At 48.3% G+C, this 138,316-nt stretch overlaps 8 protein-coding genes, 1 non-coding gene and 1 pseudogene across 19 annotated transcripts; 7 read left to right on the forward strand and 3 right to left on the reverse strand.

Annotated features, from left to right (window-relative positions):
* Positions 1-768: 768 nt before the first annotated feature.
* Positions 769-18,499, forward strand: ITPKC (inositol-trisphosphate 3-kinase C). The gene is made up of 7 exons (XM_061388323.1): positions 769-2,092; positions 6,588-6,687; positions 9,225-9,438; positions 10,887-11,091; positions 13,297-13,398; positions 14,014-14,085; positions 17,045-18,499. The coding sequence occupies exons 1-7, from the start codon at positions 962-964 to the stop codon at positions 17,246-17,248; spliced, it is 2,028 nt and encodes a 675-aa protein (XP_061244307.1). The 5' UTR covers positions 769-961; the 3' UTR covers positions 17,249-18,499.
* Positions 18,500-18,967: 468 nt separating this feature from the next.
* ACTMAP (actin maturation protease) lies at positions 18,968-26,656 on the reverse strand. 2 transcript variants are annotated; one of them, XM_061388333.1, is made up of 6 exons: positions 25,577-26,656; positions 22,468-22,536; positions 21,831-21,955; positions 20,937-21,066; positions 20,756-20,826; positions 18,968-19,999 (listed from the first exon to the last, which is right to left on the reverse strand). In XM_061388333.1, exons 1-6 carry the CDS (start codon positions 25,888-25,890, stop codon positions 19,662-19,664), a joined length of 1,047 nt encoding a protein of 348 aa, XP_061244317.1. In that variant the 5' UTR covers positions 25,891-26,656; the 3' UTR covers positions 18,968-19,661. The 2 variants fall into 2 exon arrangements, with proteins under 2 accessions (XP_061244317.1, XP_061244318.1); XM_061388334.1 differs by lacking the exon at positions 20,937-21,066 and adding an exon at positions 21,599-21,691 and having other exon boundaries at positions 19,912-19,999.
* Positions 26,657-26,876: 220 nt separating this feature from the next.
* On the forward strand, positions 26,877-37,751 carry SNRPA (small nuclear ribonucleoprotein polypeptide A). Its single transcript, XM_061388335.1, has 7 exons — positions 26,877-26,978; positions 27,440-27,534; positions 30,369-30,541; positions 32,797-32,976; positions 35,346-35,519; positions 35,943-36,031; positions 37,372-37,751. The coding sequence occupies exons 2-7, from the start codon at positions 27,462-27,464 to the stop codon at positions 37,529-37,531; spliced, it is 849 nt and encodes a 282-aa protein (XP_061244319.1). The 5' UTR covers positions 26,877-26,978; positions 27,440-27,461; the 3' UTR covers positions 37,532-37,751.
* A 105-nt stretch (positions 37,752-37,856) lies between these two features.
* On the forward strand, positions 37,857-41,601 carry MIA (MIA SH3 domain containing). The gene is made up of 4 exons (XM_061388343.1): positions 37,857-40,377; positions 40,474-40,607; positions 41,080-41,190; positions 41,510-41,601. The coding sequence occupies exons 1-4, from the start codon at positions 40,251-40,253 to the stop codon at positions 41,531-41,533; spliced, it is 396 nt and encodes a 131-aa protein (XP_061244327.1). The 5' UTR covers positions 37,857-40,250; the 3' UTR covers positions 41,534-41,601.
* A 688-nt stretch (positions 41,602-42,289) lies between these two features.
* On the forward strand, positions 42,290-51,307 carry RAB4B (RAB4B, member RAS oncogene family). 6 transcript variants are annotated; one of them, XM_061388337.1, is made up of 8 exons: positions 42,290-42,480; positions 43,710-43,790; positions 44,055-44,169; positions 45,693-45,755; positions 45,839-45,993; positions 47,600-47,695; positions 47,786-47,916; positions 50,907-51,307. In XM_061388337.1, the coding sequence occupies exons 1-7, from the start codon at positions 42,465-42,467 to the stop codon at positions 47,899-47,901; spliced, it is 642 nt and encodes a 213-aa protein (XP_061244321.1). In that variant the 5' UTR covers positions 42,290-42,464; the 3' UTR covers positions 47,902-47,916; positions 50,907-51,307. The 6 variants fall into 6 exon arrangements, with proteins under 6 accessions (XP_061244321.1, XP_061244325.1, XP_061244326.1 ...); XM_061388341.1 differs by adding an exon at positions 42,774-42,898 and having other exon boundaries at positions 42,315-42,480; positions 43,710-44,169; XM_061388342.1 differs by lacking the exon at positions 43,710-43,790 and having other exon boundaries at positions 42,316-42,480.
* Positions 51,308-52,744: 1,437 nt separating this feature from the next.
* On the forward strand, positions 52,745-61,829 carry EGLN2 (egl-9 family hypoxia inducible factor 2). 4 transcript variants are annotated; one of them, XM_061388347.1, is made up of 7 exons: positions 52,745-52,853; positions 53,922-54,976; positions 55,191-55,337; positions 59,958-60,077; positions 60,520-60,656; positions 60,832-60,899; positions 61,197-61,829. In XM_061388347.1, the coding sequence occupies exons 2-7, from the start codon at positions 54,158-54,160 to the stop codon at positions 61,250-61,252; spliced, it is 1,347 nt and encodes a 448-aa protein (XP_061244331.1). In that variant the 5' UTR covers positions 52,745-52,853; positions 53,922-54,157; the 3' UTR covers positions 61,253-61,829. The 4 variants fall into 4 exon arrangements, with proteins under 4 accessions (XP_061244331.1, XP_061244333.1, XP_061244332.1 ...); XM_061388348.1 differs by lacking the exon at positions 52,745-52,853 and adding an exon at positions 53,083-53,325; XM_061388349.1 differs by lacking the exon at positions 55,191-55,337.
* Positions 61,830-70,823: 8,994 nt separating this feature from the next.
* Positions 70,824-72,515, forward strand: LOC133230625 (p53 apoptosis effector related to PMP-22-like; annotated as a pseudogene).
* Positions 72,516-72,839: 324 nt separating this feature from the next.
* LOC133230623 (cytochrome P450 2F3) lies at positions 72,840-84,459 on the reverse strand. Of its 2 annotated transcripts, XM_061388344.1 has the most exons (10): positions 84,198-84,454; positions 82,552-82,743; positions 82,299-82,461; positions 80,039-80,188; positions 77,122-77,282; positions 76,650-76,826; positions 76,125-76,266; positions 75,173-75,360; positions 74,503-74,644; positions 72,840-73,350 (listed from the first exon to the last, which is right to left on the reverse strand). In XM_061388344.1, the coding sequence occupies exons 2-10, from the start codon at positions 82,720-82,722 to the stop codon at positions 73,169-73,171; spliced, it is 1,476 nt and encodes a 491-aa protein (XP_061244328.1). In that variant the 5' UTR covers positions 82,723-82,743; positions 84,198-84,454; the 3' UTR covers positions 72,840-73,168. The 2 variants fall into 2 exon arrangements, with proteins under 2 accessions (XP_061244328.1, XP_061244329.1); XM_061388345.1 differs by lacking the exon at positions 80,039-80,188 and having other exon boundaries at positions 84,198-84,459.
* TRNAC-GCA (transfer RNA cysteine (anticodon GCA)) lies at positions 83,213-83,284 on the reverse strand. The gene has a single exon. It is a non-coding gene; the product is annotated as a tRNA-Cys (tRNA).
* An 11,760-nt stretch (positions 84,460-96,219) lies between the features above and the next one.
* Positions 96,220-97,798, forward strand: LOC133230626 (serine/threonine-protein phosphatase 2A catalytic subunit beta isoform-like). Its single transcript, XM_061388351.1, has one exon. It carries the CDS (start codon positions 96,235-96,237, stop codon positions 97,162-97,164), a length of 930 nt encoding a protein of 309 aa, XP_061244335.1. The 5' UTR covers positions 96,220-96,234; the 3' UTR covers positions 97,165-97,798.
* Positions 97,799-138,316: the final 40,518 nt, after the last annotated feature.

A 138,316-nucleotide genomic window follows, 5' to 3' on the forward strand; every position in this document is an offset into this window, starting at 1 on the left:
CTGGTGGTCCAGTGCTTTGCCTTTCTGTGCCTCTGTTTCCTTGATGGTGCAACGAGGATGACGATGATCCCACCTTTTAAGATTTTGGGGATATATATATATATCATTATATATAATGATAAGTGCAGCTCCTGGGACAAAACAAGTACACAAATGTGTTATTTTAAGTAAATTAAAAAATCCCCATAACAAACCCTTTTTACAGATGGGGAAACTGAGGCTCAGAAGAGACAAGTCTGTTGGGAGAGGTCATCCTGGAAGTTAGTGTTGGAACCAGAATTTGGCCTTCAATTTCTTTCACTGCTCTGGGCCACAATTTCCCAGTTGGTAAAAGTAATTGGCTCCTGTGACACCGAACACACCTTTTTCCAAACAATAAAGTAACGTATCCTCATTTTACAGATGAGAAAACTGAGTCTGGGGCTCAGACAAGGGGTTGGGAGTGGAAGTCACTCCCTCAAGGGGACGCGGCTAGGAACTAGCAGAGGCGGGTCTCAACTGACGCAAATAGAATTCCCGTCTCTGAAAGTCCTTCCCCGCGCTGCGTGAAGAATGAGGGGGCTGCTGGACTCGTCGCAGGGGGTTACAGGGAGACTAAACTAGCCAGTCGAGGGTGTGGCGAGTTTGGACTAGTTGCGAGGGTGTATAGAGGGGTCTACTCGTCCGCGATCAGGACACCAGCCCCACAAACACGACCTGTCAGGGATTCACAGTCCACCCAGTCAAAGAAGGTGGGAGGACCCAGATAAGGCCCGTCCCTTACGTCACGTCCGGCGAGGCGGGGCTTCGGGGCTTTCCCCTGGATGGAGGAGGGAGTATCGGTTAACCCCTCCGTGGCTGGGCGGGCTGGAGCTCCGAGGGCCGGAACCCGCGAATTGGGGCTCCCCAGCCACACCCCTCGCGGGATTTAAAGGGACAGGAGGGGCTGGGCCCGGTTGAAGCCCGAACCTTGCGAACGGGCATGAGGCGCTGCCCGTGCCGGGGAAGCCTGAGCGAGGCGGAGGCCCAGGCGCTGCCGGCGGCAGCCCGCATGGGACTGGCGGCGCCGCGAGGGGGGCGGCGGCGGCAGCCAGGGCAGCAACGACCTGGGCCCGGAGCAGGGGGCCCGGTGGGGCGGCCGGAAGGGGGCGGGCCCCGGGCCCGAACCGAGGAGTCCAACCGCCACACCGAGCCCGAGAGGGCCAGCCTCGGGCTTGAGTCGGGGGCCGACGGACGGGCTGAGCCTGAAGCAGCTGGCCTCGGAGCGGAGACGGAGCGGCCCAACCCAACGACGGAGCCAGGCAAGTCCATTCTCCGGACACATCTAGGAGGGAGCAGCCACTGGTCAGAGCTGGAGACAGCCGGTGACTGGACAGAGACTGGGACAGATGGCTTTTGGGCTGATCCACACAGGACTGACCTCCAGTCTCAGCCCCAGAGGGCTAACCTCTGGGCACAGCCAGGGGTTGACGGGCCCTGGACAGAACTAGAAAAATATGGGTCACAGACCCAGTCAGAGAGGGCCAAGCCCAGGGCTGATAACCTCTGCACCCAGAACAGGTCAAGCGTCCGGACCCAGCCAGAGGGGGTCCCTCTCTCAACAGAGCGCAGTGCTGACAGCTCTTGGAAACAACCGTTTACCGAGGGCTCCAGGACGCAAAAAGGTACCGAAGACTCCTGGACGGAGCTGCACACTGATGGCTCCCAGATACAACAGGACACTGAAACAGCCTGGAAGCAGCTTGACCCCGGTGGTTTCCCAACACAAGATACCGATGGATTGTGGTCACAGCCCGGCACTGACGGACCCCAGACGGAGCCTAGGACAGACTGCCTTTTGGGGGAGCCCAACCAAGATGACTCATTAGAAGAACCAGAACACAGGGAGTTGGTGACTCACCTGTACTCTCACCTGGAGGGTAGCACCCTGACCCCTGTGCCCCGCCTCATTATCACTCCGGAGACCCCTGAGCCTGAGGCTCGACCAGGGGGACCCCCCTCCCAGCTTGAGGCGGGCAGTGGTGGCTTCTCCTCTGCCTCCTCTTTCGACGAGTCTGAGGATGACGTGGTGGCTGGGGGCGGAGGTGCCAGCGACCCCGAGGACAGGTCTGGGGTGAGTGGGACCCATTGCACCCTTGAGCCAGACCCCCACAGACCCCATAGCCCACCCCCCAACTCTCCCACCCCCGCCTTTCCTTTGAGAAGTTCTCTAGAACTCCACCAGCAGTTTTATCTCCAGGCACCTCTTCCATCCACCAACCTCTTCCCTCTGACAGCAGGGTTCCTAGCTCTCCAGGCGCCCTCCTCTTCATTCTCTCCTTTCCCCCGCCTCCAGTCCTGGGGTCTAAAATGGATGGCTGCTGGTCAACTTCATGGCACCCAGGAACCCCTAAAAGTTGCGTGAGTCCTGTGAGTATATACACATGCTTTTGCAGCAAGGGTCTGTGACTTCTGTTGGATCCTCTGGACAGTCTGTGACCGCCCCCCCCCACCCCGCCCAGACTTTAAAGCATACTAGTTTAGGGAGACAGAAAGGGTGCACTTTCTACCCCACTCTGCTTAGTCTGGGGCCCATAGTTGCCTTAAGGGATCATCAGTCTTCAACACCCTAAGCTCATTCACTTCTGTAGGGAGCAAGCACCCAGTATTTTTTTTTTTTTTTTATCATTCTCAAAGGGCTGTGTGAACCCCAAACGCTAAGGGACCCCAGCCAAGGACTCTCCCATCTCCCCACTGCATTACCCCCAGATCCCCAGGGTGCTCCTGCAATCTCTTGTTTACATCCTCTATCCTCAGCTTGGGTGCGGTTCTCTGCTGGTGAATCAGGAGGGCTGGCAGGGCAGGTTCAGGGAGGGAGGGTCAGTGCAGGTATGAGAGCCTCCCATGGGTCAGTCTGCTGGAGCCTCCCATTGTCCTGGGGCCCCTGGCTGGAGTCTGCCCTGAGCCCCACTCACCCCACATGCTTTGCTCTCTGAACATGCTCACACATGTGGCCGCAGGTGTAACAGATAGACCTGCCCCAGCCTGCCTGCACTGACCCTCTGAGGCTCTACTGTTGCTGTTCCCTCTCCCTATTCCCTCACCTCCTTGGCATCTCAGAGCAGCTGAGCTGGAGTGAATGAAGGAAAAAAAAAAAAAAAAACTCTCAAAAAAAAAAAAAGGAAAGCAACAGCTCTCACTCACTTATGCTAAGCCCTGTGCCAAGCTCTTTTGTTGATTTATTTATTTTTTGGTTGCAGCTTGCTGCACAAGGGATTTAAGCTCCTCAATCAGGGATCAAACCTGCTCCCCTTGCATTGGGAGTGCAGAGTCCAAACCACTGGTCCGCCAGGGAAGTCCCTGTGCTGAACTCTTTGCTTGTATCAACACATTTAAACTTCACAGCAGCCCTATGAGGTAGATTCCATTATCTCCATTTTACAGATGAGGAGACTGAAGCACAGAGACTCATCCAAAGTCACAGACCTTGGAAGACACAGATTCCAACTTTTACTGAACGCTAGGCACTTTTTCTGAGTGCTGTGTATTATTAACTCGTTGAATCTTTATAACAGCACTGTAAGTTTGGGATTATTATCTCCATTTTACAGAGGGGACACTAAGGCCTGGAGAGGTGAGATCACTTGCTTAGAGTTGGCCTTGTCCAGTCGGAGCCTAGATTCTAACTCAGTTCTGACTGAGTTGAAAACCCAGGCATTTTCACCCCTATAATGTGTGGATCCATCCCTCCTCATCTGCCTTCCTCTGAGCCTTTCTGTCTTCAGTGTTTCCTCATCCTCTAGAATCTGTCTCCAGGGCCCAGCTGTGACTAATATTTGAAGGTGCCCAGCTCCAGAGTCTTCCATGGTTCCCCAGGGCTTTCCTGATAGCGACCAGGAGTTTGGTCCTGAGTTCAGAGCTTCCTGTCTCCAGACTCCTTCCTCTGTTCAGCTTCCCTTCTCCCCTCCTGACCCCTTCTGCTGTTGCAACGGAGCCTAAGTACGTGCTGTTCCCCGAACACACTGCTGCCATCCTGCCTCCGATTGTTGCTCAAGCCATTCCCACTGCCCAGAATACCCCTCACTTCCTGCCCCCTTCGTTTTGAAATCCCATCTGACCTTAAAGACCCAGCTACTTTCTTCCTTTCCTACCCCCTTCCTTCCTTCTCACATGCATCCTTCTAATCAGGCAACAGACAGTCCCCAAGTCCCTGCTATGTGTTTGACTCCATGTTGGCTTTGCCGGGAACACATCCTGCCTGCATGGAGCTCCCAGGTCACTGGAGGAGACAGACCCATCACAGGCAGTGACAGCTCGGAGGGGTCAGGGCTGGGATGGGGGAAGCCCACCGGGTTGTGGGAGTCCAGAGAAGGTGACTGGCCAGACCTAGGGTATCAAAGAGGGGCTTCCTGGACTGGGGCGGTGGGGAGCGGGGGACATGTGAGCTAAGGGCATGATGAAATCTGAGACAGCCCAGATTAACCATCAGATCTAAGAAAAAAGAGATAAAGAAGATACTGAATCTGCTTATGATTAAAAGAAAGAAAGAAAAACACACTCTCAGTCAACTTCCTTCAACCCAAACTATATTTTTGGAGCACTTATTCTGTGTCAGGCCATGACTGGGGACATGCTTGTAACCATGGCAACCTCAGTTCTGCTCTCAGTCAAGGCTTGTAATCTGGCAGGGCTGTGGTGGATAACCCCAGGGCAGTGGAGGCAGACCAGAGATAGAACCCCAACAGTACACTGTGTGATTTAGGCAGGTGACTTCACCCCTCTGAGTCTTTCCACCCCTGTAATACAGTCAACAATCCTCCTGGGATGGTGTTTTTAGGATTAGGTGGGTTATGCCACACTGAGCCTTTGTCATTGTGCCTAGATTGTTCCAGGTGCTTAGTAAACAGGAACCTTCATTCATCATCTCCTCTCCATGGCTGGCAGCTGGAGAGGGGAGGGGAGAACCTTTCCTGAGTCCTGCAGTCCAACTCTCTGGTCTGTGTTTGACCTTCCCACCATCCATTAGATGTCTGCTAGGTAACGGAGTTTTCAGGGTATAGGAGACAACATGACTTTGACCCTCAGTGGAGGGAGATGAGCCATGTAGGTTTTTTTCTCTGGACACAACTCATTTTCCCAATCCTTGCTAAGAGTTTGGTATGTGCTTGGAGCAGAGAAGGTATTTGTGTGTGTGTGTGCATGCACACTAGTGTAAAGAACCCACCTGCCAATGCAGGAGACGTAAGAGATTCGAGTTTGGTTCCTGGGTCAGGAAGATCCCCTGGAGGGCATGGCAACCCACTCCAGTATTCTTGCCTGGGAAATCTCATGGACAGAGGAGCCTGGTGGGCTACAATCTACAGGGTCACACAGAGTCGGACAGGACTGAAGCGACTTAGCACGCATGTGTGCATGCATGTGTGTGTGTGTACACACATGGGTGTGTGTGTGTGCAGATGCTCTTGGTTGAGTCAACAGGATACAACTGAATCCTTGTTTTCTGTTGGCTTCTCTGTTTTATTTGCTGCCACCTTTTCTCTGCATCTATGTTTCATTTTCTTTCTCTGTCATTACCCTGTCTCCCATTCTGTTTCTCTGTTTCTTTCTCTTCTGGTAACTCTGTGTCAGTGGGAAGAGGTCAGGATTGCTGTAGTAACAAACAGCGCCCAAACTTAGTGACTTGAAGCAACGAAGGATTTTTCTTCTCTTTAGGCTGTGCTGCCTGTGCCATCTTAGTTCCCTGACCAGGGATTGAACATGGGCCCTCAGCAGTGATGGGTGAGGCGAGGGGCCCCTGCTCCATATTGTCTTCACTCAGCTGCTGTTTCTCTTGCCACAGTGCCCTGCCACCCCGCCCCTTCTTTAATAGGAAAACGAACATGGAGTCACTCACTGGCTTTAAGACTCCACCTAAAAGTGACACTTCCACTTACATTTCATTGGCCAAAGCTAAGTTTGAGAGGGCAGGGGTATTCCTGGCAGGGAGACAAGCCTGAGGTCTTTGGTGAGCAGCTGTTAGGGCCACCACAGTCTCTATCTTTGTCCCAGTCATCACTTTGCCCCCTGTCTCTATTTCTCTCTCTCTGTTGTTCCACCTCTATCCATCAACTCCTTTATCATTTTCCCTGGAAGATCTGACTTCATTCAGGAACAGCAGGCTTCCCCATTTTTGGTGTGTGTATGTCATGGAAAGATGTAGGGTGTTACTGGTGACTACAAAACCTAGCCTATCTTTACTTCTTTGAGAAGGACAGAGAGACACAGATACAAAGTGATCACACTGAGGGACTTCCCTGGTGGTCCAGTGGTTAAGACTCTGTGCTCCCGATATAGGGTTCGATCCCTGACTGGGGGAGATCCCTTATGCTGTGCAGCCAAAAAAAGAAGTGATGACACTGAGATAAATGGAAAGGGACTCTTCTCACCTTTGCTGAGGCTTTGGAGGGTGCTCATGATTACTAAAGTAAGTGAGCTTTGCTCACCCCAATGAGCTTAAGCCCAGCGATCCCAGGAAGCCCCACTGGCCCTTGGAAAGACCCCAGGCTTGCCCCTTGGTTCCCTCTCAGGGCACTCGCCTCACCCTCCCTTCCTGGCCTCAACCCTGACCCCACCCTCTCTGCCCCACACAGAACAAGCCGTGGAAGAAGCTGAAGACAGTTCTGAAGTATTCGCCCTTTGTGGTCTCCTTCCGAAAACACTACCCTTGGGTCCAGCTGTCTGGACACTCTGGTGAGAGCGGGCGGGGAGAAGGGTGGCTGGGGGGCAGCCCGATCTGGGCAGAGATGCCTGGAGCGGGGGAAGGAACCGCTCTTTGTCCTTTAGGTCCCCATCTGTAAAATGGGCTAAGTGGCAGTCTCCAGCTCCTGGAGCCATTGCGGCGCGTGCTTAGGCTGGGCCGGGCCATTCGCACCTTAGGGTGGAGGGCTGTGTCCTGTTAGAATGGTGTCAGGGTGGTGGGGGGCAAACCTTGACCACGGAGACAGAGGGGCCTGAGCTTGAATCCGAGTTCTGCTCTTTATTTGTGGATGGCCCTGGGCAAGTTACTTTCCCTCACTGGGGCCCTACCCCTCCTAAATGGCAGCTGCCAGTCCCTGTCCCCATCCTGTGTCTGGAGCAGAGTGGGCCCCCAGGAAACAACAGCTATGGGGCTTCCCTGTTGGCTCAGTGGTAAGGAACACACCTGCTGATGCAAAAGATGGGGATTCGATTCCTGGGTAGGGAAGATCCTTTGGAGAAGGAAATAGCAAGCCATTTCAGTATTCTTGCCTGGGAAATCCCATGGACAGAGGAGCCTGGCGGGCTACGGTCCATGGGGTTGAAAAGAGTTGGACTCAATTTAGTGGCTAAACAACAACAAACAACAGCTTTAATGTTCCCCCCCCCCCCCAGGACTTAGCATGGTGTCTTAAGCACATAGTAGCATGAGGCCAAGCATCTAGCATTTTTGGTCAAGGACTAGATAATAAATGTAAAGTACTCAACTCTGTTTTTGCAACATATAAGCAGACATAGATAATGTGTTCCAATAAAGCTTTTTTTTTTTCCTTCTTTTTACAAAAACTGGCAGTGGGCTAGACTAGACAAATTGTTCCTATGAGCAAAGGGAAGGGAACTTATCTTCCTGTTCATCCTCAGATCTGAGTCAGAGAAAGGCAAAGTCCCCCCCGCCCCCCACCACCAAAACTGTCAACACAGGCCTGCCATCTGTATGTATCCTAGTTACTATTGCTGAGTTAAAAAAAACGGAAAACAGAAAATTCAAAACTTAGTGGTTAAAAAAACAAACAAACAACTTAGTGGAATAAAACAACCATATTATTACACTCATAAGTTTTGGGTCAGGAATTCAGACAGAGCGTAGCCGGGATGGCTTATTGCTGCGTCATGATACCTGGGAATTCAGCTAGGACAGTTGAAGGCTGCAGGCTGGAAACCTTTGGAGATTCACTCATTCACACACCAGGCAGTTGATGCTGGCTGTTGGCTGGTTCTCCGTTGGGGCTGCCAGCTGGAAAGCCCATGTGTGACTTCTCAGTGTGGCTGCTTGGGCTTCTTCACAGTATGGTGCCTCAGCAGTCAGATTTCTTACTTGGTAGCTCAGGACTGAAAGGCAAGGGTCTGTGATAACAAAGTGGAGGCTGCGTGTCAGACTCTGAAGTCATAGTGTTGCTTCTGCCATAAGAAGCAAGATTCTGTCAGAATCAAGGGGAAAAGGATTAAAGAATTAGATTCCACTTCTTGATTGGAGTGGCAAAATTCTAGAAGAGTGTGTGGACATGAGCTACTCTTTACTCATCATATATATATAATGAAAACAAAACAAATGCCCCAGGAGAAGGGTTCATGATTACCGTTACAGACATTTTGGAAAATATAATCTGAAAATACTATCTGTCATTCTAATCTACACTCTCTGCACGGCCCAGGAAATGCCAGATTTGTGAATTAACAAGGTCCGTTTTGTTAGCGCTCTGGGACTCCAGGCTGAAGCAAATGCATATCAGCTCTGGAGAGTCATGCTCTTGACTCAGCTGTCACAAAAGTTCTCACTGCTGATCGTGAGCTCATAATCCAAAATTACAAAACAAATGAGAACATAGTCTGCTGGGAATCTGACTCTGTTTAAACAAAAATGCAGAACTAGGCCCTTCCTTCACCAACTGTGGCCAAGATTTTTTTTTAATTGAAGGATAATTGCTTTACAGTATTTTGTGGTTTTCTGTCATACATTAACAAGAATCAGCCATAGGTACACCCATGTCCCCTCCCTCCCCAAACTCCCATCTCCCTACCCATTCCACCCTTTTAGATTGTCATAGAGCACCTGTTTGAGTTCCCTGAATCCTACAGCAAATTCCCATTGGCTATGGGAATTGGCTATTTCCATATGGTATTGTAAGTTTCCATGTTACTCTCTGGATACATCTCACCCTCTCCCCTCCCTCCATGTCCATAGATCCATTCTCTATGTCTGTTTCTCCATTGCCTCCCTGAAAATAAATCCATCTTTTTAGATTCCATATATATGCATCAGTATACAATATTTATACTTCTCTTTCTGACTTACTTCAATATAATAGGCTCTAGGTTCATCCACCTGATTAGAACTGATTCAAATACATTCCCCTGGCCAAGATTTTGAGAGCTGCAGGGAGGGAGAGAAAGTATTGCAGATGGGTCAGGCAAGATGATGGTGGCCAGGATCTGAGACACATGGGGAAGTGGCTCATTCAGTTTCTGACCCTCTTGTTGATGGCTGCTCACAGGGAACTTTCAGGCAGGAGAAGATGGTTGGATTCTGAAGCGTTTCTGTCAGTATGAGCAGCGCAGCCTGGAGCAGCTGATGCGTGACCCCCTGCGGCCTTTTGTGCCAGCCTACTATGGCGTAGTGCAGCGGGATGGCCAGACCTTTAACCAGATGGAAGATCTGCTGGCAGACTTTGAGAACCCCTCCATCATGGACTGCAAGATGGGCAGCAGGTAGGTTCAGGGGCAGCCATGGGGCAGAGGCAAAGGGTTGGGTGGACATTTTTGAAAATAGCACCAAACCTATCTTCTTCTTTTTAAACAATACTTAATTATTTATTTCGCTGTACCAGGTCCAGCTTGTGGCATGTGGGATCTTTAGTTGTGGCATGTGGGATTTAGTTCCCTAACCAGGGATCAAACTGGGCCCCCAGCACTGGGAGCACAGAATCTTATTCACTGGACCACCAGGGAAGTCTTAAGCCAATCTTCAAAGTGGTTGTACTAGCATCCTTCCCCATCAGCAGTGTATGAGAGTTCCAGTTGTTCTATCTTGTCATCAAGGCTTTGTATTACCTGTTTTACTACTTTTAGCTATCTTGGTGGGTATCTCTTTATTGTTTTAATTTCTATTTCTCTGATGACCAAAGAAATTAAGCATTGATTAGCCATTTGGATATCCTCTTTTGAAAACTGCCCATTTTACTATTTCATTTTGCTCATTTTTTGACTGGGCTCTCTTATTGTTATAAAGATTTGTATTTTGGATACACGTCCTTTGCTGGAGATACAAACACATACACACACACACACACACACAAACCATTCTCTCTCTCTCCAGGTCTCCCATTTCACTCTCTTCATGTCTTTTGATAAACAGAAGTACTTTTAATGTAGTACAGTTTATCAATTTATTTCATTATGGTTAGTAGCTTTTAAAGAAATCTGCCTACTTTAAGATCACAGTGATCTCCTGTGTTTTCTTCTACAGGTTTTTTTTTTTTTTAATTATTTACTTATTTTTGACTGTGCTGGGTCTTTGTTGCCACGAGGGCTTTTCTCCAGGTGCAGCGAGTAGGGGCTACTCTCTAGTTGTGGTGCACAGGCTTCCCATTGCAGTGGCTTCTCTTTGTTGCAGAGCACGCGCTCTAGGGTGTGCAGGCTCAGTAGCAGTTATGGTTCCTGGGCTCTAGAGCACAGGTTCAATAGTTGTGGCATATGGGCTTAGTTGCTCTGTGGCATGTGGGATCTTCCTGGACCAGGGATCAAACCTGTGTCTCCTGCATTGGCAGACAGATTCTTTACCACTGAGGTACCAGGGAAACCCCTACAAGCTTAGTTTTAACTTTCACATTTAGATCTGCAATCCATCTAGATGTAATTTTTATATATGGTGTGAGGCAGGGATCGAGGTTCATTTTCCCTTTCCGTATGGATATCTTGTTGACCCAGTATCATTGATTGAAAAGACTGCTCCTTCCCCATTGAATTGCAGTGCCTTCCTTGTCATAAATCAGGTGAATGTACTTGTGTGTCTGTTTGTGGACTCTGTCCCAGTTCACTGATCTGTTTGTCTATTCTTGTGCCATACTATAGTTTTATAACACTCCTTGATATCAGGGAGTAAAAGTCCTCCAGCTTTGTTCTTCATAGTTTCCCTTGTTACATCCTTTGTGTCCCAGGACCTACCTGGAGGAGGAGCTGGTGAAGGCGCGAGAACGGCCCCGGCCCCGGAAGGACATGTATGAGAAGATGGTGGCTGTGGACCCCGGGGCCCCCACCCCCGAGGAGCATGCCCAGTGTGCGGTCACCAAGCCCCGCTACATGCAGTGGAGGGAGACCGTGAGCTCAACCTCCACCCTGGGCTTCCGGATCGAGGGCATCAAGGTGAGGCCCAGGAGCTGCTGGCCTGTTTCCGGAGGGCTAAGAGCTAGGTCTGAGACAGAGTGACAGAAAAACCAACCAACTAGGGTGTCAGAAAAAACTGGAAAGATGCCAGATTTGGAGAGCGAGCAGGAGACTGCAGAGGATGGAAAAACAGGCTGGGAGAGGTCCGCTTCCCTGTTCCTGCCATGTCTGCCACAGACCAAGTTTTGTTTATCCACCTGCCTGAAAGTCTCTTGATTCCACCTTCTTTCCCCCTTCCCGAGGCCCTGTCTGAGTCCAGCCCCATCTTCTCCTACCCCAGCCGCCCTGGGCTCCCAGATGCTGGACCCACCCACTCTGATCCATCTTCTGACACAGCAGCTGGATGGGCTTTTTCCTTCTTATGCAGAAAAGTTTTCTCTTTTTTCTTCTTCTTCTTTTCTTTTTTGTAAATTAAATCTAATTGTGTGAATAGCTATCCACCACAGTTTGAAAGTCAAAATAATGTAAAGGAAATCTCTCTCCCAACCCTGTTGCTCTCCTTCCTGTTCTGTGCCCCCACCCCCCGCAATGCCACACCTCCTCATGGGGAACCACTTGATCAGTTACTTATATTTCTTCCTCTATATACAAACAAATGCAGCCTACATTTTCCTCTCTTTCTTACAAAAGATAGCATGGTCCTGGAGAGTTTTCCTCATCATTGCAGAGAGAGAGATTTTCCTCCCGCTCTGCTTCCTTCCTTCCTTTCTTTTCGCTCTGTATTAGCTCTCTGTGGGTGTGCCACAAGCCCCTGTGGATGGCACAGTGAAGTACTCATTTCTTTGAAAGGGTCCTCCTATCTCCGGCCACAGGCCCTCTGCACTTGCTGTTTCCTGTGCCAGGACTGCTCTTCCCCCTTCCCCTGGTTGACTGACTCTCAGTTACTTCCCAGTCTCCTTCCAAATTCCACTTCCTCTGGGAAGCCCACCTTGATTTCTGTCCTACTAGTTCAGGGCTTCTCTTTACCTCCTTCTAACTTCCCACACTCCCGTATCTTATCTCCCTTTATGATGATCTTATTCAGTATCTGCCTCCCTCATCTGATTACACCTGTGCTGTTACCTCTGTGTTACCATTGCCCACAGGGCACCTGGCATAGCCTGGCAGGATGACTCAGGGGGCCCTTTGTACCTCTCTCAGACATAACAAATAACATTAGTCTCCTTTATTTTACTGCTTCTCTGCCTTTTGACTAAGATCAAGTGTAGTATGGGAGCTTCTCAGATGGCCCAGTGGTAAAGAATCTGCCTGGCAATGCAGAAGATGCAAGAGACGCAGGTTTGATCCCTGGGTAGGGAAGATCCCCTAGAGTTGTTGAGTCGCTCAGTCACGTCCGACTCTTTGCAACCCTGTGGACTGCAGCACTCTAGGCGTCCCTCTCCTTCGCCATCTTCCAGAACTTGCTTAAACTCATGTCCATTGAGTTGGTGATGCCATCCAACCATCTCATCTTCTGTCGCCCCCTTCTTCTCCTGTCCTCAGTCTTTCTCAGCATCAGGGGCTTTTCCAATGAGTCGGCTCTTCACTTCAGGTAGCCACAGTATTGGAGCTTCAGCTTCAGTATCGGTCCTTCCTAACGAATATTCAGGGTTGATTTCCTTTAGGATTGACTAGTTTGAGCTCCTTGAAGTCCAAGGGACTCTCAAGAGTTTTTTCTAGCACCACAATTTGAAAGCATCTCCAGTATTCTTGCCTGAAAAATTCCATGAACAGAGGAGCCTGACGGGCTACAGTCCACAGGGTCGCAAAGAGTCAGACATGACTGAGCGACTGAGCACTTTATTGAGTGGTGCCCAGCACTGTGCTATGGATCCTAATCCTTATACCAGCTTTAGGAGGTGGATATTAACACAATCCCATTTTCCAGATGAGGAAATCAAGGTTGAGGCAGGTGAAGTGACTTGCTCAAGGCCACTGAGTTAGGAAGTATCAGAGCCATGATTCAAAGCCAGATCCAAAGCTCTCCAAAGCCCACTTGGCTAGACCGGTTCATCCAGGGGGTTCAAGGTCAGACCTGAAGGACTGGTTGCTCAGGAGTATGACCTGGGGCTGAGTATGACCAGGTGGCTGGCTTCCCCTGAACAGCAAGTAAGCCTGGAGGCAGGTAGTTGCCCCCCAGAGGTGTCTGAGGCTGCTTGGTGTTGGGTGTGGGAAGGAAAAGCCATGACACCCCTCGTCTTACAGAAAGCCGATGGGACCTGCAACACTAACTTCAAGAAGACGCAGAAGCTGGAGCAGGTGACAAAGGTGTTGGAGGATTTTGTGGATGGGAACCACACAATCCTGGTGAGCGGGACACCCATGCCCCCAGATTTAGAAGCGTAGGACCGCCACATCCTTGTTCCTCCCATGTTAACCATCGTTTGCTTCAGCTGACACTGGGCTGGCATCGCTCACTGCCTTGTCAGGGTTGGCAGGTCCAGGAGTGCCCTGCTGTCATGTCTGGTGGCTGCCTCACTGTCTCAGCTCCTGGCTTGATCGCCCAGCAGGCTGGCCTGGGCTTGTTCTCACAGTGGAAGCAGCAGAACAAGAGAGCAAGTGAAAAACCAAGGTCTCTCAATGACTGAGCTCAGAATGGCCACCTTCATTCCTACAAGGTTCTATTGACCAAAGCAACTCATAAGATCAAGCCTAGATTATAAGGGAAAGAGTCTGCCTCTTGGTAGGAAAAGCTGCTAGAAATTGTGGGCATTCATGTAATCTACCAGCTACACTCTTATCTGTGCCACCCTGATGCCTCCAATCCTGGCCCCCCTCCCATTTCCCCATGGCTCCTCTTATCCGATCCTGGCTGGGGTCTGCCCACTCCTTTGGGGGGAATGAGATGGAGTCAGATCTTAAGGTGGGTAAGGACCCACAAAGTCCATGAACTAACCAAGAAATCTTCCCTCTCACCCACAGAGAAAGTATGTGGCACGCCTAGAAGAACTTCGTGAAGCTCTGGAAAGCTCCCCTTTCTTCAGGACCCACGAGGTGTGAGCCCCAGCCGCCATGGGAACAGAGGGCCCTGTGTGTGTCGGGGGGTGTCTGGGTCCAGGTGGCCTCAGGAGAAACCGCTGACAGAGTCACCTGCCAAAGCTATAAAAGGAGACCCTGAGGGAATTCCCTGGTGGTCCAGTGGTGAGGACTCTCACTGACCAGGGCCTGGGTTCAAACCCTAGTCGGGGAACTAAGATCCCACAAGCCTTATGGCATGGCAAAAAAAAAAAAAAAGAGGCCCCTCCCCTAGGTTTGGGAGTTTGCTTCTTTAGGGTAAGCAGCATCAGGAATTTCAGGGAGGGGACAGTTGGGAGCACGGACTGCAGGCAGACAGCCTGGGGTGAAGGCTGGTCCTGCCATGTGACCCTGGACATGTGGCCTACCCCCTTGGGCCTTGGTTTCTTCGTGGGAGAGGAAGGGAAAATAGTACCTTCCTTATGGAGCTGCTGAGGTGGACCTGAGCGAATATAGAGTGCTGTTCAGAGCGCAGAAGAGCTCCCAGCTCTTGTGATGATTTTGTAGCCATAATTATTATTTAAAATAATTTTTCTTTATTTTTGGCTGTATCAGGCCTTAGCTGTGGCATGAGACATCTTTGTTGTGGTGCTCAGGCTTAGTTGCTCTGTGGCATGTGGAATCTTAGTTCTCCGACCATGAATTGAACCTAAGTTCCCTGCATTGGAAGGCAGATTCTTTTCTCTTTGAAGAAGATAATTTTATTTATTTTTTTTTATCTTTGGCTGCACTGGGACTCTAGCTGTGGAGAGCAGGGGCTACTCTCTAGTTGTAGTGCAAGGGTTTCTCATTGCAGTGGCCTCTCGTTGCGGAGTGTGGGCTCTAGGGCGTGTGGGCTCAGTCATTACAGTTCCTGGGCTCTAGTGCACAGGCTTAATCATTGTTGCACACGCATGGGCTTAGTTGCTTCACTGCATGTGGAATCTGGAATGCGGATTCTTAACCACTGCATCGCCAGGGAATTCTCCGTAGCTACTTACAGTTATTGTTCCCTGCATTCCTCCTTTGGCAGCTCTCCCCCTCGCCTTTCCCGCCCTTTCACAGTCTATCTCTTTGGAAGCCGTCACCTCTCTGGGGCTGTCTCAGGAAGTCTGTGGTGACGTCACCAGGTGTATCTCTACGCTCTTCCATCACTCTCTTCCAAGTCCCTCTCTCCTCTTTTTCCTGTTAGCACTGACTGCCGAAAGAGCCACATCTGGGAGTCAGGCGGGCCGTGTTTGAACCCCAGCTGCCTGGGCAGTGGCTCTGCAGGCCTGTCTCCTGACCTGTAGGACAGGGCACCAGGAGCACCTGCCTCCTGGGTGTAGTGAAGGTTAAGTGGATTAACTTAGGTGAAGCCCAGCCCACAGGAAACCCTCAGTGTGTGCCAGTTTTCACTGTCACATGTCATCACTGACTGTCACCCTCATCACCATCACTGCCTTCGAGCTTCACAATGCGAGGCACAAAGAGGAGGCTTGGGGACTCTGTCTCCTCTATCCTCGTGTTTGGTTTCACCTGCCTGGTGACTGAATCCGAAAAAAAAACAAGTTGCCAAGATTTAAAACCTGAGACTTCACACCAAAATTGGGATTTCTAGTTTCCTTTGGACCACAGGAGACGTGGCAGTCCTGGGCTCCTCCCCATGTGCCAACAGCCATCCAGAACTGAGCGGTGGTGCCTCTCCTGGCAGCCACCTGCTCAGCTGCCCCGTCACCTGTGTTCCCTGGAAGAACTGATGTTTGAAACCCAACTAGCAAAAGGGAGGGGCTTGCAAACCTGTAGTTAGACAAGAGGAAGGACTGTGTTGCTAATTAAAAAAAAAAAAAGTTTTATTTATTTATTTTTGGCTGTGCCGGGTCTTCACTGCTGCTGCTCGAGCTTTCTCTAGTTGCAGAAAGCGGGGGCTACCCTTGGTTGCGGTGTGCAGGCTTCTCATTGCGGTGGCTTCTCTTGTTGCAGAGCACAGGCTCTAGGGCATGTGTTTCAGGGGTTGTGGTTCCCAGGCTCTAGGGCACAGGCTCAATAGTTGCAGCGCACCGGCTTAGTTGGTCCGCAGCATGTGAGATCTTCCTGGACCTGGGATCGAACCCATGTTTCCTGCATTGGCAGGCAGATTCTTTACCACTTAGTCACCAGGGAAGCCCTGTATTTCTAATTTAAAAAGAAAAAAACAGCCCAGTATCTCCGTAGGGCGGTGTGCCCAGCTCCACAAGGCAGGTTGTGAGCTGTGGAACATGGAATGCTGCAATGATCCCAAGGAGGGAGGTCATCCCCATTCTACAGATGAGGAAACTGAGCTTGGAAAAAAGGAAGCCACTTGCCTCGGGTCACCAGTAGCAATTCCCTGGGGCTGAGTAGCTGCTGCCCCTGACCATGAGGAGGCATTATCCACACCCTCAGTTCCCACCAGGCTCCTTTGACCCATTTAGGATCCTGCAGGCATTGGATTTTGTACCCCAGTTTGAAAAGGGGTAACAGCTAAACACTGTTTTACATTAAAAACTTTTTTATTTCAGCTGTCAGGTCTTAGTTACAGCTCTCGGGCTTCTCTAGTCACTGGCTTCTTTCTAGTTGCAGTGTGCAGGCTTGAGTTGCAGCACTCAGGCTTAGTTGCCCGAGTCCTTGTCCGCTGCATTGCAACGCGGATTCTTAACCACTGGACCACCAGGGAAATCCCTGTTTTGTATTTGTTTATACAGGCAAGTCTTTTAAGAGTTTTATGTGGATTACTTCCTATAAATAACATGCATAGCAGTCTTCGAGGTAAATGGTAAGGAGAGTTAAAAGTCCTGCATGGCCCAGGGCCATGCAGCCTGTAAGTGACAGAGCTGGGGCTTGAACCCAGGCAGCCCAACTCCAAAGTCCATGCTATCAGCCACCCTCTCAGCTGTCTGCTGGGGCCGGGACCTTGGCTGTGCCTGCCCCTCCCTTTAACCTCCTGCCTCTCCCTCTGCAGGTGGTAGGCAGTTCCCTCCTCTTTGTGCACGACCACACCGGCCTGGCCAAGGTCTGGATGATTGACTTCGGCAAGACCGTGGCCCTCCCTGACCACCAGACGCTCAGCCACAGGCTGCCCTGGGTTGAAGGCAATCGCGAGGACGGCTACCTCTGGGGCCTGGACAACATGATCTGCCTGCTCCAGGGCCTGGCCCAGAGCTGACCTGCTCATCCACAACCAGGTTCATTTATTGGATGGCGCCCATCTGGCTGGAGGGGCCCCGAGATGTGAGGGGGCCTGAGGTTGGCCACAGGGGAGCTAAAGTCCAGGGATAGGAGAGGTTGCATCGCACACCATGCAGGACCAGCGTGGAAGATCCGAAGGGCCTTGGAAATGCGGGTGAGGGCCCGCCCCACCCTTTGACCAGATGGGAGGTTGTTAAGAACCGGAGAGGCAGTGTGACCTGGCTGGGGCCCGCAGTTGAGTCAGAACCAGACTGGGCCCCTGACCAGCCAAGAGGGGATGCAGAGGCCGCAGCTAAACCACGCGCCCTGAAAGAACGCAGTGCACATGCTTGCACAGTACAGGCGTGACCTCAGGCCTGTCACCACATGAGTGACGGTAACCACGGCCCCTCCCTCTGCGGGCTGGCTGCTGGCGGGGCGGGAGAGCCAGACCTCATTAGTGAACAAACGCAGCAGCTCTCCTCCCACCCAGCAGTTACAGCCCCCACTCTTCATCTGGGGGCCGCCTAGGCTGGCAGAGGCTCTGAGGGTGTGGCGCTGTGGGTTGGGCCTGAGGGCTGACACCGCTGGGCAGGGCTCGGTTCACCCCGTCCTACCCGCCCCTGGCCCCATGGGCTCCTTCCCTGCTCCCTGGAGAACTGCTGACCCCCTGGCGACCGAAACCACAGCCACATCCCGTGCCGCCACTGTGACAGCACCATCTCAACCCTCAGGCACCAGCCTCAGCTGGGGACTTCCTCCTCCTGCCCTCTTCTGTCTCCTTCCTCCTAGAGGGCTGCGGTCGCAGCAAGGGCTTTCAGACGCCAGGCAGACATGGGCCTGGCTCGGGACCCAGCTACTTTCCTCAGGAGCGCCCCTTCTCCGGCTGGCCTCTGCAGGGAAGATGCCCTGCTTGGTTGGGCCTGAGGTGCAGGGTGGGTGGGGATGGCAACCTGGTCCAAACCAAAAGACCCCAGCACCCTGAGGCGTGGGTGGAGCCCCTCTGTCCTGCTCCTAACTTTGGGTTCCTGGCCCACCAGGCTGGGCTGGGGGAAGAGAGGCGCCCCCTCCCCCTTAGCCAAAGCTCTGGCGTGGTCTTCCAGGCTGAGGGTTGCTCCTTTTCTACTGTCTTTATACTTATTTATACAAGAGGTAGTTGTTTGATGGGGCCACACTGGGGATCAGGAGGCAACATTGCTTCACTGCCTTCCCCCTGTGACGACACCCCAATAAACACATCTGTAGTCCATTTTGTGGAGTCTTTTTTTTTTTTTACATCTGGAGCTTATGGGCTCAAAGCTCATAATTTGAGCATTAGCGCTGCATGAGGTGAGGGGATGACGACAGGTCTGGGGTAGAAGTGGGCTCAGAGCTGGTGGTTCATTGGCTTCACTGAGTTGCTCTTCTTGTGCCTGGCCCCCCCCCGACCCCATCTGTCTAGGTGCTGTGTGCCTGGCTTGAATCTGGCCCTGCCACTGGCCAGCCCTGTGACCTCAGGCCAGTGACGGTACTTCTCCAGCCTGTTCTCCCTCAAACTGGGAGGATCTAGTACCCTCCTTGGAGGGTTGGAGGACTTGATGAGTTAAGGGGGTTGTGAAGGGGTTGGCACAAATAATTAGCAGTGGGAGCTTTTGCCTTTTAGACCAGGAGAGAGGACAGGTGAGGGAGGTGCTGAGCCTGAGGGCCTCTTCCCTGAGGAAGTGATAAGAGTCAGGACTGTGGATTCAGGAGTTTTAATGGAGGGCCGGGTGCAGGCACAGGACACCCCAGGCACCTGAGACCCCACTGGTGGCAGAAAGTATGAGGAGAAAGAACCTGGGGTGAGGGAGACTGGGGTGAGCCAGGAGGATGCTGCACAAGGAGCATACAGGAGGTTCTGGAAGCTTCTCCGGAGGGCAGTGGTGAAATGTGGTTTGGGTTTGGGTTTTGTTTTTGGCCACACCATGTGGCATGCAGGATCTTAGCTCCCAACCAGGGATCAGAACCCGTGCCCCCTGCACGGAGTCTTGACCAGTGGATCGCCAGGAAGTCCATGGTTCGTGGCTTCTCCGGCTTGACATGAAGACACTGTCAGGGGTACAAGGAGAGGGTGGTCGGCAGCCAGAAATGGGTGGATGCAGCACTGATGGGGCGGGGGGGACAAGCCCTGGGGTCTCAGCGGTTGTCAGTCTCTCCCCTGCAGAGGCAGCTGGTCTGTGTGGCTCCTGGCTATAACCCCAGCCCAGAGTAGGTGCTCAATTCTGGGAGGTGGGCTTGGGGGAGTTGGGGTGATGCCCAGGATGGATGTGGGGGGGACCTTGCATGAAGGATCTCTGGTTGGAGGTCCAGTCCAACCCCTCAGGCTGTCACTCAGAGAGAGAAGCCAGGGCACTCTGTGGCTGGTGACACAGCTGAGCTGGGGCCGCAGCAGCCTAGTGGCTGGAGTCCTGTGGTCGGAGGAGCAGGGCCTGGCCACAGAGGCCGGCCCGCACCCCGCCGGCAGGCACCACGTACTCCCGGCCATCCGCAGCCCGAGAGGGCGAGAAGTCCGTCAGCTGCAGGTTGCTGTCCCGGACTTGCTCATAGTCCCACAGCTGGTGGTGCCAACTCTTGCCCTGCTTGGCGAGGAGGTAGACAGCCCCTGGGGAGCCTTCTTCCGGCAGGGATGGTGGCTGGTGGGGTGTGCCGGGGACTGGGTGGAACAGGCCTGGCAGCTCGGGATCCTCCGAGTAGCCAAGGCTGGGCACATGCTGCACACCCAGCAGGACCCCTGTGGGGAAGAGGGGGCGGCTGTGAGTAGGAGCTGAGCCCTGACAAGGGGCTGGGGCTCCCAGAGTCCCCCTCCACTGCCCTCCAGGGTGGGCGCTGCCATGATCCCTGCACTGTACACAGCGTGGGCACAGCTGGGCTTGGATTTGAACCCATGGGGCTGGGCTCCAGAACTGCAGGCATTTTAAGTCCTGCCTCCGACAGCCTGTCAGCACAGGGAGGTGGCCAAGGCAGCACCAAACAGAGCAGACATCATCACCTAGTTGTTGTGAGCTGTCTAGGAGAGCCGTGCTCAGAGGTGTGCACACCAGCACGCTGCTTTCTATCAGGCAGGTGGAAAGACGAAGGTGCTGACTATAGCTAACACTGAGACATGGAACCTACCAGGCACCATTTAAAGAGTTTGAACATTCAAACAGCCCTCTGCTCTGGGACTGTTCATCCTGATTTCCAAATGCGGACCTGGAGGTCCAGAGTCACAGAGCCTGGGAGTGTCTGGACCAGGTTTGCAGCCCAGTTTGATCCTCCTCTGTGCTCTGAGTTTCTTGTTTGGGAAAAACCCTGATTGACAGATGCTGAAGTACCTGCTGCTGGCCAGGACCCTGCTAACTACCCTGTAGGGACAAAGGTGGTCCAACCCTGGCTCCTGCCTTGAGTAGTGTGGAGGGGCTGGCACGAGGGTGAGCATGTGAGGAGGGGAGACTGGGGATCAGGGAGGCCCACAGTGAGGGTCCAGGGCAGGGGAGGGGGAACCCACCTGCACTCACAGCCCAGTGGGCCTTGTGGCCCCTCCTCTGACATGGTTCGTGGTTGAAGTCCTCGTCGTAGCTGCACTGCAGTCAAGGCCAATGCTGTGGGGCGGCCCCAGGACACACACACATACCCCCTGCCCCAACTCCCCCTATCCCAGCCCGGCTCCCTCCCTGACCCTGGGATACGGGATAAGGAGGGGGTGTCCGGCGACAATGTGCTGCAGGACGTGGTCTCTGTTGGGACCGCCCAGGCCGCCGCAGAGCACCTCTGCCTGGCAGCCCAGTGCCTCCTGGGCCAGCCTGCCCATGTCGGCCACTGCAGGGACAGAGCAGACACACGAGGAGCAGTCACTGTGCACCAGGCACCAGGAAAAAGGCTTTTAGGAATCAATGCCTGTAACCCTCACCGTGACCATCATCTCTTCGTGCAAACGTGGAAAATGAGCCACAGAGAAAGACACAGATCCTGTGTTAATGCATGTGTGTGGAATTTAGAAAACTGGTACACATGATCCTATTGGCAAAACAGAGACACTGACGCACAGACGCAGAGAATAAATGTATGGATACCAAGGGGGCAGGGTGGGAGGAACTGGGAGACTGCAATTGACACCTATGTACTATTGATACTATGTATGAAATAGACAACTAATGAGAATCTACTGTACAGAACAGGGAACTCAATGCACTGTGGTGACCTGAATGACAAGGGAGTCCTAAAGAGAGGACATACATCTATGTGTATGGCTGACTGATCCTGCTGTCCAGCAGAAACTGACACAACATTGTGAAGCAACTCTACTGCAAAAAAAATTAAAAAAAAAAAAAAAGTGAGGCACAGAGGATACGTTGCTTGTCTATGGTGACGCAGCAGGAAGCGGCAGAGCTGGGCTGGGAACCCAGGTGGCCTGGTTCCAGAGTCCACCTCATAACACTCTGCTCTTTGATAGGGTGGGGCAGGGGAAGGAGAAGGGTGCGAAGAATGGAACAAAGTCCCCCATATGCCTGATGTATCCCAGCCAAGCTCTCCAGTCCTCTCCTGCAGGACATCTGGGTGACACCCTTCCACACCCAACCTACCTGAGAACATCTCCCCCTGGGCTGTGTATCCTCTCTCCATGGCCACCTGCACAAGTCTCTCCAAGGGGGTGCCGCCGGGGGGCGCCAGGAGGGTGCCTGCCATCCACAAGGCCACCAGCCCACACCTGGGGAGAGACAGGCCCAGCCCCCCAACCTCTAATTCGAGTCTTTCCTGGCCCCCTCTGCCCTGGAAGCTGGAGTGTAGGGAACAGTCTGCTGCCCTGGGGGAATTCCCTTGTCTCCCAGGGCGACTGGAGAGACCTGACTTCCCCCTCCTAGGAGAGGGGATGGCCAAGGCCTGAACCCAAGGCTGGAGGGCTGGGGTGGGGTGAGTGGGTGGGAGGTTAGGCAGACATGTCATCTGGGCTTCCAGGAGGAGCAGGTGCCAAGGGGGAGTCAGAGATAATGGACCAGATTTGTTCACTTGCTTGTTTGTTTCAACTGTTTACTGCACATGCTCCCAGGACCCTGACCTGGGTAAGTTCCCCTTCTCCATCCCCTCCTCCTTCCCCCTAGGCTGCCTGGGATGAACCCACTCTTCCCACACTTCCTGGTCAATCCTCACAGAGGCTGGTGAGGGCAAAGGCTTGAGGGCACAGCCAGCCAAGGGGCTGGGGTCCCAAATCAGGGTACGTACTGAGGGCCTTCTTGGATGAGGGAGGGCAGGTCAGCACAGAAGAGGATCCACTGCAGGTCACTTCTGAAACTGAATCAGAGGCGCATTCAGGTCATGAGGGAACCAGTTCCTAGGGTCTCACCCTCAAGGGCTGCTCTTGGCTGGGTCAGACTGCCTTCATCCCTGATGAGACACTTTCCTTCCCCACCTCTGTTTTCTCGTCTGTTCAATGGGAATCATTCTTCTGCCTGCTACTCCCTGCTTTTTCTCAGCCACTGAAGGGGCAAAGAGCAGAAGGGCCAAAGAGCAGATGTGCAAAAGCTATGCAACTAGGAGTCAGAGGAATTTATTAGAAGGGGTGTCTCTATATCATGTTGAGCCCTAGTGGCTCTGGTAAAGAACCAGCCTGTCAATGCAGCAGACTCAGGTTTAATCCCTCAGTTGAGAAGATCCCTGGAAAAGGGAATGGGAATCCACTCCAGTATTCTTGCCTGGAGAATCCCATGGAGAGAGGAGCCTGGTGGGCTACAGTTGCAAAGAACTGGACGTGACTTAGCGACTGAGCATGCATGCATGCTCTACACCATGGATGAAAAAATTAACGAAAGGAAGAAAGGGAAAATTTTATTGGAGCCAACTTGAGGATTATAACCTGGGAGATAGTCTTTCAGAATGCTCTGAGGACTTCTCTACCCATCAGATGTCAAAACACAGTCATATGTTAAGTTTTTGAGACAAAGGGTTGTCAAAATATTATTGACCATTTACTCAATCCAGATCTACAAGTACAAAGCAAGTTGTGGGACATGGGTCATTTTGACCCCTTAACAAGATTAAGAAGGAATATTACTCTGTAAGGAGGTCTGGTAAATGCACACTAAATGGGAGGGAGGAGGCCCAAATGGGCAAAGAAACAATTTACATTTATTTTATCTTGCTGGGACTTCCCTGTTGGTCCAGTGGTTAAGACTTTGCCTTCCAAAGCAGGAGATGCAGGTTTGATCCCTGGTCGGGGAACTAAGATCCCACAAGCCTCAACAATCAAAAAACCAGAACATAAACAACAGAAGCAATACTGTAACAAATTCAATAAAGACTTTAAAAATGATCCACATCAAGAAAAAGAAATTTTTCCCATCTTGCCATAAAACATGAATTTAATTTCATCAGTGCCGAAACTCTCCATGTTTTTCCCTCTCAAGCCTGTTTTTCACGCAGTTAGGATGGAAATCCCTTCACTCAGCCTTGAGCAAAACCAGGTGACAGCTCCAGGCCTAAGAGATCACTGATAAGAGTCAGGCCCAGCCCCTTCCTAGGGGAGGCCACTCAAGAATATTTTGGTGATTCCAATCCTTCCCCCCTCTCCACCAGGGCTCAGGAGGTGCCAGGCAGTGTGCTTCTATCTCTATCCCAAAGCCAATGAAAGGGGAAGGCTGGGAGGCACCCTCCTGATGAGAGGAGATATCACAGCACATTGGTTAAAAGCAGGATGCCACCACCCCCCCCCCGCAAAAAGTAGGGTGCCCCATTGCCATGCCCTTCCTCTTCTAAGCACTGTGGCCAAGTGACTTAACCAATGTGAATCTCAGCTTCCTCATCTGAAAAATGGGGTAACAATAGTTCCTGCCCTGAGCGGGGAGAGAGAAACTAAAAGGTTGAGTTTAACATAGATATGCTATTTTGTATCTGGAGGAGGGCATGGCAACCCACTCCAGTATTCCTGCCTGGAGAATCCCCATGGACAGAGGAGCCTGGCGGGCTACAGTCCATGGGGTCACAAAGAGTTGCACATGACTGAAGTGACTTAGCATGCATGCGTGCGTGCATATACGTATATACATATATGTATGTGTGTATATGTGTATCTGAATCACTGTGCCGTACACCTGAAAATAACATGACATTATAAATCAACTTGGAGAAGGAAATGGCAACCCACTCCAGTACTCTTGCCTGGAAAATCCCATGGACAGAGAAGCCTGGTAGACAACAGTCCATGGGATCGCAAAGAGTCGGACACGACTGAGCGACTTCACATAAATCAACTATACTTCAATTAAAAAAAATAAATAGTTCCTGCCTCATGGAATTGCTGAGGTTAAATTAATAAGTAAAAAAAACACTTAGAACAGCACCTGGCATATGTAGATAATGGGTGGTTGTTACTTGCATTAAATTTGCCTCACTATGGGGGAATTCCCCAGCAGTCCAGTGGTTAGGCTCTGTGGGTCCATTGCTGGTGATGTGGGTTCTATTCCTGGTTGGGGAACTAATATTCCACATGCCACACAGTGCAGCAGAAACAAAAAACAAAACAATTTGTCTTACTATACTTGGGGCCTTTAGGGCTGATTATAAACTTGTCTAGAGAACTGGAAATTTCTTCCGGACAGGGGCAGGTCACTTCTCCCTTTTCCCTACACTCCCAGCCCATGTCTAGGCCCCTTCCTTCCTGCCTGGGTCTCTGGGTGCTCCAGCTTCCTTCTGGGCCCCTAGCCTCCAGTCTTACCATCTCCACTCCTGGAAGGCAGCCTCCCTCCCTCCCTGGAAGGGCACAAAGCCATTCCACAGCTCCCCAGAGCCCTCAGGACAGTCCACCTTCCTTCACAGGCCCCCGCATCCCCCCCACCCCGCCATGCCCTGTGTCGGGCTCCTGGCCACCTGGGAAATGAGTGGCCACATTTGCCACTTCTCTGTCAAGTATTTGCAGGTCCCTGAAAAGAACATCTCTTCATTTCACTTTTGGGCCCAGGCACAAGCTATTTTCTCTTCTCATCAAGAAACTTGCTCGACAGCACTCAGGGGTTCCCTCCTCTAGACAAGCCCCTGAGACCCCCCACTCCTGGGGCACCAACTCCCTCTAGACTCCTTCCAGATGGCTCTGACCTCTCTGGACTGTCACTGTCTGGTGGAGGGAGCATCTGTTTCTCCCACTGGATGAGGTGCTCTCAAGGAGCAGGAGCTTTCTACATTGCTGAAGGCACACAGCCACTGAAGGCGTCCAAATAGGGAGCTGAAGCAGACTGTTTGCCCTTAAGAAAATGGGAAACCCCAAGAGATGACTGAAGTGATGTGGGGAGAGGTGGTCGGGTGAGACCACGGGTGGGAGGGATGGGCCATGGGACCCTACCGGTCCTTGTGCAGCTTCAGGAGCCTCTTCACGTCCTCTCTGCTGCCGGGGGCTGGGCCGGCCCTCTCCAAGGCCTCCTTCAGGAGCTGACTCTTCTCTAGGCCGAAGACATGAGGGGGAGCAAACCCGGTGGTACGGGGCGGCGGCGGCAGTGGGGGTGGTGGGGGAACAGAGGCCTGGAAACTCGAGGGTGGAAAAGCTAATTCGGGGAGGTTTAGGGGAAGGGGAGGAAGTGGAATACTAAGGGCCTGGGATGCAGGGGTTTCGGGAGGAGGAACTGGTGGCTCTAAAGGAGGAGAACATGGAGAAATCATTTTGGGGTCTGTGACTTAGGCTGAAAGATCGAGAATTGGAGAGAGGGGACAGATCCTCCAAAATATGGTCACAGGGATGGAGAGTCTGGCGGTCTTAGAGCTGAATTCCTGATCTGGGAGCTGAAGTTGGGATTGTAAAAAAAACAGGGCTAAAATCTGGAACCTTGGGAGCAGGGATTGAAGCTGACGCAAATGACAAGGAATCTGAGGGCTAAGGGGTCCTTTAATGTGCAAACAGATCTGTGGTAGAGTTGGGATGCAGAGCTCAAGGTGTGAGGCTTAGGAGTTAACTTCTTATCCTGGGCTAGTTTAGAAACTTGGGAAATTATGGGACACGAAAGCCCAGGCCTGGGGCAAGGCACCTAAAGCGTGGGATTTAGGACCCCTGGGCTAAAAACGGGGAGAATTTAGAATAGATCCCACCCCCTCGCATCTCTGACCCGAGTTTGGAACCTTAGAGCTGACCTTTGAGCCAGAGGTCAAAAGGACACTTGGCAGGGAAAATAGCCTAGTTGTGGAGAAAGTCCTGAAATCGGGGCGCAACAGGAAGTCTTGTGGGGTGGAGAAGGATCACAGATTGGAGGTCGTTGGGAGCCCCCATACGGCTGGGGTAACAGGGTCGGGCAATAAAACTCGCCTACCCTTCCCGCAAAATGGCTGCCGCAGCGTAAAGCCTTTCCCAAATCCCGCGGTAAGATTAGCAACGCAAGTCCGCCCCTTTAACGATCACGTGACAGAGCGGGGCTGTGAAAGAAAGGCCTTGGAAGAGACTGCCGCAAGAACCGAGTCCCGATTGGCAAGAGGCGCGTGAGGGGGCGCGGCCTTCACGGATTGGTCCGTAGTCGCGTGCGCCGCAAAAGGGTTTGCAGGGGTTGGGCGGAGTTTTTCTGCTGAGGCGGGAACCCAATTGCCGTTTTTATTGGCAAAATCTGGGTCCGGGAGCTAGCCTTACTCTGATTGGCCAAGCTACCAAGTTTCCGCGCAGGGGTTGGCTTGTAGATAGACAAAGGCGGGTCCAGAGGAGGAAGTTTTGTGGTCGGCGCTCAGCAGCGTAGCAGGCACTGCTTGCGGGAGCTGAGTCTGTTTCGGTGAGTATTCTTGGACACAAGCGGCCGTAGGCGCCTGGCGGCGGAGCGCGTGACGCCCGGGCTTTCCTGCGCTTCGTGTAGTGGGAACTATTTTTTTCTGCGCGAGGCCAGGTTTCGGCAAAGTCGTCCCGCTTGCCTTAACTGGCTCTTACATCCGGGCCATTTCTCTTGGGCCGGCCTTTGAGCGCGTGGGCCAGTGGGAATCGCTACCTAGGCCGCTCCGCCTACTAAGTCGAGTAGAGCATCCTGGGACTCGTAGTAAACCTCACGAGATTTCCCTCACCACGCGGGGAGGAGAATCTGTGTGCTGCGTTTGCTTTGTTTTCCGAGCCGTGCTTCCCTCTTCCCTCGTCTTTACCTTACTTGACTTTCTCTTGGAAGGAAGATCCTTTAGCAGCCCGCGTTAGGACAAAAGGATTTTCAGAAACCCAGGACTGAGTGGGACTTTTTCATTCTTTCAGCCCTACCTCAGCAACTTTGTCAATGGCAGTTCCCGAGACCCGCCCGAACCACACTATTTATATCAACAATCTCAATGAGAAGATCAAGAAGGATGGTGAGTTTTCGGGATAGTCCGGACACCAGGCTATCCCGCACGAGCCTGCCCCCTCTTCTGTCCCCAGCATCCGTGTCTCTTCCTCAGCCTTCTCCAGCCAAACTCTTTTACGTTCGGTCTTTGCAGAGGCAGTGCCTTTGATATTTCCTCATTTTCTCTTACATTTTCCCCGTTATCCTGGTAACTTGCTCGTCTTTCAAGGTTTCAGCTTCAGGAGCCCCCTCCTCCAGGATGCCTCCCCCTTCCCTTTTCCACCCACGTGCCTGCCTCTGACTTCCTAAAACCCTGAACCTCCCCAGTCAAGTCCTGATCTGGCTGTCAGGGGACTCTCTCTTTCCTGGCCTTTGAGCTCCAGGAGGGTAAGAACTGCCTAAGAACTGCAACTGTTGGTCACTGTCATGCCCTCAAGTTGTTAACCCACAGTGAAAACGTTTCATTTCAAAATAAAGTGAAATGAACCATGATGGTGGGTAACACTGGGTACCAGGTGCTGATGTATAAATAATGGTTACATTTAATTTTCACAGCAACCCTGCCGGAAGGACCTATTGTTCCCATTTCTCAGATTAGAAACTGAGACTCCAGAGGGATGTGATTTGCCCAAGGCATACAGCAGGGATACGTGCTTGAAACCACTATATGGAATTCTGATTAAGAACTCGATTCTAGATATGACATACTTTTCTTTTTTCTTGAGCAAGTTATCACTTTTTATTGAACTTCATGTTTTTATGTATATAGGAAAGCTGGGCAAAATCTGTGCGCAGATGTTATAGGGAATATATGAGCTAAACTTCCATGCTTTTTTTTTTTAATGCTGCCTAGCCGTTAGTAAGGGTTGGATATAAGTGTTAGCTCTTATTAGCTCCTCAAGAAAATTGTTAGGAGAACGGAAGGAGCTTGTTGGCATTAAGTTTAGGTTACCGATAAAGTTGCTATTGAAGACAATAAACAAGCCATGTAAATCCCTCATATACTGTTAGAGCATTGTGCCGGGCCAGTTCTCTGTGGAGCTGCGGACACAGTGGTGACTGAGACAGTCCTGGTCCTGACTTCATGGAACCACAGTCAGATCTGCTCCCAGACAGTGATAGCCCAGAGTAGCCATGGCCATAATTGGGGAAGTTGAGGCATAGTAGTCAAGGCTGGGATTGGGCACTTGGAAAGAGGTATTCAGGTTCATAGAACAGGAGACATTTTGGGAAAGCCTACCAGGTAGAGGAAGCAGCATCTGTGTTACAATGAGGGAGACGAGTGACTAACCTGGACCAGCATGTGCAAGTGTCCAGGGGCAAAAGAGAGCCCAGGGCACTCTGGGAACCACATGTACTGCAGTTTTGGGTGCCTGAGACTTAGAGGCTGGTGATTCATGGAGAACATTTCAGGCAAGCAGTGCACTCTGGCTCCTGATGCCTTGAGGGCTGGGTGGGGTGTTTTACTTCATCCTGAGGACTTTGGGGAGCCAGGCAAGGGTTGCAGTTAATTGTGAAAGATCTTTCCAGCTGTGAAGGGTGAACTTGGTGGGCAAGAAAGGAGACTGGGGAGAGGCCCAGCACCCAGGGGAATGACTCAGGCCCACACTTGGCGTTCAGGCCATGGGGATGGCAGGTGGAGATAAATCTCAGAAATGCCATCAGAATTTTTGGCTATTTGCTTCCCTCTTTACCCGATCCCCCTTTTCTTTCCTACTGTCTCTTCGACCGGGTATCTTAAGCTCAGGTACCTTCTTTGCATAAGACTGGTACCCTTTCCTGGCTGTCCATTTGCTAGGGAGGTTTGGTAGTCCTGGGTTCAGATGGACTTGGGTCCTGGGCCAGTGACAGATCCTCTGAGAGTCTCTGTCCACATTAATAAAATTGGGGCAGTTATAATTGCTAACTCATGGAGTAGAGGTAAAAATTCAGTGAAGTTATTCCCAGAAATCATTTAATGCTGTGTTTATTCAGGCAAATGTATTTGGAGATTTGTGTGCTGGCAACTGTACTGTTCATTAGGGTTTTTTTTTTTTTTTGGCTCACACCAAGGGGTTTATGGGATTTTAGTTCCCTGACCAGGGATTGAAACTGGACCCTTGTCAATAAGAGCACAGAGTTCTAACCACTGGACCACTAGGGAGTTCCCTGTGGGGATATGTGATAAACAAATAGGATAGACTTAACCAAGCAAAAAGGAAACAAACATGATGTCAGGAAGTAGGAAGTGCCATGAAAGAAAAGCAGGTTCTCACCGTTGGGGGAGTGACATGAGGGGGCTCTTATCCCACCAGGGTGGTCAGGGAAGGCCTCGGAGGTAACCTCTCTGCTGAGTCCTGGGTGACTGGAAGGATGCAGCCATGTACAGATCAGGAGAAAGTTGCTCCTAGTAGAGGGATCAGTCAGTGGAAAGGTCCTGAGGCAAGGTTGCTGAGATGAGCCTGAGAAAGGGCTGGGAGGCCAGTGTGGCTAGAGCCATAGGAGTGAAGATGGGGCATGGGGAGAGATGAGGTGGGAGAAGTCACCAGGGCCAGATCAGAGGGGCTTGTGTCAAGGTGCTGGAGACATTGAGGGAAAGTCCTTGCATTTATTGAGCATTTACTATGTGCCCTCTGTATGTGTGACTCGTGTTCCCCTGCAGCAACCTTGTGGGGTAGGTATTGTGACTGTTGACCTACTACAGAGTCAACGCACACGACCACCTGAGTGGTTCTAGACTGCTGATGGTATTGCTCAGTACTCTGTAAATGGGCTGATGGTTTCCCTTCTGGGCTGCATTTCCTCTGAAAAGCGGAGCTCCAGTGCCAGGATGTGATGCCCCGGCCTGCAGTCACCCCTGGGTCTTTTCTCTCCCTACTGCAGAGCTGAAGAAGTCCCTGTATGCCATCTTCTCCCAGTTTGGCCAGATCCTGGATATCCTGGTGTCACGAAGCCTGAAGATGAGGGGCCAGGCCTTTGTCATCTTCAAGGAGGTCAGCAGTGCCACCAACGCGCTGCGTTCCATGCAGGGCTTCCCCTTCTACGACAAGCCCATGGTGAGCACCGGGTGTGGAGGCTATGGTGTGTGCCCGCGCCACGTGTTGCAGGCTGGATGGGTCTGGACTACTGTCCCCTGTAGTCCAGAGCCTTAGGGATGGGAGTTCCTCCTTTGGTCCTCCGTATCCACTGTTCACTGTATTGGGGCAGTGGAGACACAGCAGTCACGGGAAGTCCCAGCTCTGCCCTCGTAGACCCACAGTGCCGCTGGAGAGAGACGCCTGTCTCCAGGTGGCGACGACCCGAGGGGTCAGGGCTGGGACAGGTGAATGCACAGAACTCAGGGAGCCTACTCTCACCCAGTCTGGGAGTGTGCGGGGGAGCCTTTCTGGATGAATAAGAGTTGGAGAAGAGTAGCTGAGAAAGACAAATAAACTAAGAATGGGAGATAACCAGGAACCTGTGTAACTGGGGAAGTGAGTCAAGTTCATTCGGCAGAAGTGAAGGGTGGGAGATGGTGGGGTGGGCATGGCCTAGAGAGTTGTCAGAAGTCAGGCTAAGGAGCTGATCCTGAAGGTGGACTTGACTCCAAGGTTGCCGGCAAACCATGGAAGGATTAGGGAGATGCCTGTGGCTGTTGGGGAGGATGGATTCAGTTGTGGGAGATGGGGTTCGGTTGTGATAGTGAGGCTGGGTCAGGGTCCCAGGTCTGGGATAAGGGGAGAGTTCATCTAGGGTCAGGGGTTACAGTGATGGCTATCACTGGGTACCAGGTGCTGATGTATAAATCGTGGTTACATGGGGCCATGGGATGGGAGGAACTGGGTTACAGACGTTCAGTAGGCCTTGAACAGACAGGGGTTCTGTTGTTCAGAGTCCCTGCGCTGATCCAGAATTCCTGCCATATCAATCAGTTCTCTTTCCCTGTCAGTTCTTCGAGTTTCACCTGATTGGAATATGCCTCCCTGAACCAGTAGGGTGGTGACAGCAAGTGTCAGTGCCCGCAGGTCCCAGGCAGGTCTCTTCACGTGGAAGACATTGGCCCCAGGGGCACAGGGGCGGCCTGGTGCCCTCACCTCCTTCCAGAGGGGGCTGTTCTCTGACTCCTGCCTGTTGTGTCCTGTTGTGGGTGTGTGAGCCCACAGTTGCCACGTCTTCCATTGCTTTTCTGGAGTAGCTGGAAATTCCCTTTTGAGGACTAAAAATCATAAATCATTTTATGTGGACCTTCCTCCCCTGCTTTTCTTTAACATCACTGCTTGAACTGTAGAAAGCGCTGAGCCACTGTGAGCTCTATCAGGGAATCCTGTCAACTCTACCTGGAAAACCTCCACTGAAAACATAAAATTAAAAAAAAACAAAACACACACACACACACAAAAACTCCAAAAAACCCTCCACTGATTCTTCCCACTCCTCCCCTGGTACCCGCCTAGTCCCAGCCGCGACCCTTCTCCCTGTTTTGACCTCCTGTTCCTCCCAGGCCTCTCTCTATCCCATGGGCACAGCGCTCCTTGGGAGTCACAAGTGAGAGCTCGTCATCCCCCTGCTTATAACACTCTTTGACTCCCAGCTTGCTCAGGAAAAGACAAAGTCCCAAGGCCCCCTGTTGGCTCTGTGATGTCGCCTCCCTCCTCATCCACGTAGGCCTCCCTGCTGTTCCTTGAACACACCCCATACGCCAGCTCTTCTGGCTCTTCCTTTGCTAGAACGCTTTTTTCCCTAGATGCCTGCATTCCTCCCTCCCTCCCTGTCTTTACGCCAGCATTCTCTCCCTGAGGTCTTTCTGGCTGCACTCTGAAAATTTCAGTTCTTCTCAACTCCTCACCTCCCCTTCCCCTGTTGGTTCACTTTTAGATCTCTGTCATATCTTCCCCAGCGAACTAATGCCAAGAGGGCAGGGCTTTTGTGTGATTGGCTCATTGCTGAATCCTCGGAGCAAATTTGGGTCCTCTGTAAACCACTGACTGAGATTTAGTTTGGAGACTCGGTCTCGTGTGTGATGGAAACTCTCCAATATAGTGCTCCTGTCCTGGCCTTGTTTCCTTGTACCCTGAGCGATGCTTGGGGCTGTCCCATCTTCCTATCAGAATCCCAGCATCCATTCCTGAGAGCTTGCTGCACGCCAGGCACTGTCTAGAGCATGTTTTAGCTCCTGGTCGTCCTTTGAAGTGGGAAATACCTCAGTACCCATTTGACAGATGGGGACATTGAGGCCAAGGGATTTCTATGATGTTTCTCACCAAGCTCCAGGCAAGGTCTGATTTTGGCTCCTAAGTCCAGTCTCCTTCACCCTCTACTCTCTGTTGGGCAGCGCATCCAATATGCCAAGACCGACTCGGATATCATTGCCAAGATGAAGGGCACCTTCGTGGAGCGGGACCGCAAGCGGGAGAAGAGGAAGCCCAAGAGCCAGGAGACTCCAGCTGCCAAAAAAGCCGTGCAGGGAGGGGCGGCTGCCCCTGTGGTGGGCACCGTGCAAGGGCCTGTCCCGGTAAGCCAGGGCCCACAGACGCAGCCCCCTCCCCACCAGGTCTTCCTCAGCCTCGTGGGCTGGTGCGGGGGTGCGGTAGGGAGAGGTATCCCCTTGGAGATCCAGGCATTCCCCGCACTTCCATTTTTCTTGTGGAGCTTGTGTGCCTGTCTGTAGGGGGTGAGCATATGAGTGATGGTGCCCCCACTTGGAAACGTCTGATGTCTATGCCGCTCTGCCAGTTTTTCAGGATCTTTTTCTGTGTGTCTCAGTCTTTTTGTTTTTTCTCTCCTTGACCTTGATTTTGCTGTGTCTTCTAAAGTCAGTGTTTGTGTAGCAAATCCAGAGGAAACCACTAACCAGCTATTAGGATTGAAAAGAATTTCATTTAACAAGGTCACCAGATCAATATGGAAAAGTCAGTTTTATTTCTGTACATTAGCAACAAACAAGGATACTTCAAATTGAAAAACACCTCCAAGGAAAGTGTGCAAGGCCGCCCACTGAAGTGATAGAACATGGCTGAGAGAAATTTGGAGACTTAGTACTCTTGCCTAGAAAATCCCATGGACGGAGGAGCCTGGTAGGCTGCAGTCCATGGGGTCACGAAGAGTCAGACATGACTGAGCGACTTCACTTTCACTTTTCACTTTTCATGCATTGGAGAAGGAAATGGCCACCCACTCCAGTGTTCTTGCCTGGAGAATCCCAGGGACGGGGGAGCCTGGTGGGCTGCCATCTCTGGGGTCGCACAGAGTCGGACACGACTGAAGCGACTTAGCAGCAGCAGCAGCAGCAGCAGTGCTATTAAGATGTCATTTCTCTCCAAACTGGTTTAAAGAGTCAGCTCTGTTCCAGTCAGAATCCCGAGAGGGATTTGTGGGGACAGACAGGCTGTCTGCAAATGTCTGTGATGGCAAAGCTGGGGCCTGTTGTTCAGGAATGGTATGGTGTTGGCCTGAGGATGGGAAGATGGACCAGTGGGACAGAGTAGAGTCCAGAAACATGCATGTGTGTATGTGGTCGCTCTGTATATGACTGAGGTATCGCTGCTCTCCAGTGGTGAAAGGACTTTTTCCCCTAGTAAATCGTAGTGGACCAATTGGATATTTGTAAGAGGAGAAAATTAAGCCCTGACTTGGCTACACATAAGTTAATTTGAGATAAATGGTAGACTTGAATGTGTCAGCTCCAGTAATCAAAGTTCTTGAAGAAAACAGAAAAATGTCTTTATGACCTCGGTGAGGCCATAAGAGTAGAAACATCCTGTTTTCTAAACAAGATACAGAAAGCATAAAGTACTAAAGAACAGATGAATGAATTGTACCCACTCTGGTCTCCGAACCTTCTGATGGGTTGTCTTGTGTCAGTGTCTGTGTCTGGGTTAAGCTACCCCACTCTTAACCCTCTCCGCTCTTACTGTGCCCAGCTTTCCATCCAACTTTGACTCTTCACATGGGGTTCAGCTCCTGTCTCCCCTGGGAGCATGTGCTTTTTGCCTTCAGCCTCTCTCCCTTCCCCTTGCTGTCACCCCTTCCCGCGTCTTTGCATCAGCCCTGACCATCCCCATCCACCTCTGCCTTTCACCGTCTGTTCTCTGGGCCTGTTTCTTTCTCCATATAGTCTGTTTATTTATTTGGCTGTGTTGGGTCTTAGTTGCGGCACGCGAGATCCTCCTGTTTTGACGCACCGACTTTCCAGTTCTGGTGTGCAGCCTTAGCTGCTCCGCAGCACATGGGATCTTAGTTCCCAGACGAGAGATCAAACCCGCGTCCCCTGCATTGCAAGGCAGATTCTTAACCACTGGACCAGGGAAGTCCCCATAAAGTTTTAAAGCAGTAAGCATGCTGCTTATAGTGTGTTTATTTCCACCCCTTTTAGTTGATAATGTTTTTATTTTTCTCCTAGTCTTTTTTTTTTTTTTTACCAGTAGGCCCCCAACTTTGTTCATATGTCTACAAGCAAAATTAGGCCATTCTAATTGTTCTTTCCTTTTTTGGGGGTGGGGGGGGGCCACACTGAGTGATGTGTAGAATCTTAGTTCCCTGACCAGGGATTGAACCTGTTCCTCCTGCAGTGGAAGCACCAAGTTCTAACCACTGGACGGCTAGGGAATTCCTCTAACCAATTTTTATATGTTAAAAAAGTTTCTATTTATTTTTAAGTCTTTCTAATTTGATGTCCCCTGTGACCTTGGGCCTGATCTGCTCCATCCATTCCTCTTTGGATGCTTTTCTTGCCTTTTCCAAGTCTGGATCTTTTCTGTCTGTGTCTCACACCTGGGGTTTCCTGTAACAGCCTTTTCTCCTTTCTGCTTCCTCCCAACACTGAAAGCACACCTCCTCCCACTTGCTGGTGTCCCTCTCAGCCCTGCTCTCCTCTCCCCGTAGGGCATGCCGCCGATGACTCAGGCGCCCCGCATCATGCACCACATGCCGGGCCAGCCCCCCTACATGCCGCCGCCGGGCATGATCCCGCCTCCAGGCCTGGCGCCTGGCCAGCTCCCACCGGGGGCCATGCCGCCACAACAGCTTATGCCGGGGCAGATGCCACCTGCCCAGCCTGTAAGTGTCTGGTCCTCCTGGGGTCTGGTATAGTCAGGAGACAGGAATGGCAGGCAGGGCGCTGTTTTAGGTTGGGTGGTCTGGGCAGGCCTCCCCGAGGAGGTGCTGTTGAAGGATGAAGATTTAGCAGTGGCGTCAGGCCCTGGGACAGAGGAATTGGTGTGTTTGCTGGAGCACGTCAAGGGGAGGCTGGAGCGGGGGTGGGCTGCACCTCGGTTCACTCTGAACTTCTGCTGAGCACCCACTTATGGGTGCAACTGTGCTCCCTTGTGGCTTACAGTCTAGGACACAGTAGGGTGGACAGGCAACAGCACCGGGTCTGTTAGGTGAAAGACTAGAAAGAATTCAGGCAGGGCGGGGCTGGAGGGCAGGAGGGCCATAGATCCCCGACCAGACTTACGGTCTCCCGTTGCTCTCCTGCAGCTTTCAGAAAATCCACCAAATCACATCTTGTTCCTTACCAACCTGCCGGAAGAGACCAATGAGCTCATGCTTTCCATGCTTTTCAACCAGTAAGTGGGGCCTGTGGCTGGGCTGGGCCCAGAGGGTGGTGGCCGCGAGGTGGCACCACAGGGACAAGCCTCATAGTTCTGTTCGTGGAGCCCAAGTCTGTGCAGGCGGGGACAGCGCCTGGAGGCCAGAAGGAGGAGGCTGAGGCCGGCCCTGCAGCGGCCGGGCGTGGACGTCAGCAGTGGCCAGGATGGGCAGACTGTCCTCTGCCCTTATGGAGATGACTCTGGATCTCATTTTTCCAGTCTCTAACTTAGACAAAGGCGAGGTGCAAGTCCAGCAGCAGTGAGATGCCACTGAATGCTGGCTAGACTGGAAGAAGTCAGCCTGTTTAGACTGCAGGTGTGGGGTTGGGGGATGCTCAACCCCTCGGGGATGTGGGTGGATGCGGGCCATTGTGTGGTCTAACTGTCCACTATTTAGTCAAGTGCTCACCTAGATTTCTCTGGTGGCTCAACAGTAAAGAATCCACTGCTAATCCAGGAGATGCAGGTTCCATCCCTTGGAAAAGGAAATGACAACCCACTCCAGCATTCTTGCCTAGGAAATCCCATGGACAGTGGAGCCTTGGGTCACAGAGTTGGATGTGACTTAGTGACTAAAGAACAACACTGATGACTTTGCTCCTGACTGTATGAAATTCTAACATGCCCAAGGGGCTGGGTGGGGCATTCCTTATGGTGTGGTCAGGAGCTGGAGGCAGCCTGGGAGAAGGGCGAAGTCAAGTGCAGGTGCTCACAGTTAGAGGGAGCAGGACCCTTTATACCCGGGTCGAGAGGAAATTTTGAGAAACTGAAACAAAAATCATACTACTCAATTTTATACCATGTCCACAAAACAATGCACAGTTTCTAAGAATACTGATGGAAAAAAGGATACCCGGTAACCCTGAGGATTTGTTGCCTAATGGGGAAGGAAGTAAGGAATGAGAAGAGGGAAATGAAACAGCAGATTATAAAAGCAGAGGGTAGTGGTTATTCTGGGGCTTCCCAGGTGGCTTGTTGAACTTGTCTGCCAGTGTAGAAGATGCAGGTTTGATCCCCGGGTTGGGAACATGCCTTGGAGAAGGGCATGGCAATCCACTTCAGAATTCTTGCCTAGAGAATCTCCATGGACAGAGGAGCCTGGTGGGCTACAGTCCATGGGGTTTCAAAGAGTCGGACTCAACTGAACACCTCAACTTAGCACTGTCCGCTTTTCGGGCTGGATGATCCTTTGTTATTGGGGCCATCTTCTGCATCATGGGGTGTTTAGCAGTATTCCTGGCCCCTACTCACTGGATGCTTGAATGTTCAAGCGGAGTGCTGAGGCTGGATCCCTGAGGTCTCTGCCTTTCTCTCAGGTTCCCTGGGTTCAAGGAGGTCCGGCTGGTCCCTGGGCGGCACGACATCGCCTTCGTGGAGTTTGACAATGAGGTGCAGGCAGGGGCTGCTCGAGACGCCCTGCAGGGCTTCAAGATCACCCAGAACAACGCCATGAAGATCTCCTTTGCCAAGAAGTAGCACCCTTTCCCCATGCCTGTCCCGGCCCCCTGTTCTGGGGCCACCCCCTCCCCCCTTGGTTCAGCCCCCTGAAGGTAAGTCCCCCATGGGGGCCTTCTTGGAGCCGTGTGTGAGTGAGTGGTTGCCACACAGCATTGTACCCAGAGTCTGTCCCCAGACATTGCACCTGGCGCTGTTAGGCTGGAATTAAAGTGTTTTTTTGTGGTTTGTTTTTTCACAACCATTTGTTTTTATTTTCTTGTCCTCCGTGTTTCCCTTCCCTGCACACCAGAATATTCTTAGTGTTTGAGCAGCTCAGCACATTGGGGGATTGCAACCTTGGGCAAATACAGAATAGTGTAGGAACACTGTCCAAACTTGTCACTTTTACTATTTTGGCAGCTTTCTGTTTTGTCTCAAATCAGAATTCATGGCAAGAAGTTAAAACCCAGGCTGCCAAGTACAGTTGGGCAGGTCCTATACTGCACAAGGATGATGCTTTTAATGGCACACCATTCACTGTATAGACTCAAGTTGATTGTGATAATTTTCTGACATGATAGAGTGTTAAGAAAGAGGTTTTTCTTTACCTTTTTCTAGACAAAAATGCCTTCTCTCATAGCAGGAGTCTCACAGAAACCACTCTAGGTACTTCAGGAAGAAAGGGAAGGAAAATGAATATTCATGGAGTCATTGAAAGGATGGTAGGAATGGCAGTTTGGGTGGGAGATGCTGAGTTCAACTTTGCAGCCCCCCATTGAGCTGGAGTTCAGGAAGAGGTCCCTGCTGCTGCTGCTGCGGTGAGGGCCCTGCTGACTTGGTCACACACGGGAGACACAGCCAGGAGCTTCGGGCAGGTGGCTGAATCAGTCTCCCTCCAGTGCCGCAGCTGCAGTGGAGCCTAGAAGATGTGGTTTCTGGCTGGACAGTTAACGTGCCCAGCTTGAAGCTGGATAAGAAGGGGAGATTGAATGGGGGACCTTCCTTAGCAGTCTGTCACAGATCTGACTTGACAATTTTTAAGTTGACTAAATATGTGTGTGTGTGTATAAATATATGTATATAGCTTAAAACCCTTTCTCACACCATATAGATAGGAAAATGAGATCCCTTGCCAGAAATAGAAAATTACCACAAAAATAAATACAATGAGGAACAGTGTTAAATTCCCCTGGATGTCTTTTCCCGTGTCAAGGCTCTGAGCCCCAGCTTGCACCTACTCTGCTCTCTCCATTAAAGAGGAACGACAGTGTTGGAAACGCTGAAGATTTATGGCACCACATGCACACTTCCTCCTTGTAGGATCTGAAAGATGCAAGCGGGAGGGTGATTGTCATCTTCACTACATAAAGTTACTGCAGATAGCACATGGGAACATGGGGTCTCTGGACAGTCCCCCCCAACTCCCACGATAGACAACTGATGTCCCCACTCTGAGCTTTATTTTCTTCCTGAGCTGTGCACCCCACCTGACTTAGCAAGCACTCAGTAAATTCCACAGATAACTTGCCAAGTACCTAATACACACCAAGTACTGTTGTGGTATAGGATACACAGTAGTGAGTGAAATAGACAAGCTAATTGCAGATGCTGAGTTCTGATAGGAATACGACTGACATGATGGGGTGGTGGAGCCGGGGAACAGTAACGGGTGATCAAGGGAAGCCTCTGGGAGGCGACGTGGATAGAGCTCTTTGATGCTCGCATGGTACTTGGTGCTGGGTGTTGCATGTGTGGAGACAGCTTAGGCCTAGTCTTTGACCAGGAGGAATCCTTCCCCACCTCAAGCCTGTGTGTGTCCATCTTCTTCCCCTAAAACTAAAGTTTGGACTTGCTGGCTAGAGGTGAGAATACCTGAGGAACGAGATGGGTCTTCAGGCAAGTGAATCTCTGAAGTGTGGTTTTAGGTAGGAGACTTGAGTTCACATCCTCTGCCACTGTTTCATTCTGGCCTTGGGCAACTGACAGCTCCAAGCCCAGTAGTGATGGGTAAGCCTCTCCGCTTACACTAACCTTGGACAAGTTCCTTAAGTTTCTGTGCTTCCATTTCTACCTAAAATGGGATTATGACGGTCCCCCTTCAAGTTGAGGCAGGGTATGCATTTGAGCTAATTAAAAATATGCATGGTGAGTTCTTTACTAAATAACTAGTATCCCAGATGAGAAAGGTGAGGCTCTGAGAGTAGTTTAGCACAGTCAGGAAGTGGTTTCTGAGAAGAAATAGTGATTGTGGTTGGACATCGCCTAGCCTAAGGCCCAACATATAATATTCACTCCATATTTGAGAGCTGGGGCTATTTTTGGCAATCAAAGGGCTGCCTTGTTCTGCTGCTCCTCAGCACAGGAAATTCCAAGGTGGTTTTTCCATACTGGCTCCTCTTGTTCTGTCTCTGGGGACACAGCCGAGGGGCCTAGGTGTCCAAGCCAACTCAGAAAAGATGGAATTGAATATTTTAACCTGCCTGTCTGGGCCCCTCTGTTGAGGGGGGTGACTTGTTACTTGGAGTGGCCTGGGCTGCCTTGGGCCTCTCTGGATATTTCCTTGTGCTGGCAACTCTCACCCTGTCCTTGAAATGGTTCTGCCTGGGTAGCAGCCTCTAGGTGGTGTGGGTGAAATCTGGGACTGGTTTAAGGAGGGGACCAGACCCAGAACACAGGTTTCCTTATGCTACTGCCAAGGGAGGGCAGGAGGAAGCTGGAGACCCCATTCCTGCCTTAGCCACTGTCTTGCTCAGAGTCCATGATGGCTTGGTCCTTGGTGTTTCTCGGTGTCGTCTTGCTGTCTGCCTTCCCAGGGCCTAGTGCCGGGGGCCGCCCCATGCCCAAGCTGGCTGACCGGAAGATGTGTGCCGATGAGGAATGCAGCCGTGAGCCTTAGGGGTCCGGGGGGGTGGTGTGTGGAGGGCTTGGGTTGCTAGCCTGTGTGGGGGGTGCCTTCACTCCCTTCTATATTCCTTCTCCAGACCCCATCTCCGTGGCTGTGGCCCTTCAGGACTACGTGGCCCCTGACTGCCGTTTCTTGACCATACACCAGGGCCAAGTGGTGTATATCTTCTCCAAGCTCAAGGGCCGAGGGCGGCTCTTCTGGGGAGGCAGTGTGAGTCTTGGGAGAACAGAGGAGGAAAGGGTAGAGAGCTGGGGTGGGAGCGTACCCTACTTTTTTACCTACAGGGCAAATCTGAGGGAGTGAACTGAAATAGAGTCGGCAGGGGGTGGCTGCTGTGATCCACTCTTTTTCTTTCTTTAGCAATTATTCGGGCATGTCCTGTAGTGCCAAATTGCTATAGACACCGAAGGTATGATAAAGAATGACGCTTTTATTCTAATGGAAGGAGACAAGCCATCAAAATACCAACTCGTGTGCTGCTTTAAGAATTAGTATAAAGTGACTGGGTGAATAATTCACATGGAGTGGTCAGGGAGGACTTTCCAGCAGGCGACTTTAAGCTGAGATTGGACTGACAAGGATGGAGCCAGCTAAGTGATCAGGGAGGAGTAAGTGTGCACAGGACTTGAGCAGGAATGAGCTTGCCATGTTCCCAGACCCCGGCTTTTAACTCCTTCCCCAGGTTCAGGGAGATTACTATGGAGACGGAGCTGCTCGTCTGGGCTATTTCCCCAGTAGCATCGTACGTGAAGACCAGACCCTGAAACCTGCGAAAACCGATGTGAAGACAGATGTGAGTATCTTGGGGGCTGGCAGGAATCTGGAGGGAGGATCTTTGGGTTGTAGTGACAGGCGAAGATGCTCCTAACCTCGGCTCCCTGGCAGCCTAGCTGCGTGCACTGGAACAGACTCTCTGCCTTTTCTTATCTGAAAGATGAGTGATTTCTAAATCCTAGTTTGAGAGCTGCAGAGTTGAGGGCTCCAGGCTAATTTGCATAGCACTTGTGCAGCCAGACCTGGTCCCTGAGGCTGCAGCATTTGCTAAAACCACTAGATCCTTTGTGGTGTGACCACTGGTTTTCTCCCCACTGTTTCCCCTTTCTCTTTTTCAGATATGGGATTTCTACTGCCAGTGAGCTCAGTCTATGCTGTCATTGCTGTTGTTTCTCCCCGACTTTATGCAAATACATCAGCCAAGTGCAAACTGGGTGTCTGTGGTCTTTGTGGTGGGGATCTAGAAAAAAATGTTTCCCCCAGGTTTCTGAATCTAGCCAATCAACCCACCAACTGTGGTGACAAAAGTGGTTACTAGGCAGAGTTTCATGGACTGAAAGCTCCAAGCTCGGTCGAGTTGGGCTCCTAAGCTTAGCTATTACAGACAAATAAATGAGAAGATGGAATAACTGAACAGCCAAATTGGGGAATTATAGTGTCCTCTCTAGACCAATAGGAGAACTATTGAACTATTGGGAATGAGCCAATGGGACCATGAGGAAGACAAATCACAGAGCAGAGGTTTTCTGGGTTCTCTGAGAAGACTTTCCTCAAAGGGAGGTAGGAAGTTAATTTGTGTGTACCATCCCAGTTTTCATCCTTCCTGCCTTTGAGATCAGTACTCCCAACTCAAGGTAGTTCCTCTTCCAGGCTCTGTCAATCTTACATTTATCCCCTTCTTTGCATCCGTATCCCCGCCCCCAAGTCCGCTCCTACCCAATCTGGAATCGACTCTGCCCCTGGGCTCCTGACCAAATCCGTTTCTGAGCTGGGCGAAGCATCTGTGGCACCACCAATCGCTCGTCTTGGTCCCGCCTGCTCCTCTCACCACCAATCTACGCCTTTGTCCCGCCCCTTACCTGCCGAGTCCTCCAATCCCGGCCTTGGGGAAGCGTTCCCTAGTATCCCGCAGCGTTAGCGGGTCGCGCCGGAGGGGGGTGGAGGCGGAAGTGGCGGCACCGGCCCCGGGAGTAGGAAGGAGCCGGGGCTGCACCCCGAGCAGAGCGGCTGCCAGCCGAGGAGCAGGCGCGGCCGTGTCGCCATTTTGCGGCCCTAAGCGGCCGCGACCAAGTCATGGCTGAGACCTACGGTGAGGGTGGTGGGCGGACACTGGGTCTGGGGTCTGGGCCCAGGGCCCAGGAAGGATGCGGCCTGTGTATGGGGCGGGGCCTTATATGTCAGGGGGCGTGGCCTGGTATTATGGGGCAGAGCCTAGAGCATGCTGGGAGGGGTTTAGTGGGTCTGAGGCTGAGCTTAGTTAATTTGGGCGGAGCCTGAGGGTCTAGGGTGTGGGCGAAATCTGGGGCGGGATTTGAGGAATGCAGTGAGGATGGGTCATGGTAGACCTTGAAGGAAAGGATGATCCTTACTGTGTCTGGGCAGAGCCTGAGTGGATGGGGCGGAGCTGACTGTGAATGGCAAGGATCGAGCTCGATGGGCTGGGGGATACTGAAGGGATGCTCTGGATCCTGGGATTACCCTGGGAGAGGGCTGGAATGCGGTTGCGGGTGAGTTGTTCTTTAACTAGGGGGTGGGACTAGCGTCAAGGGGTGGGGCTTAAGCTTTAGACTAGCAGTAGTGCTTCGGACTGCGGGAGAGAAGGAGAGAAGGAGAGACAGAGTTGGAAAATCCGGATGTATGGATGGGTAGAAAGTGGGAGAACAGGGTGCAGTAGAAAGAACAATGGATTAGGAGTCAGAGGGAGCTGCATTCATTCAACGAATAGAGAAAAGCCGAGGGAACAATGCAAAGACGCTGAGGTAGGAAACAGCTTGTCATCTTCACGGAGTAGATTGCAGGCCAGAAGTTGGAGTGCAGTGAATGAATCAGAAAGTGGTAGGAAGCGAAGTTGTGGGGCGGGGTGGCGGGGGGGAGGAGCAAGGACAAAATTGTAGTCCTTGATAAAATGGTTTTCAAGAGGCTTTAGCAAAGTAATAGTTACTTGGGACTCTGGAGCCAGTTGGTCTGGGTTTGAATCCCAGCTGTACCTAGCAGTGGGATCTTGGGCAAGTCAGTTAACCTTTCAAGACCTCCGTTTTCTCATCTGAAAAATAGGGATAATTATTAGTATACCTCCTTCACAGAGCTTTCTTGGGGATTAAGTGAGTTGTTGATGTAAGTAAAGACCTTTACTTCTGCTGGGTATGTGGTAAGCACTCTGCAAGAATTATCTGTAATGGTTGTTACCCACAGTTCTGTATCTGCTTGTGTCTGTTGTGTCTGTTTCTCTCCCTGTAATTGTGATGTTCTCCTGCTTTCCATCTTTCCATGTCTTTCTCTCCGAATGGGTTTTTCTTGAATTTGGCTCCATCCCCTCAGACTTCCTCTTCAAATTCCTGGTGATTGGCAGTGCAGGAACAGGCAAATCATGTCTCCTTCATCAGTTCATTGAGAATAAATGTGAGTTTCTGGGAGTGGTTCTGGGTGCACTAAACCATGGACAGGGCCATGGTGGAGGCAAGTAGGCAGCTGTTGGGCAGGGGTGGGGCTGGCCTTAGGTACAACTTCATTGCTGGCTGCCAGGTCCTTGCTTTGGTATACACTCTTTGCGAGGTCCACCTTGAGCCTCAGTCTACCCAGCAATGAGAATGGGTTTGCATAGGCCTCGGAGGACAGGGAATCCTCTGAGCGCCCTCCTGTCTCTTCTCTCCCTCCCTCTCCCAGTCAAACAGGACTCCAACCACACAATTGGCGTGGAGTTTGGATCTCGGGTGGTCAACGTGGGTGGGAAGACCGTGAAGCTACAGATTTGGGACACAGCTGGCCAGGAGCGGTTTCGGTAGGTGGGCTGGGCTCCCAGTGAGAAAGCGTGGGGGAAAGGGGAGGAGACAGGAGGGAAAGAGGCATGCAGAGTTACCTGGAAACATAATGACGGGAGCAAGGACCCACTGGGGGTGGGCAAGGTAGAGAGAGAGGGCAAGAGAGACTGTGATGAGCAGGTCCATGTAGTCAAAGAAAGAAGGTGTCTTGAAGAGAGGGTGGCAGACAGACAAAACGAGATTGAGAAGGAAGCATGATTAAGAGTGAGAGGGCCAGGGAGGGATGACCGACCCTAGCGAGACCCTGTGGGATAGACCCATGTGGCTGGAAGGATGGAGACTTGTCCCCAGGGAGCAATAAGGCCTGGAGAGGAGGAGATGCTTGGGGTGGGGCAAGGAGCAGAGAGTAACTGAAAATGACTGAAACAGAAAAGGACAGTTGAGAGTCAGGAAGGCAGAAAAAGAGACAGACTGAGAGAGAAGGCAAGATTAGGACGCTCAGAGGTGAGAGACAAAGACAGGGAAAATGGGACAGGTGTGGCCAGAGAGATGGAGAAATGGATGTTTTGGGGGACAGGGCAATGTGGAGGGCTCAGCACACAGTATGTCTTCAGGAAATGTCTGTAGAAAAGGTGATAGACACATGGAAACCCTGAGTGAGAAATAGCCAGCAGAGAGAAACGAGGAATCCAGCTTCTGGGAAAGGGTGGTCCCTGCTCAGCACTGAGTAGCTGCTGAGTTAATATTCATGCGAGAGTTCATTGTGTGAGCTGCCCAGAGACAGAGAGAGGATGGAGGAGAGAGAGGTGTGCCACTGCGCCAAGATGGCAGTAAGTGCTCTGTAAATGGTTGTGTTGTGATTGCACGAATTCCAGAGGGATCCAGCCTGGCGACACAGTGAGGAGCAGACAGTTAACCACCCTGGGAAAGGGCACCTCCCCCCGCCCCAAACAGCAGGAGAGGGCCAAATGGATGTAGTTGCGTAGTGCTTGGCCAGGACTGGGCAAAGGGGGGATGACAGAAAATGTTGAATGAACGGGAAAGGATGAATGAAAAGGAAAGGATGACAGAGCCAGAGCAACAGAGATGGAGAGAAACAGAGAGTTAAAGATACATACACATACAAGAGACAGAACAGTACATACCAAGGAAGAGATGCAGAAAGACAGGGACACAGAGAAAGTCAAAAGGAGGGAGAGGGAATTCCCTGGTGGCCCAGTGGTTAGGATTGGCACTTTCACTGTCGAGGTCCCCAGGTTCCATCCCTGGTCAGGGAACTAAGATCCTACAAGCCACACGGTGTGGCCAAAGACAAACAAATAGTAGGGAGAGACTGTGACAGAGGCAGGTAGCCAAGATAAAGATTGAGGGAAGTAGGCTACCAGTGGGAGAAACTGTAGTGAGACCCAGACCATGGCCAGGTTTAGGAGGAGGGGCCAGCAGTACACGGGGGCCTCCAAACCACCAGTCTCTTTCCGCAGAGGGGGGCAGTCTTGGGGCAGACCCCAGCCTTGGGGGTGACTGAGTCCCCCTGGCCCCACAGGTCGGTGACACGGAGTTATTACCGAGGGGCAGCTGGAGCCCTGCTGGTATATGACATCACCAGGTGGGTGCACGGAGCGGGTGGGGTGGGGCCCGGGCTGCTCCCTGCCGCTGCACCTGCCTCCCTCCTGGCTCCCTTTTCCATAGCCGGGAGACCTACAACTCACTGGCTGCCTGGCTGACGGATGCGCGCACACTGGCCAGCCCCAACATCGTGGTCATTCTCTGTGGCAACAAGAAGGACCTGGATCCGGAGCGTGAGGTCACTTTCCTGGAGGCCTCCCGCTTTGCCCAGGAGAATGGTGAGGGCTAGGTGGCGGATCAGTGGGGCAGGGGACCAGCAGAGGGATGGGGGGCATTCAGGGGGAGCCTGTGAGAGCCCCCTAGCTCTCTGTGGCTCTGCCCAGCAGGGCAATGTGCAACTTTAGAGGTCTGCGTTCAAATCTGGTTGTTGGCCATGTGCGGGCTATATGACCACTCTGTTTCCCCATCTGGAAAAATGGGTCCCCCCCTGGACCACCTCCCTTAACTATTGCACACTCTGCTTCACAGATGGTTAAAGGGAGGTGGTCCAGGGGAATTCTTGGCACGGCTTGGATGAATGGGTGCTTCATGAAAGTTGGCTGCTAAGCAAGTTTCAGCCACCATGGGGAGGCAGCATAGAATATTGGTGTAATGTGGGGACTGCAAACTCTGATGGCCATAGGGGACAGGCACATTTTGTGAATAAGGGAGAAGGGGCAGGGGAGACCCTCAGGTTAGCAGGCACTGACATTAGGGGAATGGACAAGACTGATAGCCACATTGAAAGGTATGCAAGTACATTATCATTAAAAAAAAACGCAAATAGCAAATGTTGGCGAGGATTTAGAGGAAATAAACCGCTGGTATGCTGTTGTTTGGAATGTAGGCTGGTGCAGGCACTTTTGAAAACAGTATGGCAGTTTCTAAGAAAACTAAAATTGAACTGCCACGTGACACAGCAATCCCACTCTTAGGTATGTATCTTTAAAAAAACAAAAAATGGATTCAAAAAGATACCCCAATGCTCATAGCAGTATTGCTTATAATTGCCAAGATATGGAAGCAACCTCAGTGTCCATCAATGGATGAATGGCTAAAGTGGTATATATATACAGTGGAATACTATTCAGCCATAAAAAAGAATGAAGTAAGACCATTTGCAGCAACGAAGATGGACTTGGAAGGTATTACTAAGTGAAGTAAGTCAGAGAAAGACAAAATATTGTTTGGTATCACTTATATGTGGAATCCAGAGAATAAACTAGTGACTACAACAAGAGGTATGCAGGTCTAAACTCATGTGAAAACGTCATGTTGGCCCACATCTGCTGACTTAGGCTCTGTCCATGTTCCTTCTTTTTTGTAACCTCTAGGTTTAGAGGATTTGCTATCAGAAAGATGTGGGTTTGAATGCTGGCTCTGACTTACTGTGAGGCCTTGTCACATGGCTAATGGGTGGACTATGAATGGGGCCTGTGCTAGATGGTGCTGGGGACACAGTGATGAAAACAGCCCTGGGCCCAGCTCTCATGGTCTCACAGCCCAGGGCGGAGGGAGGAGGACCATTTCCAGAGAGTGACAGCCCAAAGAGGTCAGGGCTGGGAAGGGGGAGGCGAACGGGTCAATGAGAGCCCAGGGGAGGCACCTGATTCATCCTGGGAAGTTAGGAGGACTTCCTGGAGGAGGAGATAGGAGCTGAGTTCTGAGAAGAGCTCAGTGGGTACCTGGGGAAGTGGCCTTTCATGGCAGGGAAACACATGTACGGAGGCTCGAAGTGAAGGCTTGAGGGACAGAATGAGAGGTAGCAGGTCAGAGTCTGAGTGGAGATTGGGGACTGATTGAGGCCCTGACTGTCTTGAGTGTCTGTCCCCCTGCCCCCTCCAGAGCTAATGTTCCTGGAAACAAGCGCTCTCACCGGTGAGAATGTGGAGGAAGCATTCCTGAAATGTGCCCGCACCATTCTGAACAAGATCGACTCAGGTGAGACCCCCAACTGACCGGACTGGGAGTGGAAGGAGAGCCCAGAGGTTTCCAGGGACTGGTCCTGACCTCTCCCTTCCCTCCCCACAGGTGAACTGGATCCCGAGAGGATGGGCTCCGGCATTCAGTACGGTGATGCCTCCCTTCGCCAGTTGCGGCAGCCTCGGAGTGCCCAGGCTGTGGCCCCTCAGCCCTGTGGCTGCTGAGACCTGCAGAGTCAGGTGGGATTCTGGGGACCTGGGAGCTGCAGGGCTGGTCTCCCAGCAATGGGGAGGACAGAGCAAAGACAGCAACATAGAACAGGAGACACAACCAGGAAAAAGGGACATCTTCCCAGACACAGGAGATCCACCCATTCTTCCCATCCCACTGCCAACTCTCTGCCCTGCATCTCCGACCCTCCCATTCATAATTCCTCAAATGTCTGTTGAGCACCTACTATGTGCCAGACCCTGTTCACAGCATGGGGGATAACATCAATGGGGAAAACAGACAAGAATGCCTGCCTTCGTGGAAGAGACAGACAATAAACAAGACCCAGGAGCAAACTGTATAACAGCCAGAGATAAAGGCTATGGAGAAGAATCAAGGAGGGTGGGGAGGTGGAGGAGTAGACGGTCAAATGGGATGATGAGGGGAGGGCTCACTGCGAAGGTGACATTTGAGCAAAGACATTTGAGCAAAGGTTGTGTGGGGACCTGGGGAAGTGTTATAAGCAGAAAGAAGAGCCAGTGCAAAGGCCCTGAGGTAGAGTCCTCCCTCCCCTGGGTGAGGAAGTCAAGGCCACTCCAGTGTGGCTGCAGTGGAGTGAGTGGATGTGTGTGTGTATGTGAGTGTGTTGGAGGGTAGGTGAGCAGATGAGGTTGGGGTGGAGGAAGCAGATGAGTGAAGGCCTTGTGGGCCATGGGGAAGGCTCTGGCTTATACAAGCAGAGAAGGGACAGGATCTGATTCAGGTGTTCATAGGGCCCCTCTGGCTGCAAACAGACTGTGGAGGGGTGGGGGGGTGTGGGCAGGGGTGGTTGCCCAGTGACCAGTGAAGAGGCTACTGCAAAGTCAAGACTGTGGTGGACAGGACCAGGGTGGGGGCAGAGGAGGGGTTGAAAGGTGAGTTAGGTTAGATCATCTTTGCCTCCAGGTGTGTCCCCTCTTGATGTAATCACTTCCTAAAGCACGAATCTGCTTCTTTCCTCTGTTCTTCTGGTAACCTCCCCCGCCTCCTCCAGGAAGCCTTGCTTGTTCTCCTATGCTTGGTCCAAAGCCCTTGGCAGGCTTGACAGACTTGGTCCCATCCTCACCTCTCTGTGGGTGACGACGTCTTGACAGTTCTTGTCTCTCTGCTTCAAACCCACTTGCCACTCCCCGCCCCCCAACCATTGGCAGCTCCAGGATGGCCTTGGAGCAAAGTGGTTAGACCTTGGACACAGGTACTTTGAGAGCAGGGCCAACATAATTTCCAGATGAACGGATTTGAGAGAGATGAGTCAAGGGTGAGCTCTTGGAGCGGGGCTCCTTTCCTTCCAGGCCTCTGCATCAGCCATGCCTCTCCTACCTCCCTTCTCAGGCCAACTCCCATTCATCATCAGGTCTCTGCTAAAATGTCTCTTCCCAAAAGGGGTCACTCTCTCTAGATGGGCAGTCTCACAACTGCCCCTCCTTTTTATTATTATTATTTCCTGTTTTTGGCTGTGCTGAATGGCTTGTGGGATCATAGTCCTCCAACCAAGGATGGAACTCGCCCTCAGCAGTGAAAGCGCAGAGTCCTAACCACTGGACCACCAGGGAAGCCCCTGTCCCTCCTTTTTAAAGTGTTCAACTCTGTCCCCTCCATCATTATTTATGGTGTTTGTCTCCCCCATCTGAGAAGGTGACAAATCACAGACTCCAGAGCTGGGCTGCCTGCATTTATACTCCGACTCTCACTGCATAGTTGCGTGACTGTTGGCAAATTATTTAACGTCTCTGGGCCTTGGTTTCCTCATCTGTAAGTGGGGCTAATAATAGTACCTACCTCAAGTGAGTGTTGAGAAGATTAATTAAGTCAAGTCATGTAAAGTGCTAAGAACAAGGCCTGACAGTAAACTAAGACTCAATAAACTAAAGACTGTTTATTATTTTTTTTTCTTATCCAATTTAAGGACTCTGGGCTGTGTAGAAACAGATGGGTGTGTACTCTTCACCTTAGGACATAATTTGAGTCTGTTTCAGGTTTTTCTCAGTGAATCAAATCTAATAAGAGTGCATTTTCAAACTGTTGATTGCACTCTACAGGAGGAAATACACTTTGTATGTTGTTCTAATGCAGTCACACACATAGAAAACTGAAACACACATTTTCTTCATACTACTATTCTTAAAACAGAGGTGAAATTCACATAAATTTAGCTATTTTAAAGTGTACAATTCAGTGGCATTTAGTACACTCACAAGGTTATGAAACCATCACCTCTGTCTCATTTCAAAGCAATTTCATCATTCTAAAAGGAAACCCCATACCCATTAAACATTGACTCTCTGTTCCCCCTCCAGCTTCTGACCTACACCCACTTGCTTTCTGTGTCTATGGACCAACATTATTATGAAGCACTCTGGTATTTTTTATTTTATTCTATTTCAATGAAAAATTGCTCAAGGCACACCAAACTGATTTCCTACCCCACTTATGCAGTTGTGCACACTGGAATCACCTGGAGAGCTTTAAAAGCTACTGGTGCCTGGGCCTTACCCCAGAGATTCTGAAGTGATCTGGGTATTTCTAGAAGCTCGCAGGTAATGCTGTCTTCAGATAACCACAAAGCAAGAACCGATTGCCAGATATATCTCTGACTCGGGAAACACTGGAATGAGACCTAGAGTTGAGGTGGTTCAGGAACATAGAGGAATGAGACCTAGAGCCAGGGTGGTCCAGGAACATAGAGGAACACAGAGATACAAAGGTGGGGACACAGAATGTAGACAACGAGACACCCCTCTACAGACTCAAGGAGACAGCTCTCTGAGGCAAATACACGGGGGAATGCGGGTGCCCTCAGAGTGAGAGCTGCACATTACCTGCAGACAAGAAACAGAAAGTCAGAAAATTTAGCAGGTTAGGGAGAAAAAGTATAGACAGAAGGGCACAGATAGGAGGGCAGGAAGATACCCAGAAAGGAGACAAAGCTGCAGCTGACGGACCTGGGATCCCCCCAGTTCACCGCACACTTTTCTTGCAGCTCACCTGCTCTCCAGGACCAGCCCTATCCTTCCGTCTGGGGCCCAGACACAGGCCCTGGGAGGCCGAGCCCCTCACCTGCCCTCGCCCCAGAGAAGCTGCCCTGCCACCGGTCTCCCTTCCCTGGCCTGGTGGGGCCTGGCTGAGGGGCAAGACTGAGCCATGGGGGAAGGGGGATTCTCTCCGTGCCTGCTGCTGCTTCCTCTGTCTTGGCTAACCCCTGTTTTCCCTGAACCCCTAACTCCTCTTTGAGCATACTCAGAGAGTTCACAAAGCCTGAGACCACGGCCATTTGGTCTCAGCATCCCTGGCCCTGCCATTGCGAGTACGTGTTATTTATTACCTGGAGGCCTGTCCTGTTCCAATGCCCCCCCACCCCCCATAAAGCATTGTTTACACCTGTGTCATAGCCTCTGTCATTTTGGGGTGGTGGGGAGGGAAGGGAGGCAGATGAGGTCCCTGATTATGTTTGGAGTCCATGTTTTAGGGTTGGACATGGTGTGGGGGTCCACCATGACTTGATGGCTCAGGTGTCTGTTGTGGAGGAATGCCCACATATGTAATACGAAGGTCCCTCTGTTTGTGATGGGTGTGATGGGATCTGTAGGAATGGGTGCCGCTTGTATGTGTGTGACACTTTGCTTGTGAGTGCTCTGTGCCCTTGGTGATTGTGTCTACAAGGGTGGTGGTGTTTGGGACACCGAGGCTAGGTGAGTGGGTGAGCCCTGGGTCTGCCCAGTGGGTGATACTTATGCATTTCTGATGCCTGAAAGTCCGAGGCAGTGTCTAGTTAGTGCTTGACTGTGCATATGTGCCCCTGAGATCTGTGTGTGTTTTGGTGTGTATTTGGCTCTGTTGACACACCTGTGTGTGACCATGAACCCTGTGTGTGCCCTTGAAGACTCTGTGGTTTTTTGTACTACCCTAACCCCCATGCATACTTAAGATCAGTGTGTTACCTCCTGTGTCCAGATGGACCGCTGACACCTGCACGGGCTCTGCCAGGGACTGGTGCCACCCACTGAGGACACTCCCAATGGCTCTCCCTCCCCCAGACTGGCCTTAAACCATGCTCAAGGGAGGCCTGAGGCCCTGCTCAGCCTGGGGGCTGGTGGAGGAGGTGGGGCATTTTAAATGACCTTATCTGCATTTTATCCCCCTAGGTCTGGTCGTCCAGACTGTTCAAAAGACTCTTGAGACAGTCATGCAAATGTTTTCTCTGGCTTTCCTAGCTGGTTTTATTCGGACTCCACACAGTTGTCCCGAAGGGGCAGGGCAGAGCGGGTCAGAATCTGCACATCCCTTCTAGTCCTCTCTCCCTTCTCTCAAGGACGTTCCGCTTTTTTCTTCTCCTTTATAAAATGTCCCTATGTAAATTACTTGCTGTGCAAATTTACATACATTTCCTAACTATTTGCCCAGACGCTTCTCAGTCCTAAATCTTCGGCTGTGAGAAGGAGGAGCTGTCCATGTTAATAACATCCATGATCTATCTACATGCCACTCCCAGACCCCCGCTACTCATCCTCCCGCAGCGTTCTCCGCTCCAAGGAGACGGGCCTGCCTGCCTATGTAAATAGGCTAATTTACATGCCCCTCCCACTCGCTTGGCTTCGTACGCCAGCCCCCCCGGCCCTATCCGGCCCTTGCTAACTGCGTTCCTCCTCTCGCACAAAAGGGGCGGGGCGGAGGGCGCCCAGAAGCCCGGCGTTACCGTCGGATCCATTTATTTCCCCTTTCTCCTGGGAGAGGGTATTCGGAACTCCGTCGCCCCGCCCCGCGCGGCTCGCGCCTGCGCCTGTCCGTCTCCTCCGCCCGGACGCGGTCACGTGTCCACCGGGCGAGGCGGGGGCGGGGCGTCGCGGGTGGTGGGGGCGGGGTATGGCGCGCTGTGCGGCGCAGGGCGGCTGGCACAAACGGCGGCGCCGGGGCCGGAGGAAAAAGCTCGGTGAGGAGAGCCCGGGAAGGGAAGGGAACGAGGCGGAAAAGGAGTTGGAGGTCGGGCGCCGGCGCGAGCCGGGCGCGGTGTGGGGGGCGCGCGCCCGGCACCTTGGCGGAGCGCTGCGACCCCGGGGAGGGGAGGGGAGGTGGGGGTGGGGCGTGGGGGAGGGAGCGCGCGCCGGGCACGTCGAGCGCCGGCCGTTGGGGGTGTTGGGGTGGGAGCCGGGGGCGCGCGTCGGGCGGAGAGGGGAAGGGGAGGGGACGCGGGGTCCCAGCGGTCCCTAGGCCTTGCCTTCGTGTCCTGCTGCGCCCCGAGGGGCCTCAGGGCCCGCACCGAAGGGACTTGGGAGGGGGGCTCTTTCCCCTCTCGTCCTGTCCCCAAGTGCGTGAACCCTCCTCCACCCTTCCCTCTGTCGCCGTGGACCCTGCTCCCACGACTCCCTTCCGTCTGTCCGTCTCAGGACCTCCCTTCCGTCTGGGTGTGTGTCAGCCCCTAACGGGCTTTCCTCCTGTTGGGCTCAGGTCGACCCCTCCACCCGGTTCTGCCCGGCTGTCTCAGGCCCACTCTCTCCTCTCCTCCGCTCTGTTATTTTTTCTGTTTCGGGACCCCCCCCCACCCCCTCCAGTTTCCACGGTCCGTAGATCCCCACCTTCTTTCTGTGTTTTCCAGGCTGATCCGCCCGCCCCCCCCCAGTCCTCCCCGTTTGTTTCTAACTTCTAGTTCCCCACTGCGCCACCCTTTTCTACAAAGAGTCCCCTCCTTTACTTTTTTGTTTGTGGGTCTGTGTCTGAGGATGTATTTCACCCGTAGTCCCCACTGCAGTCCTCTGGCTGTGGGTCACCTACCCAGCCTTACTTCTCCAGCTGTCCCGTTTATTGCCCCTTGTCTCTTCGTGACTCCCCCCAAGTCCCAGAGTCTCCGCCGCCCCCACTGCCCCTCCCGCCATGACCTCAGGTTTTGGGGTCTTTGTAGCTAAGTCTGTCTTGCTCTCTGCTGCCACTACCACTGCCCCTGCTCCCCTCCAGTGCGCTTGCCTGTGTAGCTCTTCTCACCTTCCATTTTTTTTCTCTCCAGCCACTGTGACAGGTCCCTTCCCAAGCCCCTAGGGACAGCAGAGGACTTGGGGACCAGCGAGCACCCCCAGGGCGAGAGAAAAGCCTCTACCACCTGCCCTGCCTCATCCTGCCCCACGCCAGGCCCAGCCGCCCCAGCCCCCGGCTGCATCAAGTGGAGGAGGAGGAGGTGGAGGAGGGTGGCACCATGGGCCTGGGCCGTGCCCTCCATGCCCGGGGGATGAAGACACTGCTGCCATGGACAGCCCGTGCCAGCCCCAGCCCTTGAGTCAGGCTCTCCCTCAGTTGCCGGGTTCGGTGTCAGAGCCCTTGGAGCCTAGCCGGGCCAGGATGGGGGTGGAGAGTTACCTGCCCTGTCCCCTGCTGTCCTACCACCGTCCAGGAGCGCCCACTGAGGCCTCGGCGGGGAGTGGGACCCCCAGAGCCACAGCTACTTCCACTACAGGCAGCCCCCTGCGGGAGGGCTTCGGTGCCCAGGATGGCGGCGAGCTGCGGCCGCTGCAGAGTGAGGGTGCTGCGGCACTGGTCACCAAGGGGTGCCAGCGGCTGGCAGCCCAGGGCGCTCGGCCCGAGGCCCCCAAACGGAAGTGGGCAGAGGATGGTGGGGATGCCCCCGCACCCAGCAAGCGGCCCTGGGCCAGGCAGGAGAACCAGGAGGCGGAGGGGGAGGGCTGCAGCAGTGGCAGTGGCGAGGCCAGCGCTGGGCTGAGGGAGGAGGTGCTGCCCGCGGCGCCCGAGCGCCTGGCCCTGGACTACATTGTGCCCTGCATGCGGTACTATGGCATCTGCGTCAAGGACAGCTTTCTGGGGGCGGCCCTGGGTGGCCAAGTGCTGGCGGAGGTAGAGGCCCTGAAGCGGGGCGGGCGCCTGCGAGACGGGCAGCTTGTGAGCCAGCGGGCTATCCCGCCACGCAGCATCCGTGGGGACCAGATTGCCTGGGTGGAAGGCCATGAGCCAGGCTGTCAGAGCATCGGTGCCCTCATGGCCCATGTGGATGCTGTCATCCGCCATTGTGCTGGGAGGCTGGGCAGCTACGTCATCAATGGGCGCACCAAGGTGAGGCCGCAGGGACCTGCTGTGAGGGGTGGTGGGACGGGGCCCCCAGGCACTTGGATGCCTGTTCTGAGCATCAGTGGGTTTGGGGACAGGCTTCTGGGGTCACAAAAGAGTTTAGGCAGCCCTGGTGCAGGGAGTGTCAGAGCTCGCTGTGGGCTCTTGTGCCCTGTGGGCCTTAGTTTGTGCACCTGCAAGCTGTGGGTTTGGCCCACAGTCACCGCGATTCTTGACCTTGCCGGGGATCCTCTCAAAGACCCTGAAGAGAGGTGCCGCCATTCATAGCCCTGCATCTGTGTCTGAGCCCTGGTGGGGTCAGCAGCCCCGTGATGTCTGTTCATGGGCCTTAGAGCAAGCAGACAAGGTTTGTGTCTCTGTCTGCCCGTCTTGTGTTCTTCCTGTTCCCTTATTTTTTCATCCATCCAAGTGTATCTAGGCCATCCTGTCCACTGTGCATGTCTTGTTTGTCTAGTCTGTCTCCCAGGTAGGAACCGGGAGGGGTGGGTGGCAGTGGTGAGGTCCGTGCCAGGCTGAGGGAAGATGCCCAGCATGCCTGGTGCTGGGCCGCACTGCACCCTGTATGCTGTACTGTGATGTCTGCCTCACGCCGGCTTCCCAGGGGTGGCTGTGCGCTGGCTCAGGTGGAGGTCACGACCCCATCCCGCCCCATCCTAGTCCGTGTCCTCCATCTTCTCTGTTCTGTCTGTCCTTCACTTCATTCCTGTCTGGCTCTGGTCTGTTTACTTGGTCTTCTGTCTTTGGGTCTTCTCTTGACTCCCTGTTTTTGTTTTAGAGTAGTAGTTACTAATCTTTTTTTTTTTTTTTTAATCTGCTCAAAACCAAACCCTGTCTTAAGAAAAATGCTCATTTGATTGGAGTTTATGGGCAGTCATCAGGCCTTCTGGGCTTCCAGCTGCCCATTCAGGAATCTGGGGTCAGGAGCCCTGCACAAGACGATAGTCCATAGGCCCTTTCAGCCTGCCAGCACATTACTTGTCTTTCATGGAGGGGTGTGAGGGCCCTGGCCTGGAGTTCATGGTTTGGTGGTGGTTGGACAAGGCACTGTAGGGAGTGCCCGCTGCCCTGCACCAGTGATGCCTGGATGATGGCACAGGCCGTGCTCTGCCCTCCAGGCATGAGGCTGTGCTCCTGGCGTCCCCGCCCTCTTCCCTCAGATCCCATCTTGGGTTCTGCCTCTGTGCAGCTTTCCTCTTAGGCAGGAACTGGCTCAGGGACCAGGGCTCCCCCCAGGCTGAAACCATGCTGGTCTCCCCACCCCAGCTGGAATTTGTCCCATTTTGCTCTCCCTCCTGTTACCTTGGTAGTTGAGAGCCAGAGGCAGCCCTTCAGGGGCAGGAGGTCAGTGGGAATCTCCCTAGCCACAGGGTGCCCAGCACCTTCTCCCCAGGGTCATCCATCCTTACAGGAGGGGGGTTAGGGGGAGACCACAAGAACTGAATAGCCCAAGGCGGGATACTTCTCTGAACCTCAGTTTGCTTATCACAGGATAGGAAAACCAGGTTAACTGCCTAGCTAGTCTGTGGCCACTTTAGGAAGGAAAGGAGAATACGTGAATCTCCTCATGAATCTCCTCTCCTTCAGTGCCTTGGATGTGGTTGGAAACAGGGCCCTGGAGGGGGTGGATGGCTGGGGGTTGAGACTTTTTTAGCGCTAGGAGGTAAGAACAAACCTGGCTGGACTGAGAAGGGAGGGGAGGAGCCAACCCAATCACTGGAGTTCCTCTCTGACTCTCCCCTGCCCCGGTGAGACAGCAGCTTCAGCTTCCTCACCTTCAGAGGGCAGCATCTGGGTTCTGCCCCAGGCTCTGGAGTAAGATGGGTGAGGTGCTGAGATGTGCTGGCGGCAGTGGTGGTGGGGGCTCAGGTCACCAGTGTGGCTGCGGCGAATCACAGCCCACCTCTCGGTGCTTCCTGAACTCGGCTCCTGTGTTCCTCTGCCTTCCTCCTCTCCCTGGTTCCTCTGCTCTGTTGACTGGCAGGTGGGAGGGATTTGATTTGTACTGGCTTCAAGGACTACCATAGGGGTCCCAGGGAGGCCCCTTTAAGACCAGTTTGGAGGTGGGGCCTGCTGTTGGCTCAGTCCTGGGATTCTGACTTGGTGGGTGGGTGGGTACTGTGTGTGTGTGCTTTGTGGGGGCTCTTGGCATGTTGGTTCTAGCTGTCCCTTATCCTAGCTGCCCCTTCCCGGAAATGGAAGTGTAAAGAACATGTTTCCATATTACTCTGCTTGTTGTCCCTTTCCCTTGAGGGCGTGGGAAGTAGATGCTTCTTAGGCCAGAGGATGCTTACCCCACCCCCCACTCCCAGGTGAGTATCCGTGGGGGGAAGGGTGGGGCCTTGAAGGGCTTGTTTCTGTGTCTCGCCTGACACAGGAGTCCTGCTTCATGAAAGACTACAGTGTGTGTCCCCGCCTGCGCGTGGGAAGTCCTGTGAGGGGCATGGGCAGGACACACGGAGGCCCCAAGGCCCAGAAGAAGAGTGCTTTCAGTCAGCGCTCCCTTCTCGGCCCTGGGGAGCCTGGCCTGGCCCTGGGGGCCAGTGCTGGGTAAACAAGCGCCTGTGCCGACTGCACTTTGAGGGGGATGGCAGGGGAAGTGAGCCCAGGGGCCTTCAGTTAGAGGACTCCAGGTGCTCCTGGTCCCAAGACTGACTAACAAGGGGGGCCAATGGAAGAGTGTTCCGGCAGGTGCAGAAGCCTGGGGGTGAGCTCAGCCTGGTCAGGAAGAGTCAGGAGGACTGCGAGGCCGGAGGTAGTTAGGAGGCTGTGGTCAGGAATTTGTGTTCTCTGGGGATGCAGTGAGGAACTTGAAGGGATTTGAGCTGTGGTGAGGGGGGAGTAAAGGGTCTCTGGCAGTTGTGTGGGGAAAGAGGTTTCAGCCCTGGAACCCTTTGCCCACCCCATCCTCAAACAAAATTGGCAAACTCTTAGCTTGGATTCTGACTGGGGAGGGCTTGCCTGTCCCTAATCAGTGATTCACTGGTTCCAGGCCACCCCCCATTCTGGCCACAGCCAGGGATCCTTTCCTCTCGGTGAACTAGTTGCTCCCTGCACTTAGCCGTCTGCAGGGAGTGAGCGGTGCAAAGAAAGTTCTTTGGAACCTGGGGTTGTGGGGGCCAGGACCTTGCCCTCATGTTGCCAGAGAGAAAGGCACCCCACTGGGTAGCCATGGTGGTGGCAGTTGTCCTGGCCTCTTGCCCGGGGCAGGTGCTGTGGTGGACCAGGTGCACACGTTTAACACAGAGCAGTTTACTCTCCGCGCTGGGGTGAGCCCCGGGGAATAAGCTGGGAGGAGGCCGGAGGGGTTGAATCAGCCTGGCCTGCCATGGAGTGCCTGGCAAGCCTCCTGGTTTTGGCAGCAGATGCCGATCTTTTCGATTGGGAATGTTTACCCCAGGGCTGTGGCAGATGGCCATGGCCCCCAGGTGTAGCTGAGCATTATGGGGAGCAGGGGCCAGCAGAGTCTGTCCTGGCATCAGTGTGGGACGAGGGGTCAACATAGAGGGTCCCCAGATGGGGAGCTTCATGCCAGTGTTTCCTCCTTCACCTTGTCCAGCCTTCCCAGTGGCTGTGGGCAGAGGACAGGACAGGGACCTTTCCAATTTCAGCCTGTGCTTTAATTGTCATGTGTCAGGCACTGTGCCGGGTGCTTTCCAGACATTTATGTCTCATTCAGCAAGCTATGAAGTAGTTGTTACGCTCCATTTCAGGGATGAGGAGCCTGAAACAGAGTTCAGTCCCCTGCCCAGCATTACAGCTCTTGAGGCCACAGTGAGACTTGAACCCAGGGGTTAGCTCTGTGGGAACACTGGGCCTTTAACTCACACCACACCTGTCATTTTGTGGATACAGGCCCAGAGTGGCCAGGCCCAGAGCTCAGCGTGGCTAGGCCTGGCTTGGGCAGCAGCAGCAGTCAAGGAGAGAAGGGGGAACCCTGTGGCTAGACCTCTTCATATAGAAACCATGGCCTGGGATGAGGCCTAACTCTTAGGTCTGTGGGGGTCAGGAGCCTCCAAAGTCATATTCTCTGAGGGGTTCATGCTACTGCTGTGAACAGGAGGTGTTATCCCCGTTTGACAGATGAGGCATTTGAGGCCCGTTCAGGTGATGAGACTGTCCAAGGCTACTTGACAGGGTGTCCTTGGAGATGTGATTAGATCTCAGGTTCTAGTCATGTTATAGGTTTTGGAATTGTTGACACATGTAGGAGACTGTATCTAGCAGATACTCTTTGTCGTTATGATCAGTGCTGCTCAATATTGTGCAAATTAGAGTTACCTGGGAACTTTTAAAAATTGGAGGCTGCACCTGAGGCCAAGCACCTCAGAACCTCGGAGGTGGGCCTGGGCATCAGTGTCCCAGGTCATTCCAACTCTACAGCTCTGGGAGAGAACTCACGTGGGGCTTTGAGGCCACATCCCTGTATACCAGAAAACGTTTAAATAACATTTAAATTGGTTTTCTTCTACTGAAATATTTGAGGTTGGGATTGGGTTATCTTAAAAAAACCAAACCCTCAGTCACTGAGCTGCATCTTGGTTCCACACTCGGCGCATGTGTATGCTGTTCAGTTGCCAAGTTGTGTCCGACCTTTTGTGACCCCATGGATTGCAGCTTGCCAGGCTTCTCTGTTCTTCAGTGTCTTGAGTTTGCTCAAATTCATGTCCATCAAGTCAGTAATGTTATCTAACCATCTCAAACTCTGTGCCCCCTTCTCCTTTTGCCTTCAATCTTTGTGTGCCTCTTGTGTGTGGGAAGTGGGCTCTTGGGGCCAGGAGCTGAGGTTTCTTGTGGATAGAGGCTTGGCTAAAAAGGAACGTCTGGGTGCTGGAACCCTTGGAGCCCCCAGGACCCTTGAGGAGAGGTGAGGGGCTGAAAGGGGTGAGAAAGAGGAGGTAATGGCTGGCTTGCTCAAAAGTCCCTGCTTGCTAGCCTCAGTAAACCCTCTCTCCCTCATCTCTGCCAGGCCATGGTGGCATGTTACCCAGGAAATGGGCTGGGATACGTCAGACACGTTGACAATCCCCATGGCGACGGGCGCTGCATCACTTGTATCTATTACCTGAATCAGAACTGGGATGTCAAGGTAGGATGGTGGGGTGGGGTGGCATTCATCCACAGTCTTTTCCTCTCCCCGCTCAGCTGCTCGTATGGTCCCGGTCCTCTTCTCAACCCACTGGGGGGCGGTGTAATCTTTTAGGGGCCCTTCCTGGAAATGGCACCTCCTCTCCAGCCGACTGTGTGGTGGTGACTCCTGGTGTTGGGAAATGGTGCAGTCTGCCCAGCCCCCAGCCTAAGGCGCACTTCCCCCGCCCCATTTCCTGTCGTCTTTAGTAGCTTCCTGCCCGTTTCCATGGTGATGCAGACCCTGGGTTGTCATTCCTTTTCAGAGTCTGAGTGGTGGGAAGGAGAGAGCTGTGCAGTTACTATGCCCCCTGGTGGGCCCTTGTGGGTTGGCTGTGCAAGGGGAGGCGGGGCTCCAAGCAGTGCTGGCCAGCCTCCTGCCTCATCCTCTGGCCCGCCCTCAGGTGCATGGCGGCCTGCTGCAGATATTCCCTGAGGGCCGGCCCGTGGTAGCCAACATTGAGCCCCTCTTCGACCGGCTGCTCATTTTCTGGTCTGATCGGCGGAACCCCCATGAGGTGAAACCAGCCTATGCCACCAGGTACGATCCATATTTCTGGGGATGTGCCCAGCTACTCTGCCTGTGCTAGCAGTCTTGTCAGACCCCTGGAGTGACTAGGAAGTGACGGGATGCCAAGAAGGGGGCGGCTGGGGGTTGGAGATGGTGGAATTAAGTGTGATCTCTAATGGCCCTCTGGGGCTGCTCTGGTCCCCAGGTACGCCATCACTGTCTGGTATTTTGATGCCAAGGAGCGAGCAGCAGCCAAAGACAAGTATCAGCTAGGTACCTGCTTCCCAAATGGTGACCCCGCCTCTTAAGTCCTTCTGTTCCATGTACTTCTTTAGGCCTCAAGCTGTCTCATCAATCTCTGATGAATCTCATCATCTCTTGATGAATCTCAAGTCACTGAACCTTGCAGCTCATTTTTCCCCATCTTTGCCTACTTTCCCTAGACAGTTGACTCACCTGGTGTCCCCAGCATGAGCCCCATCTCTTCTGATGCTCTCTCGATCTTCCCAGTTTTCCTTGGCCTCTGTTCGTTCCCCGATGACTCAATCCCCTGTCCCTCTTCCTCCCCAGCATCAGGACAGAAAGGTGTCCAAGTGCCCGTGTCACAGCCGACTACGCCCACCTAGTGGCCAGTCCCAGAGCTGCATGGACAGACAGCCTGCCCTGGCTTCAGGAGAGCCCTGGGCCCCGGTGCTGCCAGTCTCGGTGCCTGCTCCTTCCCCGCCACCACCACTGCTTCTGACTTTGCCTCCGTCCTGCCTGGTGTGGAGGGCTCTGTCCATTGCTGAAGACCAAGGAGGAGGAGAGACCTCTACTGCCCTGGGATGGGGGCGGGGGTTGTGACCCAGACAGGAGCCAGTGTTGGGGCCTTCCGTTACTGGAGCTGGGGGCCTGTGTCCTGCCCTGTCTGGTCATGCCCCTCTCAGGTTTGGAGAGCTGGAAGGAGGCATCGCCACCTCCCGCCAGGACGCAGGATCTGGGGTTGGGGTGAGTCATAGCCTCTTGCTGGCAAAGGTTTGTGGGGGAATATCCCCAAGTCTCCCACTCCTCCAGCCTGGAATGTGAAGTGACTCCCCAACCCCTTTCACCATGGCACCTTTTGGACTAGGCTGCCACTGCTTGGGCAGGATAAAGGTGCTGGGAGGAGCATGGGTGTGCAAGTCCTATCAGCCAAGAAATAAAAGTTTACCTCAGAGCTGCACACATCTGACTCTCTTACTCCCTCTTTTTGAGAAGAGTTCTCCATCTGCGGTTCAGGCCTTTATTGACCGAAGAGGGTAAGGAGGTCTGAGAGCCAGTGAGCTGAGCTGAATCTGACTTCAGCGGGCCACGAGGCGGAGCTGGAAGGCTGGGGGCACGTTGCCCAGGCCAGTGCACTGCGGGGTGAGGTCTGTGTCGGAGTGGCTCCCCACAGGGAGCAGGAAGAACCGCAGCAGAATGGAGGTGAGGAAGAGGAAGATGTCGGTTGGGGCCAGGCCTGCACCCAGGCACGTCCCCTTTCCTGGGGACATGGGTATGGAGTGAGAAACCCATGCGTGCCAGGGCATGTCCTGACTGGTTCCCTCCCTGCCCAGCCCAGACCTAGGGCAAAGGGCGTGAAGGCGTTGCTCTGGAACTCGCCCTGGTCATTAGGAAGTTGGTGGGGTTGAAGCATTCTGGGTTCTTGAATTGGGTGGGGACCCAGTGTGTAGACACAAGCAGAGGAATGACAAAGGTGCCCTGGGGAGATGTGCCAAGGTTACTCAAAAAAGGCCCCAGTTAGAAGCCAATGTAAGGAATCCTTTGTGCATCAGCGGTGAATGCTCAGACCTGCTGATAGGCCCTCCCCGGCCCTGTGCAGGATCCCCAGACTCAGTGGGCACCTTGGGCAGGAAGTAGCCACGCAGGTGAGTGTCGCAGGTGAGAGCACGCGGGAGCCCAAAGGGCACCACACTGATGAAGCACTGGATCTCGTGCAGCACAGTGTTGGTGTAGGGCAGGTGCTCTCGGTCCTCCAGGGTTGGGGCACACATTCGGCCAACCATGTCATCCAGCTCAGCCTGCACTTTGGCTGGGGCCACCAGAGATGTGAACTACGCATACCGCAGCCTCCGGCCGACCCCAAACCCCAGCCCCCTCATCCATAGCTCTCCAGCTTGCAGACGTGCTACCAATGAGTATTTGAGCAGAATGAATCCATAGCGCAGGGTGGTGCTTGTGGTCTCTACCACCAAAGAAGAGATTATGCATCGTCATCGCCAACGTCTCTGCCTGGAAATGGCTCTCGGGGTTCTCTGTTCCTGTGGGTACAGAAGATAGGTGCTGCTGCGTGCCAGGCGCCTGCTGGTGGGCGGCAGGGCCCTGCACCTTATCTATTTGATCCAGGAAGCTATAGATGAAATCGTGGGGCTTCCCAGACTACCGCGTCTGCTGGTGCAGCTGGATTTGCTGAGAGATGAAAACCCGAAGCGAAGTTTCGGAATATTCAGTGGTGTAGGCCTGGGAGCCAGTCCGGGAGGGAGGGGAAAATGTACATCTAGGGGGACAGGAAATCAATCGGACGTTGAACAAGACCATTAATTCCCTGTGGGGGGGTCTGGACCAGGACTTCGATGTTGTAAGTTGCGAAACTCTTCAATTCCAACATTCTAAGACTGCTCCATTCTAATGATCCATGCACTCGGGTTTGGCATAGACTGGGCACACGACCCTCTCACCTCGCCCCACCTGGAGCTCATGATGCGAAAGTTGTCATTGAAAAGGTCCAGGAGCCTCAGGAACTCCATGTCCTCATAGCCATAGTGGTTCCCAAGGACCACGGAGCAGATAACATTAGATACAGCATTATCCAGTAGCCGCTGGGGGTCGAACGGGGCTCCTAGAGGTGGGAACATGATGAGGTCATACGCTGGGTGGTTCAGATCCCACCCAGCTCTTGGGTTATTGGCTTCGTTACACCAAATGCCTTCACTTGGTCCTTTCTAGACCAGTGTCCACGCCCACAAATGGTCCCTCTCTTTTTCCAGGCCGTACCTCCAGTGGCTTGAAAATCACCAAGCAGACAAGCCGCCTCTTCCAGGACACGCTCTTCGATGGTCTGCGTACCCAAGCCAAACTCCTTAAGTGCTCCAAGTGCAAAATTGCGTAGCGTCGGCCAGCTCGGCCCTTTAGAAAACGCTATGCCTTGGGGGAGGTGTGGGGGGCATTGGGAAGAGAAGGGGTTGGGTGATAAGTTGGCTACGCCCCATCCCAGAAGCATCCCGCGATGGAGCCGACTTTCTCGCAACTCTTCGCTCTGCTTCTTTTCCAGATCTTTTGGATGCCACCCCAGTCTTCTCGGCCCTATCCACACATTGACCCCGCCTCTGCTGGTCCTGACCCCTGACCAGTGCTTGCTCTGTTTGGCTTTGACTCTTAGGCTCTTCTAGGGGCTGCACAAGGAACCAGTGCCCCCTACTCCCATTCGACCCCTACAATGTAGCTCCGCCCCAACCTCTCCTCATTAGCCTTGACTCTAGGAGGCCCCGCCCCATTTCTCCGATCCAGCTTTTTTTCGCCGACTGGATATTCCCGGCCGCACTTCCGCTGCTCCCCGGCCCTCCCCCACCCCTGCCGCCCACCCCCGGGCCTCACTGTTTCCGCGTGTGAAGCGTTTGAAGACTGCCATGGCCCCGCGGCCGGAGAAGGCATCCGCTTGTAGCACCAGTGCGTCCCGCAGCGCTGCGTAGCGGCACAGCACCACTACAGGGCACTGGCCCAGCCACACCGTGAACACCGGACCGCAGCGGCCAGAGAGCTACACGGAGCCGGTGGTCAGCGGGCCCCAGTCTGGGCTCCTGACCCCTCCGCCGCCGAGACCCCAGAGCCCGACCCCCAGCTCCCTTCTCCTTCGGATCCAGGAGTCCAGCCCCTCTGCCTTCCCTCAAAATCTAGAAGTTCAGGTCCCCAGCCCCCTGCCCCCTCACCACTAGGTGTCTGGGCCCTCAGGACCCGCCCCCCTCCCCCTGCCGCTTTGAGCCAGAACAGACCTCTCTGCTCCTCTTCCCCTGGGACCAAACAGCTGCGGCGGCCGGCGGTAGGCTCCCCGTCCCTCAGGACCCGGGAGTAAGGGTAGGCGTGTGGCAGCGAGACTCCGCCCTGAACCCGGAGCTCAGGCCCACTGTCCATTTTCCCTCCAGATCTAACTTCCCACTCCGTCGCTTCCTTCCCCAGGAAGCAGGACTCTAGGCCCTTCAACCTCTCTCTGGACTCGCTGGGTCTGAGCCCTCAGCTCTGTCTTCATTCAGGGAGCTAAGAATTCCAGCCCCCAGCCCCACTTCCAGAAATCCAGAATTCTGACCCCGCCCCCGCCCCCCCCCCCCCCCAACCTGGGGCTTCCTCCATGAGTGCAGCGTCCAGGCCTCCAGACTCTTAACTGCAGCAAGCTCCCCAGCAGCCGGAGTGGAGTGGCCCTAGGAGGTAGGGCTCCCTGCCTCTGAGTGCTGCGTGCACCCCAACCCCACCTGGCTAGTGCCAGTAGCAGGACCAGCAATGACAGCGCTATAATGCCAGAGATCATCATGCCCTGACCCTCGATGCCCGCACCTCCTCATTTCTTCTGTTTTATTCTCCTGGGCTCTTGGGTGGAGCAAGGGTGGAAACTGAGTGTGGGAGAAGTGGGCACCTGCCAGCCTCTCATTCTGTAATTTGTCAACCCAGTTCTTTCCCTGTCATTGGTGTGCTTGGCTTCTCCTGGCCGTGTGTGTGTGTGTGTGTGTGTGTGTGTGTGTATTTGCATGTGTGCACGTGTGCGCCTGCCTCAGCCTGTCTTATGCCTCAGTAGTCTTAATGCACTAGCATTTTCATGTCAGCACACCAAGGCAACAGGTACACCCTCCATAGCACCTTTGGGTCCATCTTACTTGTCCTGTAGTTGTGCATTCCTAAGTCCCCTGGACACCTCTGGGCCCATGAATGTTGGACCTTATACTTAAAAAAAAAAATTGGCCACACTGGGTCTTTGTTGCTACTAGTGGACTTCTCTAGTTGTGGCAAGCAGAGGCTACTCTCTAGTTGCAGTGTGCGGGCTTCTCATTGCAGTGGCTTCTCTTGCTGCAGAGCACAGGCCCTAGGGTGCCCAGGCTCTAGTAGTTGCAGCTTGAAGGTAGTTTCCCCGTGGCATGTGGGATCTTCCTGTATCAGGGATTGAACCTGTGTCCTCTGCATTGGTAGTCGGATTCTTAATCACTGGACTACCAGGGAAGTCCTGTACCTTGTACTTCTGATTCCTGAATACACCCTGATTCCTAAATAAACTTCATAAAACACCCCTAGTGATGTGTGCATTAGCCTGGCACTCCTGTGTGTCGGGAGCCGCATTAGGCATTACTGACAAAATGGAGGCATGGCCCCAACTCCCTCTCCTCATCCCGCAGGCACAGTCCCAGGGTGAAGGAGTTAGGCCTTGTGATTCTGACTTGTTCTTTCCTTTCTTTGGTTGGGTTGGCTGGAAAAAATGTTAAGGTGCTTATTGTTCTTGAGAGAAGCATGAGAAACCACAAAGCTTTCTACAGTTGTGCCCAGAAAATAATCTATAAAGTAACCATTAACATTTGTTCAAGGATCTTTACAAAGAATGTTCCAGGATGAGCACATAGGCTGCAGCTTGAGGCCATGAGAAGGGTTGTTATCTGAGACCTGTTTGTGAGGGAAATATTTATGGCAAAAGAAGTTTGCTGAGCTTAGGGTTTAGGAGTAATTAAGAATACCTAGAAGCCTTTTTAGGAGATAGTGATCTTAAGCTGCTAGGGGCAAACAGGATTTAGAAAGATAAAAAATAAACTGAGGAATGTAACATGAGTTACAACGTAATCACAAGTTAAGTATAAGACACATAAGAGGAAGTAGATAATAGTAAAGCCGATTCTCCGCTGAAGCAGGAACTCTGTTTGTAGGGCAACAGTGATTTCTGGAGACAATAAATCTGGGTGGGGAAAACTAAAAATGTCAAATGTCTGACCTAATGCTTTTGTCAAAGTATAAAAGAAAACCTGAAGCTTAAACATGTAGTCCCATCCCTCAAATCAGAGGCTACATCATTGTCCGCCGACAGGGCTCACCGCTTTAGGCTGATTCCCTGGCTGCTGGAGCTGGACTCCGGCACCTGCGCTCCATGCCTGTGTTACCTAGGGACTCAACACCTGAGCCCTTGTCAATTCCACACTCATTGCTCCTGGAGCCTTGTATGCTGTACCTGTCTTCTAGATGCTCACTAGGACTCCCCTAGTGCCATTCAGCCTGGCACTTCCATGCCTATCCTATGACTCCTGGGTACCTTCCCACAGTCGATCCCCCTGAATCTCCATACTTAGGCCCTGTCCTGAACTCCTCCATCTCTGTTCCCAATGTCCTGGCTCCCAGATGCCCCAAATGTCCTACACTCTTGCTGCTACACCCCTGGTCTCCAGTTCCCCAGGTCCCTCAGTGGGCACCTCCACCTGAGGCCAGACCATGATGGCAGATAAACTTGCCCTCACTCTGGCTGCCCCTGGGAGTGTGGGCTGGGGTACGGTGGGGTGGGGCAGACCCAGGCCGGGGTGGGCCAGGGGTGGGGGATATGGCTGAGTCTGTACTTGGAACAGACTGTTCAGAAATGCGGCCCACCCTCCCGCCCACCCTGCCCTGCCGGACCCAGGCTTCTGCCAGGTGCCTGGCACAGGGCCCAGACCCAGGGTGATGGTGGGGGAACTGTGCAGAGTCCAGAACAGGGCTTGCCTTCGGAAGTGTCTCTCACTCTCAATCCCTCTGCTTCTCTATTCATCTCGTTCTCTCTCTATTCGTCTCTTTCTCTGTCTTCCCATTTCTCTCTGTTTTACTTTCAGGGTCTGCCTCTGTTTGTGTCTGAAAACAAATTTTCTCTCTGACGTGCTCTTTTCAGTGTCTTTTTCTCTCCCTGAGCCTCTTTCAGTTTGTCTTTACCTTAATCTCCCTCTGTCTCTGCTTCCTCATCTCCCTGCATGTTTGTGTAGCACATCTCCCTACCTGTCAGCCTTTCTCTGTCTGGTGAATGGCAGAGGTTTAGGGGCAGGGCTCTGCTTAGAGGTGCTGACCCTTCAGACAGCAGGGTTGCAGCAAGTGTGCCCTCCTGGACTCCACCCTCCAACATGGATCCTTTTTCTCAGGTTGTTTTTAAGAAGTTTTTACTGCATTTGTTACACTATTGCTTCTGGGTGTTTTTTTTAATTTAACTTTTTTCGGGGGGTGCTGCACTGGGTCTTCATTACTGCACGCAGGTTTTCTCTAGTTACGGCGAATAGAGGCTACTGTCTACTTGCGGTCGCTTCTTTAGTTGCTGTGTGAAGAATCGAGAGCACAGGCTCAGTAATTGTGATGCATGGGCTTAGTTGCTCCGAAGCACGTGGGATCTTCGAGGACCAGGGATCAAACCCATGTCCCCGGTGCTGGCAGGTGGATTCTTAACTGCTGGCCCACCAGGGAAGTCCGCTTCTGTTTCATGTTTTGGTTTTTTGGCCACGAGATTTGTGGGATCTTAGCTCCCTGACCAAGAATTGAACCCACACCCTCTGCATTGGAAGGTGAAGTCTTAACCGCTGGACCACCAGGAAAGTTCCTTTCAAGCTCTTTTCAAGAGCAGGCGTTTTGTTTTGTTCACTTCTGTATCCCCAGCACCTAAAATAGTGCCCAACACACGGTGGGCACCCAGTACATGTTTGTTGAATGAAGGCATGGCTTTGTTTCATCCCTGTTTCTGTGTCTTTTTTTCTCTCTCTAATTCAGACTCTGTTTCTCTCAGTCTCTGTCTTTGGCTGAATCCTTGTAAATGTCTCTCTTCCTGCCTTGTCTCTATTTCATCTCTTGAGGTTTCTCTCCAGATCTCTTTTTGTCCTCTCAGATCGCTGTCTTTCTTCAGCTCTGTGCCTCTCTTAATTTCCATCTTGGCTTTAGCATCTCCTTGTCTTCCATCTGGAGAAGGCAATGGCACCCCACTCTTTGAACATCTGTCTCTCCCCATTTCTCAATTCCTCTCTTTCTCCTCCTCTGTCTCTCTCACTCCCAGTCTTTGATTTTCAGGATCTTGCTCTATATATCTCTCTGTCTCTTCCTGTCTCTTTTTCTTCACCATGTGTCTCTCTTTGCCGTCTGTCCATCTTTCTTTCTTAGGACCTGTGAATCTCCTTTTCCCCCTCCACCTCTGCATCCCTGCCTGGGCCTTGGGGCAGACTTGGCTTGGGGTGGGAACAGCATGGGGATTAGGGAGCCACCACCCCATGTGGGGACTGCCTATAAGCCTCCCTCTAGCTGGCCCCAGACTTAGCAAAGCATGTCCCCATTTCTGAATGACCTTGGGAAACTCCACTCAGGGAAGGGCCTCCCATGTCACCTCTGCCCCTGGCTGGGGGGCCAGCCTCATTCTGTCTGCCTCTAGCTCAGTGAAGCTTGAGATGCCTGGTTTTTGAGAAAAGCTACTGTCAGCAGGATTGTCAGCTTGTCAAATCCAGTCCCAGGTTGGGAGGCCCCATGCCTGGGACTGCTATCCACCCCAAAGGGAGGAACTGTAAGACAAAGAGATAATTCAGTGAGAGGGATGAGAAATGAGGGAGAGTTTCAGCCTTCCAGTGCCTCACTTCCCCATTAATTGCCCTTCCTCTCTGTCTTTCTGTGGTCATTGTTTTGTTTCTTTCTTTGTCTCTATCTTCTATTCTCTTTACCTCCCCAGGTCTCAGTCCTTGTTCTCTCTCTACTTTCCTCTATGTCTCTGACTCATAAGATTTCAAAGAGCAGGGTGGGAGCCAGAAGATCTGCTTTCTGCATCCGGCTCTGCTCATTTCTGACTGTGATCTTGGGCAAGTCACTTCACCTCTCTGAGCAACCTCAGTTTTGCTGTAAAAATATATAATAGCACTTCCCCAGTGGTCCAGTGGTTAAGAATCCACCTGCCAATGCAGAACATGAGTTTGATCCCTAGTCTGAGAAGATTCCACATACTGAGGGGCAACTAAGCCCCTGTGTCATAACTGCCGAAGACTGCACACCCTAGAGCCCATGCTCCACAACAAGAGAAGCCACTGCAATGAGGAATCTGTGCACAGCAACTAGACTAGCCCCTCCCTCTGTTCACTGCAACTAGAGAAAGCCTGTGTGCAGCAACGAAGACCCAGTGCAGCCAAAAATAATAAACTAAATAAAAGCCTACCTTATTTAAAACAATGTATAACAAAATTGCTTTGCACCATGTGTATGTGTGCTAAGTCGCTTCAGTGGGGTCCAAGTCTTTGCAACCCTATGGACTATAGCCTGCCAGGCTCCTCTGTCCTTGGGATTCTCCAGGCAACAATACTGGAGTGGATTGCCATGCCTGCCTCCAAGGGATCTTCCCCACTCAGGGATGGAACCCACCTCTCTCTTGTCTCCTGCATTAGCAGGCAGGGTCTTTACCACTAGCGCCACCTGGCTTTGCCCCATAGGAAGATTTAAATGAGGCATTTGGACCAGTGTGTGAATAGGATGCACTAGGTCGGAGAAAGCAATGGCACCCCACTCCAGTATTCTTGCCTGGAAAATCCCATGGCGGAGGAGCCTGGTGGGCTGTAGTCCATGGGGTCGCTAAGAGTCGGACACGACTGAGCGACTTCACTTTCACTTTTCACTTTCATGCATTGGAGAAGGAAATGGCAACCCACTCCAGTATTTTTCCCTGGAGAATCCCAGGGACGGGGAAGCCTGGTGGGCAGCCGTCTATGGGGTCGCACAGAGTCGGACATGACTGAAGTGACTTAACAGCAGCAGGTAAGTGGTAGTACTTGTGATTTCCCAGTCTCCTTGTCTGTTTATTTCTCCATATCTCTCACTTTCTCTGTTTACATCTCCATCTTTGTACAGCACCCTGCATCTCTGGCAGACCTATGGAAACTTTCTGGGCTGCTGTCTTTTTCTTGGCCTTGGTTTCTTTACTTCTGTTTTCACTCAGGCCCTCCTAGCCTTTACCTCCAAGTCTGTCTCCAGGGAACACTTTCTCCCATTTTTTTTTTTTTTAAACTTCCCTAAGAGTGAGGGTTGAACGCATCCAAGCCAGGTGTCTCCCTTCTCTGCAGCCAGACCTTACTTCTGTCCATCCTAGAGGACTGTCCTCCTCCCTTTAATTCAGCCAAGGTAGGTTTGAATCTATTCTAAAGATAATTTAATAGAAACTGATACAAAAAGCCTTCTCCGGAGTCACCGGAATCTAGGTGGGGCGGGCGCCACGACCCCGCTGCCAACCCCGAGCCGCGTCCTCCAAGAGCCGCCTCCTCGAGGCCTCTTCCCTTTTGTCGCGCTGCCCGCACTCGAGGGCCACTCTCCGCCGGTGTCCGAGCCTCGCGCGCTGCTCTCCTCCCCGCCGCCGCCGTCGAGATGCTGCGCTGCGGCCTGGCCTGCGAGCGCTGCAGGTGGATCCTGCCGCTGCTACTGCTTAGCGCCATCGTCTTTGACATCATCGCACTGGCCGGCCGCGGCTGGCTGCAGTCGAGCGATGACAGCCAGACGTCCTCGCTGTGGTGGCATTGTTTACTAGAAGTCTGCGACAGCCTCATGACATATGCTTGGGGAAGGGCAGCCGCTGCTATGCTGCTCTGCGGTTTCATCATCCTGGTGATCTGCTTCATCCTCTCCTTCTTTGCCCTCTGTGGACCCCAAATGCTTGTCTTCCTGAGAGTAATCAGAGGCCTTCTGGCCCTGGCTGCTGTGTTCCAGATCATCTCCCTGGTAATTTATCCTGTGAAGTACACTCAGACCTTTAACCTTCACCTCAACCCTGCTGTCACATCTATAACTGGGCCTACAGCTTCGGGTGGGCAGCCACTATTATCCTGATTGGCTGTGCCTTCTTCTTCTGTTGCCTTCCCAGCTATGAAGATGACCTGCTGGGCAATGCCAAGCCCAGGTACTTCTACACATCTGCCTAAGGTGGGGAATGAGCAGAAGAACATCACTGCTGCTGAGATAGATTCCAGAGAAAGAAACTATTTCCCCCCGGAATACTTTGAACCTGTTTTGGGGACAATGTTCATATCATTAAACTATGGTCAAAATGCTAAAATAATTGGGGGAAAGTGTTTCTTAAGTGGTGTTATAGTTTCATATTCATCTTTTATATGTGTTTTGTAGTGTTAAGTAAGACTTACTTCTTTTAATTAATTACCTGATTATTAAGTTGGCTAAAAGTTTCATTCAGGCTTGTCCATAAGATTGATGGAAAAACCTGAATTCACTTTTTGGCCAACTCAATACTAATATGCCAATGTTTCCTTATATCTAGCAATACCATTGATATTGCATTTGTAAAAGAATATGAGTATGGAAGTAACCACATAATTTATAAGGTAAAAATGAGAAGGTTTCAAAGATTTGAGTAAATCTGGTTAGGTTTCTGTTTTTCCCAGATGGAACGGGTTGGGTCTATTAAGGACTGAGGAGAAGAAGAAGATACTGGTAAAAATTGTCAGTGACTAAATATTCTAAAAGAAACACACAAAAATATTTTTTCAAGCCTTTGGCTATTCAAAGAAGCAAAATTGGTTCCTAAATGCATGTCATTTGTGAGAATTTCTAATGAATATCATGAATAATTGATTTGGGGCTAAGCTTTCCATTAACTTAATATGACATCTAGGAAAGTATTCTTTCATGGCCAAAACCTGTTGCAGTAGTATGGCCTCCTTAAGCAGTGAAATCTTAAGATGAAATTTTCTCTTTTAAAGTGGTTCATAGGGTGGGGGTGCGGTAGAAAGCTACTAGTAATTCTGTGCTCTTTGGTGTCTATATGCTCTAGACCAGAGTAGACTGGATGAAAAAATGGACTGGTCTAATTCATTATGACCTTTAAGTAGTAGGTTGTTCAGTAAAGCATTAGGAGGGCCATTCCCATCACAAAAGTGACATTAAACAGCCTAAAGAGAAGACATGGCTTGAATTTTTCATCTTTGGCTTCATGGGGCTCTAATCATGTAGACACAACTTCTGATAGATTGCAACTGTAAGCAAAAACTTAAATATGGTTAAAAACCTGGTTTCCTTTGGTAAACAGATTAAGAATATCTGATATAAAACACTTAACAGGAGAATTCAGGAATGTGGGATTTCTCTGACTTGCAAATATGATATATCACATGGAATATTATTATTTTTTTTTACTATTTGTACTTACATAATGAAAACCAATTCATTTTATATATCAAATTATTTTGTAAGTTGTAAAAATAGCAGTTGAAGTTTTATTATGAACTTTTCTCAATAAACCCGGTGATATTAAAAAAAAAAAAAAAGCCTTCTCTACAAAAGGGTGTGCAGTAGAACGAATTCTGTGGATTAAACAAGGCACGTGCTTTCCCTTCCCCATGGCTTTTTCTGCTTCAGCGGCTCAGAAGGTAAAGACAGGAATGTTGGGGAAGGGCATGCAGCTGGCGCAAGGTGATAGGAAGCGAGTGTGACAGCGAGAGGGATGGGGCGCAGGGGAACGAGACGATGGATCGAAGCACCCCTCCAGACAGGCCCCATCGTTCACCGACGAATCTGGAAGGGATGCGGCGTCAGCGTGCGAGCACGCAGAGCTGGTAAGGCCGGGGCAAATTGCCGAGACCCGAGCTGAGCGGGGTCAGATCGATGTCCTCGCGCGCCCCCAGCGGCTGCAGCGAGAAGCTCTGCAGGATGGCGGTGAGGTAGAGGAAGAGCTCCATGCGCGCCAGCGCCTCGCCCAGGCACAGCCGGCGTCCTGCAGGGAGAAAGGACGCGGAGGAGCAATGAGACAAAACGGGGTGAAGGGCCTCCTCCACTTTCAGAGGAAAGCATGAGAATAATGACTGGGGACTCACAGACCCCTCTATCTAAAGGTCCGGGACAGACAGTTTAAGTATATTGTGGACCTCCTACAAGTGCAACCTTGCAGGGATTCGAATCCTGACTACCATTACTAGTTATGTGATCTTGGGCAAGCCAGAGTTTCTGGGTAGGTATCTGAAATGGGGAGGATAATAGTGCTTCATTAGGTTGCTATGAGGGACTTTTCCTGATGGCTCAGACTGTGAAGAATCTGCCTGCAATCCAGGTTGGATTCCTGGGGTCAGGAAGATCCTTTGGAGAAGGGAATGGCTACCCACCCCAGTATTATTGCCTGGAGAATTCCACGGACAGAGGAGCTTGGAAACCACTGAGCAACTAACGTTTTCACTTTTTTTCAGGTTGTTGTGAAAGGTAAATGGAGGTGAAACAGTGAGAATATAATGCTATGTTAGTTTAGTATGTGTGGGCCCTCGCTGCTCTAAGCCCTACTATCAATTAATTTCATCCTTATAACAACTCCCAGAGGTGGGCTTTTTTATGATCGCCATTTCATAGATGTAAAACCCGAAGCACAGAGAAGGGAAGGAGCATATCCAAGGCCGAGCCACTAGAATATAACAAAGCTGGGGTCTGGCAGCAAAGTGCATCTTTTAGCCACCACTCTTACAGTTCTCAGAGGTAGCACTGGCGCACAGTAGGCAATGTTGTAGGTTACCTATTATTATGCACCCTACTACCTTTTCGAACACTGAGTTAAGCAGGAAAAGATGTTTTTTTCAGCCGTTTAAGGACCAAAGGCAAGAAAACCCAGAACCGCTTCAACTGCACCACCCAGTGGAGAGCCTGATAATGACCATGTCCAAGTTGGATGACGATCCTGTTTCCCTGCCTCCCTCCACAAGGCTGTCATTTGCTATCAGCCTGTAGGGGAAGAGTTGAGAAGGAGAAAGGACATCTGCACATTTAAAGCTGAGGATTGGGTGGGATGAAGAAGTGAAAGGGTTTGGAGAGTTGAATTAGGCTTGGGGAATGTAGGTGGAATATTGGGCCAGAAAGACTGACCGTTGCCCTCCACCACTCTCACCTGCTGAGAAAGGCATGAAGGCAGGGCTCTTCTTGAAGGACATATTGGCATCCAGAAAATGTTCAGGGTTGAATTCCTTGGGCTTCAGAAATTGGCTGGGGTCATAGTGAACTGTATTAAGGAGGGTGATGACATCTGTGCCCTGCGTGGGTGGGGAGGCAGAATCAGTGGCAGGTTAAAAGGGCTGGGAGGTTCCCAGTAGAGGATTTCCACTCTACAGAGCCTGGGTCTACCTCAGGAGTCCAGGAAATGGGTATGGGTGTCTAGGGTTCCCAGTGACGGGTGCTGAAAATGATTCTGTTGGGGTCTAAGGTAGGGATGTCGGATACCCTCCTTGTAGAAACAAATCTGGGGTTCTTGGGGAGGGAGTAAGGTCTCCCAGAACAGTGTTTAGGTACAGGGGGTCCCCAGTATGAATTCTCAGACCTTGGGGATTTCAGAGAGGGGTCCTAGGGGTCACAGGGAAGGGGCCTGGTGTTCAGGACAGGGTCTAGTCCAGTATGGTATAGAATGAGGTCTTGGGAAGGGGCTGAGGTTCTGGATTTAAGGGCCTCAGATGTCTGTTGCTAGGGCCTGGGTCTTCCTTGCTAGAACCCTGGATGCCCATATCAAGAGTGTGGAATGCCTCTTCCTAAGGTTTTAGGTATGGTTTGCCAGGTGACCACTGCACCCTGGGTATCGTGAAGCCTCGAAAGTTCGTGTCCCGAGTGACACGGTGCGGTAAGCTCATGGGGATGACGTCTGCGAAGCGCTGCACTTCGTGGATCACCGCGTCTGTGTAAGGCATCGCCGCTCGGTCCTCCACCGTCGGCAGCCGCTCGCGTCCCACCACGCGGTCGATTTCCTCCTGGACTCGAACTGGGGTGGGGGGAGGGGAGAGCGGTTGTTGAGGGGATCAGCAGACTCGACTGTGCAGAGAAGAGGTGTGTGCATGCGTGTGGAAGCAGTCCAGCCACTCACTGCTTTCCAGTCGAGGTCGGGGTCGGGGGTCGGGGGACGCTGCAGGGGTGCATGCGAAGGTTAGATGGAGGTTCAGAGGGAGGGGCTGGGTTCAGAGATGCAGTGAGGGCGAAAGTTTCGTCCCGCCTGGGCTTCCAGGGGTGAGGTTGTGCGGACAGGGTGACAGGGCTGCTTGGAGTCCAGGTCCCACATGGGATTGCCGGCGGGGCTTCGAGGACTAGGGCTGCTGGAGGATGGATGGAGAGAGCAGGGTGTGCAGGACAGCTGAGAAATCAGGGGTGGGGCGGGCGGCAAATATCCAGTCGGTCTCCGCACAGCGTCCAGGCGGCCAGGAAGGTTAAGGGGAAGACCCAGAAGCAGGGTTTGGGGAGGCGGGGTCGCAGGCCGTGAGGTGGGAGGGGAGGGATTCTTGGGCAGGCCTGGGCTCTGGGCGTCTGTGCAAGTTTTGTGTGCAGGGTCAGAGATGAGTCCCAAAGCAAGGCCTTGCGGACGGGTCTCCGTCCGGGCAGAATATGTGGATCGAGGGAGCCACGTGAGTGGGGTCAGCCTCCAGTGGGCTTGCGGGTTCGGCTGTGGGACCCAGGCGTGAGGTGGCGGCTCTCGCTACCAGGCACACTGGGCGGGCGCTCAAGGTCTGTGGGCGGGGCTCCCGGCGCTCGCACCTTGCACTTCTGGATACTTCATGAGCAGTCGGAAGGCGTGGCGCAGCGTGGTACCCACGGTCTCAGTGCCGCCGAAGAGCAGATTGTGTGTGGTCATCAGCAGAGTATCCATGAAGAAGTGGCTCAGCGGGTCCTGCTTTTCCTGCAGGGGTTAAGGGCCGGGGATGTGAGCCAAGGCGGAGGGAGATCTTTGGGCGCCGAGACTCTGCACAGCTGCCACTGGGTGCCAGTTCAGCGCCTCCTCCGTTCAATTTCCTTTCCTTAGGGGATCTGGGGAGCGCGGAGGGCAGGGTAGGGAAAATCTCAGCCAAGCGGCCGATCAAATAAACAAACCCTGAAGGATTTCTTAATGAGCCTGTTAATTGTCGGAGGCCCTGAGTGGCCCCAGAAGAGCCAGGTGATCCACCTTCACTTCCTGGATGTGGGGAGTTCAGACCCAAACACGCTCATCTCGAGATCCTTGTTGGTTCGAAGCAGGATGGAAGGTCAGATCAGAGATGGGACTTCCAGGTAGGGCTTACTTACCTGTGCCATCTTGGTAAGGAAGCAATCAATGAAGTCTCGGGGAGAGTTTGGGTCAAGGGAAGCCTGGTGTTCACGGACGCTGCGGGCGATGAGGTCCTTCATGCGTCCGTAGTTCTTAAAAAGGCGTCGGTGTGGCCCGGGCACCCAGTCCAGGAGGTTCGGAAAGATATTGTACATCTAAGGATGGAGCAGAGTTGGAGGGGTTGGGAGGAGCAGGCGGCAGCAGAGACGGTAAGGTGAAGGGGTGTGTGTGTGTGTGTGTGTGTGTGTGTGTGTGTGTCTAGGGTGGGGCGGGGCCTGTGTGTCAGCAGAGCCCCTGCAGAGTGGGCGGGGCCGCCGCATACCTCGGGGGGCGGGGTCAGACGGAGAGGGCGGGGCCAATAGCAATTCCTTCCCTACCCACTTCTTCCCGGATAGCCCTGAACTGGCGGGACCCCCCAACCCTCTCGCCCATGGAATTCGGTCTCCTGACCTCTCCCCAGGGGCTGCTCATGATTTGGAAGTTTTCATTGATGAGGTGGATAATGGTGAGCAGACGGTCGTCGTTGTAGTCGAAGCGGGAACCGAAGATCACAGAGCAGATAATGTTGGACACGGAGCGGCTCACCACAAACGTGGGGTCGAAGGGCTTGCCTGAAAGTGAAGGGCAAATGGGTCAAGGGGCGTGGCTCGAGACACAGTGTACGACAAACCAGGCCCCAGGCAGCAACCGCACGACATCCAACCCAACCGTATCAGTGTGACTCACAGCACTGAATGCCTGCTCCAGGCCACCTAACACAGCACAACAGCGCCCACAAAATATCTGGCAACACAACAGACAGCACAGAACGCACATTACCCTACACCACATCGACAGTAATACTAAACAGCTGCACAGGGTATTCTTGGTGACACAATACACAGCATACACAATACAACTTTACACCCAGTGCCTGACAACACTACAACCTCACTCAGCAATGACACACAACACAACCCCTGACATCCAATGATCTGATGATCCAACGGATCACAGAAAGCAATACCAATACAGGGCATTCCCACATTGGCCATTACACAATAGCACAGCCCAGAAAAATGAATCTGGAGTTAACTAGACATGGTCTGGATTTTGGCTTGGCCTCTTAGTCTACATGTGACCTATGGGAACCAAATTCCCTTCTCTGAGCCTCAGTTTTCCCGTCTATAAAATGGGCTTGATGATAGTCTTCTCATGGGGCTCTTATAAAGAGTCAGTGAATGTGTGGCTGGGAATGCTTAGTTAAGGGCCATCATGCCATCATGAGCCAAAGAAAGGTGGTATGGTAGACTGAGTAATGCCCCCCGCCATGCTCCCACCCCCCCACCCCCCCCACCAAGATGTCCATGTCCCAATTCCAAAAGCCTGTGCATATGTGATTAAGTTAAGGATCTTGGGATGGGAGATTATTCTGGATTATCTAGGTGGGTTTAATGTAATCACATGGGTCCTTATAAGAAAGCAAAGGATCTGAGTAGAAAAGGTGATGTGATGGGAATTCCCTGGTGGTCCAGTGGTTGGTTCTTTGTGCTTCTACTGCCAAGGGCTCAGGTTCAATTCCTGGTTGGGAACTAAGATCAAGCTGCACAGTGTGGCCAACTCACAAACCCCCCAAAAGTGATGTGGTGATGGAAAGAGGGGGAGAGAGAGGAAGAGACATTGGCGGATGCTATGCTGCTGGATTTGAAGATGAAGGAAGGGGCTACAAGCTGAAGAATGCAGGCAGCCGAGAGGCTAAAAAAAGGTGAGGAATTGGATTGTCCTTTAGAACCTCCAGAAGAAGCCAGCTCTGCTGACCCAGTTTAAACTTTGGACCCCCAGAACTGGAGGAGAATAACTTTGTATTGTTTTAAGACATTAAATTTGTGGCAGTTTGTTGCAGTAGCAACAAGAAAATAATTCAGGCAGTTATTATTCTTTTACTTACATCATGTCATTTAATCCATGAGGTATTACCTGCCACTTCTCCCCCCAGAGTCAGCAAGATTTGGAGATCAGGGTAGAGGGCCATTTACCTTTCTCTGCCTCAATTTCTTCTGTAAAATGGGGTTCATGATAGTACTAATTTTGAGGTTTGGGTGATTTCTCTTTTCTAAAGGAGAACTGAAAAATTTTAAATTTACTTTGGCCATGCTGTGCAGCATGCCAGGACTTAGTTCCTGAACGAGGGCTGGAAACTGCACCCCCTGAAGTGGAGGTATGGAATCTGAACCACTGGACCACCAGGGATGTCCCTGGGTGATTTTTCAAGGTGATATACAGAGTTTTGGAACAGTGCTGGCATATGGTAGGCATCACTTTAAATGTTGATTATTAACTTTTTTTCATGGTTGACAGCTTTGACCTGGGTTTATATCCCATCTCTGGCACTTCTCAGGCACATGACTAACCCTTCTAGGCCTCAGCTTCATCACTTGTAATAACTCCCTAGGTTTTCTGGGAGGGTGCAACTTGTCAACACATGCAAAGAGTTTACCATAGTGCCTGGAATCTGTAAGCACTGGATAAATGGGTATTAATGTCTGGCATGAGGACTTTGGTATCTAAGACTTTGGTTTAAATCTTGGCTCTTCTACTTTCTAGCTTTATCATTTCAAGGTGGTTGCTCAATCTCTCTGTGCCTCAGTCTTCTCATCTGCAAGATGGATTGTTCCAAGGCTTAAGGGGCTTGTGCCTGAAAATGTGCTTAGCACAGGCCCCCACACATGGTGAGTTTTCAAGAGCAGCAGCAGCAGCATATTACCTGCCACGATGACAGGCTGCTGCTGCTGCTAAATCGCTTCAGTTGTGTCCGACTCTGTGCGACCCGATAGATGGCAGCCCACCAGGCTCCCCCGTCCCTGGGATTCTCCAGGCAAGAACACTGGAGTGGGTTGCCATTTCCAATGACAGGAGCAGCGCTCCAAATAGCACACAGAGACAGCACAAGAAAGGGGCCAGGACATATTCTGCCACCCTGTGCATGCATGCTGAGTTGCTTCAGTTGTGTCCAATTCTGCGACCCTATAGACCATAACCTGCCAGGCTCCGCTGTCCATGGGATTCTCCAGGCAAGACTACTGGAGTGGGTGGCCAGGGGATCTTCTCCAGGGGATCTTCCCACCCCAGGGATCGAAACCGCATCTCTGCATTGGTAGGCAGGTTCTTTACTGCTAGCGCCACCTGGGACGCCCACTGTCACCCTACCTCAAGGAAACACAGTGTCACAAACGGATCCACCTCCAGGGGGCGCCTATCTTATCACCGGTCAAGTGAGAAGCCTCTAGGAGTTCTGAGTTCACACCCATGCTATTGTATGGGGCTGCCCTGACTCCCTAAGTAGGCTGGAGGTGAATGAGGGGTATGGGCTGCATGTGGGGAAACGGACCTTGGGTTTTCCGAAGCTCCTCCAGCAGGAAGTGTCCTTCTTCCAGGATCCGCTCCTCAATGGTCCTCTTCCCCATGCCGAAGTTGCGCAGAATTTGAACAGAATACTTTCTAAGGACTTTCCACCGGTCTCCATTGGAGAAGGCAATGCCTGGGTAGAAGGGAAGGGGCCAGCTCCACCAATGACCTATTCCCAAGATCGCTGTCAACTGAATCCCCTTTCCCGATGTTTGATAAGAGAAAGACCCCGAGTTTGGAATCTCTCCCCAGCCCTGCCAGTAAGTCCTTTCAGACCCTCTGGCCTGGGTCAGGTACCTCCTTTGAGCTTCCATAGGGCCTTGGGCTTTTCTCCCCACAGTCATGCTTACCCTGTCTCTGTTTCTGCTACCACAGACCTGATGACTCTGGGCTGTCACTGTCTGACAAGGAACCTGCCCTCTTCATTGAACTGTGAAAGCTGGGTGGGGGCCTGTCTTGGCCATCACTGTACTCCTAGGAGCACAATAGGAGCTGCAATAGGATATGCGGTCTCACATGTGTTCATCTCTGAGTCCTCTAGTCCTCCAGTCCTCAGGGAACTGGATGCTAAAGAGGAAGAAAGTATCATGTTTTGCCTTCATTGTGTGCATCATCTCATCGACCTCTTGTAGCAGCCTTCTCATGATAATAGACTGAGGGTGGAGAGGGAAGGGCCCAAAGGTGCAGGCTAGGTGGAAGAACCCTGCTGTTACCCTATGTACTGAATAATTAGATGCTGGCTATTTCTGGTAACAGATGATGTATATATATCCAGATGTTTTCTGTGTAAAAGTAGCGGGCATTTCTCTACCTCCTTGCATCTGGACAGGTGAGGTCATAAGATCACGCCAGGAGACATGAAGGTAGCAAGTGTACTCAGTATCCAATAGGTGTTCTTTTTTTCTCTTTCTTTTCTTTTAAAAAAAATTAGAACTTTCCAACTTCAGATCCTGGGGCAGCTGGGACCCATCTAGTGTAAGGGCAAGGGGGAGCCATAGTGATTCTTTAGGGGGAGACGAATAGTCTAGGAGATAGGTCTCCAGGACCCCCTTTTCATTTAGAGCAACTTTCTTCTTTCCTTCCCACCTGCCTCCCCTTCCCTCTTTTCCTCTTTCCTTCCTTTTCTTTTTGTTCTTTCCTTCTCATATATTGGGCCGTGCCACACAGCTTCCTTTGAGTAAGAGACTTATGTTACAAAAATTCCACAAGACTAGGTGACTTCCAGACCTACAGAGGACAAGATACTGAACTAGGAGAGGTTTGGAGTGAGTGATGTGAGTTGCTGGGTGGATGGGGATGAAGCTGGGTGTGAGTTGGGTTGGGGACGAAAGTGGGGATGAGGGGAGATAACGGGGTAGATGAGAAGTTGGGTCTGAGATTAGTGTGGGGATGGAACTGGGTAGAATGAGAGTGATTGGTGGATTGGGGTTGAGATTGAGCTTGGGGGTTGGGTCGATATGTGGTAGTATTGGTTTTGGCGACAGTAGAGGGATATAGGTCAAAAGTGAGACCTAGGGACTGCAAACTTCAGTAGGTGACTGAGATAGAAAACGGAGCTGGGGAGGAAAATGATAATGGAATTGAGTTTGACTAAAGGATCAGGATGGGTTAATACTAGATTTTACTATGGAGATTGGGAGAGGTTTGTAGTGGGAATGGAGGCTGCAGTGAGGTATAGTCAGTGTTGAGAGAGAGATGGAGTTGAGATTGAAATGGGAACATGGAAACGGGGTTGGTGGGGATCGGGGAGAAGTGGACAATACAGACTGGGGCAAGATAATTAAGCCACTTGACTGAGATGGAAATTTGATGATGTGGTTAGGGTAGAGAGAAGCACTGCAATGAGAGTCGGCGTTGGATTGGGTTGGAGTTGGGTGGAGATGGGAATGGGTGTAGAAGTACAATTCAAGATGGCTGAAGGAGGGATTTCCTTGGAAGTCCAGTGGTTAAGACTCTGCTTCAAACGCAGGGAGTATGAGTTCCATCCTTGGTCAGGGAACTGAGATCCCACATGCTGCATGGCACAGCCAGAGGAAGAAGAAGAAGAAGAAAAAAAGGTGGTGGTGGGGTTTGGGGGTGGTGAAGGTGGGACAGACTTCACCCTACTTGGCTCCACTCCACCTGGGGTCATCAGTGAGATCAGAAGTCCTGAGTGTCACCAAAATTGGGAGGCCATTCTTCTGCCCTATTCCCTCCCTCCGTGTGGAATGGGTGGGGAGTGGAGGAGGCGGCAGCAGGCTCACCGTTGCCCTTGGTGAAGTTGAAGAAGACAGGGTAGTCGCCGCGGCCACCGAACTCCTCCGCCTGGTCCACCAGAGCCTCCTTCACGGCTTGGTACCCGCTGAGGACCACCACCCGTCTGGGCCCCAGGTACACCGTGTACACTGCGCCGAATTCCTTGCTCAGCTGAGGGTAAGAAGCAGAGGTCACAGGGGGCTCTGGGGCCAGGGACCCCTCTCCCTTAGCCCTCCCTTCAGCCAAGCCTAGTCTTTTGACCTTGGTGAGGGAGGTCAGCATATCTTGGGAGCGAAGCTGCAGCAAATTTCCCAGGAATGGGAGGGCCCTGGGACCTGGGGGCAGCCGGCCCTTGCCCTTTGAGCTGGTGGTCAGGAGTAGACAGACAAGAGCCAGGATCAGGAGCAAGATGGCTGTACTTATGCTGTCCATGGTGCAGGCAGTTGCAGGCACCTGGGTTGGGAGTTGGGCAGGGAGAAGGCAGCGCTGGGGAGGGAGTGAGAGCCTTTCACTCCTCATCTCCTTCTGGAGACTTGCCTCCCCCAGCCCCCAGAAATGGGAGCAGATGGAGAGGAAAAAGGAAGTAGAGAGAGGGAGACACTGGAAAAGGCCAGGGGATGGGAGAAGAGATGGAAGGAGAGGGGAAGGGAGGGAGAGAGAGAAAAAAGGGCATGAGATAATCAAAATACAGAGAGACAGAAATCAAGACCGATGGAGGGGGACAGAAGAGAGATAGAGACAGAGAGACAGAGACTAAAAGAGACAGAGTTACATGCAGAGATAAGTGAAAGTGAAAGTGAAGTCGCTCAGTGTGCCCGACTCTTTGCGACCCCATGGACTGTAGCCTACCAGGCTCCTCCGTCCATGGGATTCTCCAGGCAAGAGTACTGGAGTGGGTTGCCATTTTCTTCTCCAGGAGATCTTCCCCACCCAGGGATCGAACCTGGGTCTCCTGCATTGCAGGCAGACGCTTTACCATCTGAGCCACCGGGGAACAAAAAACAGAGTGAGCTATCTGGATATCTGTGCATGTCTACCTTCTATGTATCTAGTTATCTGTTTATGTATTCAGGAGTCAGACACGTCTGAACAACAACTACAATCTATTATCTGTCTGTCTGTTGTCTGTCTTCAGTCTGTTATCTATCGATGTCTATCTATTTAACTATCTGCCTACCAGCTATCAATTTTCATCTATCATCTTTCACATAGGGATATAGAGAGAGAGACACACACAGGAACTGAGACAGACAAATCAAGACAGAGAAATAGCCAGACAGAGAGAAGTCACAGAAAGAGAGGCAGACAGAGAGAGACTAGAGAAGGGAGATCGAACTAGAGAAGACACAGAGCTAGAGAAAGAGACGAGAGATGGGGGGAGACAGAGATATACCCTGACGGAGAGACATAGAGATGGACACTGACAGATAGGAGGAAGAGGGTGACGAGCAGATGGAGAGAGGAGGCAGAGGCAAGCCCAGAGGCCAGTGGAGAAGAGAGTGACAGACACAGAGAGACATGGAGGGAGAGAGACAGACACTCAGACGGACAGACAGAGAGACGGGCAGGGGACATTCGACGGAGACAGGCAGAGACAGCGGGAGGGCATAAGCAGAAACAGACCGAAAGGTGTCCTGAACCCAGGAGTCACATTGCAGAAAGAGATGCCACCTGGCTGGGTAAAGTGCGTCACAAAGACGCCAAGCCAGTGCCAAGCCCTGGCTCGGAACTCTGAAACGCTTTGGTAAATTCAAGAACAGGGTCCCAGAGACAGCCCCTGAGAGATAGACCCAGAGACCCCTCAGAGGAGCTGACAAGGCAGACCCCGGCCAGTCTCAGGACAGGGAGATGGAGCCAGTGACCCTCTCTCTTGAGAGTCACCCCCTCTTCTGTGACCAGCCCTCTACCTGCTGAGCTGCTGAGGGGTGTGCTGGAGGGACCAATCCGGCTGGCAGCGGCTGCTCCAGGTGTGCGCCCAGGAGCTCGGAACTGAGGGGTGGGAGCTGCCCTTAAATCATCTCCGTCCACCCCTGCTTACCACTCTTTTCCCTAGTTCATCTGGTGAGTGACTTAATCCCTCCCACTTTCCTGCCTTCCTTGCCTGGGCTGGGGCTCACAGCCAGCTGGAATGAGGCCTCGAATGAGTGCCTTGGGAGCCCTGCCTTCTCCTCCCCTGGGCTGACCTTACCTCTTCTCACTGTGGCCAGTGCTGGCCATCTGTCCTGGATTGGGGGTGAAGTCTTCTCTATTTTTTGTTGTTGTTGCCACTGGGGATCCTGGATCTAGTTCTGGGTCTGGTTTAGAACTGTAGGGCTTTGGCCAAATGAAGGGGTAGGGATGAAGTCAGGGTCTCTGTACTGGGGTGGGAAAGGATTCTCATTTTCTGGGGCCCCGTTTTCACAGCTCTTCTCACCCTTCTCTGTCTCTTGCGGTTTGTCTCTGAAATTCTGTACGTGTCTCCGCTTTGGCCTCTGCATCTTCTTGTCTCTTTTTTATGTCTCTGTCTCTCCCCGTCTCTCTTCCTCTGTGTCTCTATCTTTCACCGTCTCTTCTGCCCCCTCATTTTCTTTGTGGCCTTTCTCTTTTCTCCCTGCTTCTCTCTCTCCACAGTCTTTCTCAGTCGCTCTCTCCTCCTGACTGAGTGTCTGTCTGTCTCTCACGCCTCCAAGAGGTGGAGTGCAGTGGACAGGACTGAAGCCAGACTGAGGATCAAGGAAGACTTGGGAGAAGGGCAGGGCAGGCAGGAACCTCACTAGACAGGGCCTCAGATGTGAAGGGTACCCCCGCTACTGCCCACCTCCACTTCTGCCTCTCTCCTAAGCCCCCCACCTGCTCTGATTCTATCCTTGTCTCTTTACCCCCAGAAACTGACCACACTCAACTCCTAGCTAGGTCAGAAGGGCAGGTTGCAAAAACCTGAAGGGGGCTAGGACTCTAGTTCCTTGGAGGGTAAGGTGTGCGAGAGAGCCCCAGAGGTTAAGAGTCTGCAAGGCCAAGTGGAGGTTTTGTTTCGCCCTCCACCTCCCAGGCAACCAGGTCCATTGGTAAACACCATGGTGGTTGTTTTTCACATGGAGGGTGGGGGAGGAAGTGCTTCGAGGTCCTGGGGAATTTGATATCCCAGATCTCAGGCCCCTGTTAGGGTGGAGGTGGGGCCTGTGCTACTGTTTCAGTCCCAGAAAGGCTGGTTAGGGCAGGTCCTGGAGGAGGGGTAAAGGCTTGATTATGGGATTATGGATCTCTAGTTTCCCTTGGCATGAACCCCTACTTCTGGGGGAGAGGAGTAGTACTTGACGTATGGGAACCCCACAAGTGACTTTTCTCTGACCCCAGAACTGGGTTGAGAGGGGCCTCTTGGGACTTGCCTTAGTGGGGAACTTGGGACTCCTGAGAAAGGGAGTTTTAAGGGGCTTTGAGTTCTTCTTATGGTCTGACTTGCTGCCCTGCTGCAGAAGGAATGTAGGGTAGGGAGGGATGTATTGTGAGTTTCCTTAGCCTCAACACTGTTGACATTTGGGCTAGTAATTCTCTTGGGGTGGAAGCTGTCCTGTGAGTGGCAGGATGTTTAGCAGTATCTCTGGTTTCTACCTCCTAGATGTCAGTAGTAACCCCCCTGCCAGGTGTAAAAATAAAAAATGACCCCGGATACTATTTAATGTCCACTTGGGGGCAAAGGCCAACCCAGTTGGGAAGTGAAGGTGTAATGGGAGAAACTGAAAGACACCCAAGGGCAGCTGAACTTTCCTGATCTCCAACTGGCCTCTTCTTGACTTTCAACACATACATTTAAATTTTTAAAAATTAATTTATTTTGTTTTTGGGTGCTCTGGGTCTTTGTTTCTGCACCTGGCTTTTCTCTAGTTGTGGCAAGCAGGGGTTACTCTCTTCGGGTTCGATCCCTGCGGTTGGAAAGAACCCCTGGAGAAGGAAATGACAACCCACTCCAGTATTCTTGCCTGGAGAATCCCATGGACAGAGGAACCTGGCAGGCTACAGTCCATGAGGTTGCAAACAGCTGGACATGACTGAAACAACTTGGCATGGCATCGGGTTACTCTCTAGCTGCGGTTCTAGGCTTTTCATTGTCGTGGTTTCTCTTATTTTGGAGAGTAGGCCCGACCAGGGCTCAGTAGTTGTGGTGAATAGGGCTTAGTTACTCTGTGTCATATGGAATCTTCCCAGAGCAGGGATCGAACTCTTATCCCCAGCATTGGCAGGCAGATTCTTAACCACTGAACCACTGGGGAAGTCCCAACACTTACATTATTCTCTGCCCTCTCAAACCTCCAGACCCTTTCGTCCCTCTGTTGACGGTCTCATCTCTTATCCCATAGAAAAAGCAGCATGCTCACCCACCTACCAGAATCTGAGCCACATATGTAGCCTTGCTTTCCTGACAGAGAAAAGGCAACATTTCCTTCTTCTTTTTTTGTGTGTGTGTGTGGGATCTTAATTCCCTGACCAGTGATGGAATCCGTGGCCCCTGCAGTGAAAGCGCAGATTCCTAACCACTGGACCACCAGGGAATTCCCAAGTGCAGCTTTTCCTGAAGGTGACAGGGCATCCCACCCCTGTCACTAGCTGGATGGCTTTCTTTCTCTTTATTGCATTGTGTTTTGTGTGGATGTGGGCAGATGGACTTTTTTCCTGGTTTACAATTCTTTAAGGTAAAATTTACATGTAATGAAATATACAAATTGGGACTAATAGATACAAACTACTACATATAAAATAGATAAATAATAAGGTCCTATTGTACAACATAGGGAACTATGTTCAATACCCTATAATAACCTATAATGGAAAAGAATATGAAAAGAATATATATATACACACACACTTATATTTATATAGGGGCTTCCCTGGTGGCTCAGTGGTAAAGAATCCACCTGCCAATGCAGGAGACACGCGTTTGATCTCTGGTCTAGAAAGATCCCACATGCCTTGGAGCTACTAAGTTTGTGCACCACAAATATTGAGACCGTGCTCTAGAGCCCAGGAACCACAACTATTGAACCCATGCATCACCACTACTGAGCCCGTGAGCCTAGAGTCTGCTCCTCAAGAGAAGCCCATGCATCACAACGAAAAGTAGCCCTGTTCACCAGAAGTAGAGACAAGCCCTCAGAGCATGAAGACCCAGCACAGCAAATAAATAAATGAAATTATTTAAAGAAAGAATTGAAGATTGAAGGCAAAAGAAAAAGAGGACAGCAGAGGATGAAATGGTTAGATAGCATCACCGACTCAATGGACATGAATTTGAGCAAACTGCGGGAGACAGTGGAGGGGGAAGCCTGGTGGGCTGCCTTCCATGAGGTTGCAAAGAGTAGGACACAACTCAGCAACTGAACAACAACAACAACAACATTTTACAAAAGAATATATCAGTTCAGTTCAGTTCAGTCGCTCAGTCCGACTCTTTGCGACCCTATGAATCGCAGCACACCGGGCCTCCCTGTCCATCACCAACTCCCGGAGTTTACTCAGACTCACGTCCATCGAGTCAGTGATGCCATCCAGCCATCTCATCCTCTGTCGTCCCCTTCTCCTCCTGCCCCGAATCCCTCCCAGCATCAGAATCTTTTCCAGTGAGTCAACTCTTCTCATGAGGTGGCCAAAGTACTGGAGTTTCAGCTTTAGCATCATTCCTTCCAAAGAAATCCCAGGGCTGATCTCCTTCAGAATGGACTGGTTGGATCTCCTTGCAGTCCAAGGGACTCTCAAGAGTCTTCTCCAACACCACAGTTCAAAAGAATACATACATGCTGCTAAGTCGCTTCAGTCGTGTCCAACTCTGTGGGACCCCGTAGACGGCATCTCACCAGGCTCCCCTGTCCCTGGGATTCTCCAGACAAGAACACTGGAGTGGGTTGCCATTTCCTTCTCCAACACATGAAAGTGAAAAGTGAAAGTGAAGTCACTCAGTTGTGTCCGACTTTTAGTGGCCCCATGGACTGCAGCCTACCAGGCTCCTCCGTCCATGGGATTTTCCAGGCAAGAGTACTGGAGTGGGGTGCCATTGCCTTCTCCGATACATACATACATATATATATCTGAATCACTTTGCTATATACCAGAAACTAACAAACGGACTTCCCTGGTGGTCCAGTGGTGAAGAATTCCAATGCAGGGGATGTGGGTTCAATCCCTGATTAGGGAACTAAGATCCCACATGCTGTGGAGCAACTAAGCTGGAGTGCCACAGCTACTGAGCCGGCAAGCTCTAGAGCCTATGCTTCACAACTAGAGAAGACCCTGCACGCTGTAACTAGAAAAAGCCTGAGTGCTTCCTTGAAGACCCGTTTCAGCCAAAATTAAAACAAAACAAAACTAATACAACATTGTAAATCAACTACAGTTCAATTAAAAAAAACACACAAATCTTGCATGAACATTTACTAAGTTTTGACTGCATATGCTGGTGTAGGGCTTCCCTGGTGGCTCATCTGTAAAGAGTCAATTTATTAAAAAAAAGAAATATTTTAAAACAACAGTACAATTTGATTCTGAAAGATTCTGTATGGGAAAAATTAGGGTCTTAAACTCTAGATTATTTTATTTCCAAAGAATTAATTTACTTATTTTTGGCTGGGCTGGGCCTTCATTGCTACAAGCAGGCTTTCTCGAGTTGCAGCAAGTTCGGGGCTACTGTTCATTGCAGCGTGTGGGCTTCTCATTTTGATGGCTTCTCTTGTTGCTGAGCACCGGCTCTAGGGCACAGGCTTCATTTGTTGTGGCAAATGGATCTAGTTATCCCTCTGCATGAAGGTTCTTCCTGTACCAGAGATTGAACCCAGGTCCTCTGCATTGGCAGATGAATTCTTAACCACTGGGCTACCAGTGAAGTCCTCTATATGGCTTTATGTTACTCAGTTATAGCCTTTTGCTTCCCCTTCAGTATGACACATAGAAAGAGCATGGATTTTGCAGTCAGTAGATTCAGATTAAAATCCTGATTCTATAACTTGAAAGTTGTGTGACATTGAATGAGTTACCGAATGTCTCTGTACCTCACTATCTTTAGGAGTGAAATGGAGATAATGGGCTTTATACTGGGCTTTACATAATGGGCTTTACATTCCAGCCCATAATGAAGTGCCTGACCCAGGACTCAAGATATGTTAAACAAATGACTGAAAAGTGTCAGGAATGTTCCTGGTACATGGCCTGCATTTAATGATAAATCTCCTACACACTTATGTATGCCTGGTAATTTTTGATTGGATGTCAGTCTTCATAAATTTTACCTTGTGGGTGATGGATATTTTTGTGTTCCTATAAATATTCTTGAATTTTATTCTGTGATGAAGTTAAGTTACCTAGATATCTTTTGTGAACATTAACAAAAATGTAATTTCAAACTTAACAAAAAGCTTCAAGAATAGTACAAGGAACTTTTATGTACAATTTCCTCTGATTTACCAACTGTTAACATTTTTTCCCTGGTGGTTTAGACGGTAAAGCGTCTGCCTACAATGTGGGAGACCAGGGTTCGATCTCTGGGTTGGGAATATCTCCTGGAGGAGGAAATGGCAACCCACTCCAGTACTCTTGCCTGGAAAATTCCATGGAAGGAGGAGCCTGGTTAGGCTACAGTCCATGGGGTCGCAAAAGTCAGACACGACTGAGTGACTTCAATGTCAATGTCAATGTCAGCATTTTTTCACTCTATCAAAATCTCTCTTTTTCTCTATTTCTCTATGAATTGAGAGTAAATTGTAGCCCAGGTGCCATTATACCTCTAAAGTGCTCAGTGTGTATTTTTTAAGAACAAGCACACTTTTTATTACATTGATAGTAGTAGTATCAAAATAGAAAATTTAGTATTGTTGCAATATTATTTAATCTTCTGGTAATATTTCAATTTTACTAGTTGTCCAAATGATGTTCATTATAATAATTTTTTTCTGGTTTGGAAGACCAGATGAGAGTCTCTTTTAATCAAAGTCTGTTCCTCAACCTTTATTTTTTTTAAATAATTAATTTTTGCTGTGCTGACAGACCTTTGTCAGTGCAGGGGAGAAGTCCCAACTTCTGAACCACCAGGGAATTCCCCTTCAACCTTTATTTGTTTTTGAAGCCATTGGCAAATTTGGCAAATCCTAGCCACTCATTTTTTAATGCCGAATGTCTCTGTGCTTCACTTTCTTTATGAGTGGAATGGAGGTAATACCTTACATTCCAGCCCATAATGAAGTGCCTGACCAGAACTCAAGATTTGTTAAACAAATGACTGGATCACATCAGGAATGTTCCTGGTACATGGCCCGCATTTCATGATAAATCTACACATCTATGTATGCCAAGTAATTTTTTAAAAAATGTTAATTTATTTTTAATTGGAGAATAATTGCTTTACAATATTGTGTTGGTTTCTGCCATACATCAACATGAATCAGCCATAGGTATGCACATGTCCTGTCCCTCTGTAACCACCCTCCCACCTCCCACGCCATCCTGCCCCTCTAGGTTGTCACAGAGCACTGGGTTGAGCTCCCTGAGTCATACAGCACATTCCCACTGGTGATCTATTTTACGTACGGCGATGTCCGTTTCCGTGCTTCTCTCTCCATCGGTCCCGCCGGCCCCTTCCCCCACTGTGTCCACAAGTCCATTCTCTATGTCTGCATCTCCATTGCTCCCTGCAAGTTGATGCATGGGTACCATCTTTCTAGATTCCATATATATACGTTAATATATGATATTTGTCTTTCTGATTTCGTATAATAGGCTCTAGGTTCATCCACCTCATTAGAACCAACTCAAAAGCATTCCTTTTTTATAGCCAAGTAATATTCCATTGTGAATATGTACCACAACTTCTTTATCCATTTGTCTGTTGATGGACATCTAGGTTGCTTCCATGTCCTATCTCTTGTAAATAGAGCCGCAATGAACATTGTGGTTCATGTCTTTTCAATTATGGTTTTCTCAGGGTGCATGCCCAGTAAGTGGGATTGCTGGGTCATATGGTGGCTTTATTCTTAATTTTCTAAGGACTGTCGTACTGTCTTCAATTGATACTGCCTGTATCAATTTGCATTTCCATCAACAGTGCAAGAAGATTTCCTTTTCTCTACGTTATCTCCAACGTTTGTTGTTTGTAGACTTTTGATGATGGCCATTCTGACCAGTGTGAAATAGATAGCTCATTGTAGTTTTGATTTGCATTTCTCTAATAATGAGTGATGTTGGTCATCTTCCCATGCATTTGTTAACCATCTGTATGTCTTTGGAGAAATGTGTGTTTAGGACTTCTGCCCACATTTTGGTTGGGTTGTTTGTTTTTTGGGTGTTGAGTTGCATGAGCTACTTGTAAATGTTGGAGATTAATCCTTTGTCGGTTGTTTCATTTGCTATGATTTTCTCCCGTTCTGAGGGTTGTCCTTTCACCTTGTTCATAGTTTCCTTTGCTGTGAGAGAGCCTTTACATTTAATAAGGTCCCATTTGTTTATTTTTGTTTTTTTCCATTACTCCAGGAGGTGGGTCATAGAGGATCTTGGAGTTTTATGTCTGAGAGTGTTCTGCCTATGTTCTCATCTAAGAATTTTATGGTTTCTGCCTGGTAATTTTTGATTGGATGTCAGTCATTGTAAATTTTACCTTGTCAGTACTGGATATTTTTGTGTTCCTGTAAATATTTTTGAGTCTTATTTTGTCATGAAGTTAAGTTATTTGGGAATCTTTTGTGAACATTTGAAAAGTATATAATTCCAAACTTAATGAAAAGTTGCAAGTATAATACAAGAAACTTTTATGCACATTTTCCTCTGACTCATCAATTGACAACATTTTGCCACCCTTTATCAGCGTCTCTCTTTTTCTCTATTTCCCTGAGTTAGATAAATTGTTTGATAATTAATTGTAGCCTCGGTGTCCTTATATCTCTAAAATGTTCAATGAGTATTTCCAAAGAAGGACACTTTTTATTACCTTGAGAGTAATATTATCAAAATAGAAAAATTTAGGATTGATATTATTTAATCTTCTGGTAATATTTCCATTTTGGTAGTTGTCCAAATAATGTTCATTATAATAATTTTTTTTCTGGTTTGGAAGACCAGATGAGAGTCTATTTTAATTGAAGACTGTTCCTCAATTTTTTTTTTAATATAACTTTTATTTTTTCCTGTGCTGACAGGACCTTGTCAGTACATGGGAGGAGTCCTAACAGATGGACCACCAAGGAATTCCTCTTCAACCTTTGATTTGTTTTTGAAGCCACTGGCAGATTTGGCTAATCCCTAGCCATCCATTTTGTATACTGGATATCTTTGTACTTCACTTTCTTTATGAGTGGAATGGAGGTAATACTTTACATTTCAACCCATAATGAAGTGCCTGACCCAGAACTCAAGATTTGTTAAACAAATGACTGAATAACACTAGGAATGTTCCTGGTACATTGCCTGCATTTCATGATAAATCTTCTACACACCTATGTATGCCAAGTGATTTGTTTTAAAATTTATTTTTAATTGGATGATAATTACAATATTGTGTTGGTTCCTGCCATACATCAACATGAATCAGCCATAGGTATATATATGTCCCCTCCCACTTGAACCTCCCTCCCACCTCCCACCGCCTCCACATGAGCTGCTTGTAAATGTTGGAGATTAATCCTTTGTCGGTTGTTTCATTTGCTATGATTTTTTACCATTCTGAGGGTTGTCTTTTCTCCTTGTTTACAGTTTCCTTTGCTGTGTAAAAGCTTTTAATTTTAATTAGGTCTCATTTCATTATTTTTGCATCCATTACTCTAGGAGGTGGATCATAGAGAATCTTGCTGTGATTTATGTTATACAATGTTCTACCTCTGTTTTCCTCTAAGTGTTTTATAGTTTCTGCCTGGTAAGTTTTGATTGGATGTCAGTTATCGCAAATTTTTCCTTGTTGGGTGCTGGATATTTTCATGTTCCTGTAAATATTCTTGAGTTTTATTCTGTGATGAAGTTAAGTTACTCAGAAATCTTTTGTGAACATTAAAAGATATATGTAATTCCAAACTTAATGAAAAGCTTCAAGAATAGTACAAGGAACTTTTATGTACATTTTCCTCTGATTCACCAATTGATAACATTTTGCTACACTTTATCAAAGCCTCTCTTTTTCTCTGTTTCTCTATGAATTATTTGAGAGTAAATTGTAGCCCAGCTACCCTTATAGCTCTAAAGTGTTCAGTGTGTATTTGCAAAAAACAAGGACACTTTTTATTACATTAGTAGTAATATTATCAAAATAGAAAAAATTAATATTGATACAATATTATTTAATTTTCTGATAATGTTTTGATTTTACTAGTCCAAAGAATATTGGTTATAACAATTTTTTTTCCAGTTTGGAAGACCTAATAAGAATCTCTTTTAACTGAAGACTGTTCCTCAACCTTAACTTTTTTTAATCTAATTTTTTTTTTTTAACTGCTCTGACAGACCCCTGTCATTGCAGGCACAGAATCCTAACCACTGGACCACTAGGGAATTCTCCTTCAACTTTTATTTGTCTTTGAAACCATTGGCAAATTTGACAAGTACTAGTCACTCATTTTGAATACTGGCCCTTAATTTTGATCTTTATTTTTTCATGATTAAATCCATATTATGAACCTTTGGCAGGAAAATTACAGAGGCGTTGTTTTGTTCTTCTTAGTGTCTCATTTCAGGAAGTACCAGATATCATTTGACCAATTATTGGTGTTGTTAACTTTGAACATATGGTTAAGAGTAGGGGAAGGTTTTCCGGAATTCTTCATTGTGAAGTTATTTCCCTTTGTAATGAACACAGGTTCCCTCCTACTTAATTCACTTCGGATTCCAACAGAACTTGACCTCCAATTCTCCTCCAACCTCAGTGGCTGCTCCTTATTGTGTCCTCATCTCCCCGACTTTCAAATGTTGGAGATCAGTCCTTGAATCGATTCTCTTTTTTCTAGTATTCTTTCCCTAGTTGATCTCTTCCAGACCTATGACTTTATTTATTTATTTTTGGCTGCCCTGAGTCTTCGTCTCTGCCAGCAGGCTTTCTCTAGTTGTGGCAAGTGAGGGCTACCCTTTCTTGTGGTGTGCAGGCTACTCATTTTGGTGGCTTCTTTTATTGCGGAGCATGGGCTCTAGGTGCCCAGTCTTCAGTAACTGCAGCACACGGGCTCAGTAGTTATGGTGCATGGACTTAGTTCCTCCAGGGCATGTGGGATCTTTCCAGACCAGGGATCAACCTGTGACCCCTGCATTGGCAGGCAGATTCTTATCCACTATGCCACCAGGAAAGTTGAGCCTTAGGACCGTAAATACCGTATACTGACGACTCCCAAATTTATCGCTCTACTCCAAGCTCTCCCCTGAGTTCCAGACTGTAATTGAACTTAATAAATCCAAAACAGAACTCTTGATATCACACTCCACAACTGCTCTCCCCCAGGCTTCTCCTCAGACAAGGAAACACATACAGTTTTCCATTATCTGGATCCTCTCAAACTCTTAGGTTCTACTTCTGCCATTTCTCTTTCCTTTCTCTGCTTCCTCTGCTCTCATTTCTTGCTCTTTTTCAGTGTTTCAAGTTTATGTCAGCTCAGGGAACTTTTATGTACATTTTCCTCTGATTCACCAATTGATAACATTTTGCTACACTTTATCAAAGCCTCTCTTTGCACTTACTGTTTCCCCATCCTCTTCACCGTCTCCCTATATTGATTTGGCTTGTCCCTGTCTTAGTCTGTTTGGGTTACTTTCACAAAAGCATCACAGGCTGCGTAGCTTATAAACAGTAGAGAAAAAAAAAATTGCTCACAGTTCTGAAGCCTGGAAGTCTGAGATCAGGGTGCCAGCATGGTCAGGTGGCAGCCCTGGTCCAGGTCTGAGACTTCTTGTGTCTTCAAGTGGTGAAAAGGGCTAGGGAGTTCTGAGATCTCTCTCTCTCTAAGATATTGATCTATTTGGCTGCACCAAGTATTAGCTGCAGCATGGGCTCTTCAGTCTTCATCGAGGCATGCAGGCTCTTTAGTTGGGGCAGGTGGGATCTAGTTCTCTGATCATAGATTGAACCTGGGTTCCCTGCATTAGGAGCATGGAGTCTTAGCCCCTAGACCACCAGAAAATTTCCTGTAGTATATCCTTTATCAGTACACTAATCCCATCCATGAGGGGTCCACCCTCATGACCAGATCACCTCCAAAGATCCCACCTGCCAATATCATCACCTTTGGCAACATATGAAATTGGGTGAGGGGACACATTCGGATGTGTCCGCATATTAGTTAGGCTTCAGTTCAAATATCACCAGTCCAGAGAGTCCTTTCTTGACAAATTTGTCTAAATTACCAGCCTCTTACTCCATTGGCTTATCCAGCTTAATTTTTTTCTTTGTAGTAATTATTACTCTCTGAAATATTATGTTATTTGTTTGTGTTTCTAGAATCAGCTTTCCCCACTAGCATATCAGCTCAGTGAGAATGAAAGATTTGGTCAGTTTCATTCAAAACCGTGTCCCCAGTGCTTGGGAGAATGCCTGAAGTCAAGTAGAATATTAATAAAAACTTGTTGAATCATTGACTGAATGACTGAATTGAATGGGATCAGAGGCTGGTCTGCTTAAAAGTCTAGAGTCTTAAGACTGGAGGACAGCGGCCGGCGGCCGGCAGGCGGCGGGTGCCCATCCTCCGGCGGCAGCTGCGCGGAAGCCCCGCACGTCCCCGCGTCCTTCACCGACTCTCCGGGCGCGCGGGCCGGCGGGCCGGGGCGGGCGGGGGTCTCCCGGAGGCCGCGCGCTCGGAGCCGCCCGAGGGGCTTGGGCGGGGCGCGGGGTCCGCAGTGCCCGGCTCCTCCCTCCCCCGCCGGGAGCTGGCGGCGGCGGCGGCGGCGGCGGGGGGCTAGGGGAGCAGCGCCCGGGGCGGGGGCGCGCGGGGGGCGGGAGGAGGCGGCGGCGGAGGGGCGGGGGCCGCCATGGACGACAAGGCGTTCACTAAGGACCTGGACCAGTGGGTCGAGCAGCTGAATGAGTGTAAACAGCTGAACGAGAACCAAGTCCGGACGCTGTGTGAAAAGGCTAAGGAAATCTTAACAAAAGAATCAAATGTACAGGAGGTCCGTTGTCCTGTCACCGTCTGTGGAGATGTGCATGGCCAGTTCCACGACCTTATGGAACTCTTCAGAATCGGTGGGAAGTCACCAGACACAAACTATCTGTTCATGGGCGACTGTGTAGACAGAGGTTATTATTCTGTGGAAACGGTAACTCTTCTTGTGGCATTAAAGGTGCGTTATCCAGAGCGCATTACAATACTGAGAGGAAACCATGAAAGCCGACAAATTACCCAAGTTTATGGCTTTTATGACGAATGTCTGCGAAAGTATGGAAATGCCAATGTTTGGAAATATTTTACAGATCTCTTTGATTATCTGCCACTTACAGCTTTAGTAGATGGACAGATATTCTGCCTCCATGGTGGCCTCTCTCCATCCATAGATACACTGGATCATATAAGAGCCCCGGATCGTTTACAAGAAGTTCCACATGAGGGCCCTATGTGTGATCTCTTATGGTCAGATCCAGATGATCGTGGTGGGTGGGGTATTTCTCCACGTGGTGCTGGCTACACATTTGGACAAGATATTTCTGAAACGTTTAACCATGCTAATGGTCTCACACTGGTTTCTCGTGCTCACCAACTTGTAATGGAGGGATACAATTGGTGTCACGATCGGAACGTGGTTACCATTTTCAGTGCACCCAATTACTGTTATCGTTGTGGGAACCAGGCTGCTATCATGGAATTAGATGACACTTTGAAATATTCCTTCCTTCAGTTTGACCCAGCATCTCGTCGTGGAGAGCCTCATGTGACCCGGCGCACCCCAGACTACTTCCTGTAAATCCCTCTTGGGAAAACCTGCCTTTGTATGTGGAAGTATATCTGGCTTTTATATATATAAATATATATATATATAAACAACAAAAAAAGCAACAGTAATCTATGTGTTTCTGTAACAAATTGGGATCTGTCTTGGCATTAAACCACATCATGGACCAAAATGTGCCATACTAATGATGAGCGTTCAGCACAATTTGAGACTGAAATTAGTGCAACACTAAGTTCTAGATCGGTCGGTCTTAACAGTTTGCCTGCTGTATGTGTAGTAACCATTTTCCTTGGGACTGTTCAAGCAAAAAAGGTAACTAACTCCATCTCTTGCACTTACTGGGAAATTTTAGTTAAGAGTGTTTAACTGGCATGGATTAATAGGGTTGGATTTTTATTTTTAAGAAAAATTCACAAGCTAACTTCCACTTAATTCATTACCATTTATTTTATTGAAATGTATAATTAACTGAAAAAAGGATTCTTGGGAGTACGTTGTCATAACATTTAAAGAGATTTCCCTTCTTTAAAACTAAATTACTGTTTTATGTTGATCTGCATATTTCTGTATATTTGTCATGATAGTGCTTGCATTCTACTTGGTGTACTGAGCAAATAAACTTTCTGTTTTAAACAAACAAAAAAAAGACTGGAATTTGAAGGCATCTCAAATTTGGTTGACTAAATTAAAAAGAAAACACACTGTTTGATTCTATTTACATGATGTTCAAGAACAGACTATGTGAATCTAAGGTGATAAAAGTCACAGTAATCATTATTGAAGCCCGAGCATCTAGAACCCATGTTCTGCAACAACAGAAGCCACTCAATGAGAAGCCCACACATCACAACCAGAGACTAGCCCCTGTTCACCGCAATTAGAGAAAGCCCACAAACAGCAGTGAAAACTCAACACAGCCAAAAATAAATAAATACAATTTTAAAATGCTGCTAAGTCACTTCAGTCGTGTCCAACTTGTAGTGTGCGATCCCATAGACGGCAGTCCACCAGGCTCCCCCGTCCCTGGGATCTCCAGGCAAGAACACTGGAGTGGGTTGCCATTTCCTTCTCTAATGCATGACAGTGAAAAGTGAAAGGGAAGTTGCTCAGTCGTGTCTGACTCTTAGCGACCCCATGGACCGCAGCCTACCAGGCTCCTCCATCCATGGGATTTTTCAGGCAAGAGTACTGGAGTGGGATGCCATTGCCTTCTCTGTTTTAAAATGAGAAGACAGTAAAGGGTGGTCAATATATATGACACAAAAGAGTCATGGCTTAGGGTAATGAATAAGGGATGATGTTAAAGAGTTTTAGAAGTCCTTTTTATAGCTTGGTTAAAAGCTTTCATCCTTCATGCAGTGGAAGGATACAGAAGAAGATCAGAAATGGCAGGTCTATGAAGTGTCTTTTAAGAAATTATAAATTTTGAATTTCCCTGGTGGTGCAGTGGATAAGAATCTGCCTGCCAATACAGGGGGCATGAGTTCAATCCCTGGTCTCGGAAGATCCCAAGTGCCCCAGAGCCCGTGTGCCCACAACTACTAACCCTGCACTGTAGAGCCTGTGTTCTGCAACAAGAGAAGCCACCACAATGAGAAACCCGTGTACTGCAACGAAGAATAGCCCCTGCTCACCCCAACTAGAGAAAACAGCCTGTGCACTAACGAAGACCCAGCACAGCCAAAAATAAATTAATGAAAACAAAAAGGAATTATACATTTTGAAATATTTCCAGAGGCACAGAAAAGTTGCAAATGTTACAGTTTTATTCACCCTTCATCTGAATTCTCTTAATGAGAACATCTTGTGTAAGCACAGTGCAATGTTCAAAACTAAAATAGTAAAAAAAAAAAAAAAAAAAAAACAGAACTAAAATAGTGTTGGTGCAACACTCTTGGCTAAAGCACAGATATTATTTATTTATATTTCACAGCTCTTCCACTATATTCTTTTTCTATTCTATTCCAGGATGCCATCCAATATCTCACATTGCATTTATTTTTTGTGTTTTCTAAATCTCCTCTCTTTTGTAATAATTACTCAGTCTTTTATGACCTTGAGACTTAAAAAAAAGTACTTGTCAGTTACTTGTAGACTGTGACTCAGTCTGATATTTTAAAAAATATTTTCCTGATTTTTCTGATATTTGTTTTCTGGTTTTTCTTATGGTTATATTGGGATTGTGCATTTTTGGCAAGAATAGTATAGAAATGACATGCCTTTCTTAGTTCATCCTACCAGGGGATACACGATGCTGCCCTCTGATATGTCTTATTACTGATAATGTCAACTTTGATCACTTGGTTAAGGTTTCTTTACTGTAAAGTTACTATATTTCTCTTTGTAATTAATAAATATCTGAAGGAATATGTTTAAGACTATGCAGAATTCTGTTTCTCTTCGAACTTTTGCCCATGAATGTTGGCATCCATCAGTGGATCTCACACACAATTATTACTGTGGTGTTTGTTCTAAAAATGATTTTCTATTTCCCTCATTCCTTCTACATTTATTTATTAATATTTAAATTTATTTATTTGGCCGCAACAAGTCTTCGTTGCATGCAGAATTTTTAGTTGTGAAATGTAGGATCCAGTTCCCTGACTGGGATTGAGCCTGGGCGCCCTGCACTGGGGGCCACTGGACCACCAGAGAAGCCCCCCCTCCTACATTCATTAACTGGAATTCTCCCGTAAGGTAGAACTGTCTCTTCTTCCCAGTTTTTTATTTAGCCAATACTTTATATCACTATGGTCTCTTATCCAAGAGACCATTTATTTTATTTCATGGATTATAATCCAATATTTTATTTATTTTGTTGTTCAAACTGTTTCACCTTTGTCATTGTGAGCTCCTTCAGATTGGCTCCTGTTTCTTTTTGACATGCCCCATCTAGAGTTCCAGAAAAACATCTATTTCTGCTTTATTGACTATGCCAAAGCCTTTGACTATGTGCATCACAATAAACTGTGGAAAATTCTGAAAGAGATGGGAATACCAGACCACCTGATCTGCCTCTTGAGAAATCTGTATGCAGGTCAGGAAGCAACAGTTAGAACTGGACATGGAACAACAGACTGGTTCCAAATAGGAAAAGGAGTACATCAAGGCTGTATATTGTCACCCTGCTTATTTAACTTACATGCAGAGTACATTATGAGAAACGCTGGAGTGGAAGAAGCACAAGCTGGAATCAAGATTTCCGGGAGAAATATCAATAACCTCAGATATGCAGATGACAACACCCTTAAGGCAGAAAGTGAAGAGGAACTAAAAAGCCTCTTGATGAAAATAAAAGTGGAGAGTGAAAAAGTTGGCTTAAAGCTCAACATTCAGAAAACAAAGATCATGGCATCTGGTCCCATCACTTCATGGGTAATAGATGGGGAAACAGTGGAAACAGTGTCAGACTTTTTTTTTTGGGCTCCAAAATCACTGCAGATGGTGACTGCAGCCATGAAATTAAAAGACGCTTACTCCTTGGAAGGAAAGTTATGACCAACCTAGATAGCATATTCAAAAGCAGAGACATTACTTTGCCAACAAAGGTCCGTCTAGTCAAGGCTATGGTTTTTCCCGTGGTCATGTATGGATGTGAGAGTTGGACTGTGAAGAAAGCTGAGCGCCGAAGAATTGATGCTTTTGAACTGTGGTGTTGGAGAAGACTCTTGAGAGCCCCTTGGACTGCAAAGACATCCAACCAGTCCATTCTGAAGGAGATCAGCCCTGGGATTTCTTAGGAAGGAATGATGCTGAAGCTGCAACTCCAGTACTTTGGCCACCTCATGGGAAGAGTTGACTCATTGGAAAAGACCCTGATGCTGGGAGGGATTGGGGGCTGGAGGAGAAGGGGACGACAGAGGATGAGATGGCTGGATGGTATCACTGACTCGATGGACGTGAGTCTGAGTGAACTCCAGGAGTTGGTGATGGACAGGGAGGCCTGGCATGCTGCGATTCTTGGGGTCACAAAGAGTCAGACACGACTGAGCGACTGAACTGAACTTACTAGCGTGTGAGATGAGTGCAATTGTGCAGTAGTTTGAACATTCTTTGGCATTGCCTTTCTTTAGGACTGGATTGAAAACTGACCTTTTCCAGTCCTGAGGCCATTGATGAGTTTTTCAAATTTGCTGGCATATTGAGTGCAGCACTTTCACAGCATCATCTTTTAGGATTTGAAATAGCTAAACTGGAATTCCATCACCTCCACTTGCTTTGTTCATAGTGATGCTTCCTAAGGCCCTCTTTTTTTTTTTAATTAATTAATTAATTAATTAATTTTTTCCTAAGGCCCTCTTGACTTCACATTCCAGGATGTCTGGCTCTAGGTGAGTGATCACACCATTGTGGTTATCTGGGCCATGAAGATCCTTTTTGTACAGTTCTTCTATGTAGTCTTACCACCTCTTCTTAATATCTTCTGCTTCTGTTAGGTTCATACCATTTCTGTCCTTTATTGTGCTCATCTTTGCATGAAATGTTCCGTTGGTATCTCTAATTTTCTTGAGGAGATCTCTAGTCTTTCCCATTCTATTGTTTTCCTCTATTTTTTTGCATTGATCACTGAGGAATGCTTCTTATCTCTCCTTCCTATTCTTTGGAACTCTGCATTCAGATGGGTTTATCTTTCCTTTTCTCCTTTGCCTTTAGCTTCTCTTCTTTTCTCAGCTATTTGTAAAGCCTCCTCAGGCAACCATTTTGCCTTTTTGCATTTCCTTTTCTTGGGGATGGTCTTGATCACTGCCTGCTGTACAATATCACGAGCTTCTGTCCATAGTTCTTCAGGCACTGTCTATTTGATCTAATCTCTTGAATATATTTGTGACTTCCAACGTATAAGCATAAGAGATGTGATTTAGGTCATACCTGAATGGTCTAGTGGTTTTCCCTACTTTGTTCAATTTAAGTCTGAATTTGGCAATAAGGAGTTCATGATCTGAGCCACAGTCAGCTCCTGGTCTTGTTTTTGCTGACTGTATAGATCTTCTCCATCTTTGACTGCAAAGAATATAATCAATCTGATTTCAGTGTTGACCATCTGGTGATGTCCATGTGTAGAGTTTTCTCTTGTGTTGTTTGAAGAGGGTGTTTGCTATGACCAGTGTGTTCTGTTGGCAAAATTCTGTTAGCCTTTGACCTGTTTCATTTTGTACTGTAAGGTCAAATTTGCCTGTTACTCCAGGTATCTCTTGACTTCCTACTTTTGCATTCCAGTCCAGATATAAACTTTAGAAACAAAATTAGAGTGTCCTTTTAAAAACTTGATTAAAATTTTAATAATATAACAACAAGGAACTATCTCAAAAGTGAGTAATATAACTAGAATTTAATGTTCAGTGAAACACCAACACTTTTCATTGTGAGGGCAGTAACCCTGCAGCCAGGGAAGGCTTTATCCCATCAAATAAAAACGAGGTTTGTCAGGGAGTCAGGAAAAGCCAAGGGGCTATCTTGGATTTCCCATAACCCAGACAGATTTACAGCTATAGCTTACCCATTTTAATTGCCCAATTTAGGAGTAGACTATTGCCATGTTTTAAGGACATCAGATAGAAATAGTTTAATGAAAGTGAAGTTGCTCAGTCATATCCGACTCTTTGTGACCCCATGGACTGTAGCCTACCAGGCTCCTCTGTCCATGGAGTTTTCCAGGCAAGAGTACTGGAGTGGGTTGCCATTTCCTTCTCCAGGGGATCTTACCAACCCAGGGATCGAACCCGGGTCTCCTGCATTGCTAGCAGATGCTTTACTGTCTGAGCCACCAGGAGGTCAAGTGAGGGGTTAATTTGTAGAAGCAGAAGGAGCTTTATCTACATGTACCATAGATCATTGTGAAATAATACTTATTTACTCTCCTGGAGAAGGAAATGGCAACCCACTCCAGTATTCTTGCCTGGAGTATCTCATGGACAGAGGAGCCTGGTGAACTACAGTCCGTGGGGTTGCAAAACTTTATCAAAGTAACAAAAGATTTTACAAGCAAATATAAATTACTTAAAGGCAAAGAAATTCACAATCTGTTATCAAAAGCTGTGTTCTAAGAAAACTTTGTTCTTTTAACAGAGAGAGAAAACCAAATTCCAGTCTGGTACCAGTTTTTTTTTTTTTTAATTTTATTTTATTTTTAAACTTTACATAATTGTATTAGTTTTGCCAAATATCAAAATGAATCCATCACAGGTATACATGTGCTCCCCATCCTGAACCCTCCTCCGTCCTCCCTCCCCATACCATCCCTCTGGGTCGTCCCAGTGCACTAGCCCCAAGCATCCAGTATCGTGCATTGAACCTGGACTGGCATCTCGTTTCATACATGATATTTTACATGTTTCAATGCCATTCTCCCAAATCTTCCCACCCTCTACCTCTCCCACAGAGTCCATAAGACTGTTCCATACATCAGCGTCACTTTTGCTGTCTCGTACACAGGGTTATTGTTATCATCTTTCTAAATTCCATATATATGCGTTAGTATACTGTATTGGTGTTTTTCCTTCTGGCTTACTTCACTCTGTATAATAGGCTCCAGTTTCATCCACCTCATTAGAACTGATTCAAATGTATTCTTTTTAATGGCTGAGTTGTGTTTATCTAGTTAATCTTATAAAGTCTTTTCCATAAATCTTGAGGAAGCAGCAATATTCTTCTAAGTGCATGAGAGTGAAACCATAGACAGCATGTTTAAAATGTAACTATATTGTAATTGACAAAGCAACCTGGTCATTGCTGTGACATGTAACACTTTAATATGGTAACCAGAATTATAACTGACAACATTTTATCAGGACATATCGGATCTTTATGAATTCCACATAATTTTTAGGATATCTATATTAGTAACATCAACCATACATATAACCTGAGATTTATCACTTCTCCAACAATACTTCCCAAGTAATTTAACATATCAAATGAACCCATGTAGTTAAATACCTCTCTTTGGGATGTCTCAGAGGCCCTCTGAAGCATCCCAAAGTCAGCTAGAGGTCAAAAGAACTTCATTAGATTTTAATTTTAGGAAGTTTTGCCAAAAATATCAGCAGGGTTTATAACATTCAGTCCAACAGGTTTATATCAATCATTGTGAAACAGTAGTCATTTGCTTAGCCAAAGTTAACAAAAGATTTCAAAGGTAAACAGATCAGATCACTTCAGAGGTAAAGAAACTTAAAATTCATTACTGAAGGAAGTTCAACATCTCAAGAAAACTTGTATTATGTACAAAATTTTTCTTGGGGTCCACTTTCCATAAAACCTCTTTCTCTTTTTTTAAAATCACTTTATTTAGAAACAGCCACCTGTAAGTCAGATCTACTTTCTTTTTTCTTAAGAAGATGCAATTTCATTTCTCATAGCTTTTTTTTTTTTTTTTACTTAAAACACACATCTTATTTTCCTTAAGCAACTATGAACTGTACTTTATATTAGCATTCTGTAATACTTTGGCCACCTGATGCAAAGACCTGACTCATTTGAAAAGACCCTGATGCTGGGAAAGATTGAAGGCAGGAGGAGAAGGGGATGCCAGAGGATGAGATGGTTGGATGGCATCATAGACTGAATGGGCATGAGTTTGAGTAAACTCTGAGAGTTGGTGATGGACAGGGAGGCCTGGCGTGCTGCAGTCCACGGGATTGCAAAGAGTCAGATATGACTAAGCGACTGAACTGAGATTGGTGAACCAGTTTAATTATTAAAAATATTTGCTTTCTTATACAGAACATCGCAGGATGGCACCAAACATATTCATTAATAGTCCAAAATCTCTTTAGTTTCTCTGTAAGAGGAAGTTAGTGTTCAGTAAATAATGTTTCAAAATCTTATTTTATTTGGAAATGACCTAGCTATTTAGTAAGCTTTTATCACTTAGTTTAGTAGAACCCTAGAAATTCAAGTTACCCCAATCTTCAGAGATTATTTTAGACAGACATTCCTAAAGTATAATTATTCTTAACCAAGTCTATTTAAAAGCTCTTGTCATATATATATATATATATATATATATATAAAGTTTCTTCACTTGAATTACTTTCTTTGTTGGCAAATTTCACTTACATTAAACCTAGGCACAATAAAGGTATTACACAATGCTGATGATTTAAGACATGTCTTAATTAGATTAGCAAACAAACATTAATACTAGATATTTAATATTGAATATTTCCCAGTTCACATGAACCTGAAGTTCCTTTAGGTTAATTTCTGTTGTAGTTGTTTGATTCGTAAGTGCTTGCTTTTCTTTAAGCCAATTGACTAACAAAGATACACACTGAGACAAGGTAAATTCAGACAGACAGACAGACAGAGATCTCTTAGTTTTCTGCTTGAGATTTAAAATGTCTCTTTGGTTCTTTTCTCTCTCTATTTTTTCCCCCCTTGACTTGAAATTCTAATTTGCCCAAGGTTAAGGTCTCAGGCAAATTGGGCTCTGTATTTCAAGCAGCTTGCTGTACTAAATCACTTCAGCCGAGTCCAGCTGTTTGCGAGTCAATGGACTGCCAGGCTCCTCTGTCCATGGGATCCTTTAGGCAAGAATACTGGAGTGGGCCGCTATGCCTGCCTCCAAGGGAATTTTCCCAAACCAGGAATTGAACCCGCATCTCTTATCCTGCACTGTCAGAGTCTCTACCACTAACGCCATCTGGAAAGCCTAGGCAAAGGTTAACTTCAAGCATTTTTTCTAGGCAGACCTTTGTAAAAATCTAGCTGTTTTAAATTGCATATGCAAAAAGAACCGGTTTTGCAGTTTCAAAGGAAGAAAAAAAAATTCATTTTAACCAGTGTTCTCCGGAGTCTGTCAATTACAATTTGGCACTTACCAAGAGCTTTGTTAAAGACTGAACAACAAAGGCATTTGCCACCTGCCTCTATGGAGATTACTCTAATTCCCTGGTGGCTCAGACAGTAAAAGCGTCCGCCTACTATGCGGGAGACCCGGGTTCAATCTTTGGCATGGGAAGATCTCCTGGAGAAGGAAATGGCAACCCACTCCAGTATTCTTGCCTGGAAAAGCCCATCCATGGACGGAGAAGCCTGGTGGGCTACAGTTCATGGGGTGGGAAAGAGTCGGACACGACTGAGCAACTTTACTTTATACGAAGATTGAGCCCCACGCTGCTATAGCTGTTGATGTTCAACAACCCCGAGGGAGTTCAGGGTGGAGTGAGGCACTCTGTGCTGCAGGGAATCTGCTGGGACAGGTCTTTAGAGGAAATGGCAATCCACTCCAGCACTCTTGCCTGGAAAATCCCATGGACGGAGGAGCCTGATAGGCTACAGTCCATGGGGTCGCAAAGAGTCGGACACGACTGAGCGACTTCACTTCACATATTTTTAAGAACAGATATTATGGTCTCAATCCTTGCATCTCCTCATATCTAGAGAAGCAATAAATCCCTTCATGGTGACATCAGATCCTGTTGACTAACAGAAAACCTTTTGTATTGAATGGTATTGAACTCTGCCCTTCACCAAAACCTTATATATTGACCTTCTCCGTTGCCACTTCGGAGCAGTATCTCAGAGCTATCTGAAATGCTGCCTCCTGGGCTACAGTCCTCATTTTGCTCCAATTACTTCATGGCAAATAGATGGGGAAACAATGGAAACAGTGACAGACTTTATTTTCTTGGGCTCCAAAATCACTGCAGATGGTGACTGCAGCCATGAAATTAAAAGATGCTTGCTCCTTGGAAGAAAAGTCATCACCAACTTAGACAGCATATTAAAAAGCAGAGACATTACTTTGCCAACAAAGGTCCATCTACTCAAAGCTATGGTTTTTCCAGTAGTCATATATGGATGGATATGAGTGCTGGGCTATAGAGAAAGCTAAGGGCCGAAGAATTGGTGCTTTTGAACTGTGGTTTTGGAGAAGACTCCTGAGAGTCCCTTGGACTGAGGAGATCCAACCAGTCCATCCTAAAGGAAATCAGTCCTGAGTATTCATTGGAAGGACTGATGCTGCAGCTGAAATTCCAATACTACCTTGATGCTGGGAAAGATTGAAGGCAGGAAGAGAAGGGTGCAACAGAGGATGAGATGGTTGGATGGCATCATGGACTCAATGGACATGAGTGTGAGTAAACTCTGGGAGTTGGTGATGGACAGGGAGGCCTGGCGTGCTGCAATCCATGGGGGTTGCAAAGAGTCAGACACGGCTGAGCGACTGAACTAAATGGAAAACTTGACTTGCAACTCTCAAGTTGTACATCTTTTTTTAGTCAACAAGTCTAAAGAATATCATGGCTATCTAGTGCCAAAAAGTCACCTTTCCTTTCTGTAGTCATAGTTTTATAGCTAAAAATATAGACCAAAGTGGAAAGTGAAAGTTGCTAGTCATATCCGACTCTTTGCGACTCCATGGACTATACAGTGCATGGAATTCTCCAAGCCAGAATACTGGAGTGGGTAGCTGGTCCCTTCTCTAGGGTATCTTCCCAACCCAGGGATCGAACCCAGGTCTCCCTGGGTTGCAGGCGGATTCTTTACTAGCTGAGCCACCAGGGAAGCCCCAAATATAGACCATTTTGGTGCTCAAATTGACTCAGAATAGAGGCAGGAAAAAAAAAAAAAAGCTAGAGTAGGCGATGGAGTGGAAGAAGCTGGGCTTCTCCTCCCCCCACTGAGAGATGAGAAAGTTAGAAGGGGATTAGCTGATGGAGAGGGAGACAGAGGCAGAAGTGGGGGTGGTGTAAAGCTACAACAGGAAAAAGAAAAAAGAAGGCAAGGGGAGTGGGGGACATTGTTAGAGCTGTGTGCCGGCTCAAGGGAGAAGCGGACTTAAGAGGTGAAGATTTGAGCAACTAAAATACAATCTTGGCATTGTAACATGGACGGTTGTACTCACAAATCGAACAATTCTTTTTTTCCAATTGTAACTTCTCTTCAGACAATTTTAAATTAGCTTCATGTACCTAACAGTAGGCAGAGAGGAGGATCCAGCCTCTCACCCAATGTGTCACATTCTTATCCATTTTCAATCTGTGTGAGCCGAAAACATGCAATAGTTTCTAATGGTTCAGTTAGATTCAGTTCAGTCGCTCAGTCGTGTCCGACTCTTTGTGACCCCATGATTTGCAGCACACCAGGCCTTCCTGTCCATCACCAACTCCGGGAGTTTACTCAGACTCACATCCATCGAGTCAGTGATGTCATCCAGCCATCTCATCCTCTGTTGTCCCCTTCTCCTCCTGCCCTCAATCCCTCCCAGCATCAGGGTCTTTTCCAATGAGTCTACTCCTCACATGAGGTGGCCAAAGTACTGGAGTTTCAGCTTTAGCATCATTCCTTCCTAAGAAATCCCAAAGCTGATCTCCTTCAGAATGGACTGGTTGGATCTCCTTGCAGTCCAAGGGACTCTCAAGAGTCTTCTCCAACACCACAGTTCAAAAGCATCAATTCTTCAGCACTCAGCTTTCTTCACAGTCTAACTCTCACATCCATACATGACCACAGGAAAAACCATAGCTTTGACTAGACGAATCTTTGTTGACAAAGTAATGTCTCTGCTTTTGAATATGCTATCTAGATTGGTCATAACTTTCCTTCCAAGGAGTAAGCGTCTTTTAATTTCATGGCTGCAGTCACCACCTGCAGTGATTTTGAGCCCCAAAAAATAAAGTCTGATGCTGTTTCTACTGTTTCCCCATCTATTTCCCATGAAGTGATGGGACCAGATGCCATGATCTTAGTTCTCTGAATGTTGAGCTTTAAGCCAACTTTTTCACTCTCCACTTTTATTTTCATCAAGAGGCTTTTTAGCTCCTCTTCACTTTCTGCCATAAGGGTGGTGTCATCTGTATATCTGAGGTTATTGATATTTCTCCCGGCAATCTTGATTCCAGCTTGTGTTTCTTCCAGTCCAGCGTTTCTCATGATGTACTCTGCATGTAAGTTAAATAAGCAGGGTGACAATATACAGCCTTGATGTACTCCTTTTCCTATTTGGAATCAGTCTGTTGTTCCATGTCCAGTTCTAACTGTTGCTTCCTGATCTGCATACAAATTTCTCAAGAGGCAGATCAGGTGGTCTGGTATTCCCATCTCTTTCAGAATTTTCCACAGTTTATTGTGATCCACACAGTCAAAGGCTTTGGCATAGTCAATAAAGCAGAAATAGATGTTTTTCTGGAACTCTCTTCCTTTTTCCATGATCCAGCAGATGTTGGCAATTTGATCTCTCGTTCCTCTGCCTTTTCTAAAACCAGCTTGAACATCAGGAATTTCACGGTTCACATATTGCTGAAGCCTGGCTTGGAGAATTTTGAGCATTACTTTACTAGCGTGTGAGATGAGTGCAATTGTGAGGTAGTTTGAGCATTCTTTGGCATTGCCTTTCTTTGGGATTGGAATGAAAACTGACCTTTTCCAGTCCTGTGGCCACTGCTGAGTTTTCCAAATTTGCTGGCATATTGAGTGCAACACTTTCACAGCATCATCTTTCACGATTTGGAATAGCTCAACTGGAATTCCATCACCTCCACTAGCTTTGTTCATAGTGATGCTTTCTAAGGCCCACTTGACTTCACATTCCAGGATGTCTGGCTCTAGGTCAGTGATCACACCATCGTGATTATCTGGGTCATGAAGATCGTTTTTGTACAGTTCTTCTGTGTATTCTTGCCATCTTGTCTTAATATCTTCTGCTTTGTTAGGTCCATACCATTTCTGTCCTTTATCGAGCCCATCTTTGCATGAAATGTTCCCTTGGTATCTCTAATTTTCTTGAAGAGATCTCTAGTCTTTCCCATTCTGTTGTTTTCCTCTATTTCTTTGTATTGATCACTGAGGAAGGCTTTCTTATCTCTTCTTGCTATTCTTTGGAACTCTGCATTTAGATGCTTATATCTTTCCTTTTCTCTTTTGCTTTTTGCTTCTCTTCTTTTCACAGCTATTTGTAAGGCCTCCCCAGACAGCCATTTTGCTTTTTTGCATTTCTTTTCCATGGGGATGGTCTTGATCCCTGTCTCCTGTACAATGTCACAAACCTCATTCCATAGTTCATCAGGCACTCTATCTATCAGATCTAGGCCCTTAAATCTATTTCTCACTTCCACTGTATAATCATAAGGGATTTGATTTAGGTCATACCTGAATGGGCTAGTGGTTTTCCCTACTTTCTTCAATTTAAGTCTGAATTTGGCAACAAGGAGTTCATGATCTGAGCCACAGTCAGCTCCCGGTCTTGTTTTTGCTGACTGTATAGAGCTTCTCCATCTTTGGCTGCAAAGAATATAATCAATCTGATTTCGGTGTTGACCATCTGGTGATGTCCATGTATAGAGTCTTCTCTTGTGTTGTTGGAAGAGGGTGTTTGTTATGACCGGTGCATTTTCTTGGCAAAACTCTATTAGTCTTTGCCCTGCTTCATTCCGTATTCCAAGGCCAAATTTGCCTGTTACTCCAGGTGTTTCTGGACTTCCTACTTTTGCATTCCAGTCCCCTATGATGAAAAGGACATCTTTTTTGGGTGTTAGTTCTAAAAGGTCTTGTAGGTCTTCATAGAACCGTTCAACTTCAGCTTCTTCAGCATTACTGGTTGGGGCATAGACTTGGATTACTGTGATATTGAATGGTTTGCCTTGGAAACGAACAGAGATCATTCTGTCGTTTTTGAGATTGCATCCAAGTACTGCATTTCGGACTCTTTTGTTGACCATGATGGCCACTCCATTTCTTCTGAGGATTCCTGCCCACAGTAGATATAATGGTCATCTGAGTTAAATTCACCCATTCCAGTCCATTTCAGTTCGCTGATTCCTAGAATGTTGACATTCACTCTTGCCATCTCTTGTTTGACCACTTCCAATTTGCCTTGATTCATGGACCTGACATTCCAGGTTCCTATGCAATATTGCTCTTTATAGCTTCGGACCTTGCTTCTATCACCAGTCACATCCACAGCTGGGTGTTGTTTTTGCTTTGGCTCCATCCCTTCATTCTTTCTGGAGTTATTTCTCCACTGATCTCCAGTAGCATATTGGGCACCTACTGACCTGGGAAGTTCCTCTTTCAGTATCCTATCATTTTGCCTTTTCATACTGTTCATGGGGTTCTCAAGGCAAGAATACTGAAGTGGTTTGCCATTCCTTTCTCCAGTGGACCACATTCTGTCAGATCTCTCCACCATGACCCGCCCATCTTGGTTTGCCCCATGGGCATGGCTTAGTTTCATTGATGGTTTTCATTGATGATTCTAATGGTTCAGCCCGCTTTAATTTAAAGTTCCAGTTCTCACATAATCCAGTGAATCTGTCCCATTCCCTAGCTAACGAGCAATAAGATGAATCTTCCCATCTGGGAATAAAAACTTCATCAACCTTAATCTCTTTTCTTAAAGAGTGGCATTTTGTCTTACAAATCCTGCTCACAGCACCAATTAATGCTTTCCCTAAAATTTTCACTGGTTCAAAGGATTTGTTAACAAAAGAAGCCACTTGTTTTACAAATAAATAATACAGATATTTATTAGAGAATTATGTAGCTTACTTTCAACATACTAACATTAAAAGAAAAGAGAAATAGAAAGAGCAGAGAATATATCACCAAATTGGGTTTTGAGCAACATCCAGATTTTAACGGTGTTGGGAAGTCCCCTGTCACAGCACAGCTGGAGCCTCAATTCGGAAAAGGGTCCCAGGGAGTGAGTCTGTTCCATGGATGAGACTTCAGTTGAGTTTCTTTTAGTTTCCGGACATTACAGGGCATGTCCTGGTGGTGGATGGGGGTTTGCACTTTGCCATGTAGCCTACTCATATCTATTATTAGAGTCAAGGGCACACTCTATTATACCTGTTTTTGCTAATCAAACCTATCCACACCACAGATGTTGACTTCCATCTTTGTATGAACATGTCTGTAAAGAACAGTGTGTGATCAGCTGTGTTTTCTAAATGACTTGCATATTACAGGCTGTCGCAATGTTGGTATACAGCCACAGGCATTGGCTCCAAGAGCCCTAGGAGCCGGTCAGATAGCCCAGTCTCTAATGTAAAATATTATCCCTAGTATTTGCATATAACTTACCTCTACTTTAAATCATCTTTAGATTATGTCTATTACCTAATAGAGTGTAAATGCTGTGGAAATAATTGAAATACAGAGTAGATGCTATGTGAATGGTTGCTTTTTGGAATTTTCTGGAATTTTGGGGGGCGATATTTTCTGTCCCTGGTTGACTGAATCCATGGCTGTAAAAGCCATAAATGTGAAGGGCCGACTGTATAGATATTTTGCAAGTGATATAAATGGATGTTGTCTTAATTTATACATTTAGTTGCAAAAGTAGGAAGAAGTTATATGGTCTAATTGTCATTAATTATTTTGGTGTATCAGGCTGAATACTCTAGAAGTTAACTTTGTGGGCCACTGCCAAAGAACATTTACAAGGTATTGGATAGGTGTCAATACCTTATCAACCCTGCTAGGGTTAAATTTGTTTCCCTTTTGCCTGTGCCTTGGACAATCAATTAGTATACATGTCGAAAAAAACAGACACAGACATGAATGTGGAGTCCGGTTTCTTTGAGTGTCATTGCCCTTCTTGGAGCAGTTGGGCACAAGAAACTCCAGATGTGGACAGTTGACCCAACTTGTGGAAATTCTCAAAGATGGTGATGCTTAACCCTTACTGTTTTAATACCTGGTACAATTGTGAGCTGCATAGACCTCCTCAACTTATGAAGTGGAAGTGGTATTTGTTTTTTTTAAATCCACAAAACATTCACTTTGGCTGACTACTTAAAAACATTGAAAGAAATAATGACATTTGAAAAATTAAGAGTATTTTGCATTAATGAGTGTAATGATTCTTACTTGAAATTTTAGAAAAATAAGAATTATGAACAGTCATAAATAATTTAACTAAATATACAAAAGCAAGGATGTCTTTACAAGGAACAGGTAAAGCATTAGTCTTAAAAGAAAATATTTGCCTGAGATTAGAGATGAAGACATAAATTGTGAGTGAAAACATCAGCTATTTTGTATTGATCTCTTTTGTGAGAATAGAATGATAATTTTATTTTTTATTTAATTTTGACTGTGCTGGACCATCACTGCTGCTTGAAGGCTTTCTCTAGTTTCGGTACACGGGCTTCTCATTGCGATGGCTTCTCTTGTTGAGGGGCATAGGCTTTAGAGTCTGGGCTCAGTATTTATGGTATATGGACTCAGTTGTCCTGTGGTGTGGGGAATCTTCCTGGACCAGGGATTGAACCTGTGTCCCCTGCATTGGTAGGTGGATTCTTAACCACTGGACCACCAGGGAAGCCCACATGATCATTTTAAATGTCACCAGATTCAAGTTGATTTTCATTATCTATCATTTCGAAATGTTTTAAATATTTATTGCATTTTAAAAAGTAATCTTTTTACAGTTTTATTGGAGCTGAACATGATTTTATGTAAGCAGATTAATTATATATTGAAAGTTTGTACAAAAGTATTAATCAGATCAGATCAGATCAGTCGCTCAGTCGTGTCCGACTCTTTGTGACCCCATGAATCGCAGCACGCCAGGCCTCCTTGTCCATCACCAACTCCTGGAGTTCACTGAGACTCACGTCCATCGAGTCAGTGATGCCATCCAGCCATCTCATCCTCTGTCGTCCCCTTCTCCTCCTGCCCTCAATCCCTCCCAGCATCAGAGTCTTTTCCAATGAGTCAACCCTTTGCATGAGGTGGCCAAAGTACTGGAGTTTCAGCTTTAGCATCATTCCTTCCAAAGAAATCCCAGGGCTGATCTCCTTCAGAATGGACTGATTGGATCTCCTTGCAGTCCAAGGGACTCTCAAGAGTCTTCTCCAACACCACAGTTCAAAAGCATCAATTCTTTGGCACTCAGCCTTCTTCACAGTCCAACTCTCACATCCATACATGACCACAGGAAAAACCATAGCCTTGACTAGACGAACCTTTGTTGGCAAAGTAATGTCTCTGCTTTTGAACATGCTATCTAGGTTGGTGAACAGTATGAAAAGGCAAAATGGTAGGATACTGAAAGAGGAACTCCCCAGGTCAGTAGGTGCCCAATATGCTACTGGAGATCACTGGAGAAATAACTCCAGAAAGAATGAAGGGATGGAGCCAAAGCAAAAACAACACCCAGCTGTGGATGTGACTGGTGATAGAAGCAAGGTCCGAAGCTATAAAGAGCAATATTGCATAGGAACCTGGAACGTCAGGTCCATGAATCAAGGCAAATTGGAAGTGGTCAAACAGGAGATAGCAAGAGTGAATGTCGACATTCTAGGAATCAGCGAACTGAAATGGACTGGAATGGGTGAATTTAACTCAGATGACCATTATATCTACTGCGGGCAGGAATGCCTCAGAAGAAATGGAGTGGCCATCATGGTCAACAAAAGAGTCCGAAATGCAGTACTTGGATGCAATCTCAAAAACGACAGAATGATCTCTGTTCGTTTCCAAGGCAAACCATTCAATATCACAGTAATCCACGTCTATGGCCCAACCAGTAACGCTGAAGAAGCTGAAGTTGAACGGTTCTATGAAGACCTACAAGACCTTTTAGAACTAACACCCAAAAAAGATGTCCTTTTCATCATAGGGGACTGGAATGCAAAAGTAGGAAGTCCAGAAACACCTGGAGTAACAGGCAAATTTGGCCTTGGAATACGGAATGAAGCAGGGCAAAGACTAATAGAGTTTTGCCAAGAAAATGCACCGGTCATAACAAACACCCTCTTCCAGCAACACAAGAGAAGACTCTATACATAGACATCACCAGATGGTCAACACCGAAATCAGATTGATTATATTCTTTGCAGCCAAAGATGGAGAAGCTCTATACAGTCAGCAAAAACAAGACCGGGAGCTGACTGTGGCTCAGATCATGAACTCCTTATTGCCAAATTCAGACTTAAATTGAAGAAAGTAGGGAAAACCACTAGCCCATTCAGGTATGACCTAAATCAAATCCCTTATGATTATACAGTGGAAGTGAGAAATAGATTTAAGGGCCTAGATCTGATAGATAGAGTGCCTGACGAACTATGGAATGAGGTTTGTGACATTGTACAGGAGACAGGGATCAAGACCATCCCCATGGAAAAGAAATGCAAAAAAGCAAAATGGCTGTCTGGGGAGGCCTTACAAATAGCTGTGAAAAGAAGAGAAGTGAGGGGTACTCTTTCTGCCCCCTTCTGATGCTTATGTCAGAAGATTTCTCTATCTCCTTCATACGTTAATAAAACTTTATTACACACACACACACAAAAAAGAAGAGAAGTGAAAAGCAAAGGAGAAGGAAAGATATAAGCATCTAAATGCAGAGTTCCAAAGAATAGCAAGAAGAGATAAGAAAGCCTTCTTCAGGGTTCAATGCAAAGAAATAGAGGAAAACAACAGAATGGGAAAGACTAGGGATCTCTTCAAGAAAATCAGAGATACCAAAGGAACATTTCATGCAAAGATGAGCTTGATAAAGGACAGAAATGGTATGGACCTAACAGAAGCAGAAGATATTAAGACAAGATGGAAAGAATACACAGAAGAACTGTACAAAAATGATCTTCATGACCCAGATAATCATGATGGTGTGATCACTGACCTAGAGCCAGACATCCTGGAATGTGAAGTCAAGTGGGCCTTAGAAAGCATCACTATGAACAAAGCTAGTGGAGGTGATGGAATTCCAGTTGAGCTATTCCAAATTGTGAAAGATGATGCTGTGAAAGTGCTGTATTCAATATGCCAGCAAATTTGGAAAACTCAGCAGTGGCCACAGGACTGGAAAAGGTCAGTTTTCATTCCAATCCCAAAGTATTAATAGGATATATTAAATAAATGCAGAGAAATTTTAAAATTAAATCTGTGTTCTAAAAAAAAAACTGCCTGCTGGGTTTTAGCTCCACAGATTATCTTCTCTGTTCTCCCAACTCATCTGCCTGCCTCTGAAGTGGCTCACTGCCTCACTTCAGATCTATGCTCAAAGTCTACTCTGCACAGAAACCTTCTCTGATCCTACTATCAGAAATGGCCATCGCCATTTCTCTGCAGCTGTTGCCTGCGGTTATTCTTGTGAGGCACACACCAGTCTCTGACATGAGAATGTGTGTGTCTGCAGTGCTCAGTCGTGTCCGACTCTCTGCGACCCCATGCCTACCAGATTCCTTTTTCCATGAAATTTTACAGGCAATAATACTGGAGTGGGTTGCCAGGGCTGAACCCACATCTCTTGCATCTCCTGCATTAGCAGGCAGATTCTTTACCACTAGCGTCACCTGGAAGCCCAAAGTCTAATCACCCCAGATGGGACCCAAACCCACAATCCCTGGCTTAGGAGGCCAGTGACTGAGGCACTCACTAATCCCTGACATTAGCACAGACATGTTTATTTGTGGGTTTCCCAGGCGGCTCAGTGGTAAAGAGTTTGCCTGCCAATGCAGGAGACACAGGTTTGATCGCTGGGTAGGGAAATCCCTTGGAGAAGGAAATGGCAACCCACTCCAGTATTCTTGCCTGAGAAATCCCATGGACAGAGGAGCCTGGTGGGCTATAGTCTATAGGGTCACAAAGAGTCAGACAGGACTGAGCACACAGCCTCTCTGCCCTCCCAGAAAGTCAGCTGGGAGACAGTAGGACCTGTTATGTCTGTCTGCTACTATGCACATATACTGCTTGACTCAGGCCTTGAGGGAATGTTCAGTGACTCAGTAGATGTTATAAAGGCGTGGACTCTGGAATCAGGAAGACCCTGACATGAATCCCAGCTCTGCTTCATTCTTTCTGGGTGTCCTGGATAAGTGGCAACTCCTGAGCCTCAGTGACCCTGTCTGATAAATGGGGACGTTGGTCTTTGCACCAAAGGGTTATTGAGGGAACTCAATGAACTCAAGCAGGCTTAGCAGAGCACCTGCCAGTGTAAACAGCTGGTACCTGAGAACTGCTCTTAATCCTTCCTGGGGCCTCCCAAAGGCCAAGTAAATGTTCTCTGATATCCTCTCCCTAGGTGAGGCATGGACGAAAAGAGAGGTAGAATGCCAAACAAGAGGCTGAGGAGGTTTGTTGTGGTGTCAGTTTACAGCCTTGACTTTGAGTTGTGACTCAGTCCTGACTCTTTCTTCTAAGTCAGTGGCAGGTGAGGGTGGGGCAAATGGTGGAGAGAAATGATAACTCCAGTCCTACCAACAGCCAGCCCAGCTCTGAGACCCCCTTGTCATCCCTGGAAAGCTTTAGATGGGGTTTCAATCATTGAATTCCAGAACTTGAGAATCCCAAACACACCCATGCATGCGTGTGTGCTCAGTCGTGTCTGATTCTCTGTGACCCTATGGACTGTAGCCCACCAGACTCCTCTGTCCATGGAGTTTTCCAGGCAAGAATTCTGGAGTGGGTTGCCATTTCCTCCTTCAGGAGATCTTCCTGACTGAGGGATCGAACCTGTATCTCCTGAGTCTCCCGCATTGGCAGACGGATTCTTTACCACTGCACCGGCACACCAGCACTAATATGCAATTGCTATAGAAGTGTGAGAGAATAAATTGCCCTCGTGTCCACCAAATCCTTTCTTGAATCTACTTCCGATCCATCTGCCTGTTGGAATGCACAGTGGTACTATCTTCCTTTCCCTTCGTTCCTGGGCATAAGGAAGCTCCCTGCAGAGAAGACTACTCACATCCTCTCCCCAGCTCCGAGCCTTCTTCATCACAATCCTGGGGACTCAGAGGCACTCCCTCTCATTGTCCCCTCAGCCTCCATTTGGTATTTGAAGGATCAAGGGTAGTGGGGATGTGGCTTCCTTATTCAGTCACAGACTTGGAGAATTGACCTGGGGTTGAAAGGAGAGATGGGGGAATTAATGAAGCAAAGACAGACGTAAGGAACTGGGGATTTGAGTGGAGAAAAAGGAGAGGAAGGTTTCCCTGGTGGCTCAGCTGGTAAAGAATCCGCCTCCAGTGTGGGAGACCTGGGTTCAATGCCTGGGTTGGGAAGATCCCCTGGAGAAGGGAACGGCTACCCAATCCAGCATTCTGGCCTGGAGAACTCCATGGACTCTACAGTCCATGGGGTCACAGAGTCAGACATAACTGAACAATCTTCACTTCACTTAAAGGAGAAGAACTTCCCCCTCATGCTGTGGGCAACTTAACTACCTGTTAAGCAGTTCCTCTCTATGTAGCAATGGTGGCTGGATTGGACAAGAATACATGAAAGAGAAATTGAGAGGTGCACACGTTGGAAGAAAGTTACAGACAGGATCAAGCAATGGTAGATGTTCCGTTTCGGTGGGACAGATGACAGTCCGGGGAGTGTTATTTTTTTCTTTTGAACTTTTTCTTTTGTTTTGGGGTATAGGCGATTAACAATGTTGTGGTAGTTTCAGGTGAACAGTGAAGGGACTCAGCCTTACATATACATGCATCCATTCTTCCCCAAACTCCTCTCCCACCCAGGCTGTCAAATGACGTTGAGCAGAGTTCCCTGTGCTCTACAGCAGGTCGTTGTTGGTTATCCATTTTAAACAGAGCAGTGTGTACATGTCCATCCCAAACCCCAGGCGAGTATTATTGAAGGACAGCGAGGAAGAGCTGCTTGTATAGGAGAACATAGCGTACCCTTGAGAGACGTACAAGTGTAGGCGTTTCAGAGAAGAAGGGGGAAGAAGGGCCGAAAATCAGAAACACAGAGGAAGACATCGGGAAGGGAGTTATCACACATGGGGACAGTCGAAGACAGACACTCGTGGAAGACAGACAGAGAAGGGGGCCCGAATCACTTGCTGATTACTTCTGAGGTCCCTGGGGGCATTTAAATGTAGGGAGTGGGGTGGGCTTTGGGTATTCAAGGGCTCTGAATGCCTGGCTGAGGAGCTCCGACTTTGTTTCCTAGGTCCCTGTACAAAGATGCTGAGAAAGTCTTACTGTCCACAGTGTTTAATTCTTGGTTGACTGGTAAAGGCCAACTTAGGAATCTCCTGGCTGAGAGTGAAATCAGAGACTTTCATGTTGTCCATACTCAGAGGATGAAGGAGATATTTACTGGGGAATTAGTGGATGAATAGGGGACCCACTTTCTCTGACTCAGTCTTAACCATCAAGGACTCTGTCACTTCCCACCATCAAGGACCACTGAATCACTGCATACCTTCTCTCTGCTTTTTAAAGTGTTTTTTTTGACATGGACCATTTAAAAAAATCTTTATTGAATTTGCTACAATATTGCTTATTTTTTTATCTATTATTTCAAACTTTAAACTTTTTATTTTGTGTTGGAGTATAGCTGATTAACAATTTTGTGGTAGTTTCAATGAACAGGGAGGGCTTCCCTTGTGGCTTAGCTGGTAAAGAATCTATCTGCAATTCGGGAGACCTCAGTTCAATCCCTTGGTTGGGAAGATGCCCTGGAGAAGGGAAAGGCTATCCATTCCAGTATTCTGGCCTGGAGAATTCCCTGGACTGTACAGTCCATGGGGTCACAAAGAGTTGGACATGAGTGAGCGACTTTCACTTCACTTCAATGAACAGGGAAGGAACTCAACCATACATATACAGGTATCCATTCTGCCCCCAAACACCGTTCCATCCAGGCTGGCATATCTGTTATGTTTTTTTTTTAATTGAAATACAGTTGATTTACAATTCTGTGCTAATTTCAGGTGTACAACAAAGTGGTTCAATTATACATATATATATATACTTTTTCAGGTTCTTTTCCCTTTAGACTGTTATAAGATATTGAACATAATTCCCTGTGCTATATAGTATGCCCTTGTTGGTTACTATTTTATATATGAAAGTGAAAATATAGTGAACTGTACTCAATATTTTATAATAGTCTGTAAGGGAAAAGAATCTGAAAAAGTGTGTATATGTATAACTGAATCACTTGGTTGTATACCCGAAACTAATGCAGCATTGTAAATCAACTATATTTCAATTAAAAAACCCCCAAAATCCCATAGTAGTGTGTATATGTTAATCTCAAATTCTTAATTTATCTCTCTCCCACAAATATCTGCTTTATTATTTTTTTTTAACCTTAAGTCACATGAGATCTTAGCTCCTTGACGAGGGATTGAACCCACACACCCTACATTTCAAAGGCGAACCCTTAACCACTGGGTCCTAGTGGGACCAGAGGAATCTTTCTCAGTATGACCATTTCATTCATTAATCAAGTCAACAAGTATTAATCAAGGACCAACTAACTACAGTTGACCCTTGGACAACATGGGTTTGGACTGTGTTGTGGGTCCACTGACTTGAAATATTTTTTTCAGGAAATATGTACTACTGCAGTACTGCATGATCTAGTTGAATCTGCAATGTGAAACTGAGGGGAGGAAGGGCTGGCAGATTGTCCATCGCCAGGAAGCAGCTCCTCCAGAGCCTGCATTTTTCCAGAGTCAACTGTCTAGGTGCTGGCACTATGTGCTTAGTCACTCAGTTGTGCCCAACTCTCTGCGGCTGCAGCCCGCCAGGCTCCTCTGTCCATGGGATTCTACAGGCAAGAATCCTGGAGTGGGTTGCCATTCCCTTCTCCAGGGGATCTTCCTCACCCAGGGATCAAACTCAAGTCTCCTGTGTCTCCTGCATTGAAGGCAGATTCTTTACCACTGAGCTACTGGGGAAACAGCAAAGTATAAAACAGAAAAAAAAAAAGCCCCAATCTCACCACGGTGACACTCTTGTCAGGCTGTGTCTTGTGTACAGCTGTGAGAATTTTTCCTGGGTCGATTGCCAGCAGCGGAATTACTTCAGGTCTCAGTGTATGTACTACTTGAACTCGGCCAACCATAACCAAATTCTCTTGCAATGTTAGTTCAACTAATATATACTCCCACCAATGGCATTAGAAAGATTCCTGGTGTTGTCCTTCAATGTTTGTTTCTATCAGTTATGAAATTTTGCTAATCTGATGGGTGTGAAATGATACCTCATTTTAATTGACTCTTCTCCAAATGACCTCAGAGTTGAGCATATCCTGTGTGTATGAGTCGTTCCATTTTCTGTCCATGGAGTTTGGAAGTTGGCACATTGAAGTGTTCTGGTTCCCTAACTTGGAAGCTTGCTACTATTTTGTTTTTGTGTTCCTGTGTTTGTTGTTGTTTGTGTTTGTTGTTCATTCATTTCTGCTAGTATGTTATTTCTTTGACCTTTTAAAAAGTCTTGCTCAGTTATTATTTAAACTTTTTTTTCCTATACTGGATGCTGAACTCATTCAGTGTTCTTGTTTTCATATAAGCACTCCTCTCTGAAGTCTGTATCCTTTAATGATATGAGATGCAATAATTTCATCATTCACGCTAAACATTTTAAATATCAAATATGATTTCTACTTGGTCCATCCATTGTATCAGTTCAGTTCAGTTCAGTTCAGTTGCTCAGTCGTGTCCGACTCTTCGCAGCCCCATGGATTGCAGCACTCCAGGCTTCCCTGTCCATCATCAACTCCCGGAGCTTACTCAAACTCATGTCCATCGAGTTGGTGATACCATCCAACCATCTCATCCTCTGTTGTCCCTTTCTCCTCCCGTCTTCAATCTTTCCCTGCATCAGGGTCTTTTCCAATTAGTCAGTTCTTCCCATCAGGCCAAAGTATTGGAATTTCAGCTTCATCAGTCCTTCCAATGAATATTCAGGACTGATTTCCTTTAGGATGGCCTGGTTGGATCTCCTTGCAGTCCAAGGGACTTTCAAGAGTCTTCTCCAATACCACAGTTCAAAGGCATCAATTCTTCAGCACTCAGATTTCTTTCTAGTCCAACTAAGACTATTTTTGTTGGCAAAGTGACGTCTCTGCTTTTTAATATGCTGTCTAAGTTGGTCATAACTTTTCTTCCAAGGAGAAAGCATCTTTTAATTTCATAGCTGCAGTCACCATCTGCAGTGATTTTGGAGCTCAAGGAAATAAAGTCTCTCACTGTTTCCATTGTTCCCCCATCTATTTGCCATGAGGTGATGGAACCGCATGCCATGCTCTTAGTTTTCTGAATGTTGAGCTTTAAGTCAACTTTTTCATGCTCCTCTTTCACTTTCATCGAGAGGCTCTTTAGTTCTTCTTTGCTTTCTGCCATATGAGTGGTGTCATCTGCATATCTGAGGTTATTGATATTTCTCCTGGCAATCTTGATTCCAGCTTGTGCTTCATCCAGTCCAGCATTTCTCATGATGTACTCTGCATATAAGGTAAATAAGCAGGGTGACAATATACAGCTTTGATGTACTCTTTTCCCAGTTTGGAACCAGTGTGTCCATTGTATAGAAGTATGCTTTAAAATTTCCGAGCATTTTGGTGTCTGTTTTTCTCTTTTTGTTATTGAATTCTATTTTTTTTTTTTTTACATTGTGGACAGGTTGTATTGTCTATACTATTATTCCTTTAGCATTTTTAAAGGTTTGTATCTTGGCCTGGTATGGGGCTAATATTTGTAAAACTTCCATGGGTGTTTGAAAATAATGAGGATTCTCTAAGTGTCTAGGGTCCTTCCTATAGCTGTTAAATGGGTCTCTTTAATTAAATATCTCTTTCAACTATTCTATACTCTTAGTATTTTAAAAATCTGTTTGATTTATCAGTTACTCATAAGGGTAAGTTAAGATCTTGTAACTTAGGGCTATCTTGTTATGTGTCGGGATTGTTTCATTTTCCAGGTGCACAGGTCCTTTTTTCACCATGTTCCTGTTAGTCTTAATAATTTTTTTTCTCCATAGTGTTAATCTTGTTTCATAAAGTATCTATAGCCACACTGTCTTTTTTTTTCGGGAGATATTAGACTAGTATACCTTCTATTCATCTATCTTCATCCTTACTGTGTCTTGTATGATATTTTTTTTAATTCAATCTCTGAGTGTGGGTCATTGGGGGAGTTTATTAATTGCCAAGTATGGTCTATGTTTACTTATTATTGTTACTTTTTTAGATTTAATTTTTTAAATCAAAGTATAGTTGACTTAGGGGCTTCCCTGGTAGCTCAGTTGGTAAAGAATCTGCCTGCCATGCAGGAGACCCCAGTTTGATTCCTGGGTCAGGAAGATCTTCTGGAGACGGTATAGGCTACCCACTCCAGTATTCTTGAGCTTCCCTTGTGGCTCAGCTGATAAAGAATCTGCCTGCAATGCAGGAGACCTGGGTTTGACCCCTGGGTTGGGAAGATCCTCTGGAGAAGGGAAAGGCAGAATCCCCATAAAGATGTAAAACAGTGAAACAAAGTGTTTTATTAGGAGGAAAAAAGAGTACAGTATATGTGGATAGACACATGGGCAGATGCAGAGAGAGAGAGAGGAACACTCTCGTGGCAGTTTGAATTACTTGTATGGGGCATTTCTTCTGGTTTTCCTTTGACCAATTATTTTGATTTGCCTGGTTCACAGTCCACATTTAGTTTATCTAGGGATCCTTCCATGTGTACACATCCATCTCTTAGCCAAGATGCATTCCACCGAAGAGGCCTATGGGTAGTTAGCAACACTTAGCATCACTCCTGTTTTGACCTCCAAGGAGTCTTTCTGCACATGGGTAGTCAGGGAGGTCTCCTGACTTCGAGAATGAGAAATATGTGGTCTCTTATCTTCTGTCTGGGTAGGGCTCAGCCTCTTTCCTCAATGGTCCTGCTAGTCTCTTCTTGGAGTGTCTACCCTGGGAGGGGGGGCATCTACCTCCTGTCTCAGAACCAGACTGCACTGGATGAGTTACTTAATTCCTCTGTGCCTTAGTTAACCTCCTCTGTACAATGAGGATAATAACAGCATCTAACTCTTGGGGCTGTTGTAAGGATTCAACCAATTGAAAAGTGAAAAGTGCTTTGAACAGTGCTTGACACATAGGGAGCACTCAGCACTTGCTTGATGATCACTGCAACCTTTGACTTTTTCTGAGCTCTTGGCTATCTGGTCACACCTTTAGCATTTACCACAGACTTTTCAAGGTGGGAGAAGTGGCAATCATCATACCCAAGATGACACAAGGAATCATGGCAAAGCCTGGGCCAGAACACTGCACCCCTTCCTTCCATAGCCCTTCCTTCTCCTAAACCCCAGAGACGCATGGGATTTCAGTTAAGAGCTGAGCTGAGCTTAGTTGCTAAATGGGAAGTGGCCATTGTAAAGTTTGGAGTGGGGCTGAGCAGCTCCAGTTTGGATAAGATCTGAGAAGCTGGTGCATGAAAGCTATTTCCTCCTGTTGCTTCTTGTTCTGTTTTCAACTACACCCATGTTCTTTCCTAGTGTTGGGATTATAGGAATTAACCCACATTTCATCTCTGTCATTTTTTCATGTGTATGTCGGTTCAGCCAATCTCAAACCTTGGGTTATTTCCAATCTTTTATTTCCCTTGGGGGGGAACTTTGTGTTAGAAAAGCTGTTCAGTCATCCTCTTCCTCACAAGCTATGATTAGGAAGGATTTAGGATGAGTGATGGAAAGAAAGCTCACCTTCTCAGGACATTTTTGCTATCATGGAGAAGCTGTGGATGTTATCTGTAAAGATGAATGCAGAAGAATCTCAGGATCAATGGCCCCTGCATTGGAAGCACAGAGTCTCAACCCCTGGACTGCCAGGGAAGTCTCACCCAGTTCTGCATTTTTGAGTGTCCTTGAACCTAAGGTTTTGGGAGTCTGAGAGTCTCAGATTCTCATTCTGGTGCTTCTAAGTATCACAGGATGTCTTGTTTTGAAGGATTACAAAATGATGCTATTTGTGAATTAAGGGATGAATTAAGGAATGATATCTGCCATTTATTTTGAAATGCATTAAAAAAACCCACTCAGATAGATTGGGTGGATAAAAGATACATATATGGACAGATTTGTTTGGGGCTTCTCTGGTGGCTCAGATGGTAAAAAAGACTGGCTGCAATGTTGAAGACCTAGGTTCGATTCCTGGATTGGGAAGATACCCTGGAGAAGGGAATGGCAACCCACTCCACTATTCTTGCCTAGAGAAGTCCATGGACAGAGAAGCTTGGTGGGCTAAAGTCCATGGGGGTCACAAAGAGTTGGACATGACTGAGCAACTAACATTTACTAATACCACTTACAGAACCGAGGCAGTGACTTACTGTACAAAATCATTCAATTTTTCTGTATATTTTCAAGTTGTCCTGTTAAAATATTAGGAAGCTATGATGCTATTGGTCTCTGTCTCTTAACGTAGACAGTTGATTCCTTTGGGAAAGTTTATTGGTTGAGATTTCCAACCAATGGGAATTGAGTCAGTGCTCACGACTGATCGGAGAGTGTAACAGAGCTTGACTGAGACTTTCCCTCCAAAAATGTAGTTCTACTGCTGTAAGCAATGGAAATCTAACTCAAATTCATTTAGGCAGAAATGGGAATCTATTTTTAGGATCTCTGGGGCAGGCCAAGAGCAGACAGACATACTGGATTCAGGCTTTAAATGATATCTTTGTTGTTCAGCTGCTCAGTCATGTCCAACTCTTTGTGATCCCATGGACTGCAGCACGCCAGGCTTCCCTCTCCTTGATCATCTCCCAGAGTTTGCTCAACTCATGTCCATTGAGTCAGTGATGCAACCCAACCATGTTATCCTCTGTCATCCCCTTCTCCTCCTGCCTTCAATCTTTCCCAGCATCAGGGTCTTTTCCAATGAGTCAGTTCTTCGAATCAAGCGGCCAAAATATTGGAGCTTCAGCCTCAGCATTAGTCCTTCCAATGAATATTCAGGGTTGATTTCCTTTAGGATTGACTGGTTTGATCTCCTTGCTGTTCAAAGAACTCTCAAGTCTTCTCCAGCATCACAGTTTGAAGGTATCAATTCTTCAGCACTTAGCCTTTTTTTATTGTAATGATGTCTTTAGCAGCAGTAGTAGTTTAGTTGCTAAGTTGTGTCCGACTCTTGCGACCCCATGGACAGTAGCCTGCCAGGTTCCTCTGTCCTTGGGGTTCTCCAGGCAAGAACACTGGAGTGGGACTCTGGTTTCCTCAATCTCTCTGCTCTCTTTGTCTCTTTTATTGTCTGGTATTATCCATATGGTGGTAGGAGAGTTGCTGGAAGTCTCGTCTGTGGTAGATTGTATTATTTTCAAAATATTTTCTTCCCTCCCACTGGTCCTTCCCTTAGGAAAGGCTTTTGTTTCCCTCCTCCCCACTGATGAGTTTGGTTGTGCAACTTGTTTTGGCCGTGACTCCTGTTGGCCTTCTTTTGTACCCATAGGTTTCACTGGGTTCTGGGGACTGCTCTCTCCCTTTGACCCTTCAAGGATAAGGGTGTAACGGAGCCTCTCTGTGGCTAGTTTACAGGTGTTTCACCATCCCTCATTGGATACCCCTCACTTTGTAAATAGTGCTATTATTAAATGCTCAATTATCTTACTTGTGTGTGACTTACTTTTCTGCTGGGATCCTGACTGACACAGAATTCTATTGGATAGATCTACCACAGTTTGTTTGTTTTTTTGGAGGGGCTTCCCTGGTGGCTCAGCAGTGAAGAATCCGCCTGGTAATGCAGGAGATATGGGTTCAATCTCTGGGTGGGGAGGATCCCCTGGAGCAGGAAATGGCAAGCTACTCCAGTATTTTTGCCTGGAAAATCCCTTGGACAGAGGAGCCTGGTGGGCTACATACAGTCCATGGAGTTGCAAAAGAGCTGGACACGACTTATCGACTAAACAGCAAAACAACAACCACCACAATTTATCAGTCATTTCATGATGAACACTTGGGTCATTTCCAGTCTTTCACTGCTAAACAATGGCACAACAAACAGACTTGCACACGGGTCATTTTGCAGGTGTTTGAGTACATCTGTGGAGAAATGATTAGATGTGGAATTGCTGAGTCATATAGTACATTTCTTTATAATTCTGGCTGATGCTGTCAAATCATGTTTGGAGGCTATGCCAGGTCACAGCCCCTCTCATACTGGCTGAGAGTGAAGATTGCTTCCTTCCACGAAATCTGTAGTCTTAAATGTTTGGACAACTGTGGTAGAGGCTACTCAGAAGGATTCTCAGGATGAGGATACCAGATTTCTGGCAAATAAGAACAGGCAGATGTACTGAATAGTTGACTGCATTTTTTCACCATTTTGGACTCTCTGGTCATAGTGGTTAAGGAGAAAAAAATTTTTTGTAATTTTTAAAAACTGTATTTATTAATTTTAATTGGAGGATAGCTACAACAATGTGATGGTTTCTGCCATACATCAGTATGAATTAGCCACAGGTAAACATGTGTCCCCTCCATCCTGAACCCTCCTCCCACGTCCCTCCCTAACCTATCCCTCCAGGTCCTCACAGAGCACCGTCTTTGGGTGCCCTTCTCCATACATCAAACTCACACTGGTCATCTATTTTACATATGGTAATGTGTATGTTTCAATGCTATTCTCTCAAATCATCCCACCCTCTCCTTCTCCCACTGAGTACAAAAGTCTGTTCTTTACATCTGTGTCTCCTTTGCTGCCTGTATGTAGGATCGTTGGTACCATCTTTCAAGATTCCATATATATGCATTCCGTTCAGTTCAGTCGCTCAGTCATGTCCGACTCTTTGCAACCCCATGAATCACAGCACGCCAGGCCTCCCTGTCCATCACAAGCTCCTGGAGTTCACTCAGACTCATGTCCATCGAGTCAGTGATGCCATCCAGCCATCTCATCCTCTGTAATCCCCTTCTCCTCTTGCCCCCAATCCCTCCCAGCATCAGGGTCTTTTCAAATGAGTCAACTCTTCGCAGGAGGTGGCCAAAGTACTGGAGTTTCAGCTTCAGCATCATTCCCTCCAAAGAAATCCCAGGGCTGATCTCCTTCAGAATGGACTGGTTGGATCTCCTTGCAGTCCAAGGGACTCTCAAGAGTCTTCTCCAACACCACAGTTCAAAAGCATCAATTCTTCAGCGCTCAGCTTTCTTCACAGTCCAACTCTCACATCCATACATGACCACAGGAAAAACCATAGCCTTGACTAGACAGACCTTTGTTGGCAAAGTAATGTCTCTGCTTTTGGATATGCTATCTAGGTTGGTCATCACTTTCCTTCCAAGGAGTAAGCGTCTTTTAATTTCATGGCTGCAGTCACCATCTGTAGTGATTTTGGAGCCCAGAAAAATAAAGTCTGACATTGTTTGCACTGTTTCCCCATCTATTTCCCATGAAGTGATGGGACCAGATGCCATGATCTTAGTTTTCTGAATGTTGAGCTTTAAGCCAACTTTTTCACTCTCCACTTTCACCTTCATCAAGAGGCTTCTTAGTTCCTCTTCACTTTCTGCCTTAAGGGTGGTGTCATCTGCATATCTGAGGTTATTGATATTTCTCCTGGCAATCTTGATTCCAGCTTGTGTTTCTTCCAGCCCAGCGTTTCTCATGATGTACTCTGCATATAAGTTAAATAAGCAGGGTGACAATATACAACCTTGACGTACTCCTTTTCCTATTTGGAACCAGTCTGTTGTTCCATGTCCAGTTCTAACTGTTGCTTCCTGACCTGCATACAGATTTCTCAAGAGGCAGGTCAGGTGGTCTGGTATATGGTAATTGTCTTTCTCTTTCTGACTTCACTCTGTATAATAGGCTCTAGGTTTACCCACCTCCTTAAAGCTGACTCAAATGCATTCCTTTTTATAGGTGAGTAATATTCCATTGTGTATATGTACCACAACTTCCTTATCCATTGATCTGCTGATGGACATCTAGGGTGCCTCCATGTACTAGCTATTGTAAATAGTGCTGCAATGAACATTGGGGTCCATGTGTCTTTTTCAGTTCTGGTTTCCTTGGAGTGCATGCCCAGTAGTAGAACTGCTGAGTTATATGGCAATTTTATTCCTAGTTTTTTAAGGAATAGGAGAAATTTTTAAAGGTTCATATTACAACAACATTTTAAAGAGACTTTGACTCAGTGTATAACGATTATAATATTTTAAGCCTTTGGTTTTGAGACTGTGGTTCCAAGATGTCATAAATCTTGATAACAAATAACACAGATAGTGTGAATCAGAGATTTTCAGCTTCCTCCCAGGAGATTGTGCACATGGATGGTAATAGTCTGAATGGGCACATTGCTGCTGCTGCTAAGTCATTTCAGTCGTGTCCGACTCTGTGTGACCCCAAAGACGGCAGCCCACCAGGCTCCCCCGTCCCTGGGATTCTTCAGGCAAGAACACTGGAGTGGGTTGCCAATGCCTTCTCCAATGCATGAAAGTGAAAAGTGAAAGTGAAGTCGCTCAGTCGTGTCCGACTCTTAGTGACCCCATGGACTGCAGCCTACCAGGCTCCTCCGCCCAAGGGATTTTCCAGGCAAGAGGACTAGAGTGGGGTGCCATGGGCACATTAGTGTTTGTTAAAAAACAAGACATTTGGTTTTGGGGTTTTCTAATAGCCACTCTTTATCCTTTCCCTTAGACTGTGGAAAGCAGCCAAAACTGGAACCTAAGCTAGCAAAACAAATCTGAAGACATTTGAAACTTGATAACTATGCTATTGTGAAACTCACAAGGCTCTAGAGGTTAAATTATTTCACATTTTGTTTGGGGGGCCTGTCTAGATTGGGAAGGGCAAGAAAGACTCAAATAGATCTGGTTCAAGTCTGGGCACTACTATTTTTTAGCTATGTAACTGTGGGTATGTCATTCGAGTCTGAGACTCAGTTTTTTTCACCTGCAAAATGAGAACAACAACAACAACAATAACTGTAATAATAGAAATGGACTACAGTAACTGCTTCTGATGCATTGAAGCATTGCAGAGTTAAAGGCTGAGTCTGGAGCAGGCTTCAAACTCGGTCCCCCTGTTCCCATCATCATGACTTAGGAACCATGTATGAACACACGACATGAAGTAGAAGCCCAAACATGAAATGTGACTGTTGTTCACAGAGAGAGGCAGCTGAATATGTTAGTTAAGTGCACAGCCCTGAGCTGAACTGGGATCCTAGCTCTGCCTCTTGTTCTCTGTGTGACTTTAGACAAAAAGCTCAGCCTCTCTGGGATGTAGCTTACTGACCTGTGAGATAGATGTCATAACCGTATCTGCTTCAGAGAGGATTGTTGAGAGGATTGAGTGAGTCACCAACTATAGAACAGTACCTAAACGCAGTTAGGAGAAGGCAAAGGCACCCCACTCCAGCACTCTTGCCTGGAAAATCCCATGGGCGGAGAAGCCTGGTGGGCTGCAGTCCATGGGGTCGCTAAGAGTCGGACACGACTGAGCGACTTCACCTCCACTTTTCACTTTCGTGCATTGGAGAAGGAAATGGCGACCCACTCCAGTGTTCTTGCCTGGAGAATCCCAGGGATGGGGGAGCCTGGTGGGCTGCTGTCTATGGGGTCGCACAGAGTCAGACATGACTGAAGGACTTAGTAGTAGTAGTAGTAGTAGTAGTAGTAGTAGTAGTAGTAGTAAACGAGGTTAGAGCCCTGTGATTTTAGTGGTGATTATATTAACCAGCTAAGTAACCAACAGTCTCTCTCTCTCTCTCTCTTTCCTAATTCATTTTATCGATATATAGTTGATTTACAAGGTTGGGTTAGTTTCTGCTGTACAGCAAAGTGATCCAGTTATACACATATGTGTATATTCTTTTTTATATTCTTTTTCATTATGGTTTATCATAGGATATTGAATATAGTTCCCTGTGCTCTTCAGTAAGACCATGTTTATCCGTTTTATGTATAATAGTTTGCATCTGCTAATTGTAAACTCTCAGTTCACCTCTCCTCACCCCTCTCCCCCTTGACAATTGCAAGTCTCCTCGGTATCTGTGAGACTTTCTGTTGCATACATACGTTCATTTGTGTCATAGTTTAGATTTCACATGTAAGTGATATCATGTGGTATTTACCTTTTCTTCTGACTTTACTTTGTATGGTAATCTCTAGGTCCATCCATGTTGCTGCAAATGGCATAAATTCGTTCTCTTTTATGCCTAAACAGTATTACTTTGTGTATATGTGCTGCGTCTTCCTTATCCATTCATCTATTGATGAACATTTGAGTTGATTCATGTCTTGGCTACTGTAAATAGTGCTGCTGTGAATATATGAGTGTGTGTATTTTGTATTTGTTTGAACTGTGGTTTGTTTGGATACATGTCAAAGAGTGGGATTGGTGGATCATATGGTATCTCTATTTCTGGTTTTCTGAGGAACCTCCATACTGTTTTCCATAGTGGCTGTACCAACTCACATTTCCATCAACAATGAGGGAGGGCTCGCCTTTCTCCATACTCTCTCCAGCATTTATTCTTTGTAGACTTTTTAATAATGACCATTCTGACTGGTGTGAGGTGATACCTCATTGTAGTTTTAATTTGCATTTCTCTAATAATACAAAGGCTCAACATTCAGAAAACTAAGATCATGGCTTCTGGTCCCATCACTTCATGGCAAATAGATAGGGAAACAGTAGAAACAGTGGCTGACTTTATGTTTTTGGCTGCAAAATCACTGCAGATGGTGACTGCAGCCATGAAATTTAAAGATGCTTACTCCTTGGAAGAAAAGTTATGACCAACCTAGATAGCATATTAAAAAACTGAAACATTACTTTGCCAACAAATGTCTGTCTAGTCAAGGCTATGGTTTTTCCAGTAGTCATGTATGGATGTGAGAGTTGGACTATAAAGAGCTGAGTACTGAAGAATTGATGCTTTTGAACTGTGGTGTTGGAGAAGACTCTTGAGAGTCACTTGGACTGCAAGGAGATCCAACCAGGGCATCCTAAAGGAGATCAGTCCTGGGTGTTCATTGGAAGGACTGATGTTGAAGCTGAAACTCCAATCCTTTGGCCACCTCATGTGAAGAGCTGACTCATTGGAAAAGACCCTGATGCTGGGAAAGATTGAGGGCAGGAGGAGAAGGGGATGACAGAGGATGAGATGGTTGGATGGTATCACCGACTAGATGGACATGAGTTTGGGTAAACTCTGGGAGTTGGTTACGGACAGGGAGGCCTGGTGTGCTGCAGTCCATGGGGTTACAGAGTAGGACACAACTGAGTGACTGAACTGAACTGAACTATTTAGCTCTCCTGCCCATTTTTTGATTGTGTTGTTTTCTATTTTGTTGTTGCTGTTGAATTGTATGAGTTGATTGTATATTTTGGAAATCAATCCCTTGTTGATTGCATCATTTGCAAATATTTTCTCTCAGCCCATTTGTTTATAGTTTTCATTTATTTACAGTTTTCTTTGCTGTACAAAAGCTTATAATTTGTTGGGTCCCATTTGTTTATTTTTGCTTTTATTTCTATTGTCTTGGGAGACTGACTTAAGAAAATATTGGTGGGAATTCCTTGCTGTCCAGTGGTTAGGGTTCGTGCTTCACCTTCACTGCTGAGGGCCCTGGTTTGATCCCTGGTTGGGGAACTAAGATCACAAGCCTTGAAGTGTGGCAAAAAAGGAAAACAAGCCAACAAAAAGAGACATTGATACAATTTATGTCAGAGAATGTTTCGTCTGTGCTCTCTTCTAGCAACTGTATGGTGTCATGTTCTGTATTTAAGTCTTTAAGTTATTTTAAATTTCCCAGGTGGCTCAGTGGTAAAGAATTCTCCTGCAATGCAGGAGACACAAGTTCAATCTCTGGGTCTAGAAGAGTCCCTGGAGAAGGCAATGGCAACCCACTCCAGTATTTTGCCTGGGAAATTCCATGGACAGAGGAGCCTGTCAGGCTATATTCCATGGAGTCCCATAGAATTGGATATGACTTAGTAACTAAACAATAACAGCAATAATGGCACAGTACTGCTTTAATTATTGTAAATTTGTAACATATTTTGAAATCAGGAAGTGTGATGCTTCCAGCTTTGTTTTTTACCCCCTCAAGGTTATTTAGGCTATTTGGTGTTCCATATCTGTCTAGTCAAGGCTATGGTTTTTCCAGTGGTCATGTAAGGATGTGAGAGTTGGACTGTGAAGAAAGCTGAGCGCCGAAAAATTGATGCTTTTGAACTGTGGTGTTGGAGAAGACTCTTGAGAGTCCCTTGGACTGCAAGGAGATCCAACCAGTCCATTCTGAAGGAGATCAGTCCTGGGATTTCTTTGGAAGGAATGATGCTAAAGCTGAAACTCCAGTACTTTGGCCACCTCATGTGAAGAGTTGACTCATTGGAAAAGACCCTGATGCTGGGAGGGATTGGGGGCAGGAGGAGAAGGGGATGACAGAGGATGAGATGGCTGGATGGCATCACTGACTCGATGGACATGAGTTTGGGTAAACTCCGGGAGTTGGTGATGGACAGGGAGGCCTGGCGTGCTGCGATTCATGGGATCACAAAGAGTCGGACACGACCAAGCGACTGAACTGAACTGAACTGTGGCTCCATATTAATTTTTCCTTTTTTCTGTTTTTGTGAAAAATGCTATTTGGATTTTGATAAGGATTGCATAGAGTCCATAAATCACTTTAGACAGTATGAACATTAGTAACAAAATACTGTTTTCTTGTGCTTCTTGGCCATATGTATGTATTCTTTGGAAAAATGTCTATTCAGCTCTTCTATTCATTTGTAATGGGTTGTTTGTTTTTTATTGTTCCTTGTATGCGTTCTCTATATATCTAGGGTTTCACACCTAATCAGATGTATGACTTACAAATATTTTCTCCTATTCAATAGGTTGTCTTTTTTGTGGTGATGGTTTCCTTTACTGTGCAGAAGCTTTTCAGTTTTGTGTTGTCCCAGAGTCTTTTTTTTTTTTTTGCTTTTGCTTCCCTTGCTTGAGGAGACATATCCAGAAAGATATTGCTAAGACTGATGTTCAAAACACTGTGAAAAATTTCTCTTCAATTTTTTTGGGAAGAGTTTAAGAAAGATTGGCATTAATTCTTTAAATGTTTCATAGTATTCACCAATGAAGCAATCTGGTCCTGGGCTTCTCTTTAACGGGACATTTTTGATGACTAATTTCCTTATTAGATGTAGATCTGTTCGTATTTCTGTTTCTTCATGATTCAGTCTCTCTAGGTAGGTTGAATATTTCTAGGAATTTGTCTACTTTATTTAGGTTATTCAATTTGTTAGTGTACAATTGTTGTTATATTTGAGTGTCTATGCCCTTTTAGCTTTTGAATGTACAAATTCTCTCTATAAATCTTGGTCTTCCACTTAGATCAAATTGGGATTTTTTTTTTTTTTCCAGTTTATTTATTTAGCTGCTCTGGGTCTTAGTTGCGACCCATGGAATCTTCCATGTTCGTTGGGGCATGTGAGATCTTTAGTTGTGGCATGAGGGATCTTGTTCCCTGATCAGGGATTGAACCCAGGCCCCCTGCCTTGGGAGCATGATATCTTAGCCACTGGACCACCAGGGAAGTCCCTCCAGTTTTTGTTTTCTCTTCCTGTATCCAGAGCTCTTTCTCTTCCCTGGCATCCCCTCTCTCTCTCCCCCCTCATTCCTTCTCTTCCTTCCTTCTTTTTTTCTTTCATCATTGGATATACTTCAGAGGAAGGGTAGTTACCTCTAATCTGATCATATTTATACATTTCTTCCTCCGTGTGTGCCTGCTAAGTTGCTTCAGTCATGTCTGACTGTTTGTAACCCCATGGATTGTAGCCCACCAGGCTCCTCTGTCCATGGAATTTTCCAGGCAAGAACACTGGAATGGGTTGCCATTTCCTATTCCAGAGGGTCTTCCCCCACTCAGAGATTGAACTTGCATCTCTTGCATCTCCTGTGTTGGCAGGCAGATTTTTTTACTACTGCAGCACCTGGGAAGCCTGTGAAGTAGAATGCTAAAAAAGTGGGGTGCCACTGTAACAAACACCTAAAGTGTGGGTGACTTTGGAGTCGTATAAGGAGTAGAGGCTGGAAGACTTGGGTTTGATCTCTGGGTTGGGAAGATCTCCTGAAAGAAGGCATAGCAATCCAGTATTCCTGCCTGGAGAATCCCATGGACAGAGGAGCCTGGTGAGCTGCAGTCCATGGGGTCTCAGAGTCAGACAAGACTGAACGACTTTCTCTTCTTTTTCTTCTTACTGCTTATACCAAAATGAGAGCGGGCAGAGATAAATTGAGGAAAGGGATATTAAGCAAAAAGGAGCTGGGACTTGATTTCAAGGAAATTTAAGAATAGGAATTCATTAACCCATTTGTGTAAATACCAAAGAGTACATTTGCTGGGTCATACGATAGACAATGTTTAGCTTTGTAAGAAGCTGCCAAATTGTCTTCCAAAGTGGCTGAACCATTTTGCATTCCCACCAGCAATCTGTGAGCATACTTGTTGTGCCACAGCCTTGCCAGCACTTGGTCTTGTCAGTATTTTGGATTTTAGCTGTTCAGTAGATGTGTATCCCGGATAGCTCAGTATTTTTAAGATTTGTTAATTCCCTAATGAAATGTGATGTCAAGTATTGTTTCTTACAATACTTGCACATCTTCTTTGGTGTGGTGTCTGTTCAGAATTTTTGCCTTGCTTTTTCATTTTCCTTTTTTTCAAGAAACACTTATTTATTTAGCTGTGCTGGATCTTGGTTGCACCATGAAGGATCTTTTTAAATTGCAGCATGTGGAATCTAGTTCCCTGACCAGGAATGGAACATGCGCTCTTCATTGGGAGCACGGAGTCTTGGCCACTGGACCACTAGGGAAGTCCCTGGGTTGTTTTTATCTTACTGTCCAATTTTATGTCTTTTTATTTTGGTATATTTTAGATCCAAGTCATTTATCAGATATGTGCTTTGCAAGCATTTGCTCCCAGTCTGTAGCTTGTATTTTTCATTCTCTTAACTGTCCTTTGCAGAACAGAAGTTTTTATTTTTATTATAGTCCATTTATCAATTGGTGTTGTGTCTCAGAAGTCATTGTCAGACCCAAGGACACCTAGATTTTCTGTTATCTTCTAAAAGTTTTCTTTTCCATTCTACATTTAGATCCTTGATCAATTTTGAATTGATTTTTGTAGACAGTGTCAGGGCTGTGTCTAGATTCATTTCTTTTATCCATGTGGATATTCAACTGTTCTGGCATCATTTGTTGAAAAGAATATACTTTCTTGGTTGAATTGCATCTGTTCCTTGGTCAACATTCATTTTTGAATGTTGATCCAGCCTTTACCCGGGGACTAAACCTCACTGGCTATATTGCTCTTTTTTTTTGAAAATATGTTGACGGGTTTGATTTGCTAATATTTTGTTGACAATTTTTGTATCTGTATTTATGAAGGATATTGGTCTGTAATTTCCTGTTTTGTACTATCATTGTCTCACTTTGGCATCAAGGGAATATTGGCCTCCTTAAATAAGTTGAGAAGTATTTCCATATTTTCTGTTTTCTGCAAGAGATTGTGGAGAAGGATGCTAAGTAGCCATCATAGCCAACATTGTCTGAAAAATTACACGTCAAAGCCATGTTTTGATACTTTCCTTTGTGGTACTTCTTTGGAAATCTTGGGAACCATTTTTTTCTCTTCATTTCCTGCTGGGTCCCACTGGACCATTAAGAGGAGAATGGAATGACCCTGGTAGAAGAAGAAAGGATTCTTTCTTTCCTGTTGGCTTGTTATTCCAGCCAATATCACCACAACAACAGTCCTTCCCTTCAGCAGAGAGGGCAGGAATGGCATTCTAGGCAGAGGGAACAGTCAATTCAAATGCTTGCAGATGTGATGAATCCACTCACAGTAACAGAAGTTTGGTGAGCTTGGGGAATAGGATCTGTTTAGTGTCATGGGATGGATGTCATGAAATGAGACTGGGAGAGGAGGGCAGAACCCAGACTGGAAAGGATCTTGGAGACTAACTCAGCAAGTTTGGAATTTATCTTTTAAGCTTTCTCTCTTCAAACTGCAGTTTGAATCAAACTGATGAGTCATAAAAGCAGCTTGAGGGGTTGTCACCAGCATTAAAAAAATAAGACAGAAAACAATACAAAATATCAGCATACCTCTCATGAGTAAGAAAAGCACTGGGTCAGCTATACAGGTATCTCTGTGCACATGTTTATACAGGTTTGCATGCGTCCTGGGAACAGCCACACATGGCACATTAGGCATCTGAATCAGGGGTGATATGACATCTGCATTTTCATCCCTCTACCTCCTTTCTTCAAAACATTTCTTCCAAGCACCATTCCCCTCTTTCAGAATTCCTCTGAGGGCAGGAGGTCGATCTGAATCATCATTGGAACCTCCAGAGAGGCGCACTGGAACCCAGCTGTCTGCCTTTGTTGTGTCCTGTGTTACTTTAAGCAGCTTCTTTTTAAAAAAAAAAAAAATTATTTATTTATTTGGTTCTGTCAATCCTTAACTGTGGCACTCAGGATCTTTGCTGTGTCATGTGGGATCTTTCGTGGTATCACACAAATTCTCTAGTTGAGGTGTGCGGGCTTAGTCACTCCTCAGCATGTGAGATCTCAGTTCCCAGACCAGGGATCAAACCCACATCCCTTACATTGGTCCCACTGGACTGCTAGGGAAGTCCCTGGGCAGATTCTTTAAACTTCCTCTAAGTCCCTCTGCTCATTTGTAACGTGAGATCATTCTAGTCTCACCTTGCAGACACTTGTAAGATGTCTGGTTTGAATGAGTGCATGCCTAAGTGGTGTTATGGATTAAACTGTGTCAAGAAGCTATGCTGAAGTCTGAACTCCCAGTACCTAAGAGTGTGATCTTATTTGGAAAAAGAATCACTGAAGATAGAATCAGTAAAGATAAAGTCATCCTGGAGTATGACTGGTATCCTTACAAAAAGATGGCCATGTGAAGAGAGACAAACACAGGGAAGATACCATGTTATGACAAAGGCAGATTTTGCAATTATACAGCTGCAAGCTAAGCAACTCCAAAGACTGTTGCAAGCCACTGAAAACTAAGAAGAGGCAAGGAAGGATTCCCCAGTGGTTTCAGAGGGGGCATGATCTGGCTGACCTTGATTTGGGGTTTAGGTTGCAGAACTGTGAGACGATATATTTCTGTTGATGTAAGCCCAGCTTGTGATGCTCATACAAAGGGCTCAGCACAGAGCTTGGCACATAGCAGGCACTCAACACACGCTGCTTGTGGTTGTCATTATGGCAACAACAGATGTCTAAGGATTCTTGGCTCGGCAGAAGACAATAGTGAAAACCAAGCTACACAGAAACATCACTACTCTCATCCTCTCATCCCTGCAGCCTTTGAGTTTTAAAGTTCAGCACTACACCATATTTCAATCTTCAAGTAATTCTTGTGACGAAGGAGTCAGATGAGAAAGAGGCCAGAGAGAGGCTCAGGAAGACCCAAGGACTTATTAATAGCAA

The sequence above is a fragment of the Bos javanicus genome, chromosome 18, assembly GCF_032452875.1.
Source record: "Bos javanicus breed banteng chromosome 18, ARS-OSU_banteng_1.0, whole genome shotgun sequence".
NCBI lineage: Eukaryota > Metazoa > Chordata > Mammalia > Artiodactyla > Bovidae > Bos > Bos javanicus.

Excerpts from the sequence above, each read along its gene's own strand:
- LOC133230623 (XM_061388344.1), bottom strand. The coding sequence starts at position 82,722 with ATGGACAGCATAAGTACAGCCATCTTGCTCCTGATCCTGGCTCTTGTC. Across the intron at positions 74,645-75,172 it reads GAGGCTTCACGATACCCAGG|GGCACAGATGTCATCACCCT; the intron begins GTGCAGTGGTCA and ends CCACCCACGCAG. Across the intron at positions 73,351-74,502 it reads CTTCATGCCTTTCTCAGCAG|GACGCCGGCTGTGCCTGGGC; the intron begins GTGAGAGTGGTG and ends TTCTCCCTGCAG.
- ITPKC (XM_061388323.1), top strand. The coding sequence starts at position 962 with ATGAGGCGCTGCCCGTGCCGGGGAAGCCTGAGCGAGGCGGAGGCCCAG. Across the intron at positions 2,093-6,587 it reads ACCCCGAGGACAGGTCTGGG|AACAAGCCGTGGAAGAAGCT; the intron begins GTGAGTGGGACC and ends TGCCCCACACAG. Across the intron at positions 6,688-9,224 it reads CCAGCTGTCTGGACACTCTG|GGAACTTTCAGGCAGGAGAA; the intron begins GTGAGAGCGGGC and ends GGCTGCTCACAG.
- EGLN2 (XM_061388347.1), top strand. The coding sequence starts at position 54,158 with ATGGACAGCCCGTGCCAGCCCCAGCCCTTGAGTCAGGCTCTCCCTCAG. Across the intron at positions 60,078-60,519 it reads ATCAGAACTGGGATGTCAAG|GTGCATGGCGGCCTGCTGCA; the intron begins GTAGGATGGTGG and ends GCCCGCCCTCAG. Across the intron at positions 60,657-60,831 it reads AAACCAGCCTATGCCACCAG|GTACGCCATCACTGTCTGGT; the intron begins GTACGATCCATA and ends TCTGGTCCCCAG.
- MIA (XM_061388343.1), top strand. The coding sequence starts at position 40,251 with ATGATGGCTTGGTCCTTGGTGTTTCTCGGTGTCGTCTTGCTGTCTGCC. Across the intron at positions 40,378-40,473 it reads TGCCGATGAGGAATGCAGCC|ACCCCATCTCCGTGGCTGTG; the intron begins GTGAGCCTTAGG and ends TTCCTTCTCCAG. Across the intron at positions 41,191-41,509 it reads AAACCGATGTGAAGACAGAT|ATATGGGATTTCTACTGCCA; the intron begins GTGAGTATCTTG and ends TCTCTTTTTCAG.
- ACTMAP (XM_061388333.1), bottom strand. The coding sequence starts at position 25,890 with ATGATTTCTCCATGTTCTCCTCCTTTAGAGCCACCAGTTCCTCCTCCC. Across the intron at positions 21,956-22,467 it reads CTCATCCAAGAAGGCCCTCA|GTGTGGGCTGGTGGCCTTGT; the intron begins GTACGTACCCTG and ends GTCTCTCCCCAG. Across the intron at positions 20,827-20,936 it reads GGACACCCCCTCCTTATCCC|CTACGACGAGGACTTCAACC; the intron begins GTATCCCAGGGT and ends ACTGCAGTGCAG.
- LOC133230626 (XM_061388351.1), top strand. The coding sequence starts at position 96,235 with ATGGACGACAAGGCGTTCACTAAGGACCTGGACCAGTGGGTCGAGCAG.
- RAB4B (XM_061388336.1), top strand. The coding sequence starts at position 43,634 with ATGTTCTCCTGCTTTCCATCTTTCCATGTCTTTCTCTCCGAATGGGTT. Across the intron at positions 45,994-47,599 it reads CCGCTTTGCCCAGGAGAATG|AGCTAATGTTCCTGGAAACA; the intron begins GTGAGGGCTAGG and ends TGCCCCCTCCAG. Across the intron at positions 47,696-47,785 it reads TCTGAACAAGATCGACTCAG|GTGAACTGGATCCCGAGAGG; the intron begins GTGAGACCCCCA and ends CCCTCCCCACAG.
- SNRPA (XM_061388335.1), top strand. The coding sequence starts at position 27,462 with ATGGCAGTTCCCGAGACCCGCCCGAACCACACTATTTATATCAACAAT. Across the intron at positions 30,542-32,796 it reads CCTTCTACGACAAGCCCATG|CGCATCCAATATGCCAAGAC; the intron begins GTGAGCACCGGG and ends TCTGTTGGGCAG. Across the intron at positions 36,032-37,371 it reads CTTTCCATGCTTTTCAACCA|GTTCCCTGGGTTCAAGGAGG; the intron begins GTAAGTGGGGCC and ends CCTTTCTCTCAG.